Source organism: Rhamphochromis sp. 'chilingali' (genome assembly GCF_963969265.1).
Source record: "Rhamphochromis sp. 'chilingali' genome assembly, chromosome: 3".
Taxonomy (NCBI): Eukaryota; Metazoa; Chordata; class Actinopteri; order Cichliformes; family Cichlidae; genus Rhamphochromis; species Rhamphochromis sp. 'chilingali'.
This window is the reverse complement of record NC_137931.1, coordinates 41957234-42101412: the sequence shown is the minus strand read 5'-3', so window position 1 is coordinate 42101412 and position 144179 is coordinate 41957234. Positions and strand designations below refer to the sequence as shown.

The window sequence follows — 144179 nt, the reverse complement described above, 5'->3', positions numbered from 1 at the left end:
ATTCTCTCTGCCCTTTAATAATGATCCGAAGAAACTAAACTACGCCTCATCTTTGGTCACTAATTCTGTTGACTTTAATTTTCACTTGTTTGCTTGGTATCATGGACTCAGGATAATTAGGCTCACTGCTCTCCCTTATATCTCTTTCATTTGTAGGGTACATTAAATCAGATTGGCCGCATGTTTATTCTTTTAGAAGAGGCTGGTCTGAAGCCAAATCGTGGTTCCTACTTTGCTGCTTTGGAGTGTATGGGTCGCAACCCAAACTGCTCCCCAAAGGTTGTTTCAAGGTATGTTGCAAAGATACACACGCACAGGGATCATAAAGAGGTGTGTTTATACCAACGTGTTTCACATTGCATCACATGTATTTCAGCACATGTGACATTTCAGAAGAGAGCTGACACTGTGTAGCAACATCAAGATTTACCAGCAGGGGTCATAATCAGCTCAGGCTTTTTACTTTTGGGTGAAATTTCTGTGAAAGTGCATTTATCTTAAGGTTTCTGCTGATGTGATAGTAACATACTTGCTCATTTTAAGAGCATCAATTGAATGTTTTTCGTGTAGTGTTCAAGGAATCATTTTCCTTTAGCCTGCAGGGCTGAAAAAATTTGATTTCTAGCTGCATGTCCTATATTCTCTTAATATGTTTTTACAAAGGTGAGCTCCTTAATACCATGCACATCTAAGAATTGTGGTCTGTTATTGTTTTATAAGTCTGTTTTGCAGTTTGGTCGTCTTTTGTGTCACTGGAGAATTAAGGAATGCTTTTTTTTTTTATAAAACTGTGTATTAAGCTGACACCTACCAGTATTCCTTCTACTTGTACTAATCACTTTTGTGGTTTCCATGGAAATCCAGCATGGCATTATTATTATTATTTCCTCAACTTTTTGTCAGTTGTAAATCTCTCTATTAATTAGTGCTGCTCTCACAAGGTCGCTTGAATTTGTTTTGGTTGTGGCAGCATTTTGACACAGTCTTAATGAGACTGGGTGAGGACTAATTAAATTTCTACAAGGCAGCTGAACCATACAGATAATAACTGTAGTGTAGTTAATTTCTTCTTGGATTTTGCAAATGTATTAATCAAGGACAATCTTGACAGTGTGTAGCCCAGTTCCATCTCAGCAATAACTGGGTCATCCTGACAGATCGCTGCAAGCTGGGTTTGGATGCTATTTAAAATACAAATAAAACCAATGTGCAATTATTTGCAAATAATTTAAAACCTCTAACCCTAAAAAATGTATTTTTTCAAAAATGCATGCCTTTTAAAAATTTTATGCAGCTAAATGCTAATATTGGAGGTCACACCAGGACTTCAGGGAGGTCAGCTTAGCACCCGGAGTCTTTTACTGCGGAGCCCTGGTGGAATATATTGATACTAGCCTGCAACCAGCCTTTCTTTAAAATGTCCTCTTGATGTCAGCATATGTCGCTCCTTCACAGATGTGCCTTATGCACTACTGCACACCTCTATACATTTTTGTATAGAGGTGTGCTTTTGAAGGGTATCCTAATAACCAACCTGAGTATTGCTCTTTGTAGCAAAGAGAAAGTGGAATCCATGATTTCAAATAACATTTTATAATTTTGATTCATTACACTGTAGGAAGTTATTCCACTTCATCTTAAAAAAGTTTGGACCAAAAGTCAGCTGTTTTAACTACATTTGTGGATCCCGCTAAAAACCTTTTTCACTTAAGTGTTTCTGAGCCCATTGAAATTTTTCTTTAAGTTAGATATTATCTTTTAAATTGTGTCAATTTTAGCTGCTTTGAATCATTCCAAAATATTTTACCTGGTAGATTATAAATGCACCATTTGTTTTCACAAGATTTAATAAATTGTAGAATTTTTAAGCAGTAATCCCCTATTTAATTTTTCCTTTGTCATTCTTATCCCAAATATTTTAACAGATGCTGCTGGCATCCCATTCAAAATGTCTGTATATATTTGAATAAGCAAGTTCCAACCTTTCAGCATGTCTTTGTTATGTTCAAATAAAAATGTGGTTTCTAAAACACTTTAAAAAACTTTCTGGAAAGAGTTATATTAATTTAATTTCTGAATTGCATGAGACTCAGAAAATATAAACTTGCTAAGCAAAGCTCACAGTTTCAGGAGAAGCCTGTATGTTGTCACAGCACCGGTGCCTGTTTGATAGCAACTAGGAGAAAATGCAGGCAGCTGGCCTGCTGCCGAGGCAGAGGCGGGGCTCATATTTAATTTTCTTTTTTCCTTTCTGATAAATCTAACATTAGTCTTATAGCAGATGAAAAACTACAGAGCACAGGGGTTGTGTTTTTTTATTATCTCTCTTTTATAATATGCAGCCCCTGTTTGAACACAGCTACATAAATGCTGCGTCCTTGATGAGAATGCTGTCTGACTACAGAAGTTATTCTGACAGCAGCTGAGAAACATGGATGATAAATGAATACAGGTATCATTCTTTATACAGAAAAGATTGACTTTTAAAATGTCCTGCTCAAACTTCCTCTTAAGGCTTTTAAGAATTCTCTGAGGTCATAAACATCCGTTTCTGTTCCAACCATGCAAACTTTGTTTGTTTTTGCCTGTCTCGTTCGGCACTGTAGCAATCAGAATTATTGTCTAAAGGCCAAGAAAAATGCCCAGAAAATTATTTTCCCAGGTGGATCATTACGGCTTTGTCATCCTGGTCCACTTAATTGATGTTTATTATTTATTATTTTTTTTACTTTTAAGTTATTACAGTGGTAACAGACAGGACCGGGGGATAGGAAAGACAAGTACAATTGGGGAAAAAGCTCAAGAAAAGGAGCAGGAAAGAAAAACAGGGGGAAGAAAGACAGAGAGAAAAGAAACAAAAAATCTGCTTGATCACCTGCTGGGAAAAAAGAACAAGCAAAAAGAGAACAACACAGTAGGGAAACCACAGCAACAACCAACATAAGCATAACTAACAGTAAATAATGAATATTGAATGTTACTGAGCAGCACGCAAGACCGACAACCCTCACATCACTTCTGGCTGTAATCAGTACTTTTCCAGATTTCATCTGCTTAGTCATGTCACGTGCTTTTGCTGAAAACGTGTACAGAACAACACGGACACTTAAGTCTTTGACTCTGAGGACATCACCTTAGGCAGTGTGCTCCAGTGGCGATACAGGTGGCAGGGCATTAGGGTTGGCGGTGGGTATCTGGTTGGTCCATCGATCACTGTAAGCTGATGCTCATATGACATTGTTGTTCAGCAGTGCTGCCCTCCCGCTCTGTCTCTGGCTAAGCAGCTTCTTCTTTCCCTTACCTTATTCATTATCTTTCACTACTTTTTGTTGTTGTCATTAAATCCCTGTTTTCCCTATGCCCTCCCTCCCTTTTTTTTCTTTTTTTATTAGTCCAACTGCTATACTCTTCTAATACTGAAACCCCCAAAGTCTCTCCTGCAGCATCCTTGCCCTCAGTGTAACAGTGTGCTTCTTCTCTCTTTTTCTCACATGCACAGCAACATTCTGAAACACACACTCTCATCCCTTTATATTTTGCCTTTATAAGTCCTGTATCCTCCAGAGCGCTATATTCCCTAAGGTGCAGCCGAGCGGTCACAGGGCTGATTGTGCTCTGTCTTTCAACCTCTCTGCCCTCTTTGTTCCTTTGGACCACATTGCCAGCACCCAGACTAATCCTGTCTTTGTTCAGGGCTCTCTCATTTACCCAGGACAAAATTGCATCTTGCATCACAAGAGACTCTGAGGCATGAGTGAAAATGCTTTTTTTTTTTTCTTACCTCTTTGGCCTCGTTTAAAATATTCCCAAACTTTTGAGTAATATTACAGTCCCTCTTTTGTTTGTTAATCAGTGACTTCAGAACAGTGCACTTCTGATGGACCTCAATAGGTGGAAACTGCTGAGCCAGGGTTTTCTCCAGTTGCTAATTAACGTGCTGTTATTTATAATTGTCTTGAGTAAAAGGTGTGCTGGGTGAAGCAGAGCTCTGTTATCCGTGTTGTCAGTGATAAATGGGTTTTCCTCACTCCTCTCTTGGCTTTGTCATGTAGTTCTGTTGTTAACTTTAAAGGAGCACTGGTGCCAAACATGCTACCTACATTTTATATGTACATTATTTTTTAATAATATTATCACTTTTTGTCTAGCTAATAGTATCTCAAAGATGCTGCATGCACAGGACTGATAGTCTGTTATTTTGTTTTTTATTTGTACAGTTTATAGTAGCTGTGTTTCTCCTGAATCCAAGGCTTAAAATACTTTATAATATGTATTTCATAGTTTGCATATGCAGATTCTGAATTAAATATTACATCTAATAGGACTGCATATCCATAATAATGTACTCAGACCTTTTAACCCCTGAGTCGCACTAGTCATAAAGGAATAAAGCTGCAGCAGACGGAAAAAATATTAATTCACAGACCTTTTTAGGCATCATATATCAAACTGAGTTATGGACTACTCATTACATTACACTTCTCATTTATATTCCAACAACACTGGAGTTTTCTGCATTCTGTAGTCCAGTCATGGAGTCTGCGCTCTCTCTAGGAGATTCTGTTTAAATAAACATTTCACTGGTGTCATCAGTGGCCATCTGCCTCTTGATTAAACTCATATTTTTGAGACTGACAGAAGGCTTGTCAATGCAAATACTTCAATTGATATTCTGCAACTCTTGATCAGGGCAGAAGAAACATATACAATGATGCCAGAGAGAGGTTTGTGTTTTTTATTAATCAGAGAGCCAGGAAGTTATATAATTAAGTTATCCTCTTCCCACATCAGCAGGCAGGTCAGATGTTATAAACTCGACTTGTGATCATACTCTGTGGTCTGATCCATCATAATAACCATAATCTCCTTTGAAAATGAAAATCTACCTCTTGTGTCCTCTTAGTGGCATTCCAGCTAGCTTTGTGAGTGCTCCCTGGCTAATCTGATGGAATGAAGAGGTGCTAATACCTTCTGCGACGAGTTTGAGGAACATTTTTTAAATATACAGTACTATGCTTTGCTTCCAGCACATTCATTTGGCAAGTGAAAGGTCATTGGTGTGATTCCAGCCAGAGACACAAATCCCTGTTGGTGTTGCGTCAGGAAGGGCCTTGGATGTAAAAGTTGACATGCAGAGCTACCCGCTGTGATGACTCTTTGCGGGATGGGAGAAGCCTATACTGTACTGTGCAAAGTCTTGAGCTACCCATCATTTCTTGATGTTTTACTTCCACAGAGCCAGAAGTTCTGCTAATTTAATTAAATTAAATTTCATAGTTTCTTTTTTTCCACTTTGTTGTATCAGCCTGTCACAAAGACATTATGTTTCCTTTTTGTTAGTCGAATCTATGAAAAATGCCAAAGACATCACAGTTTGGTAGATGTAAAATAGCATTTTTGCACCAACGAGGTGAGTTAAGAGCTATTGACCAAACACTTGTATGTCAGCATGGTGTGCAGTGTGTCCTTAAAAAATTGAGGAAACTAAACAGTTAAAAAGCCTAATTACAGCTGATGAGCAGTATCAGAAAGTCGTGAAACAAAATTCAGCAAAGACCTGACGCTGGACCTGAGTCGACCCATTTAAACAAACAACAACCTTTATTTGTCACTTACAATCATACAGAGTACAACTTGTAGTGAAATGCTTGTGTCTGAGCCGCGCCATTCCAGGGCTTGGTTTTAGCATGTGGGAGTCTAGCCAGGACTCTTACTGGATACCAAGTGGGAATCAAACTTGCGACTCCCACTCTGTTTGCTGAAGCCTCATCAGAAATGGGTGGCTGTGAAGAAGCCCTTTTTAAAGAGGGAAATTGGGGGGAAAAGAATGAGGAATGTTAAAATTGGTCATACTGAAGAACATTCAAGCTCAGTAGAATTGTAAAAACTCTGTTTTGGCTTATATGCTGTATTTTTTTTTTTTCAAATTAAAACAGGGTTTAAATTCATTGCAAATGATTGCATTCTGGCTTTTTTACATTTTTTTTAATACTGTCACAGCTTGTCCCACTGACTAGTATCTTTAGCTTTCTACTGACATTACATAAGTAAAACCCTGTTTTAAGAGATAATATACATGTGGCACAAAGACTGTACGTTTCTGCATTTCCAGGTGTCTGAGCCAGATGGAGGAGGATGGCCTCTCTGTGGATGATCTGTTCAACCAATGTGTTTTCCGGCAAGATGAGAAGGACATGCTGCTAAAAGCCATACGCATCGTAAAGCCAGAGTATCAGCCCAGGCTCAACATGCACACAAGCAAGTGTTCTTCATTGCTGGTTCAAGACTTCTACTCAGAGGTATTACAGAGTCAGGTCTTTTGTTATCAGCGAACTTATTTACTGACAAGCTGGCACATGGGAAAATTAGATGCCCATCTTTTCTGCTGATGTCAAGATAGTGGAAGTTAAATAATTAATCCACATATGCACATGTTCATCTGGTCTTTGATCTTGACATTATCTTAAACTGAAATCATTGGAAATCATGGTGACCGCTGCATTTTTTTTTATGGTCGGATGACAGAATCTGCATCTTTGTATTAATTAACCATTAGCATTTACTTTAGTTGGCGTTCACAAAAATCTTTAAAAGCATTATGTAAAGAATTTATTTAGAAACTAAATGTGACTTAACACAGGAATTATTTTTAAGGCTCACTGTTTTGCATGTTTCGCCAGTCAAACCGTCAGAGCTGGGGAAGCTGTCACAAGGCTCCAGCTTGACTACGAAAGATTTGATTGTCAACCCTTCACAGCCAGACAGGCACTGTTCTATTTATAGTGAGCCACGTCTGCTTTCTAATGGGTCCCCTGCTTTAGTTGCCTCTCCTCCTCTCACCTCTCCTCCTCCTTCCCACCTTCCTACTCCTCGTGATTCTCACACAATTCGTTAACAGCTTTTCGTGCCATTGTAGTATTTTTAGCCTCAGTCCATGCAGCATATTCACTTTTAGACCTCTCAGTCTTATTGTTAGTGTGTGTGTGTGTGTTTAATAGAGGGATGGTAGCAAGGTCAGCAGGTCTTATTCTATGAGTGTGAATGTGGGACTGTGCCACTTCATGATATGCCAAAAAGGTCAAATGTGACCAGATCTTTCCTGCTGGCTTTTAATGCATTTATAAAGGTATGTTGTAATTTATCTGACTCTGGCTTTTTTTTGGCAGGTCGTAGGGGCTTAAAGGCTGTTCAAATAACTGGCCCATTTGATAACAGAGTGACACAATGAATGATCTCTGGAGGGTTTTCAATCAGTTTGAGCAGCACAAGCACAGACTAATTAAAATACTGTTTGCTGCTGTGAGAAGAGATTTTGATTAAAGCTTCAGATCGTACAAAATGCAGTTTGATCTAGTTTCTACTTGTCTTTGGAGAGTGTATTATTCTCTCATTTAATTATCTGTTTCATTGGGAAAGTGTCCTATATTTGCATACTTTTTTTAAAACCATGCTTTTAATATTGCTCATCTTGCTGTATTAAATACAGCTCACTTTTCCTGCTCAGACCTATTCCAAAAAGTACATTATGATCACTAGGGCTGTGCGATATGACCAAAATCTCATATCCCAATATAAGAATTCTATCGTCTCGATATAAATCACAAAAATTTAACATTTTCTGTAAATTCTGTGAATCTCGGGCAGCTCGACTTGCGTGTAGTGTTTCCAGCTGCGCGTCATGTAGCTGGAGTCGAGTGTTTTTACAGATGCATGAAACTATACATTTTTAGACATAAGTTGTAACAGCTGCCGTTTTCTTTGTGAGTATTTATTACACTGCGTGCTGCGGGGAAAAGCCTGTTCTAGCGTTTGAGTCTAAGGTTTATTTTTTAGCACCTGGCGGCTCTTTTTAAATTCTCATCCGTAAATAATCTGCTCTTTCACGTGATTCAGTTTATTTTGAAAAGTCTCAACAGGATCTTGAGCTTTATTGTGAAAGGTTTATGTGGAACATAAACAAGCGGACACGCGATGCTGTTACCATCGTTGTTGCTAACCACAACGCATAAAAACAGGCGCTTGTCCGTCCATAGTGTGGTTATATAAAATATAAGAGAAAGAGAGAACTTTAAGAAATTAATATAGCCACTACAGTGACCATCAAAACGATGAAAAAATATTGCCGTAAACAGTTTATTTTGCGACACCACAAAACAAACGATAGCGTAAAATGAAACGATAGACGTTTTTATATCGTCATCCGATATATATCGTTATATCAAACAGCCCTAATGATCACGGAGTGGCCTCACCAGTCTCCAAAGCGGCAAACAAGAAACCTGAAACATTTAGACAGTTCTTGTAAAGAGGAGTGGGTCGACCTGGTGACGAAGGTTTCTCCACCAAGTACTGTTTTCTTTGGGGATCAAATACTTATTTCACAGAATGAGATGTGAATATATATGGATATTTATATCTTTTATGTATTTTTTTGTTCTGGATTTTTGGTTTATATTCTGTCTCTCTCCGTTCAGATAAAACCACTACAAAAATTAGTAGCCAATACCATTGAGCCATTACCTAAAGAGCTATTCGCCACAGGTGAAGCTCCGAGTTTTAAATGGAAGCAGAATTAGATAAGTGGCTATGTTGGTGGTTGGACAGGTGCCTGGGTTGAGTCGAGTTTGTTCCGTTAGGGTTTTCGGTTTTGAAGGTTAGGCTCAGGCCAAGAAAGATCTGCACTGTACAAGATATCGTTTGTGTCTGTCTGATGTTTGGTTACGTGTTATGTTTTAGAGGGCGGACCACATCTACCCAAAATTGGACTTCACACAGGAGGATCTCCAGGAGCGTTTTAAACGTCAGCTGAGTGTGGAGCAGGCCTGCACGATCACCATAGACTCTGTGGAAGCTGCCAAGCCCGTCACTGAAAACATGGCGAAAATGGTAAATCAACCGACTCGGTTCCCCTTTTCGTCTTCAGCTTGTCCTTTATGTTGACTGTTGCTCTGATGCTCATGAGAATGGATTGTGTAATGAAAAGGATTCAGGTATTAATGACACACGGCTAGTTGTTTTGTTTTAGAAACAACAGCTGTCTTAAATGACACAGATCAGGTCAGTGGTGGTGAAGCGTTGCCTTTGCTCTGTTAATGTTAGTTATGGGTAATTAATTATTATAATTTGGGATAGATTGCATGCAGGTGATCTAAACTCAATGCAAACATTATGTGTTTTGTTGCCCACACCCACAGTAGTGTTCTGATTCGTGAGCATGTGGTGGTATATGTCTTTTAAAGAAAGATACGTTTCAGGGTAACTTTTTCTTCTCTTCTCTTTCTTTGGTTGTTGGAATGAAAAAAAGTTTCATTTTTGCTGGAAGAACATTGCATTCTTGCTGTTTTGTGCTGACAGTTTATCCTTTTGAACCACAAAAAAGCCTACAGATCTCCAGCAAAACACAGCATACTGGCACCCAGTGTAATATTCAGACTGTAGAGGATGTTTATCGTCTTGGCAGTAATCTGCTTTTTTTTTGGTATAATTATGATAATATTTATAATGTTTTACTGAGATATAATTATTTTTCTCTGATGTAAAATTTAAAACGATATGCATGCAGGCTCGACAGGTTAGATGAAGAAACATTGTATTCCTGCGGTGTGCTTTTTTACGAACTCTGGCATTTACAGTCTTGGCTGGGCCGTCTGTCTGTGCAGATGGGCTATGTGGGAAGCAAGCAGGCAGAGAGTCCCTGGTGGTCAGGAAGCATTTACAGACAGGCAGGGCAGAATAATAATGTATTGTAATGGAGGCCGCTGGGGAGAATGCGGAGTCACCCCTCTATTCACAATCCAGACTGGGTCTCTGTTTCAGTCAAACTAAAGAGAAAACATTAACACATGCACACGCAGACATTTAACTTGAGTGCAAGTAATGTAAGAGTCAAATGTTGCTCAGGTTCATAGCAGCCATACATCTGCTAATTCTTAGTTGGCAGTTGATCAGCTTTGGAGGTGAAAAGGGCCAGCCTGGTCCACGCTTCTCTTCATAAAGCTTGTTTTTTATAGGTCCTTCTAGAGTAGTGTGTCTTGGTAATCACTTGAACTAATCAATCATTAATTAGTTTGATGCATTCAAATTGAAATTTCTAACAGGCTAGACTTTGAAAACACAGAGCAGACTCTTCCTTTCTGTTTTAGCCTTAGAAAAACAAGTGCTGACCCAGTTGTGTTGTCTCAGAAGGCTAGTCTCGCTTCTCACTGTCATTTGAATATATCTGGGCCGAACAAGCTTAAACAACTAATGAAATTCATGGCCATGTTAGACACAAGGCTTCCGTCCAGTGTGATATGACCATTTCTACTGCATATTTCAAATGATCTTCCATTTGGATCATGTAGTTTCTGATAAAGGCTTCTGGATTGGGTTTTTTTTGTTTGTTTTTTGATTTTCTTTTTCCCCCTAACAACTTCAACAAATTCACCCTTTATGGTTTTTATGCTATCGGTCACTTTCATGAAATTGATCCCGTTGTGTTGTCCTTTCAGAGAGAGCTGTTGGCAGAGCAGCGGATTCAGTGGCAGAAGATCCTTCTCCAGGCCTTAAGGGAGAGCAAAATGATCCTGGCAAAAAGCAACACCAGGGACTACAGACTTAACCTTTATCCGTATCTGTGTCTCCTGGAAGATAAAGAGTATGTTGACATCATGATACAGGTAATACAAGCCACCTAGCCCAGCCTACCGATCAATGAAAAGCCAGAATTTTAAGATATTACAAAGACTTGTCTCTGTTTTGATAAAGTTGAGATCAATTTTATTTTACTACAGCATTACAAAGTGGTCTGTACTGATGTTCTGTCTTTTGTTTTTTTTGTCGTTGCGTTTGTGTAATTTGACACAACCAATATGGGAAAAACCATAGAACACAAATCAAGTAGCTAACAGTGGCAATGTCCATCAAAACATCACATTGTAAGAGTTAAGCAGGACATGCTTTCATCAGATATCTTTGCTTCCAGTACAGGAGAAATATGCAGGGTTATGAGAACCAATTCTAGAACACAGTTTGCATTATAATCTTTCCCTCTGATCCCCCCAAACCCCTTTTTTTCCATTAGACTAATAAGACTTTACAAAAGCCCTGAACATTCATTTGCTGTTTTTTATTTATTTATATATTGTTTTTTAATGTAAGATATCTTTTAACTGTGTTCCTTTGTCCAGAGTGTTGCCAACTTGCCTCCTAGCGGAGAGTCGCTAAAGATTTTAGCTCGAGATCTTGGCAATAGGGTCTTCACCAAGTACTGCGTGCGTCAGAAGCACCAGAATCAGACGGTGGAAAAGCTGGGCAGCATTTATAACGCCTACACAGACCTACTGGCCAAAGATACTAAGGTAAAAAGAAAAAACTCCTCATACTTGTTAGCAAGAGATATGCTTTGCATGCTGTACTGCATGGCAGTTGTTATAAAATCTGCAATATTATGGCTGAAGTATGATGTAGCTACTACTGATTTGAAAGCACAATACAGATTTCTAAAGTTTAATCTTCTGTTTTATCATCCAGTGTGGACTATCGGCTTTCATTTCTCAGCGCTGCATTCTTTTTTCTTTTTTTTATCATATTTTACTTCCCAGAAGCCAGACCGAATTTGTTTGACCAATTAAACTACAATATTTTCATGTTATGAAGCCAAATGTTATAGACTTCTGTAAACTTTGTTTGCGACCTTGTTCTCAAACTCATTGAAATGCTGTTTACTCCTTTTTAGTAAAATGAAGGACTGTGTTTCCTCAATGGGAATGTACAGGCAGGATCACTGACTCACTGTTTTGATGGTTCTGGAGCACTCAGGGAAAATGCGTATGTCATCAAGACTATAATGAGCAAGAGCTCATTATAGTCCACCAGTTAGTTAGACTCGATGTTAGTTAAGGTGTTTTATGAAAGGCACTTTATATGCAGCCTTTGTAGTTAAAATGCTGCCTATTAAAATGTTTTTCATTGTTGTTTTGACAGCGAGTGTTACTTTAAATTCTCCCTTGTCAAAGTTCTCACTTTACATATTTACGTGTTCAAGGATCAATTTTGAAGATAAATGTCAGAAACAATAGGCAACGCTCCCTGTTACTGAAGGCTAGTAGTGTTTATGTAGAGTATTTATTATTAAACGTCTACGTAAAATTAAAATTTGGGCACCGGGACTCCTCATATTTCGGGGAGAGGGTGGACTGCTATGGTATTAACTGACATTAGCGGGGTTAGTAAGCTGCAGCAGACAGGCACATTTATGCTAATCAGTAACAAATAAACAAAAGACAAGAATTAGACTTTTCAGAACTAAAGCACAAATTTCTTTTCTGGACTGTAGCACACAGTGAAGCCATATTATTTGTCAGATAATTCAACTAAAGTGCTCCAAAAGGCACCAGAAGCACAAACGTAGTCAAGGGGTCCAATCGGTGATTGCAGTCAGTGGACGTGAGACCTGGCAGGCAGTAATAAGCTACAGCTTCCTGTGTTTGCACATCTAATGATCAAAGCAGCTATTCTAATAACCTTAATTGTTTGTCAGCCCTGGGGTTGCCATTTGAGTTAAATTCAAAATAACCATAAAGCAGTTTTAATTAAAAAATAGCCAGAATAAATAGAAAAATTTGTTCATTTATCTGATGTAATATCTCATATGGCTTAGGAGGAGTGTGAATGTAGTCTTGGTCTATAACCAAGCTCTGGGAAAGTCAACCGACCGATGTAGCTTGCATTTATGAGTGCTGACTAGTAGTGATTTAAAACTTAATTTCTTAATATTCAGTCATTTCACCAGTTTTGGGGGGTTTTTTTGTAAAGTTTTCTTGTATATTTTTGTATTTCAGTTTTCCAAACTTTTTAAGAGCCTGGTAAAAAGATTTAGATTTTCTCTTCCCTCTGGCGTTCTTTGCTTGAGTCTTCTCCTCTTTTAGCCACTGAATAAGCAGAAATAACAGAACGAGCTGAAATAACTCGGAGCCAGTGGAAATTATAATCACTAGCAACTAGATACAGCGGAAACAAGAAATGCAGAGACAGGCATGTGGGGTACCCGTTCCATCAGTCGTGGTGATCTGGAGGATCCAGGACTTAATACCAAGGATATACGTGCAGACCAAATAAAACCAGCAAATATAAAGCTTGCTCATGCTAATTTTCATAAAAGAGAAAATACTAGAAAGTGGTTGTAACTCTGAATCTTTATGTCTTTGAGGTATTTACAAAATAACACACTTTCCTCACAAAATTAAAACAGCCAACCTTTTATCCATGCAGGTGTATGACGTCCTTCCAAGGGAGCAGTGGTGGAAGCTGGAGATGGAGCAGAGTTCAGGACCTACGCTGCAGGGGGGCGAGACAAGCTGGCCATACATAGTAACTCTGGAGCTTGGCACGTACATGGTGGATATGATGGTTAAAAATCTTAAAATTAATAGCGACATCCTGAACCCAGCCTATGACAGGAAACTCATCCCCATCCTCTACCACATGTACACCTTTCGCAGCACCCGGCAGGTACGGTGGAAGTTCTCTCCTGGTCTGTTCCACAGAGGTATCATTGAAGCACATGATTTGATAACCTAGGGTTGGTGGTGACTCTATTAAAGCATTTTTTAAATGAAGCACCTATTACAGATTCCTGACTAAATAAGAAGGTTGACACAGATCCTCTTGATTAGGTTCCTTTTTTTGCGTTGCAGACTGAGAGACATAAAGTAAAGTAAAATTTTATTTATATAGCACCTTTCAAGGTAAACAAAATCGCATAAAAATCATAAAAGTTCTTCAGAAACGGACATACAACCTCAAACAAACAAAATCAACCAAAAGCAAGTTTAAACAGATACGTTTTTAACTGCTTTTTAAAAGAAATGAGTGAGTCCACAGATCTCAATCTCAAAGGGAGCGAGTTCCAGAGTCTGGGAGTCACTGATACAAACGCTCTGTCATTTTTCTTTTTACCCTTGTATGCTGGACAACCAGCAAGTCCTGGTCACAAGACCTCAGGGACCTGCTGGGGCAATAAGGAAGAAGAAGATCACTGATGTAAGTTGGGGCTACACCGTGCAGGGCCCTGTAGGTCATGATTATAATCTTAAAATGGACCCTGAACTTGACAGGGAGCCAATGCAGTTGGATCAGCAGGGGAGTGGCATGGGAGTATTTGGGATACTTTGTCAGAAGCCTAGCAGCAGCATTCTGGACAACCTGCAGTTGTTCCAGGGAGGCATTACTTAAGCAAGTAAACAAGGAATTACAATAATCTAAGCGAGATGAAACAAAAGCATGAATAATCACTTCCATTTCGGAGCGTGACACAATGGGACTCAGCAATATTTCTTAATTGGTAAAAACATGAGCGAACCAAAGATTTAACGTGTGTGTCCAGCGTCAGAGCTGGGTCAAGTGTAACACCAAGGTTCTTAATAGAGGGTTTAATATAAGAAGCAAGAGGGCCTAGATTTTTAACCACGAGGGGAACAAATTTCTCAGGAGCAAAGACAATGATTTCAGTTTTCTCAGCATTTAGTTTAAGATAATTTCAGTCATCCAATCTCTAATGGAATCAAAGCAGGGCTGGAAGATTTGAAGCTTAGAAACATCAGGTGGCCTAAAAGAGATATATAGCTGAATATCATCTGCGTAACAATGATACCAAATATCCGTAATCGAGCTAAGAAGTTGCAGAAGAGGGAGTAAATACAGAAACAATAGTTTCTGTTGAAGTCCAATACCTTCTGATAATCTGATAAAAGGATGTCTGAGTATTAACCCAGACCAAGAAAAATATTCTTTCAATTGAGATTTATGGGGGAAAAAAGACCAAAGATTAGGGGATCTCCTAGAAACTAGGGAAAATTATACGATGGATTAGAAAAACAAAACACAACTGTTGATTATAAGGACTCTCGATCAGGCAAATCAAATTAATTGTGAATTTTTGCTAATTGTGTAAAATTAGTCTGATTAAATGATTGACCCAAAAGAGTTTAAGAATAGCAGACTTTTCATTAAAAGAAAGAAGCCATGCAGAAGCAGAAACAAAGCGGGAAAAAACTTAAAAAGCCTGACCTTCACTTTGGACAAGAGAACTGTTCTAAAGCCCGTTACCTTGAACACTTGAGCAACCTCCTATCCAGTGTGACGCTCAAAAGAGTGTCTTTTATAAAACCATTTACCCACAGTGTGAATTGGCAAAGGGAACAGTTGAGTGAGATGAATAGGTCTCACGCTAATCCCTTTTTTAGTGTCCCCTTAATTGGATCGCTGATTTACTGCCACAGGACCCTGCAGGAGGGTGAGGCATGTGTTGGGGGGTGAGTACAAAGAGAGAGAGAGAACTGTGGATTTTTGGGACTTGATGCACTTTGGCAGCGGGGCATACCTATTGCTGAATTTCATTCGTGTGTAATTTTCTCTCTCTTTGTTCCATTCTACCTTCTTTTCTCTTATTCTTCCCGTCTCCCTTCTTTCCCTGGGTGGAGGTTAGCCCATCAGGGGGGCATCCTAATGATTTTACTGCGCAGCATGAAAGTCTGACTCATTCGTGCAAAGCTGAGGTGTTTCTGTCAGGTTACAGTGATTTTTTTTTTTCCTTCTTTTCCTGTCACTGCGGTAACTCTTTAACATCAAAGCCCTGTTCTTGGAAAAACTATCGTGCCTAATCCTCTGGCTCCGGAGCGGGGTTGGCATGTAACAAATATAATAACAGTCAAGTAAAGATGTTACACTTGTTTGTTTTTTTTCACATTTGCGGAGCTACAGTTGCCCATTTTATTGTGATTTTCAGTAATTGTTTAACACAAGTAGTAGAATGGCAGCACTGATATTAATATATTTTTTTTAATCTCAGCTGTTAGTTTTTTTTTAAAGATAAGATTCAGATTATAAGATGTTCTCACATGTCAGTTATGATTCAAACTTATGATTCAACAGAAGTCGAAGCGTGTTGCTTTTATACCTTTATTAATCAAATTTGCACTTGATGCTGACCATATCCTGTCATGATTAACCAAGCTTTAGAAATAAGCTGAGGCAGTCCCTTTCATGTTGTTGTAATTGAAACAGCAATCTCTGTTCACTGGTGTGTCTGCTCTTTTTTTAGTTTGCGACTGATTTTCTTGTGATGTTTTACCCGCCAGGTTGGCTTCATCAAGCCCCACCCCATCCTTACTCAGATGCAGCAGGAAGCCATGGAGACCAAGTTGACTTTTGACTCCTATGTGATGCCGATGCTGTGCCCTCCAGTGCCCTGGACATCAGTCAAGTTTGGAGCATACCTGCTCACGCCGACGAAGCTGATGCGCACAGTGGACGGGGCGACCCAACACGAAGAGTTGTTGGAGAAATGTCAAAATCTTCATGCCATCTATGACTCTCTCAACCAGTTGGGCAACTGTGCCTGGAAGATCAACAAACCTTTGCTGGACATTATTATCTCCATCTTTAATGATCGTGGAAGCGATAAGCTAGACATCCCACCTCCTTTGTCGGAAGCCCCCAAAATCCCCCACTTTAACCCTCAAGACCACAGTTATACAGCTAGTGAGAAGGCCCACATGAAAAGACAGGTGATCAATGCCAAAAAGAAATGCAGCGAGATGCACAGCTTACGTATGGATGCTCTCTATAAACTGTCCATCGCCAACCACATGCGAGACGAGATCTTCTGGTTCCCTCACAACATGGACTTCAGGGGACGTACCTATCCATGTCCTCCATACTTTAATCACCTGGGAAGTGATGTCACACGGGCAATCCTTGTGTTTGCGGAGGGGAAGCTGCTTGGTCCCAAAGGCCTGGACTGGCTAAAGATCCACTTGGTGAATCTTACAGGATTAAAGAAGAGGAGCTCACTACAGGGCCGACTTGAGTATGCCAACACTATCATGGAGGACATACTGGACTCTGCCGACAACCCTCTAAATGTTAGTACTTGCTGCTCATTCACTGTATAGTAAGACGTTCCACGTACACTCGTCACAGTCATAGAAATCTTGGTAATTTGGGGTTTTTAATGAGTTATTTGAACTTGTTTGTGCTGTGGGCAACTTTAATGACTTTATTAAAAAAGAATTGAGTTTTTGGATTTTCTCTAATCCATACAGACTCAAATATATACATACACACTCACTAATATTTGGTTATTTTCTCTTTATACTTGTTTGTACGTATATGTATTTCATAAAAGTGGATAAAGCATTTTTTAATTACTGGGACAATGCCAATGACACAATGGTTTAATTGTCGGTCTAAACATTGAATATTAGAATATGTCAATTTTTTTTTTTGTATTCCTATGAAAGGTATGTATGCAGTATAATGTGCTATGTGCTTGTGACTTTTTCTCTCAGGGTAGAAAGTGGTGGATGAATGCAGATGAGCCATGGCAGGCTCTGGCCTGCTGCATGGAGATAGCCAATGCTGTGAGATCTCCTGATCCAGCACAGTTCATCTCTCATTTTCCTGTTCATCAGGTACGTAACAGACTGAGAGAGTCATGCTTAATGAGTAGCATATCAGTCATGTAAAAGTCCAAATAAAATGTAAAAACTTTTTGAATTATGGAAAGCTTGTTAGAGTTACTCATCTTACGTCTTCTTATTATAGTTCAGGTTTATGTCTTTCGAGAAAAAAAAAAGGTTGCATCATTCAGTGGGTCTATTTTAGATGGCAAATCAAAGTTAACAAACCAAGACCTCCTGTGCGATGTTCACCGTTTTGTCATCTGCTATAAACCTGTCAACCTTATCTTGCAAGCCAGAAGCCTTTTTGACATATCCTGCACGAGGATCTGACATTTAAACCAATGCGTTTTCTCAACGGAAAAAAGCAACAGAAAAATCATATGAATGATTGTTATTCTTAGTGACATGCTATATTTGTAGAACAGTGTATATACATTAACTGTGGAGCATCTTTTTGTCAAGAATTCCCTGATTTAGACCATTAACCGAAATATGTGGCTGAGTAAAGCCTCATCTCATCTGCACCGCAGGCCTTTGTTAATAAGGTTCTTATAATGTTGTTATAATGTAATTTTCTAATTTTATTTTCACTTCTCAAAATGTCTCATTTTTGTTGCAAAAGAACATTTTAATCCCATTAGTGATTACAAGCTATTGTCTGTCTGATTAATTATACCCAACATCGCTGGAACGCACACTAATAATAATGCATGAAATGTAAGGAGCAACATTTTCCCATGCCTTCAAAGAATAAGACAAAGAAGCTGAAAAGAGGATTTATTTTTTATTTTTTAGACCATTAGACCAAAAGTGAGTGTAATTCACAAAGTATTTAGCACTTCCTCTTTGTAGATGTGTTAAAAAGACAGTATCTCCAATACTTCACTTCGGGGGCGATTGTGGCTCAGGAGTTGGGAGTTCGTCTTGTAATCGGAAGGTTGCCGGTTCGAGCCCCGGACAGTCTCGGTCGTTGTGTCCTTGGGCAAGACTCTTCACCTACTGCCTACTGGTGTTGCCGATGGTGGGGCCGATGGCGCGATATGGCGCTTCTGTCAGTCTGCCCCAGGGCAGCTGTGGCTACAACTGTAGCTTGCCTCCACCAGTATTGTGAATGTGAGAGTGAATGAATAGTGGAATTGTAAAGCGCTTTGAGGGTCTCAAAAAGCGCTATATAAATGCAATCCATTATTATTATTATTATTATTATTATTATTATTATTACTTAATTGAGTGGTGAAGTTCAGCTAAACTACTTTAGATAAAATTGAGGCTTAGGGTTTGAATGAAATTAAATGCATATAAAAGTAAGCCTCAGGGCTCAATTTTATTTACTTTAATTCAATTTTATTTATTTTAAATCTGATTGATGTAATTTAGAGTTTACTGCCTTTGATAGATATTGAAATATATGGATAAATAAAGTTGATGACCAGGAGTCAAGTTGGGTGAGCTTAGACTTACAGTTGTGAAACTTAAATGTTGCCTCTCCACAACAACACATGCAAGCACTATATTAGTGTTACATAGGGGACGAGGATCAAAGAAGGATGGACAAGAATGAAGATTTATCTGTCCTGATACCCAGATACATATATCTACGTTGCTTAGCTTGGTGTTTAACAGCTGTAATTATGATAAAGTGAAACCCAAAGGAAAAAAAAGATGAAACTGTATTATTTTATACACTTGTAGGTTACATGTTGGTTTGAATAGAGTGAAAAATTAAGTTTAGTCTTTGGAATTAAGTGTAACAAAGCCTCAACCACATAACATATTCCCAACATATCCTCACGTTCATGCAATTCATCTTATTTATTCTTTTTTTGTGCTTTATTATTTGTTTATTGGCAGAAAGGCAGACCTTTAAACCTTGCTCCTTGGATGACTTGACCCAATCAGTGCGGATCCTTGTGATTCTTTCTCTGCTGTCTGCCTCCACAGTCGTGCTTTAATCTTTTTCTTCACCTCTTCTCCAGGACGGCTCCTGTAATGGTCTCCAGCACTACGCCGCTCTAGGCAGAGATGTTATTGGTGCTACATCAGTCAATCTCATGCCCTGTGATGTGCCCCAGGATGTCTACAGCGGAGTTGCACAACAGGTCTGCTCTGTTACTTTCTTTGAACTGCGCAGACTTACGGTTACACAGATTAATGATGGCACATATCAGTTGCAAAGCATGTTGCAGATCTTCACCTGTTAGTATTCAGACGGCCCAGTGGATCCAACAGTGAGTGACAAGCTAAGGCATTGAGATTATATTTTAGTCTAGGCCTTGTCTTCAGAAGTGCTTGGTTTCTCTTGCTTTGCATGAAAGTGCAGAGACGAGACTGTCTCATGTCTAAAGTCTTGAATGGTGAAGCATGAGCCTGCGTGCTTTTAGGAGGCACAGTTGGAAGATAAGTGTGATGTGCTGACATTTCAGTACCGGAAAATTCAGAAAGAACAGAGCAAAAACATCCATTTCAGAAGTCCACACACAGTGACTGTAATGTTTGCCTCAGAGTATTGCGTTTATTGTTAGATACCATGATGACATTAGCTGTGATGTTAGAAGCTACATGGATAAATAAGTCGTCTTGGGGTTTACTGTACAATAACCACTGTCATTGGCTGGTTTGTTGACCTTGTCTCCAGGCACAGTTGCTAATCTGTAGGGACCCTGTTAAATTAGTGAATACCTGGACCAAGGTTTCCTCTTCTAGTGACCAGTCATCGTTCATGAATTCAAATTCATTTTAAAAAGAACAATAATTGCGAGGCAATAATTACACTTCTGCTCCTCTTCTGCTCTCCACATGGACTCTTTGCCTGCGTACAACCAAAGCCTGTTTAAACATGATTAGTCTAAAGAATTTGGAAAAATCGTAAAACCTTCCCTACAGACTCACTATATTGTTGTTGTTTTATGTTAAACAATAAGTAACACTGTCAAGAGTCACATTACTTAAGACTGCTTTACAACAAGAGCTGAAAAATAGCTTTGCTGATCATGAAATGAGTTTTCTGCTTCTAGTCTCAAAGCTGTGAGGACTCACTTCTGTTATAAGTGAAAGCAGTTGTGACATATTATATTAATGTCACGCAGATGTTATCTGTGTTCATTTTTGGGGAAGCTTTAAATTGTCCTCCAAAAGACCTCCTTTAAAAAAAAGAAAATTCATATGTAAGTTGTCTACATGTTCCAGGTGGAGGAGTTACGAGCTCGGGATGCAGAGAGTGGACTGAAGATCGCCCAGGTGCTGGAGGGCTTCATCAGCAGGAAGGTGGTTAAACAGACAGTGATGACTGTGGTGTACGGAGTCACTCGCTATGGTGGACGCCTCCAGATAGAGAAAAGACTGAAGGAGATTGACGAGTTTCCGAAGGTATAGCAACGGTGAAAGAGGGTGGCGAGTGAAAGAGTTCCTTCATACACGCTACGCTATTTTTAGCACGGTGTCAGCTCAGCATGACAGAGCGGCCCCTTAACACAGGACCTCCTCTGTGTGAGGGGTTCCTCTCACTTTGTGTATGTTCTTGCAAACGCTTTAAACTCTATTTTTAAGTAGCTTTTTTTATACTTACACTCATGCAGAAGATAAAAGAGTAAAGGGTTTAAAGGATTTAATGCACTGCAAATAGCGGCCACATACTGTATTGTACAATCATCACATTTGTTTCTGCAGCCAAAGGTATTTCAGTCAGTTTGACCTTGACGTAAAGAGTCATACTACACTGTCTCTAAATGAGCTGCATGGAGCCTGAACCGATGCTTTTAATATTTACTTTGATCAGATTTATTTATGATCACATTGCATGGACGTTTCAGGGAATGCAATCCAACAGTAGCTATATTTGATATCCTACGCACAGCCACTGCGTGTCTATTTTTAGTTATCTGCACTTTGATTTGGTTGGGCCTGAATTCTCCTTTGATGGACACACCCATTCTGTTACATGACACCAAGAAAGGAGAATGGAAGAACTGAATCTTCTCACAGCGCTCCAGTGTTCCATAGCTACACAATTCCTTACAACAGTTAGAGTTAATCTCATTGTCTGTGTAGATGGGATCAGCATAACTGTCTGCTGTCTACTATCTCACAGGCATTCTGCTAAATGACTTCTGGATAATGTTCCTAATTGTTTAAACAGGGAATTAGGGGGGAGTGTAATTGTGAGTGATTACAGTGGGATGGATGGTGAAAAGAGGGCAAGGCCTTCTGTAGAGATCATATCAGTGTAATGAGATGCAAATGAGATACCCTGATTTGTAACACTAATTTGCATCATACATGTAGCCACCATTCGAAGCACAATTAAAAGCTAAAATGCATGTTTTTAATTTTTAAAATTGGACAAATTAAACAGTTTGACCAACTATGAAAGACTCCTGTGTTGTTGTTTTTCCAGGAGTTTGTGTGGGATGCATCCCATTACCTGGTGCGTCAGGTGTTCAATGCCTTAAAGGAGATGTTTACAGGGACCAGAGAGATACAGGTGAGCTCATCACACGTACATTACAACATATGCAAATGATAAAATGATCTCATCCAACAAATTATCATCAATCTGTGGTGGCACTTGATTAGAAATATTGTTAAACACATTATTTGGGGAGATATAATGACTTTTTTTTTTTCCCCAGGGAGTGCTGGTGTCCTTTGTTTTCTTTATACTCGGCACTCTGTATGTTCTTTAAAGTTTTGGAGATGAGAGCACTATTGCTATTCTGGATAGCAATGTTGTATTCTCGATATATATGCAAGTTTCACTAGAACACATGCAGTAAAAACAGCAAAAAAATACAAGTATTCATTAAAAACTGCAACTAAAATAAAAGTATTCAAGCTTTTTCTCTGTGTTTATAACGAAGATACCATTTATTATGGTAACGTTTTATTTTAGATGAGTTTCTTTAAAATGTTTCACAAGAAAAATCTATTATTTGATACTATCAAAGAAAATAAAAGAGAATATGCCTATAATTAGTGTGTAACCTCTATATTTTTTTGTTTTATTTTTTTATTTTTTCAGTGTACAGTAGGTTAATTAACAAGCTACAGGCATATATTTCAGCATATGTGACTAATAATTAATCAGTATTTGCTTTGACATACAGACTTTTAAAGAAATTTCTGTGCTTCATATACAACTCAACTCATTATAGTCTTGCAAAGATAAATCTGGAAAAGTTTTAGTCGGCACTAAATTACGTTGTTTTTAAATGAGGTTTGTTTAAGTCGCTAGGACATTACAAACCTCTAAAGCATGCTCTGCCTACTGATCTACTGCTGCAGATAGGCTCTTATTTGAATTTTATTAATGGCGTGTTTACTTTACTGTTACCCTGCCAATGGCACCTATTCATCACATAGATTCCATTAATAGATTTAGGACGTGCACCTGGTAGGGGATTGTATATTATCTCTAGAGGCAGAGAGGAGTCTGCCGAACCATTATTACCACCAACCACTGTTTTTGTGTGCGTGTCCTGTGGGAAACACGCAGGGATAGCCCAGTCTGAGATGATAAATACCCTTCCTAACATACCTTGGTGCCGATGTGATGCTATTGCCAGCGTGAGTGCGTAAGTGTGTGTATCCCCCGCTGCTTTTATAGGTCACATCCACTTGCATTTCACAGGGAAGAGCTGAAGTATGAGGGGAAAGAGAGGCAGCTGATCAATCCTTGACGCTGTTATCCCTGACCTCGCCTACGTTCTCTGTACATTTCCCATTTATCCTGTCAACACTGCTGATCATTAACTTCAAATTGTGCTCCCACTGTTTGTTCATTGTCTGTGCCCACCTCTGTCTGTATGTTTGCCAGTCAGTCAATTTTTCAAGATGTTTTTCTTGTTAATCTCTGACGTCGGTTTCTTTGCTTTTGCGGTTTTCTTATTTTGTGCTTTGATTGTAGGAGGCGAGGTGATGTTTAATGGACCAGCTTCTGGTCAGGTTGCTAACTCCAGTTGCTAGGACATATTTATCTTTCCTACAGCTCACTGAGTGTGCATTTGTATGTGTGACAAAACCCTTATGGGACATCAATAGGGCTTCCATTTTTGGAGGCAGACTATTCCAGACACATATGCAAACAGTGCTGTCGGATATTCCAGACTAAGCGACACTTCACTGTTCAGCAACAAGCCTGCAACAGTTGTTAGTAGGTCCTTAAAGCAGCAGAAGTAGAATGAGCAGTAAGTGCATAAATCTTTTGTTGATGCTCTAGTCTAGGCAATGAAGTCTCTATTTTTTTCCCTGCATCGTAGTGTTTTTTTACGGTTTAATTTTGTGAATGCGATAACTTGAGAACAAGGCTCCGTTGGATTTTGGGATTGATACCACAGGTGTGCCTACTTGGAGGCTCAGAGATAGCATTGGTGTCTTAGCCCTGTCTAGCCGAACCTGAAATCTCCATCAACCTCATTTAACCTGATTTAAATTTAGTTGCACTCTTGTCAGTAACATGCTCTAAACATACAAGCATGTCACACACGCATTCTTGACTAATATTAAATATTTCTATCACTGTGTCCCTTCATGTTACCTCTGATTGAATCCATTTGTTACAGGACTGGCTGACTGAGAGCGCCAGGCTCATCTCTAAGTCGGGTCACACTGTGCAATGGGTGACACCCCTGGGATTACCCATCATTCAACCGTACCACCGCACACGCAACCAAGTGGTAAGTCTCACCTTAAGACAAACGTGGAAGCTCTTTAACCTCCTCTCTGTCTCTCACCAATCTATTGCAGTTTTAACATGATATCTGTTGCTTAAGTAGTAACATTAGTGGCAGTTTTCTTTGTGTCTGACAATACCTGTTATCTCTGTTGGCCTTGTATGTTTTGATATTGATTGATATACCTTTATTAGTCCCACAAGGGGAAATTTCATAAGGTTAGTTATGTTAATCTGTTTCTTACTTGATGACTGTGTATCGCTTCTCTTCATGGTTATTCCGACAGCTGAGCCAATTCATTTCCAGTCTTCATTTCACTATGTTTTGAGAAATTCACCACCTGACCTTTATGCTGTTTTCTTGTATCTTGGCTTGTTTGTCTTTCTTCTCTTTATCTCAGCTTTCGCTGGTTTCTCCACACATCTACAATTGACCTTTTCATAGCACATACTTGGGGTGGCTGTAGCTCAGGTGGCAGAGCAGGTCAGCCACTAATCAGAAGGTCGGTGGTTCGATCCCAGGCTGCATCCTGGCTGCATGCCAAATATCCTTGGGCAAGATACTAACCCCATGTTTGCCTACTGGTGGTGGTCAGAGGGCCCGGTGGCGCCTGTGTCCGGCAGCCTCGCCTCTGTCAGTGCGCCCCAGGGCAGCTGTGGCTACAATGTAGCTTGCTATCGCCAGTGTGTGAATGTGTGTGTGAATGGGTGAATGACTGAATGTAGTGTAAAGCGCTTTGGGGTCCTATGGACTAGAAAAGCGCTATACAAATGCAGGCCATTTACATACTTTACACAACTTTTGACACGAGTTAGAGAACAAAGTGTTAACTTTTCTCTGACATACCAAGCATTTATTGAAACCTTCTGTCCTATTTTGTTTGTCACATGTAAGTTTTGATCCATCATTGTATTTTTGCTCTGACTAATATTTCATTGATGTATAAAGGTCTTTAGGTTAGTTGGACTTTATGGAATTTCAAATGAACCTGGTTTGTCATTGGCTTAACACATGAGCTGAATAAGCATTTACACGTATTTATAGTAAGTACCCTGTACTAAAGGTACCCTGGCTTTTAACCGGTTTTAAACAACCTGGATTTTGTTAGCGTTTGTTTGTTAGTTTGTTTGTTTGTTTAGAGAAGCAGGCCATCATAATGCTGCTGATAGAATATTGTAATTGTTGTGAGCGGACAAACTTTAATGGAGCTCCCCAGAATCACTATGGAGATCCTGGCGGTATCATATACAGAGAACATATCTGTGGCTTTTATATAATCAACAACACTCACATATGCGGTGTACTTATAGGTGTTGTGCTGTTGATTATATAAAAACCGCTGTGACCGCTAACATTCCTGTTTATGAATCAAGTGAAAGGTGGAGACAGACATGTAGTGTGTGCCAAGTACAATCAGAGAGCTAGCTGTGGGCTTGCCCAGCATGCAGCCTGCTCTTTTAGTATGACATCAAGCATAAGGTTAGCTTAGAAAGGGAGTGACACCTCATGAGCAGGTGCAAGAGAGCGAGGGTGACAGATGGTTTAGTCCCCTGAGGGTGCATCTCTTTCTCTCTGTTGGTGTAGTAGGACACGTTCCCCTGATTTGATCTGCTTCTTTTAGTGTCCAACAGGGACAATGGAAATGATTAGCTGTGCTTCTTTTCAAGGCCTAAATGAATGAAAAGATAACTTCATGGCTGATTGAGGTCTTAGCTTATGTTTCACAGATAGCTTTCTTCACCCCCTACAATAACTCACTAATCCAGTTGCATCACTGAGCAACAAAAATGAAACTAACTTGCAGAAAGGTCACCTTTTCTCTGCATAGCTGGATTAAATTCAATCTCCCAGTCTCCTCTCTGCCTCTTAAATCCAAGGCCACTGTGTTTTTGAGGGTCATTAGTAATTAGACTCTAGATAGAGTGGAAAGATGAAGTATAATGCACAATGAGAAAACCAATAACTGGGGAGACAGTAGCTACAGTGGCATAACATCAGTTGTGTGTGTGTGTGTGTGTGTGTGTGTGTGTGTGTGTGTGTGTGTGTGTGTGTGTGTGTGTGTGTGTGTGTGTGTGTGTGTGTGTGTGTGTGTGCATTGCTTCATTTCTGTTGGTTTTCCCTGTGCATACGGAGTTGGGATACAAATGCTGACCTTTGTAATCAAGGATTTTCCATGGCTGATGGAAGGTGAGGAAATTGGAGTAGGATAGAGTAGCTGAATGAAGCATGAACATACATCAGGGAGGCAGCCTAACAGGATTGGGAGATACTAATCGGATCATAGGTCACTCTGGCTTAGATACCCTGTTTATTTTTATTCCCTCTCCCAACACAGCTACAGTGAAATCTCACTCGCTGCGGATGGTGACACGAGGGAATCATCAGCTGGATTGGCTGGATTTGACTGGATTTTGAGTTTATAGGGTGACTAAAAGCATGTGATCTAATGTCCTCTATGCGGAAAGAATCAGTTACTTTGGTTTTTGGTGGTGAATGCTGATGGGCACTGTGCATAATTTCTTTTTTTGTACAGTACTAAAGAGTAAAGTACAGTGGTGGTGGCCTATAGCAATACAGAAATAGTGCAGTGCTAATAAATAACTAAATGTAATGGGTCACAAACCCTCGGAGCTAATCCCTTTGAATAAAAGTTTTAGCAAATCGGTCATGGATGGATTATGAGACAGTGGGCCCCGAGCACAGAGATGTAAAAGATTCCCTGCTCCCTGATATGAGAGTGAGATACATGCACATTGGTGGTCATTTTTTTATAGCTTTCTGTTTGTTTGGTTGGTTGTTTGCAAGCCTTTGCCATCTTTTGGCTCGCCTTAAGTTTTTTTTTTTTTTCCTGATTTACTCGCCAGATTTCTATGAGCTTGGTATGTGTTCTCACTTCTACCTCTCTGTTCTCACTTGTCTAGTAATGAAAAGATGGTAGGCTGTGTCTGTGAAGCTTGTTTTTCTTTTGGATATAAGCACGTTTTCTCAAAAGTTGAAAAACACGTGGTCTGCACAGAATAAGTTGGCTTTTCATTCAGATTCTGGTGAACTATCTCTAAATGTCGATGTGATGCCCTCCATACCTCCTCATGCTTTGGAACAGAAGAAATGCTGTTCCCAGGAGAAGCATGATGTTTCATTGAATGTGCAGAATCTTGTGGCATTTTGGGGTGAAATCATAAATGCAGTTTGAGTATCAAAGACACCCCCCCAGAGGTAGGCAGAAAAAAAAAGTTTGTAAGAAAGAAGATTTGGAAAAGGTCAGTGAAAGTGTTGCTTAGGGGGGCGGTGTGAGATTGTGAGTCTCCAGCTGTTTTCATCGGTCTTCTGGAGGAGAAGGGAGAGGCCCAGAGGATACACAACAGCAGAGAAAGGTGGCGTGTTAAAAAATAAGGTGTGTGTTATAAACCATCATGTGATGAATAGGAATACCCCTCTTGGCTTTTATGTAGTTACTGATGGCTTTTGTATCCATGACCATCTGCACCACAACCCTGACGTGATTTAGACTACAGGACCTTATTCCCCACAGACACACAGCAGGACTGGCCGAGATCTCATTAATCACATCCAGGGTTTCAGTCGGGTCCTGTACACAAATCACACACGTATACATTAAAATGAAGGTTATGGCTTTTGGTAGTGACCTCATTAACAGCGTGGCAGTCCATTACTCACATCGATGGTAACCTCCATTTCTTTCTCTCTCGCCACATCCATGTCAGTTTCTCCTTTCCTTTCCTTAAACATGTTCCCTCACAAGTCCCCCTAAAGTGATGATTGATGATGTGGCAACCATTGCAGAAAGTAAAGGGATGCAGTGCACATCTGTTCCACAAGCCTTCATTCATAATCGTTTGATTCTGTCATTCATTACTCACCATCCTTAAATGCAGTAGAGCCACTAACTGAAGCATATAAACCACGTCACCTTTCCACCAGACCCTAGAGAGCTTACCATATGACATGTTTGCTTTGCAGGAGGTAATTATAGACTCATGGGGAAAAAAAACAAACAGCTGAATTGGGAATAGTTAAAAGAGAGATGTGCACCCCTGTGAGTCCTCAGTGCTCATTGAGAAGAGAAGCAAGCTGCATCAGATAATGGAGTTGTCCATTAACACTTGACTTGCGGTTATTTAAGTCTCCTAGGGGTATCATAATGGCAGTGGTCATGCTGTGGTTCTTTTAGAAGTCATTTGTGCAAGCTTGGGATGCTGTGCGGTTGTGATTCAACCTTGTGCGTTAACTAGAAGTTAACTAGTAGTTCAATCCCGAGTTCCTCTGGGGCGTCAAAGTTCCAAATGCATCCATCAGAGATGGGTGTGATATTTAGTCTTTGAAGGCTTAAAATAAGCAGATTTGTATGAATGTGGCTTGGTAGAAAAGGACTTGTTGTGTCTCACATCCTTTAAAAACATCTGAGGAGACCAGTTGTAGTTTTTGAAAGTAAAATGTTCCCCCATTTTTTTCAGCTGCGTAACAGTTTAGGGCTTTCTTGTTATTAGCACACTATGGGTCAGATTTACTAAGGTTCTGTTCCAGTAAGAAACCCACTTTTGCCTATGAAAAGCTTCTGTCAGGATTTACTTTGCAGTATCAATTTTGCAACAAGCATTTTTGTGGCTGGTTATTTACAGCACACAATTTACTGCAAGTTGGGGAAAAATATTTGAAAGATGAACAAGTGCATCCTGGATGTAAGCCCTGTGCCTCTTCACTGAGTCCTCACCATCATCCTCACATATACTTGGCCCTCAGTATTACTGTTTTTTGGTTAACCGAAGGAGAACTTATATGAATTGAACTAAACTTAACATAGCATGAAAGGGAATGAGGACGAGTATCCCAAAACAAAACACCTACAAGGACGTGTGTTGTTTCACAGACAGCCAGGTTACTTTTTACCACGAGGAGAGATCTGTACACACACAGACATAGAAAATCTTTTCTCAGCAGTGTGCACACACAGAGCAACTTTTCATGTTTCTTTTTTCTGTAATTTATCTATTGAAGCCATTATGTACTATACTGAAATGCCACTTTTAATGAGTGAATGAAAATAGGGGCGATCTGTGCATTTATGCATGCGGCATGGTAACAGTATCTTCATTAACACACCAAGGGCTTAGGATCTGACTATCAATAATGTTTTGTGCTCTTCTACATATTGTCCAGGTCAGCTGTTACAAACAGCTTTCAGGTTTATATGATGGAAAAGTTTGTAATAATGTATCTATCCTTTAGATAAACACCACACTCAGCCCCCAGCAATTTCCAACACAAGAGTTTGTCCGTAAAAGCTTATTGATTGTCCTTCAGCTGCTTCTCATTCATCTGAGTTTTCAGAGAGAAATACATGTAGAATACCTACACTTACTCTGTAATATTTTAATTATTAGGCTATTCTTTACCTAATCAGGTCTGCTTATTTTTGGCTCACTAATTTGTAATGCTCTTGATGGAATTCTGGTGGTTGTTGAAATTAACTGACCGTGTCCTTGTTTATAAATTAGCATATTGTTAGTAGATGAGCCACAGAACTTTCCGCTTTTTTGCAATTGCAGCATCATGCTAATTTTTCATATTACAGTGTTCAATGTTTCAATGTGCAGGTACTCCAGTTTTTGTATCTGAACCCTTACTTCATGCCACGGTGTTGTGGTAAGTGTAGAATCTGGTTTAGCGTAGTGTTGGTGACAAAAGGCCTTGCCTGAAAAAGACACACAGATCATAGCGTTTATGCTAAAGGAACTCTATATATTAGTATTATTATTATTATTATATAAAACTCATGTCTTGAAATGCTATTTTTACACCCAGTTTATACTAGCCTGATGCCAGTTAACGTAATTAGTTGTAACTGATGTGCAGATCACTGGAGTCACATTTTACACAGTGTGTTTCCACCACTTTGAAAAAGTTATCTTATGAAGAGTAAAACGGATGAAACGATTGACCCAATCCAGAAACAAATTTTGACAAAACAGATTTTACGGTGAGTCAAAAACAGCCGGTGACTGATAGAAGCATCCATCTAATGGACACCTAAGCCACCCAAACTGAAAGGCTCATCACTCAGCCATCATGCTACTCAACATGGATTTGATGATTATTATTTGCCTGTTGCAGTCCACGTGTTGACCTAAAAAGCAAGGAAATGGATGCAAATTTGTTTTAATGAGAGCTCATTAATTATTGGGAACAAACAAACTCAAACACATTTTCCATTCAATCATAATGCTGTGAGTTCAACTTGTTCTGAACAGTGAAAATGATATGCGATGACATTAAAAGCACTTGGACTACTCTTAGTACAGATAAATGTGTTTCACTCTGAAGGTAATAAATGGCATCAACCAGCATCAACGCTCCATTCCAACAGTGAAAAGAATAAAATAACATTAGTTTAGGCTCAGTGCAAGGCAAGCAAATTCATCAGTGTGGTTGCCTGTTCCTAGAAGTATCTCTTTCTTGATAGTACCCTTCATTCCCACCCAGGCATGGTTCCAAGGGTCACGGAAAGACTGACCTGATATACATGTTTGGCACAGCTAAATGGATGGACTCCAATCTTACAGGGACCAAGTCTTCTCTCTATCAGCAATAACTATGAGTAAAAGCCTGAGTAATGCTGCATTTCATTTATCCTTCCTTTTAATTTGGTTTGCTAGTTATTTATTAGGGTTAAGTGGATAATAGCCCTATGGAAGCCACTTCTTGGTGGCTCATACATGAGTATTGGACTCATGATGGATATCTAAGGAGTCAAAGCCTACATTACCCACAGTGCACAGTTCAATTTAATTACATTTTTTCTACTATGGCTCTCTTTTCAATCTCTTATACAAATGCAACTTCTAGATGTTCCCCCCCTGTCCCTGTGTGTGTAAGTGAATGCTGGATTCACTGGAATCGATCCCTGTTTTGTTTTGTTTTTGTTTTTTTAAAAATCAATCTTATTGTGGGGTTGGACCACTAAAATCCTAACTGTAGACAAAAACCACAGATATTTTAATTTAATTCTTCTTGGTGGAGTATCTGTACCGCTCCATGTATTCATTGATCTAAATAAGCAGTTAATGTCTGAAACTATTCTATGTGTTATTAAAGCCTTTGGTGGCGAATAATGACATTTTCAGCCTATAATCAGGTCAGGGTGTTGGGCGTCTACTAGGGCTGGGCGGTAATACCGGTATAATGTTGGGCAACGATAAGAAAATGAAATATCGCGATAAAATATGGGTAAAACGCGCATGCGCAGTGCCTTTGTTTTCATACGCACATGGCGGAAAAAGCATGGCGGAGAATGAGAAGGGCGAAAGCGGATCGTTGAATGAAACAGATGAACCAGAACTGGTTTGTAAAAATGCTGCAACTTCAGTGGTGTGGAACTGGTTTAGCTTTCGCCCATCAGATACACAACAAAGCACTATTTTTGGTAGCGCATGCTAGCGGGCCGTCGTTGTTACCGTGTTTTTTGGAAAATACGGCACACTTAAAATCAATTCTTTGATTTTTCTGAAAATCGACAGTGCCCCTTATAATCCCGTGTGTCTTATGTATGAATTCTGGTTGTGTTTACTGACCTCGAAATGATTTTATGTGGTACACGGCGCTCGAAAATCTGTCAAATGCTTTAGTACGACTTTGCTAAGCTACGAAGCCGCACCGCTTGATGGATTGTTGGAGCATTACGGCTATCGTTGGCAGGAGCCTCGCGGAGTGATACGTACTGCGCTTCAACATAATATTACTGTATTGTGTGTGTGTGTATAACCTCTTTTTAAGTTTTGTGGATATTCTACATGGTTATGCTGAGGATATGTCGGCCAGTTTCCACTGGAAATGCCTTTTGGTTAAACTGTCAGCAAGAAATTTGCATTTGCACTGAATTTTTATATAACTTTAATGCACATAAAAACAGCTGCTTGTTTAAGTGAAAATACATTGATGGTTTGTTTTTTGCACTAATAAAGTTGTGGAGTTGTAAAGTATTTTGTCTAGTGTCAATTATATCGTTATCGCAAATTTTCAAATGTATATCGTGATAAATATTTTTGGTCATATCGGCCTGCTCTAGCGTCTACTATAAACAATTTTAGTTCAGAGAGGGATGATCATTAGCCCTTTACCTTGTTTTGTTTTTTTTTTTCTCAGTTTTTGAAATGTCCATTAAACAACTAGATTTAAATGAGAGCCTGACCAATACAGGAGGAACATCTTGTGCAGAATTCCAGTATCATTTAAGAGTTTGACTCTGTCTTTTCCTTTTGTCTCTCCAGCTGAAGAGTACCATGCAGCACATAAACCTCAAGATAAGCCACGACACCAAAGAGTAAGTTCTCCTGTTTCTGTCAGTTTCTCCTCTTGCGTTGTTAACCTTGACCCACAGCATATGTAAAGTGACCCCATTGATGTCTTCAGCTGAAAGGTCCATTATTGACCTAGAACAAGAACACAATGCGGGTAATTACTTCAGGCTCTTTGTTTCTTTCTTTCTTTCTTTCTTTCTTTTGGTTGCCTTTGACTTTTGTAGTCACAAATTTTAGAAATGTACCTTCAGACTACTCGACAAATCTCTTGTTAGCTTATAGAGGTAAAGAAATGTGGAAATTAGAGCTCCCTTGGGGCCGTTAGGTTGCACTTCGAGGCACTTCAGCCACACTGTCTCCTGTAGCTGTTTTCACTAATTGCATACTCAGACTTTGAAATATCTTCGCATTTGTCATAAAGTAGAAAATGGCATCAGAGGTTTTTAGGAACCTCTTTGAAAGCATAGTTTGAAAGCACACTGTCTGTTTCAATTATAAGTGGAACTGAGATCGAAATGAGTTGAAAAATAAGTTCAGGCCACTTTCCACAAAGCCTCATTTATAGATCTAGTAATGAAAGTCAAATAACTGGCTCAATACCTTATTAACTTGAAGAAGATGGGATTATGCAATAAGAAGAGGCTGCACAGGCTACAAAATCTGTCAGTCAAGATAAGAAAGCATTAACATGTGAGAAATGGTGAAATATATTCCACTTATTTTTCTATAATAAGAGGCACTTTTTACAGTAGTGTGCAAAGGTTCTTAACCACACCTAATTTCTTTATATTGTTCTAAGAAATGGGAAGCGGGTACAGCAATTGTTTGAAATATGTTCAGACATACATGGAAATCCAGTATATAAGGAAAAAACAGAGTTTGCACAATTCGAAAATCAATATTTGGTATTAGCACCTTTATTCTCCAGCACAGCTTGAACTCCCTTAGGTAAGCATGTGTTTTCTTCTTAAAGGTATGCTTTTACTACATTGGCAGTGTGTATATGATAGTTACCCCGCTGAAAAATCAAATGTTGCCAATCAGAAGCTTTCCACATGGTATCGTGTGGTGGATCAGTAAATCATAATTACGTCAGATTTGACAACAACCCCAACACAATTGGCTGTAAAGCTCCAAAACACAACAAGACCTGCATAGTGTTTTACTCGATGTTGCACCTCTCCCATGCTCTCCTTTGTAAATATTGATAATGATTTGAACAAAAAAAATTAACATTTTAATTCATAACTCCATAAGACCTGTAGTGGCCAGTCTGACTTTACAATGAATTAGGGCTGCACGATTAATCGTTAGAAAATCGCGATCTCGATTCATACTTATGTGCGATCTCATTTCCAAATGACAACGATTTAAAAAAAAAAAAAAAAAAAGACGACGACGACTGTACCGCATTTTGATCCGGGACGTACTCTGCATGAAAACAAGCGCTCACTCTTCCTGCTCAACAAATGACAAGGGCGGAGCCTTATACAACGTGATACAGAAGCTGTGCCGTGTGATGCTAACATTAGCAGGGAAAAAACAACGGAGAACACGTCAGGGATGACGAGAAAGTGGCAGGAGAAAATCTGTCCCGGTCAACCACCCAAACATCAATAACGGGAACCTTATACAGCGCTTCCCTATACCTGTCGAACTCCCGCAGGCACAAAGAAATTACGGAGGCTATCACTTATCACCTGACCAAAGATATGGCTCCCATCAACACTGTGCAAAACGAGGGATTTAGGAAAATGATCAACACCCTAGACAAACGCTACACAGTGCCGTCCCGCAACTATTTTTCTATTGTTGCACTACCTGCTCTATACACGCAGTGTCGAGCAACGGTGGAGACGGAATTTCAAGCAGTACAACATTTTGCAGCAACAACAAAACGTGAGACATTTGTTGTTTTTATGTTTATTTATTGTTTTTATGTTCAGTCTCAACTGTTACGAAGTTGATGTGCAGTTAATAAGTGCAATAAATATTTATACTGGAAAAGAAAATCGTGAGAGAATCGTGATCTCAATTCTAAGCCAAAAAATCGTGATTCTCATTTTATGCAAAATCGTGCAGCCCTACAATGAATAAAATATTCCTCTGAAAATGGTCAGGCAGCCAATACCCAAAGAAAGCCTAGAGAAGTTTTGCTCGATACCACTATAAAAAAGTTACAAGTCTCTTTTTTTTGGAGGCAAAATGAACTTTTGCATAGTACTCTACATTAAAGATTGGGTGACACAGCCTGAAAAATGCTTTTTAAAATTTACTTAAGGGTTAAATTTGAGTTATACAATTGTCATACAGCAAAATAACTGTCTTCATGACTAGAATTTCAATGTTGAAATTTAATAGTTCTTAAATGTAAATTGGCTTCACTCCTTTAAAGCCAAACATTCATCTTCTGGTACTGATGAATTTACCAAGAGAGGTTGAGCTATAACATGCCAATGAATTCAACATGTTGAAAGATGAATTATCACTAAATTTCTTTTTGCCATCTACAAAACTGCAAAGAGCTAGAAATGTGTGGATAGAGAGGTTAAAGAAAAGACAGAGAGGTGAGCAGAGAACAAAAGGAGACAGAGTGAGAGCACTGGAGACATAGATGACAAAGACTGACAGCCATCCTCCTCAGTCTGACATCTACAGTACACCACAGATCCAGTCCTTTGAATATCAAAACAGGGCAAGGGTTAGAAGAAGTCAGAGGGAGGAAAGAGTTCAGTCCGAAACTTGAGATTTGCTGTCAGCGGAAGCAAGCTGACATTCTGAGCCAGACTCCACACAACCATTGTGATTTTCTTTGGCCTTTCACTCCACACACACAGATACACAGAACCACACATATTTGCATGATCTCCTTAAGGTAAACTGATCCAGCAGTATCGTTTTTAAGAAGGCGCAGTAGTAAGGGAGTACTGATGGCTTTTTCTCAGTTCTCTTGCTTTTTCCTTTAGTCTTCTTTTTTTCTTTTAAAAAAACAGGTGTTGTTAATCCAGGCCTGTGCTGTGAAATACAGTCTTTTTGATTCAAGCCCTATAAGAGTTGCTTGTTTGCTCTGTAGAGAGAGCAGTTTCACCTCAGAGACTCAGAGTACTCCCTGTCTACCTTTACATTCTGTTAGGCTTATGTGATTTAAATCTGACATTTTTGTTTTTTGTGTATGTGTGCATGTGAGGAAAAAGAAAAAAAAAATTTCTGTGCACAGATACGCAAGCGAGCTTGCAAACAAATGTCCAGAAATCTTGATTTTGCTGAGCTTAAAGCTCAAACAGCAGAACTGAAAGCACTTGGTAAGTCTACATTTCCAAGCCAAAAGAAAAATGGACAGACGGAAAAGAAGACTGACAGAGACAGTCATGGTTTATGCCTGTGTGTTTGATTTAGCTTTGGCTCAGGCTGTCTGTGCTCTTTCTGCATTCCCATTAGAATGTTGTCGTCTGTGGCAGCCCAGAGGATTTGAATGGCACAGGCACAGGGTAATGGGAACACAGGGGATGCAGATTGGCAGGATGTTTTTTAACCACCAATTTCATCATCAGAATCACCAGCATTGCATTTGTATTACTTCTGTAAGCATAAAGCAGGCTGCGCCCCGGAGATCACATAGCACAAAATAAATATTGATGTTGAAATCCGTCCACACAGCAGGGCTTTATTCCACAGTGTGACTTTTATAGCTCAATTATGACTAATAATCTTAGCGATGCATCCATTAACAGTAATAAATTCATGTGTGCTCTTCCTCCTACATTGATTTTTATTAGCTGGACATTATTGTCCATAATCAAATAAAGTTTATTAGACTTCTCGACCTATAAAAAAAAAAAAAAACGTGGACAATTAAAGATAGGGCTGGGCCATATTATACCGTTTACGGTAATACCGGTATAATGTTAGGCAACGATAGGAAAATGAAATATTGCGATAGAATGGGAGTAAAACGCGCATGCGCAGTGCCTTTGTTTTCATACGCACATGGCCGATTGTTGAGTGAAACAGATGAACCAGAATTGGTTTGTAAAAATGGTGCAACTTCAGTGATGTGGAACTGGTTTGGTGTTTGTCCGTCAGATACACGACAAAGCACATTTTTTTGCAGAACATGCAAGCAGCCGTTGTTATTGTCATATTTGTCGGACTAAGATGCTCTTAAATCTGGGAGTAATCTGGGTCCTAAACTCCGTGTGCTTCAGGTCAAACAACACTGCAGCATCACTTAGAGTTAAAAACTGTCTAAATTCTTTCATCTTTAATAAAACGATCAGCATTGCTGCTTTACCAGGTGTAACTATAAAGTTTAACTTCCAGGCATCCATGAAAACAAAAGTTATTACATTTAACGGAGTTAGAAGTTAGCAGGAAGCTAGCGGAAGTTAGCTCGCTAGTTTCGCTAGTTACCTAAGCATGATATAGCATGTTCTGACGGAGAGATTTCTGAAAAAAATCAAACGTGCAGCTCTGCTATCACTTCCAACATAAATGAAGACAGGAAACTAAACAGCATTGACGTTTGTAGGGTTACTGAAGTTGGGCTAGCTGGTATATAATGATGTGCTACGTGATCGCTAGCGACACAGCTATGTTAGCATAACATAAACAGTGAAGCTGGAGGACGAACACTAACACTTTTCCACTTATAAAAGTTAACGTGAAGGTTCTTCATGGTTAGAGACAAATGCAATCGCATGGCAGGATGCTGTAAACGGACCAAACTTCAGTCAGGAGAACAACTGAGATAATCCATCCACAATACGAGGTTAGTCATTAATATACTGCAACAACATGGGAATAGAGAAGCTGCCAGAGAATTCAACATTAATGAATCAATGGTACAGAAGTGGAGGAAGCAAGAAGAATGAGTTTAATAAAGTTTGATTTATCTGACTGCTTTGTTTCGCTTAATGTGCCTTATAATCCCGTGCACCTTATGGTCCGAAAAATGCGTACTGCACACTGCAGTTTAATGTTGCAAAGCACCTCTTTTTAACTTCAGTGGATATTATACATGGTTATGCTCAGGATATGTCAGCCCATTTCTACTGGAAATGCCTTTTGGTTAAACTTTCAGCAAGGAATTTACATTTGCACTGTTACATTTTTATAAAGCTTTAATGTACATAAAAACCAGCTTCTTGTTTAAGTGAAAATAAATGGAAGGTTGTCTTTTTGCGCTAGTAATGTTGTGGAGTTGTATTTTGTCTCGCATCAATTATATCGTCGGTTATATCGTTATCGCAAATTTTCAAATATATATCGTGATAAATATTTTTGGCCATATCGCCCTGCTCTAATTAAAGACATGTTTAAATAAAACACAGTTCTTAAGCTCCAATCTGTGCGTGTGTCTGGCGAAAAAGATAATATGACATTTCATTGATAAGGTTTTCTGAAGAAATAATCTCAGTAACTATAAAGTTAATGGAAGTTAAGCCTGGCCTAAAGACAACACAGCCTTCATCTTTCTGTACCGTGGCAGGTTTTTATTTATCACTCATTCAGTATGAATGCGGATAGATTTGGTCAACATGTGAACCACAGATGTGTAGTTCAAAATAGAGGTCCAACATTGGTCATTAGTACTAATGTAATAAAGACCACTGAACACTCTTGGATCAGAATGTCAACTTGTTAATGGGCATTATGGCTTCCTTATCTTTCAGCCTCTGATCTAACAGTCCATAATGGTTAGCACAAGGTGCCATTATAATGTACAGTGACTCCACCTACAAATCTATTAGCCATATGTGATTTCATTCTGGTAGACCTCCCCTTAATGGCTGTCTCATCGAACAGCACTGCATTACTTTGAGCACAGCTTTCATTTTTAGTCTCCATCTGACCACATGCTGGATTTTCTTCAGTGAGCTCAAAACTGTTTTAAGTGAATTTCATTTTGGGGACAAGGACATGTATTGTAGATCAAAGACTTTGTAGTTGGGCCTGAAAAACTCCCCCTCCTCCTCCTGTCTTTACAGTGTGCTGCATTAAAGTGTACCGTGTCATACCATGACATCTCCACCAAATATTCTCCCTCAAACCTCTGAACGCCCAACATTTCCCCACATATCCACACAATGTGCACACAAGGATTAGACACATGCATATAGACTGTGCACCTTATACTTTTATAGATATCTAAATATAAAAGACGCTGTTGTAAACAAAGTTTCAGTGTGTGTCATATTTGGTGAACTGCAGCAAGCTGCATGCCTCCACATTGATATAACAGCAGGATCATTGTTGCTCTCTAAAGTTAGTTTCACATTTACACACCTGAAGCAACAGCAGTCACTTCAATAATGATCCTTGACACACAGACAGCATGTGTCAACATTCAAGTTAAATAGCGTGTACTCTCTTTATCAGAAGAAAGTATAAAACCGGTTGTTTTTTTACAGTGGGAAAGTTGGTCTTTATTGATATACTGTACATTAAATTCTTGTTTACAAGAAGCTTATACTAGTATAGAATGTAAATGACTATTACACCGACCTATATTCGACCTACATGGCTACCCATGTGTACCCATTTACTTTATCAATAGTTAAGTAGTTATGTGATAAGGCCACAGTGGCTGGGACATTTGGCACTTAATATGTCAGACAGTTAAAGATGTTACAGTAGAGCTCTGGACGGACACTCTGACCCTGTGACTGTTGGAAAAAACAAGAAGGCTTGCTCCGGGTCATGCTCCTGACTTGAGTATTGCCTCCAGGCTTGGGCATGAAGGACTATTCCACGGAAAACTCCACTTTTGTCTCTGAGCTGTAGCCAGGGTCTCCGCTTACTCCACACCAGTGAAATCCTTAACGTGAAGTTTTATGCAGAGTTTGGGGTCTGCACAAATTTCCCCTGTTGCTTCGCAGATGTGTGCGTGCAAGTGATTGGAACGTATCTTCGATGAAGCAAAGCTCACATAGTTTCTGAAGTAACCTGAGGTGCACAAGGAGACACTATTGATGGGGATGGTGGAAAGATTTTATTTTTACAAAGACTTAAACATAAACAAAAATGATAGATTGGTAACTGTCTCACTCTGGGGAATTATGAGCACGGTTCATAATGAGGCCATTTCAAGCTTGTGTACAGGAACCATTAGAGAAAATAACTATATAAGGTATTATATGTCTGCGCTTTGTTCTCTGTCTTTTCACAGGAGACCAGACACAGTTAAACAGAAGAATGCTTTTCCACCAAACTTCATTCACTCTCTGGACTCCACACACATGATGCTGACATCTCTCCACTGCTACAGGTAACGTGTCAAAAGCCTGAAATAAAAGATTCTTTACGTTTTTTGTTGGTGTTACAGAATCATTTTTATAGAGTCAGATATTGGCACTCTCTGTATTTGCATGATCCCATAGGAGTGCAGTCTCATATTAAGTCCATTCATCACCTCAAATAGGCATTCTGTTAATTCATTCCCTCTTTATGACACTATAATTGGCTTTGAATGAATAACTGCTGTTGACTTGCTAGGTTTCTAATAAAGTCCTGTGCACTTACCTTTTATAGACCACTGTCTACTCTTTCTTTTGTCCTTTTTCTGTGATGTAATTGCTGCACGTGACCTGTCATGATGCCTTTGTCTCCTCTCTTCTTGTCCTCTCTCAGTTCTGGTCTGACTTTTGTCTCAGTTCATGACTGTTTCTGGACGCATGCGCTCACTGTGGACACCATGAACAAGGTAATGTTTTAAAGCAGTCATTTTTTTGCTCCCGCCTGTGCAGATTACTTCATTTTTTCACAGCTGTTTCCAGCATGTTTTGATCATGTATATTCAGGGTTTTGTGCTTGCCTTCTTTTGCTGATTAATTAAAGTTAAAAAATGACACCACTGATTATGTCTTGCTTTCTTTAGTCGAAGCTGAGCAGTGTTTTTGTGTTTCTGAAATCACTGAGACCTGAGCTTCTTTTAGCATTTCTACAGCCGAAGCAGGTGATAAAAATATTTTGTGCAGCACCTATGACTAGTGCTTCAGTTTTGGGAGAACAGCTTGGTGATGCCAGTGAAACAAACTTCTTTTGTCACTGCTTTGTTACATATACAGGCTGCAGGTAGCACCAGCAGACAGGCTGATGTGCTGAATAAATGACTGCCTGCCCCCGCCAGCTGAAACTCAGTCATCAGGCCCAGACTGAGACACAGCATTGAATAAAATGGATCAAATTACCATAAGGCCCCAATTTTCTGTAGATGTAGCTTCAGAGCAGTCAGGATTTTATGTCTTCACCCAGTCTCAGAGGAGTTAGAACCAATGAAGCAGTTCCCTCTCACTATATTTATTCCCTTGCATATTCTCCGTCTCATCTGTGTGAGTGTACGCCTTCCTCATTACACAGGTAATTGAACACAGCAGTAGACGGAGGGTATTAAATATCTTGGTCAACACCTAAGCACACGAAGTAGATCCTTGTTTTAATGGCAACTGATTCTTCCTTCACCTGCCAATTTCTCTGGACTGCGCATCCTATTAAAAGGGCACGGATCCTATCAGTGCTGGGTGAGGTGTGGAGTACACCTCTGATTCACTGTGAAATGCACCCACAGATAACAATAATTAAAAGTTTAAGGAAACTGATTTAAACAACATAATTGATAAAGGTAACTCATAAAGGAAAGAAACTTTAGTTCTAGCTCTTCTGATACGTTCAGACATATAAACTTTAAAAAGGTGGTGTGGATTTTTTTTAACAAGATGTGGGGGAGAAATAGTCTGATAGTAAAACCGTATATGTTACTGTATATTTACAGTACTGTGCAAAAGTCTTGACCCACTCTTCGTTTCTTTATATATGGTGAGGAAAATTGTTACAGCACTTAATCTGCAAACATACATGCAAATACAGTTTAGAAGGCAAAAAAAAGTTTTTACAATCCTAAAAAGCTTGAAAGTCAATATTTGATATTGACTTTAATATATTTTGTTCTGATGAGGAGTTAAACCATGAACTTTCAAATCTGGATTCGTGACTCTATCAGATGTGTTATCGCTGATTTTCAGTCCAGTTCTTGTGTAATTTGGCAAACACCAGTCTTTTCTCCCCATGTCCCTTCCTTTAGAATGGCTTCTTGACAGCCTCCCTTCCCCTGAGATGATTTCAGATTAGCTTTCACTGAACATTAGAGAAGATAAATAAGCTGAAGGTCTAGGCTTGATCTAGGTTTAGGCCTGACACATGTTTTGGTTTGGTTTTTGTCCTCCACTTTGTTTTCTACTTTCTGGTTTTCTTGGATATCTTTTTAAGGATGCATGGTGCAGTGTGCTGCGATATTAGCTTTCAGCTAACTGCTCTTTGGGAATCACCATGTTGGTGCAAAAATGCAACTTTATGCTGTCATGGTTGTCAAATTGTGTTATCTTTGGAAATTTTCATAGGTTCAAGCAAAGAAATGGAAGAAGAAATGTTTTTGTGACAGGCTGCTCGTAACAAACTGGCTACATTTTTATGTGTAACAACATAACACAGGTTCGTCCCTTGAGTATTGGTGCCTTTTTTATGTTGAAATGATTCATAGGTCAGAGTTAAGGTGCAGCACACAAACAAAACAAGTTCCTCTAAAAAGGTTTCGGCACAATGACTGAACTGAAAATGAGTCCAAAGGAAAGTCAAAGACCTTTTTTTTTTTTTTTTTTTTTTAAAGAAAATTACAGAGTTTGGCTCCTTGGCAACAAAATCTAAAGAAATGACGAGTGGCTCAAGACTTTTGCACAGTACGATATCAGCATTTACAGAAGGGTGCAAAGGTTTTAGGGTCTCTGATAAGCAGTTTGACGTGCCTGTAGAGATTCCGTGTGATATTGTGCTGGATGATCTATGATCTTCTCATGAATGACTGTTAATTAGCTATTAAATTAAGTCACCTCGAGCCAGCAAATGTGTATCATGGGGTTCTTTCAAGTTATGGAAAATAATTTGATTTTAATTAGACCTGCGTGATATCCAGACCTGCATAAATATGGAAATACTAACGCAATAATATTACAACACAGCTCATCTTTTCCTGTTATCTTCTTTAATAAATTCTTTCCACCCTACCTTCTCTTTCAGTACATTTGACAAAAATGGGTTTTGAAGCAGAAATGGAGAAAACATACAGCCAAGGCAAAGTTGTTTCAGCTCTTGGAGCTGGTCCATTTGCCAGATTTGGTTGCATCCCTTGATTTTTTTCTTCTTCTGTGCTCCATTCATTGTTCAGTTGGTCAGCAAGCCAGAGTCAAACGGTCAAACGTTTAAACCGAACTAACTCAAAGTGCACTTCTCTCTGCCTCGTCTTCCTGCCAGGTTTGTCGGGAACAGTTTGTCGCCCTGCACAGCCAGCCAATCCTTCAAGAGCTGTCCAACTTCCTGCTTTACAAATACTGCACAGGAGTCCTGTGAGTTTGCACCCACATGGAGGAGCACTTTTGACTGGGCTCATACACACAGATCCCAGGAGCGCTACTGTGGTTGCTCAGGCAGCAAAATATTTGTCATACAATATCAACATTTCAGTGAAATATTATGTAATAGCTACTAGTTCATATTTTCATACTTAGTTGCACCTATCTGCTGTCTGTCCCTCTTGTTCTTACATAACAAGCCATCATTCTCACGAGTCTGTGTTTATGCTAGATTGTATTACCTTTAATGAGATTTTTATGATATTTGTGATATGTGCCACCACAGATTGAACATATTCAGCTACTACATGTGCACAGGTTATAAAACAGAAGCTAGACAAACATAAGAGGGCTTTATAGCCACTAATCTCAGGGCTTTGTGTCCTTGTAAAGCACTGAGATTTTCTACAGTTTCTACATGACATTACATACAACATGATTCTCTCTCCCCATGTCCGTCTTACTATCCTCCCCCTCAAGATGGGTTATGCTCATCATCCACTTCCACTGCACCTTCTTTGTCTCTCTTACCATTGTTACTGCCTAGTTTCACGAACACATTTTTCATTCTAGGATGTGTCAGAGAAGAGGAGATGTGGAACTACAAAGGCATTTTGGGTTTCTTTATTCATCAAAATGTTAAAGTAATTTTTTTTCTAGTATCAAAAAATAACCCAGCTCACCTGTGCACAAATGTACTTTGCTGTGTAGAGTTTTTATGCAGAGTATAAAGTTGCTCTCACACTGATCTGCAGAATGACAAAACTGCACAGACAAACAGAGCGGACTTTACAGTGGTGGCAATGAGACCTTCTTCCCAGTAGTTACATTTTTAAACCAAAAAACATATTTATATATTCAATTAGTTTTATTTTTGTTAATAAGGAAGAAAGAACAGGTAACTGCGTTTGTAGGAGGGCTGAAAATCCTTTGACTTTGTACTCCTATAGAGACAAAAGCACATTTTTCTCTGAGTTAACTTTATTACTCTCCTCTTTGTGGCAGGACTGAAGCCAAGAGCAAAAAGTACCAGGAGTATAGAAGGCTGATGATGCTGCTGGCCAAAGTGCCCCAGACAGGTCAGTTTGAATGAGGCTGTGTGGCTCCCAAACACCTGGACTTGATGGAGTGTTTACAAGGACAAGGTACAGGCTGATGGGGTTTGTTCCTAATTGGGCAGAAGAGAACTTGTACAGGTATACCTTAAAGCTCTTAGCAGAAGGGCAATACTGGTGGACCGTATGAACTGGATCCATTCACAATTCTGCATTTTCCTCCTTGCTTTATAATTCTGATTAGTGTTGAATATTGTCCATACATATCAGACTTGGTCAAATAGCCTGATTTGGTCCCAGATTAGAGTATCCTACATTTTCAAAAACTAAATAACTAAAAATAATAAGTAAAAACTAATAAGCTTGTGTCATTGTGTTTCGTAACCTGCATGGCCACTTGCAGGTCCAGCTTCCTCACTTTACCTTTTGATGTAATTTGCGTTTCTATCCATTGTTCTCCTAAATGGATGTGGTGCACAGAGGCAGTCTCTGTCTCTCTGTCAGGTGGATGCAGGCTTTTCTGTTATGCAACCTCTTGCTCCATCTCCATTTGTACACTTATGATCTGCTTGGCACTGACAGCTGGGTTGTACCAATTGATTGCTGTTAATTGTGTCCCTCCTCTGCATAATCAGCTTATGTGGCTGAGACCGGTCAGGTGTGCACCTCGGGCGTCTGTTTTCCCGCATGTCCGCAGTTTTCATTTCAATAGAAGGCCCCACTGAATGTGGAGTATAATCTTTACTATAAAGGATCCGAAACGTATGATTATCCGGTTTCAACGTGTGTGTAATGAAGAGCATCAGTTGATGAGGTGTATTTACAACTATAAATTTAGGGTTTTAAAAAAGGCTGGAGAGAGAACTCAATAACCTGTGAATGTTTTACCAGCTGGAGTCTGAGTTTGGGAATAACTGATTGGCCGTCTGTGAGAATAATGATGGCTGTCAGCTATTCTGTTTGTGTGCTGGACTTGGAGTTAAGAATACAATTCAATGAATCGGTTGTGGGTGCAGTGTCTTATTATCAGTCTGACAGAGCCAGTAATTGAAGGAAAAACATAATAAAGACAATAAATTATTATGCATAGTTTATGGGGCAGTTTGGATGCCTGCTAAGAGGGCAGCAAGTATCCAAACATGAATGAAGGAACAAAAAACTGTATTGATATCTATGTTAGTTAGTTAGTATATTAACTTGATGTCAGCATGTTCCAGCTATAATAAGCCTTTTCACTCTTCACTTTTTGTGTCCTTTCCTCAATAATTTATACAGCAGCTCCTGCTGGTGTACCTAACTGTCAGAGAGGCAGAGCACACAAGGCTAAGCACAGAGTGCAGGACAGGACCTCATTCAGACCTAAAATTAGCATTCATGTGGTAATGGAAAATTTACTTGTGCCCTCCAATTTGAACATTAAAGTTTCACTTAAAAAACCCACTTAAAAGAATAATTTTCTCCTCTTCTTCTGTGGCATAAAGGTTGTAGTTGGTCTTTTAGAACAGTTTGCTCAGATTTAATCAATTTTGGATGAATCATAGATTATTTTTAATAATTTGGATTATGCAATGTATTATGCAGTCACTTAAAAATAATTTTAAAAAAGTATGTGATTTAAATTTGGCCAATCTGCTCTTCAGGATCATCTTGGTTGCTGACTGGAAGGAAGTGACCGCACTTGCTCTCGTCGCGTTTTCACCATGGTCTTCAAACTCCTACAGATAGCAAATATAAATGTTCTCATTCAAACAGACCCAAATTTGCAATGGTGAATCAGATTCTGGGATGCGAGTTGACTTGGTGACTCTGTTATGCTGTAACATCCTGAGGCATCAGGGGGAAGACATTTAGTGGAAACAACCTAAACTGTGGTGTGTGCCAGCATGCCACTGAGAGCATGAACAGAGCACTCTGAAAATGGGTTGTGTTTTGTGGGCACACCAACATAATGTTCACTCATTCCTCCTCCTTGACTTCATAGCACTTCCTGAAAATGAAAATCAAGTTCAAGTTTTGACACCCTAAAGCAGGGGTGGGTAATCTCAGTCCACGAGGGCCAGTGTCCCTGCAGGTTTTAGATCTCACCTTGGGTCAACACACCTGAATCACATGATTAGTTCGTTACCTGGCCTCTGGAGAACTTCAGGACATGTTGAGGAACTAATTTAGCCATTTAAATCAGCTGTGTTGGTTCGAGGACACATCTATAGCCTGCAGGGACACCGGCCCTCGTGGACTGAGATTGCCCACCCCTGCCCTAGAGGATCCAGCAGATAGTACAAAGAGGCATAATGGACCTTGAATGGAGTGAGCTAAAAATGGTACCTGTTCTAAAAACGACTCAGACTTTTACAAGAAGTTGGTCTTCATTTATATATGCTCGATCCCCCAACCTTTTGATTGCACCTAATATTTTGGTTTATTACCAAATGCTATGCTGTGATGCTAAACTTTTCCCTTATCATGCAAATATAACAGCAGCTTAACTTTAGCTAATTGTTGCTGTTCTTCATGCATGCATTTTAATTTTCAATCCAAAAGTAGCTCACAAATGTTCCTTTAATAAAGTAAACATGATAGCTCACGCTGCCTTTAATGTGTTCCCGTGGAAACTAGCTCTGTGAGAATGATTCAGTTGGAGGAGATGTCTGCACTTTTTTTTTAAATAATATAAGAAATCAGTGTTACACAGCAGTTTTTTTTCTTCCACCAAATGCAGCAATACTGCGTGGCACTTATTTATTTGTTTTTATGTAGGTCATATAATTTGTATAACTACTGTCCAGTGACTAAATGTGCTCTGACACATTGCGTCCTGCCTCTCCAGGTGATTTTGATCTCCAGCGGGTGAAAGAATCTACTTTTTTCTTCAGCTGAGAGCTTGGTGAGAGCGAACCAGTAGAAGGAGATGAGTGGAATTGACAGAGTGCAGCAGGGAAGCTGCAGGCTCCAGGGTCCCTACCGGCTTTTCTTCCACAGACATGAGGACATTGATCCAGCCGCACCCTGCCTGCCTCCTGGTCCTCAGCCTGGCTGGAGCTGTTGGAGGCGTACACAGCGAACTCGCCTTATTAACTGACTTCTAGACTGATGGGAAAATGGTGGATTGTGGGATACTCATCCAAGTGAAAAATGAGGGAATAAGCGTTGGATGGAAATGCTAAGACTTCAATTACGGAAAAGTACCTCTGTTAGTAGACTCTACCTGGCCATATTCAGGTTTGTGTGAGTGTGGGTGGGAGTGAGTGAGTGTGTTCATTCGCTATACTGAATACAATGTGAACTGTGCCAGTCTGTTCATCACTCTAATATTTTTGCTACTCGAGCAAAAAAAATTCTACCTACAGTGTGTGTGTGTGTGTGTGTGTGTGTGTGTGTGTGCGTGCGCGTGCGTGCGCGTGTCTGCTGGTATCATGATGTAAAGATTTCCACTGAGCACTGACCTGCCTCTGCAGCCCCTACCTCTGAATGGCAGGGTGGTGTCTGAAACATTTTGTCTTCTTCAGAAGACGTTTAAAGAAGAGACATTTGAAAGATGTGTTTTACTGTAAAATGAGTGTAAAGGACACAGAAACCAAGACATGTCCGGACGTGTCGGGGTCTCTGAGATGGAGCCATAATATTCTCACCTTCTTGGAGTAACTAAACACTTGACGGTTGCAATAAAATAAACATGCTTCTTAAAATGACTCCTTACTTATTCAAAGCTTCAGTCAAACATTTGGTATTCTTAGTGTGCTTAAACAGGATGAATCGGACTGCCTGTTATTTAATCGTATCTGCATATTTCAGTGCTGCTGTTTAGACTGTTAGATGAAGGCCTCCTTTTAGATGTACCACAAAGGGTTTGCAGGCTTCACTAATCAACTCAGATCTTATTTTTCTGGGCCAGTGCCACATGTAGAAATAAAAATAGCAGAAGTGCTATCTGATCATTGCTGGAAACGTTACAGCAGTTTCAGACAAAAGGTGCCATTGATGTTCAAAGGCAAATGTAGGCTCAGCCAAACAAAGCTGGCTGAGTGGCAGTGTAATGAAATGGAAATGATCTTTGAGGGGGCATAAGTAGTGTGTGCTGATTGCACTGCAGGTTTTTGGGGATGACAATTAATGCTGAGTACTATAAGAAAAGTTAGTTAAACATTTGTCTTTTAAATATATGTGTGAATTTGTGTGAATGGGTGAATGACTGAATGTAGTGTAAAGCGCTTTGGGGTCCTTAGGGACTAAGTAAAGCACTATACAAATACAGGCCATTTACCATATTATTAGAAATTATTCTCAAACTGGTGGGTGCAGAGCCACTGTAGGTGAGGTGTATCAAATAATCAGTAAAACTAAGCTGAATATGATTTTTCAGGGCAAATATGAGTTTGATGGTTGTATGTGCTAAACCTCATTTACTAAAATTCATAAAAGGTTTGAAAACCCCTGGTATGACCAGGGCAAAAAAAGGCTTTCATTTTGAGAAATGAGCATGTTTGCTGTCTTGTAAATGGCATTAAGGTAAGCTAACCTGGTGCAGTTAGTTTTTTTTTTTTTTTTTTTTTTTTATAGCCAGCACACCTTTAGAATAAAAGTAAAATCTACAGTACTGTGCAAAAGTGTTGAGCCACACCTCAGATCTTTAGATTTTGCATCCAAGGCACCAGACTTTCTGTAACTTTTTAAAGTGCTCTGAGAAAAACTTCAGGGTCTTTAAAAGTTTTACTTTGGACACTGGTTGCTTTTTAACTTATTTTCAGTCCAGTCCTTAAGTTACTTAAGTAAGAGTAATTTGAATGTTATTTCTATAGCATCTTTCAAGATAAATGTCAGAAAGTGCTTCTCAGCAAAATACCAGAACAGAAAATTGAGTTAAACTCTCAGATCTGACGCTCAGATGTAGAGAGTTCCAGAGTCTGACTGTTGTAAACGCTCGGTTTTCTTTTTGTTTTAGTTATGATTCACAATCAGTAGACCCTGATCACATCACCTCAGAGAAAATTTAGGGACGTAAGGATGTAAAAGTTCACTCTTGTAAGCTGGTGCTTGTCCATGAGGAGCACTGAAAGTCAAAACTTAACATCAATGACTCATTCAAGCATAAAAACACCCCAAACTCAAAGAATAAAGCAGTGTAATCTGGCAATTTACCAGTTGTAAAATGGATTCTTGGGTGCTGTTACTAGTAGTTTCTCACAAAAACACATCACTAATTCTCATTTATTTAGTTCAACCTATGAGAAATGCCAAAATTAACAGTTTGGCAGGTATGGAATTGTATTTTGGGTGATTCCCAAAGAGCTATTAGATGAAAACTTGGCATATCTCAGCACGTTGTGCATTGTGTCCTTAAAAAAAAAAAGAGTAAACTGGACAATGTTAGTTTTTCACACCTTAAATTTCATTTTGTCTGTCTACAGCAAATGAACAGTATCTGAAAGTCATGTCTTTCAGAAATAGGAAAGAATGTCAGCAAAGACCTGACACAGAAGCTGAGAGATCCATCTGGACGTGCAGCTGATCCATCTACTGTTCACTGAAGCCTCATCAACAGGATTCAGTCACAGTGCAAGAGTGGCTGTCAAGAAGTCATTCTTAAGGAAGAGAAATGGGGGGGAAAAGGCTGAGCTATGCCAAAGAACTGGACTGAAAGTCAGCGACAACACGTCTGTCAGAGTATAAGAAGGCAAGGACAGATGCACAACAGTGAGTGCTGCAGCGATCTGTAAAACAATGTGGCTGCTCTGTCGTGGTTTTGGCATTTCACTCAGTGGCGTTAGAGAACTCGTCAGAATTGATGGTCATACAAAATGTTGGCTTTCAAGCTTGTACAAACTTAACTTATGCTCAGCATTTCCAAGCATTTTTGCACACGTATTCAATGAACTGCTTCAAGACTTTTACACAATTCTGTGATTCTGATTTAACTGTCATGTTTTTTATTGATTAATAAAGAAAGCTATGATTTTGACTTTAATCTTAACCTGATGCACACCAAGCAAAGGTCTCTATTCAGCAGACAATAGCCCAGAGCTGCCTCTCCTTTCCTTTGATTTTTTTTTTTTCCCAACTGGGCTTCAAGGACGGAGCTCTCTCCTGTAAAGTGCTCTTAGGATCACACATACTTAATACGTATCATGTTTCACAACACGACTGCCTGACAAAAAGTGTTACTTGACCTCAGCTTTGCACCAAGGAGTGGTCATGAATGAGCGCCGCATACCAGATGCCTGCGTGGGATGTCTGACTATAGTATAAGCTTTAAAAGTATTACTCTACAACACTAAAAATGGTGGAACCTGTTAGCAGGTTACTGTAGAGGGGGGGAGGTCAAGGAACAGACATCCGTTTTTGTTGGGAGGAGGTGTGCTGTTTGCCAGAACTGTGGATGACTTTGGCTAAGGGAGTGCACAGGATATTGAAGATGATATTACAGCTGACGTGTGGCTTGATGGGCCTGTCGTGTTGTCTCTGAGGTGATTCCCTGGATGTTTGCTGTTAGATCCTTTGAGCTTCGCTGGTCAAACCTGCACTAATGGAGCAAGGCTTGAAGCAAGAAATAGTCAGGTAGCTTCCATTACAAGCCTGCATAAGAGAATATATGTATTACGAGCAGATGTTGGGGCAGATGTTTGACAAACCCTTCACGTGAAGGCCTCTCTAGAGAGATTAAAAGGTAGAGCATAATCTTCAAGATTGCACATATGTTCTTTTAATGTACATGAAACAAGATTCTTTAAGCGCCTTATTTTATAGTCACTTTTTAATAATCAAACCTCCGCTAGCAAGTCTCAGAACCTCCATCTAATACAAATCTGGTTTGTTATAATGCTTTAACCAGATGCTGGATGCTTATTTCATTCATTTACATAAAGGTGTAAATCACTGTATTCTGTTTTTAATTATATTTTAGGCAGTTTCACAAATGTTATGGAAACGGGAAGGGTATTTGTGAATGTAAGGAGTCGCTGAGGTCTGCTTTCTGTTGGCAATCCAGCTACAGTAGATTAGAGTTAAGTGGGGACTCTAAATTGGTGATAAGTGTGAAAGTGACTGGCTACATTAGAGCTGTGATAAAGTGAGGGCATATGTGGGGTGTTCCCCTGTCTCACACTCTAAGCATTCTGGCATAGTCTCTAACCCACCATGGCCAGAAATAGAATTAAGATATATGCATAGAAGCAATAATACATTAATTATTCAAAAAATCTTAAATCCAAAAACTTCGAATATTTATCACGGCCTACCTTGAATGTACTGTATGTCACTGAATGTAGAAGCACCATCAGACATCAGTGGAGGGCTTTTACTAAGCTCTTTATTCTAGCTGCAGCATCATCAGAGAGGAGACACCACAGAAGTGTTGGTCGCTATCTGTGAGACATGCCAGAACTGGTAGTCACTCTTCGATAGCCGCACCACTCACTTTTGCCGAGAGGACTTTGATTTCCTTGCCAGGCTCCTGGGCTCTCCTCGTCTATCTCCCAGCACTCAGCAGCACTGGCAGGGGAGCACACTGTACAGACAACCCTTGTGGGAGCAAACAGGGTCGTAACTCTATGATAGCAGGGGAGAGGAAGCAGAAGGCACTGCAGGGACGGGGGCTGGGTGCTCTGGTGTTTAGAAGACGGGTGGTACAGTGTTGGCAAGTGTGTGTCAGGTATATTAGTATTAGTTGGTCTGACCTTTAGTCTGGCTGACTGGCGCTGATGCATGATTAACAAACATCAATTTTCCTTTAAATTTCAGATGGAAAGAAGTAAACCCTCCGAGGCTTCTTTAATCATCTGCATGTCAACCTCTAAGTGGCAAACTCACACAATAAGTGTGAAGTCTATTCAATTCCCCCTTTGGAGACCATCTGTCTCAACACTGCAGGGAAAACTGTGGCTTTTGAAATGGCACTCCAAAAATGTCTGAGCAAGGACGTCAAGAAGTGGAAACTTTTGTGATTTCTGTGCTTGAGAGTTTTTGAAGGTTTTCAAAATGGTTTAGATTACTCATTTAGAATTTTAGAATATTTTGTCTGCAAAAAAATATGAAAAAGTAAGACACAAATTCATTATTTTATTTACATACTTACTTTAAACAACTGAATATTTTATGATTCTTCAGTTTGATCACATACAACTCTTCTGTGCCCACTAATCATACAATTTGACTTAAATATATTTCCACCTTCCATGTGCTGGATGTCTGTTGCAGCTGACTTTGCATTTTTGGCCTTGCTCCCTGCTGTTTTTATGGAGCGCTGTGTGTAAAAATTCATCCTGCAGCAAAAACAAAACGAGGCATATTGGCATACTGATGATACAATCACATTGAAAATGTATCAGTGAATCACATGGCACAAACTCAGTGTGTTTAATCATATAGACATGGATTGGATAATGTGCTGCAGTTCAAAGTGAGCAACAGAATGATGAAGAAAGGTGCTTTATGAGACTTATTTGGATAATATTGGCTTGTTGATGCCAGATTTCAGAAGAAAAAGGTCAAACTGCTTCATAAGAAGTAAAAAATAACTCAAGTGCCCACTACAACCAAAGTATGTAGAAGAGCATACCTGAACAAACAACACATCAAACTCTGAAGCTGATGGGCCACAGCAGCAGAAGACTACACTGTGCAGCACTCCTGTTAGTATAATTCACCATGTCCCAGAGCTCATCTCAAACTGGTTTCTTTAACCTGACAGTAGGTTCATTGTACTCAAATGGTCTATAAAGTCACAGGATCTCAATCCAATACAGCGTTTTGGGGTGTGGTGGGACAGCAGATTCACATCATTGACTTGTTGCTCACAAATCTGCAGCAACTGTGTGATGCTAGTTCGTCAATATGGACCAAAATCACTGAGGAATGTTGTGAACACCTGTGCATGAAGAATGAAAGCAGTTCTGAAAGAAAAAGGGGTGCAGCCTCAGCAAAGTCTACCAAATACAGTAGCCAGTGAGTGTATACCATAGCTTGGATTTAGGTACCATAGCATAAAGTAATGATACTATATAATGTTCTATAATTTTGGTTGTTGGAAGCTTGGGTAATTTTTTTGGTGGTGATGGGGAAATCATTTTGTGTTAGTATCTTGTCCAAGTACGTTTGCCAGTGATTACTTACATTACACGCTCCCTTGATCCTTTGCAACCTTTAGCTCGTGGAACCAAGAATGCACACAACTGAGACTTCAACTCTAATTGACATTGACCTGTTAACATTATTGTTGTCTATGATTAATTACAATAATTACATTGCATAATGAGACTTGTTATTCCTGTCCCAGGTGTTTATCTAGATCAGAGACTTGCAGGGAAAGGTCACGTAGAACAGCTGGGTAAGCTTTCCTTACCAACTGCTTAAGTCCCTCTTAGGAGATCCCCACACGAGCTGTGAGAGCATTTATATTAAACACAGTCTTCTAATGTATATTTGTATCAGAAACACATTTGTAGTTCAGTGGAAGTCAAACACTGTAGATGGAAAAACAATATATTAGACAGGTAGCATTTATTGATGTTAATGAATCTGCCTTTTAATCGAGACTACCAAAGGGGAGCACACCTCAGCACAAGCATTGTGTGGAATAAATCCTTCATGCTGAATGATATCTTGCATAATTAAATAAATATTTGCACAAGTAAATGAGCCTCTTCCAGCCCATGGTCAAAACGCTCAGAATGCCACCAAAACCACAAGTAAGCTGAAGTCTAATATTCACTATATGACTGAGCAAAAGATTTTTGATGATCGCTTTCTGTTTTCTAGAAGGTTTTCTGCTAAATCAGCTAGAAAAGCAGAATAAGATGGATATTAAATCTGTTAAAACACCCCTATATGTAGGTGATAACCTTTATTTGAATTGTAAATAATAACTTTACTTTCAACGTAAAGTTTTTGTTACAGGATCTTCTAGACAGATTTCTTGGTAAAAACGTTAAGATCCCTGTACATGCGAGATGCGTCTGTGGTAATTTGGTACATGCCTACTTCCACATACAACCTGGATTCATCATGAATTTTTCAGACCAACATGTAGCCAGCAAGGTAGGTGGAAGTGCAGCAGGAATCAATAACCCCAAGGTTCATGTAAATTATTGATACTTCCCAAATGCTCAGAAGGAAAGGACTAGGTTGAGTGGCGCAAAAAGGACTAATAAACATCACATTTCTGAAGAGAAATCTTAACCAGTTGTGTTTTTAAAATAAAAGCTACAGAGAGAGAGAAACTAGAGAAAGGCGTTTAAATTCGCAGAAAAAGTATTGCAGTGTTTTAGATGTAAAAATCAATAACAGCTCTGATAAATGAAAAAATACCTTCAAGACCTACAGCGAGCAGAGACAATCATCTGCTTTTACTGTATTAAGAAGCTCTGAATCTATTATAACGCAAAATTATTGACTCTTTGCATGTTTGTGCTTTTCTAACATGCTAATCTAAAATAAATCACCTAAACATGAGGCAGTGGAATCATACTGTAGTCAAATACAATTTATTGGTTTAACTCTGTAGTGGGATATATGTAACAGTGACGTTTGCATTCTGAGGAGCTCGCATTTTTACAGCCACACACAAAGAATATAGTATGTATGTGGAAACTACCATATTTGCTAGGCACTAGGTATGCACAGTACATGTTAGGACACATGACAACTGCAGAGTGGCTCAATAAAAGAAATTCAGGTCCCTGACTCCTGCCTGACGCCTGCACTGCACTGTTGATTTTTCTTAAAGTGACGGCTGGAGATTGTCGGCTTGCTTCGAGGGAGTTTCCCAGAAAAGAGGTTGTCTACATTTGTCTGTAGATTTAAGGTATTGATTGGCTGTAAGTATTGGCTTTGTACCGAGTCACTGTAATATGGAAGGTTGTTAGACTCACAAGTCAGGGATCTGACAACAAGGAAAGAAATAATAAATAGAAACCGAATCATGTCACACCAAATCCCATAAAACACAGAAACAGCCAGTATAAAATTTGCATCATATATTTTTACCTTCTAGTTGCTTATTGGTCAGTAAGAGTGAAATAATCCAAACTCGTTCGCATAATTGTACATCTATGATAATGTCGATGACACAAAATCATATCGTCGCTCGGTTGTTATGAACAGCCCTTGTATGTAAACATTTTAAACACCCTGAATCCCCACGCATTCCTCCTATTGATGACCTCAGAGAAATAAAAACTGGAATGGTAGATACTGTAGTTTAGCGTCAGAGCAGCACTGAAGCTAAGAGAACCGAGGCTCTATGAAGAAAGCACAAAAAGAAGCAAATACAGATGCTTCTGTTGCCGTTTCCACTGCTGTGTCTGAGCGTGCATGTGTGTGTAAGCACAGCTGACTTACCAAAGCCTTGAGCGTGTACTGAAAAAACCGAACAGCTGAGTTTTTGTAACATTTACATAACACTAAATATGTTTGTAAAGTTGCAGAAGAAGAAAAAGTGCATTTACAGGATTGAGGGGAGCACGCTATTGACTCATCAGGGGAAAAAATAACCCCAAAATGCGCTGGTAAAAGAACCAGGCTTTGCAAGTTGACTGGGGTGTGACATTACAAAACTAACTTAAAACGCAAACAGTAGAAGAAACCATGCAGACCTCACAGCAACTGGCACGTGAATATATACAAACTCTGTGTGGTAACTGTAGAAAAACAAGCGATGCATCCTCTGTAATACAAACAGCTTTTCTCTCCTTTAATTATTATTTTCAAGTAATATCAGTTCATACCAGATGATAATATGCATTCTGTCAGAGATTACAAAGAGATTCTTTTTTTTCAAACATTTTCTTCATCTGTTTTTTTTTTATTTTTTATAGCAGATCTACATTTACAGTAAACTAAGTTACATTAATTAATAGTCTGGTTTACATGATGCACACTATGTTTACACATAGAAATACCATGTCTGTCAAGTTAGTTTGAGTGGACAGTAAGCGCGGTTTAAACGTATCTGTTTTCAAAGACAGATGTTCAACAAATTCTCAGTAAAGTTTGGGAGCGCAGTCTAAAATATGAAATATTGCATCTTCGTTAACACCTCAAGGGCAGAACATCTTCTGCATACAGTGGTCATTCACTCCATTTCAAACAGTTATTGCTTCATGTGATAAACATCACTTTCAGACAATAGGACTGAATGAGTGTTGTCTGATTTTTATGCTAAATCACTGTGAGGTTTGCATACAAAAGAATTGCAATCGTTGGAACTTTGGTTTCACTATTTCCACACTTAATTAAAACATGGGGTTTATTTATAATTATTAAAACTGAGCTAGTAATATCTTGTGATATGAGTAAAGGTATTGACTCAGTCTGGTTTACTCTCTTTCTCTGTTACCCCATCATCCTTTACTGTGTGCTTTCCACTAGAGTAAAAATATCTAGAAACTAATTTAGTCACAAATGCATTTCCTGTCCTAACAGAGTGCCTCCAGGAAACAATGTGAAGTTCAGCAAAATACCATTCTCATAACAAGCCTCTATTAATTATTTTGGAGTAGCTAAATAGGTTCCACAGGGCATAATTTGGGGATAAAACAAAAGCACAACAGACCTCAAAAACACGATACAAAAATACTTATAAACCTTCAACTTTGTCCCATTCAGAACTCTCAAGGTGGATAACAACGCCTGAACTGAAACTAAACAAAATGAAAATGCAAAATGATCATAGGAGAGGAACTCATTATTGGCACTGTATAATGAAATCCAATTGAACGAGAACAATAACAGTCCAAACAGACCCGGGGGATTCCAATTTCCACACTCATTACCCAGTAATGGTTCAGGCATTAGTGAGATGAGGTGAATAGAATAGCAGGTCCAGGAGAAAAGGTTCCCTTCCTAATGCTTTTGGACACAAATTGCCAGTATTCCATGACCTCTTATTGAAGCCTTAATGACAGAGGCACACTGCAATATACATCCTGCAAAGTATCGGCACGGTCCTTGGCTGTGGACCAAAACCATAGCATCAGCAGCGGCATTGAGCTTCGCGGGAGTTTCATTATCGGTGTGAATTGACTTTGGCGTAGTGACACATGGCCCAAACTGCAACTAAAGAAAAGTGAGATTAGGGGTTAGGAAAAGAATGAATTTACATTTTGATGAGGGAATTTACATTTTAACTATAAAATTTATTTTACTTGGCTGGCAGTGAATTACAATTTGTAAGGTTAAACAGAACATTTTCACAATTGTGGGATATTACCACTTACATGACTTTAGTCCATAAACCTGCACTCCAGGGGATGATGTGTGTGTTCGTCAAGCTCAGGTCCTCCATCAGAGGCCATATATATGTAATTAAAAGGAATTATATATTTACACGTCTTTATGATCTACTTAAAGCCGCATGAATCAGTTTGTAGCTACTTGAGGGCAAAAGTCTGACGTCACTTACCTTAGAAAGTTGCTCACATGAGCAGTATTACACTACATATTATTGCATCACAGTTCTATTTTACTGGGATGCTGGTTAACTCTGTTTTGGTCTCAACAAGGTCATTAAAACATTATTCAACAGCTTGTTGCTGAATTTGTCTCTGTTGTTGCTGCTGTGCAGGTCATTTCAATATTAATCATTTGCTGGAAAAAGACTGAACAGTACAACAAACTTGCAGGTGTTAAAAAAACACCTGATTAGAGTCAGTGCTAATTTAAAGTATAGTGATTAATGCAGCTTTAAATAAAACAAACAGGCAGACATATACTGTAGAAATCAGTGGCTTGGCTTGAAGAAACAATACAATCGTAATTTCAGCATTGAGGATATTAACTGTCTGTGATCTGGGACTTATTTATCTGAGTTAAGGGCTATCAGATCTTATTAGTCTGATTTTAAAAAGTCAAAGTAGACTGCTTTTAGACTGTATACTTTGAAATATCATCATTAATATTGTGTAGTCTTGTTCTTATAAATTTGGCCTTTTGCAGCCAACCTACTGAGAAAATCTGCTCAAATATAGCAATAAGATCCCACTAAAGTGCCAACTTCTGATACTTTAAGCACATCCCTGAATCTCTTTAACTCTCATCCAACCCCAAGTTTGCATAAAATGAGGTGAAGGAAGTGGTAGTGAAGCAAATCTCCCATGTGTTGTGGATTATGTTGTGAATTAAAAACACTACTGTACCATTACCAATCTGTGCAACTAGTACTTCTGTGAGTAGAAACATCTGAGTGCTGCAATTTTAAAAGTCACCATACCGACTTTATTATATTAGAATGGTCGCCTATCAGATTCTCCCTGCTGCATCTCATTCGACATTCATACGATCGGATAGTCAAACTGGAATAAAGAGAAGAGGAACTGTAGGAGAGATAACAGAAATCTCCCCATGTTCCTGTAGTCAAGATCCTTGTTGAGTCACTCTCCAAGTGTTTTTAATCAGGTTCACAAGTTTGAGGATAGCCTGGATTTGACTTTGATGTGGTCTGTCTCAGGAAGGCTCACTAAAGAGTCCTTCTTGGGGAGTCCCGATTCTCCCAGACCAGTTCCCACTCCTCCTACTGCTACCCCTGCAACAGGTGCAAAACCATGAACAGAACCAGGGAGGGATGCTACAGGAAAGGCCCCAACAGACATCTGGTGTGGGAGAACCACCCTGTGTGGTATGCCGCTCCGGATGCCTGTGTGACCCAGTGGGGTGTGAGGGGGCTCGATGGAAGTAGAAGAGACTCGTGTAGATTGGGGTGGACTAGGGACAGCTGGTTGTCCCATCTCGTGAGGCAGTGAAGGCTGAGAAGCTGACAGTGCCCTGGCATCTTGGCTCAGACTTCCCATTTGCAAAGAATGGGTGCTCTTATGTGTGCTGGGCCTGTGCACGGGGCTGGCTATGTGCTGCTGGACTAGAGAAAGCTGTGAGCCTGAGGTGGGACCAGCCAGGGCACTGGATCCATACTGGAATGATCGCCCACCGACTGCTAGTGGGCTTTGGACAGGGGGGCTGGACAGGACCGGAGGAAAGGCACCAGAAACAAGGAGTTGAGACTGAAGTGGAGAGGCTGAGACAGGGCTCGATACACTTTGCATCACCTGAAATCTCCTCATCATCCTGGGAGACTGCAGGTTACCCAATCCCACAGAGTTTCCTTGCATCGGGGCACAAAAATTCATGGCTACAGCCTGCTGGAGAGTGGCAACTGCTGAATTGTGGGCAGAGGAACTTGGAGGCGTAAAGATCCCACCGGTCAGTGGAGGCGTCATGGACATGGCCCGTGGGCGTGGCAGATCCACCTGTTGAACCATCTCCCGATCATATTTAACTATCTCCTGGATCATCTCGTTCTCACGATTGTTGAAAACACCTGAGTTGAGATCATGCTGAACTTTGTGCATCAGGATCGAGTTCTTCTTGCCTGTAAAGACATGGAAAAAGGAAGAAGTGTTGCTATAGCAAACAGAAACAATGCAAAAAATTAAAGCAAAAACAAAACAGACTTTAATGCTATATTTCCATACCCTACAATTTGTTAATAATATGCTAAACAGAAAAAAGCTTAATTTACACATATATACTGATATAAACAAATATACTGCCTGTATCCATTTTTTGCAAACAAGCAATCCAAGACTGATGGACACGCAGACACAGAAACACCCTCTGCCTACTGTAGGGTAATGCAGAGGTGCAGGCAACCATTATTTCTGCAGTGACCTCAGTGCATATGATGTAAGAGGGAGCATTTCACTGACAATATATTAGCCCTACAGGAGAAAACACTATTTACTTCAACGTATTTCTAACGTATATGTGCAGCTAATTGACGGCTATTGCAACTGCTAATTTAACAGGTTATCAGTAAACAGCACCAACTGATGCCTTTATTGCTAAATTTGATGATCGCAAGCATCATAAACTGCAAACGAGAGATTAGTGAAACCATCTGAGGAAAAGGTCTGTGTCCCAGTTTATATGGCATGGGGAGTCTCGCCTTGTGTTTGCTGGCAGATGCTAACAGACCACATCCAAATCAGGAAGCCAACCTCTGATTTTTATGTGAAAAAAAAGAGAGAACCTGAGCTGCCAGCAAAGCACTGAATCCAGCCTTGCCAGCTCAAAGCACAGCTGGATCCAATGCTGGATGAGTAGCCCCAATTTCAGAAGCAGTTGCACAGCCGACTTGAGGCTTTTCCCCATCATCACCTCAGCTGTGAGTGCGGTGGCCAAAAACACGCACTTGAACAAGTGATGTGTGATCTATTTTCTTAGCAGAAGCATACACTTGGTGAAGTAAAAAAACAGTCACGTGATGAATCCGACACTAAAAACTGCAATTTGTCCAAGGAAAGAAAAATACAGTATATGCACTCTGATCTACAGTAACATGGAATGCACAGGGCATGAATCAATGAGTTAGAAACCATCCCAGCATGCACCAGTTCATTCCTTAATTCAGTTGTGTGTTATAAATTCATGTGGTGGTCATAATGCTTTAAAATATCAAGCTGGTTTATGTGATCTCAGACTGTAAATGACTCACAGAAATGCACTGCTTCTTATAGCAAAACCTCTTGAAAGCACTCAAAAGTAAAACAGTAAACCAGCTGGGATTATAAAGGCAGATTTGTACGAGGCATTATGATGTATGCCACTGAGGAGTGAACTGCAGAATCCCACTTAGTCCTGAAAAAACTGTCTGCACAGATAAAACTAAGACAGAGTAATTCAGGTGAAAGCAGGTGTGCATTTCAGCTGAGGGCCATCCTGGGTCACAGTAGTACTGCAGAGAAGAGAATAATGGGATCGCACAAGTTCAAACCCACTGCTGTCAGGCAAGTAAGATGACTGTGTTAGAGACTATTGTGTATGATACCTGCTGAGTGCCTTCCCTCTGATGTGAGGCCCAGATAGGCTGATAGTCAGTAAACAGGCTCTCTCTCTCTAACACTAACACCTATTCACTCTAACCAGTGGCTTACATGTGAGGAGAAGGCAACTAACGGTGAGATCAGGTGAACAAATCCTCAATATGTCAGATTTCAAGGAGAAAAGTAGAAGGTTCATTGCAGGTGAGCATTAGATACTGTTTAAAACAGGAGGCAATGAAGTATGAGAAAAAAAGATGGACACTGTGATGTGTTGCTGCAGGGATTGGACATGTTGAGACCAAAGACAAGATGTTGGCAGCCTTCCTAGCAAAATCCAGATGACCCAACATCTGTTGTGCCCTGGTAACAAAAAGGGACTCACAGCAGAGCACAGCATGTAGAGAGGTTTGTGTGTTCATATGGAAACTGTAGTATTGTCAGCTCGATTCACCAGTGCGGATGGCAGCCTGGAAAGCTGACTTCAGAGCTAGGTTATTTGTAAGTGCAAAGCCTGAGATCTACTGTACATCAAAAACAAAGATTATTATTCTACCACAACCAGCTGCTAAGCCAGAAGGAGAACATGAGGGGAAGGCTGATGATGATTTGGTGACTTGTGCTTCACCAGCATGATACATTTGCTGCATGTGTGGAATAAAAACACTCACAGCTTGGGAGTTTAATAGTGGAATTACAGTGTGATTATGAAAATCTGCACTAGAGTGTGCAAACACATCTATACAGGTTGATCATATTTAAACGTCAGCAGTTTTGCTTGATTCTGTGTATCAAGCAAGATTTTCCCATAGATGGGATTCTCCTGATAATGCCAACAATCAGAAAAGGGGGAAACGCTGTAACATGTGTGGCCCTGGAAATGTATGATTCAATTTAGCTTTTATATAGACACACAAAAAATCAGAAGGCTTGGAGAAAATTAATCAAAAGTGTGGGTGTTCCTGGTAAGTACTGTTGCTTCATTCCAGCTCTGTGTTGAACTCCTCCTCCTCCCACTGACTTTTATGGGGATTTTATCTGCTGATAACACAGAGCTACTCTCTGAGGTGTTTGGAGGCTTGGAAAGAGGAGACAAAGGAATGCATATTTGTTGGCTTGCATCCTTGGAAATTCTCTTAGGGAAAACAGCAGTTGGAGAACTCGGCATCACACAAAATTATTGTATCAGTGTGCAATGAATGTGCGATCTAGCTGCCTTTGAAATGGTTGCATTGAAGGGGATCAGGTCTGCATCTACTCGCAATCCTATTGCGATCTTCAAAGCTACTTTGGTGCATCGAGACTGGCAATAAAACAGCAATAAGACCGAGTCAGTCTGCTATCAGTTTGTGATTGAATGACATCAAACAGATGAACAGGTTGAACTGTGATAAACTGGCAGATTGACAGAAAACTGACATTAAAGGTACATTTACATCAACTACTTACATTCCAGTCAGAACCTCATAGATCGTAGAATTCCTCCACAGACAGTAATGTACTTATTCTAAGACAGCAATTTAAGTGCAACATTACATTGGAAAAAGACCCATAGAAGAGTTGTGTATTCCACAGTACTTGTAATCAGTTGCCAAATCAAAAAAAAATTCAATGGATTCACCAGGGAACCACCAATTTGTCTAAGTCACAAGGAGGTTGCTACCATGTTTTTTCTCTAGTGTGACTGAGCCATTGAGAGATGGAATTTCTCATAGATATGGTGGTGTTTCTTGTCATACATCCTCCTTGGGTGCTTGTAAACTGGCCATGCTGTAATGCCAGGCTCTGCTCATCAAATGTGCATCATAAATAGCAGCGATGGATGACAATAAAAAGAGGAAAAGGCATACAACCATCTGATTGCATCCTCTAAAGTGCAAACTTGGTTGGGGATTATCATGCTTTTGAAGAAGTTGGCACTGCAAGTTGGACCACCCTCATCTGCAGAATTCAGAGATAAAGCACGGATAATACGTCACTGTTTTCACAGCAATACCATTGCCAAGTAACACCTAGAGCTTCTTTTACTAGCCATTGATTAGTAGAGAATAATGACACATACACAGAAGGTCACACAAGTGTCTCTATGTCTATTAATGGCCTACACAGGTCAAACACTGTTGTCATTAAAATGCACGGATGGCTGAATCAGCATTCCTCATTCAAACTTCTAGTCATAAATGCCCTCACAGAAAACAATACATAACTACTGAAGACAATTAAGCTTAAAGATTTATTTAATCATGAAAGCTATTTAACCAACAAAGCATGTGTCTTTTATTTAGACTCTTATGTTCTTAAGGCACCTTTTTATAGATCTCTGTGTCTTTGATCCACTTGTTTTCTTCTGAGAAAGACTGTTGAGAAAGCCAATTAAAAGAGCTCATCATTAGTGACTAGTATGCATCAAGTATGCACGGAACCCGGTGGGAATGTTTGATTGGAGGTTTGGTCTTGAAGCAGACAATCCAAGCCTCTCTTTAAATATGTGAGTTGCCTGACTGAAGTCTGCTCATGTGTGGAAACTGGCTGCTATGGCAACAGCTGGCAGGTGGCAGATTCAGGGCCTCGTGAACATATGAGGTGTGGTCATGTGATGAGGGATGTAACATTAGCTGACCTTGGGGGGCATGACGGGAGACGGAAAGTTGTTTTTAATGTGAAGGAAAATATAAACTGTCAATCAGCCTTCATGAGCACATCTTTGTGTGTTTTTGTTTAATATTTGTTTTATATACATTCACTCCAGACTGAGGCTACTGAACAATCGCTGGAAAAAAAATCAGAATTATGCATTTCAAGTAAAGTAAAAGTTTTAACTGGCTTTGCTTTTCTTCCCAAAATGGCAAATATCTACCAAAAGAGTTAAACTGCACTAAAACAACTGAGCTTAAGGAACCTAATAACATACAAAGATACATATTCACCTTTGATTTCTTTCCTGAGCCGTACACACAGCCCTTGTTAGGATCATTCATAGACTACATCCCAGCTGTCAGACCGTGCAGTGTTTTGACAGAGACATCACAGTAATGAATGAGTATGTTTTCCTTATGCTTCATTTCATCTTGTGAATGACTCATAAGCTTATGAAGACAGCAATGCGCGTGGCTTTTATCACTGAGGCATAATTATCCAAAACTAAATCTCTGTTCATATCTCTGTTCATAAATCATGTCAGAATAAATACATTTTTACTGTTTATTGTTCTTTCGCACATTTTTTCTCTTTTCTTTATTGTAGCCTAGCATGTTTCTGCATAAATTTAAGAGACGATATTGGACTGAGGAGCCTGAGTGCTGCAGTACTGCACAAAAGCCTTACAACACCCTTAATTTATTTAAATTTTGCTTCCAAAAAACTGACCTTTTTGCATTTTTAAAAGTGGTCTTTGAATACTTATTCTCTACCGTTTCTAAAGGTCTTTTTCATTTTCTATCATTTTCAGTCTTGTCCATGTACCTGACCATTTTCAGAGGATTGTTCTTTTTTGGTTTGCTGAACCATTTAACACTGAATCATTCGAGCATAAAAGGCCTCCTAACTCAAGTAGCAGCTTAGCAAAGAACCCGTTTTAAATTATATCTTTAGACATTGTGTTATCAGCAGCCGTTCACAAAAACACATAATTTGTTCCAAATTCTTAACAAGGTGATTCCCCCAGAGCTATGAGCTGAAAGCTTTGATTGGTGTGCAGTATGTTCTTAAAAAAATTGAGAAAAGTGGACAAATGGAGGACAAAAAAAGGAAGAAGTGGTAAGCCTTAAAAAGCTATCTACAACAGATGAATAGTATCTGAAAGCTGTGGTCTTAAATATCTTTTTAATCTTTTGGCTTTTGTTTTAAATTTCTAAACTTTTAATCACATCATAGTAAAACACCTACAGGAGACTACCCAAATCTATATTGAACATAATGGCAGTCTTCTTACCTATCCTGTCCAATCTGTCAATGGCAACTGTCTCAAAAGCCCTCCTCATCATGGGGTACTCCTCCAGCACCTCATTGAAATTGTCCACAGAGAGAGAATACAGGCGACAGTAGGTGTCCGCACGCACACTGGCTGTCCGTCTGCCACGGGTCAGCAGGCAGATCTCTGGAGGGGTGAGAGATACGGTCAGAACAGAAAATGGCAAACCCACAGATTTCAGTGCGTTAGACAGCAATAGAGAAAAGAAGAGAAGAGGTCTGTTAAGCAGTGCGACGCTCAGCCAAAACACTGTTACAGTACATTAAATGTTAAAATGTTCTATTATGTTTCCGCACAGGCTGTGGAAAACTCCTGGGCTTAAGAAAATGTGTGCTCAGAACAAAGGCTGTGTGTCATCAGCATGACCCGCTGAATGTAACCCTAGGTATTTCCTCATTCACTAGCACTACACTGACAGCAGTGTATAGCATATATAGAGATGTGCTCCATTGCATTCAGTTGTTTCCCTTCCCTTCTTTAGTATCTTCTTCTCTATTACTTTTCCCTTTTATTGGCTGGAGCTGACTGTTGTCTTGACAACCATATTCCCTCCTTTTCCGTTCCCTGAAAGGTTGACCTCCTCTGACTCTCTGGGGAAGGGGGAAGGGGATGTGGGGGCACCAGGATACTCCATTAAGAGCAGGCACTGCACTGGACTGTTCCTGTCTGTTTATATGAGGTTTCTCACGAACTCAGAGCAATCCAAGGAAGTCGCACTTTATTTTATTTTATCTACTTTCTAATGTCACAAAGTTAGTTATATTTCCATGTGTATCTGTTAAATCCACTACCAGACAGCAATAACATCTGTGTTTACACCCCTGTAGAAAAATAGTTTTGGTGTCTACGATGAGTAATTTTTAAAAATTATATATTTTTTGTTACCCGTCAGTTTGGGAAGTCTTAAAGCTTACAGTAACAGGTGTGGCAGACACAGGTAGCTGTAGCTGATACCTGTCTGCTAGTTGAATGAAATTCAAGTATTTTAATACTTTGTTATTGAGGACTAATTAGCACATATATGTGTATATACACATTTTTATAATATATACAGTCCATTAGATTCTCCATTAGCATAAGCTTCTTTTCATACCGGCTGACTCTCTCTGCAAGAAAGTTTTTCCACCAAACAAAGGTACTGATGTAAGGCTACACATACATGCACTTACACATTTCTAGACAAGCGACCTATAGTGTGCAATAGAGTGCATTCATATTAATTCACTGACATCATATTAAAGCAACTGCTAGTGATTACCAGCAGTTGCTTGAAATCCACTTTTGTTAGAATTGTAGGAAAAGGCATCATGTTCAGAAAGCTCTCTTGAAATTGGAATATCCCTGTTTACACAAAACGCAGCCATTTAGATACTGGTAGCATCAATAGTGTCTACTGGGAAGTGCAGACAGAGGATAATAATACCAATGAAATTGCTGCCACTGAATTAAAAGGGTTTCCAAACCACTGGGTGACCATTTGTGGCTTGTAGACGGGGAAACTGCCATCCTTAAATATACTGAAAGAACAGAGAAAGGCTGGATGGTTAATGTGAACTGTGGCAATTTGGATCTTTGCTTCAATTTTGGATCATGATCATTGTAACCTGTTTCTGTGGCATAACCAGCTCTGTTTCCTGTTTCAGTTAATGTAATATCTGCAAATTCTCTTATTTACGGCTTCATTTTCTGATGTGTTGACAGGAATTAACCCGTTCCCCTGGGATTTTGTTGGGACACCAGAAGAATCTGAGTAACAAACTGCTTGTCCACAGGATCTGCTCACACACTGTGTAATACAGATGATGATTATGAGGTTATGTTTGGCTGTATTCACTGTGGACTTTATGGAAAGGGCATAGGGGTAAAAGAGGAAAAACCGTTCCTCAAAGTGCAATCTACCCCATCTGTGTGTGATAACTGTACAAAATGTAGTGTGGTGTGGAAAGGAGAAAATCCACGAAAAGGTTCCTTAATGTTAGAAAATCTACCAGTGGCTAAGGTTAAGTCGGATACTAAAATTTAAAAGCAGGTAAATCCAATCAAAAAACACTTTGTGCATTAGCTGGTTGGTGATGGTGACATCACCATCTACTTAGTGCTACTGACTTATTCAGAGATTTTACCACACATACACACCCCACTGGAAGTTTAACCGTGTTGTCCCCTCGGTTCTTAGCTCACTGCTAGCTGTGTGCATGGAGACCTGTGATTTCCTCCCTGGTCGCAGGCATGACTTCAAACACTCGATGTCTGACATTATAAATGGCCCCATCATCTTCATTCTGCTGTGCTAATTAGGTGTTATTAATTAGGTGTGTGTGTGTGTGTGTGAATGGATGTGTGCATGTGCGTGCTGTGCAGTCATGTCACTACAACAGTGCTCTGGGCAGCTGGCACATCAACGAAACTGTGAGTGGACAGAGCTTCTGCAGAGGGCATCGGATGTTAAAAATGCAGCCCAAAGAGTCACGCTACAGGACCTAAAAAGTGTATGTTGGTGTGTGTGTGGGTTTATGCGTGGCAATAGTAGCACCACATGCTTCTAAACAGCCACAGAGGAACAACAACCCGGGAAAGTGGGACAGAAGTTGCCGTAAGGCTGAACAAGAAGTCCAAATAAAACATTGGGGTAGTTTTTTGTTTATCTGCAAACTGCAAAAGTAACACACACATCTGTGATATTACTGAAGTGTGGGGCTGTCAAACACAAGGCCCAGGGACCAGAAATGGCCTGACAAAGACGCCAATCAGGCCCATTGGACAGCTTTGGAAAATGTGAAAGAGAGCAGAGATTTTGGACTTTTAACTGTATTTTCATAGGTTTTACAGTATTTCCTACTGATAAAGACATTGTTATTCACACTACACCAAAGTAATTGAATAATAGATAAACAATACCAATTAAACTACAAAGCTCACTGCCTTTTCTAGGCAAAACATTCTCTGTAATTTTACATATTTAATTTTTGTGCCGACTGATTTCTGTCATTTGCTACAGCAGCATTTCTTTATCGTGTAGGAAAACTGAGATTTACTGTTGAAATTGCACATTAAATGAGATTACATTTGTAATGAATTATCTTTACACAGACAGAAAGGGGAGTTTTGCTGTTTTGGCCTACTTACGATTAAAGTGAGTTTTAGGTGGACCATGATGTAAAATGAGTTTTACATCCCTGCTGCAGTGGATTCTAGTGGGAAGTAAAGTGTAAATAACCCATAGAAGAACAGAAATGAATAGAACTGAGTAGATTACTGAGTAGTTACATACCTCCAAAGTAGGAGCCATCCATCAGCTTCATGCCAATGCTTCCTTTGGTCAGGACGCTCACCACCCCGTGCTGAATGAAGTACATCTTCTTGCCAATTGTCCCCTCTCTGATGATGTAGTCTCCAGGCTGAAATACTTCAAATCTCAGTTTGGTCAGCATGGCTGTCACAAAGTTGGGATCTGCGTTGGCAAACAGCGGCATGGAGGCCACCAGCTTACGGCAGTTGAAGTTGACAATTTCCTAAATGGCAACGGGAGATACAAATGGTTAATCTGCGCAGATTTTTAGCACAGGGATTTACAGTTAAAGATACAAACACGGGTTTGGTGATAGCTGTCTGAATTAGACCATTTTATAACTAAATACATACAGAGAAGGCTGGAAGTAATCAATTTTAAACACGGGGTTACATTTTTCAGATGAAACAAGGATAAATGACTATTTTATTGAATTTATTCCATCTTATTTCATCTGTGGAGGCATGTGTGTATTCACGGGTGAGTGAGTACATCACAGAAAATGTATGGGATTTTTTTTTTTCATACCTCGCGCAGAGGCTCATTAAGCTCCTCCAGGATGCTCTCTTCATCAAACATCTTGCCCTGGTATCGGTGCTCATAGTAGTCATGGATTTTCTGTCGGAAGTCGGCTGGGAGTTTGTGGAATGACATGTACTGCTCCACTTGTTTGTACTGGAAGATGGAGAGAGGCATAGGAGAATATTAATGAGAATGAACAGAAGCATAAATCAATGAAAAGAGGATTCAGCAACTTTCTTGTTAATTTTGACACTTTGCAAAGTACGTCCGACTTTAAAGAATCACCACGGCCTTGATACAGAAGTTGCAGCAGCTGGAAAGACAATTCTCAAAAGACTGTGCATGACCAATAAAGCAACTGAGATGTACAGCGCTGCACACACAGGGATCCTATGACCTATTTATACCTGGTAGCCATGGGAAGAAAATTGTGATGAAGTAGTTAAGGAAACATGACAGCTCTGTAAAGCCCATGAGGATTCCTCCCGCTCTGATGTGTTCAGAGAAGAAGGACGCTGTGATCATACATGCCAACTAAAGCCAGTTTCTCTCTCTCTCTCTCTCTCTCTGTCTAGTGATGCTGCTTTCACAAATGCTTTTTTTTTTTAAATGACAAATTTACAGAAAATACTATCAAGGTTTTCACCAAGGAAATGTGTTTTGTTGTTGTGCATTTCATTTTTCATGAAGAAAAAAAAAAGTGAAACAAATCTTCCATGATCTGTGAAGACTGAGGGGAAATAGGTAAATAATTAAGTGGAACTGGGCATTTGAGTGGAAAGAGTTTCTATTTAGAGAAAGGAAGATGTTTGTCACCTTTGCTTGATTAATATGTAATTATGTGGCTAGAAATAATCACGTGAAAACAGAGGTTGGCTTTGGCACATCGTGTTTGTTCACTGTAGAGTCAAATTGAACCCACTGATTCACACCATCGCGTATTCGGCACTGCAATGCTTGTCTGAAACAAATGCAGCCTGAATGTCCACTTTGTTGCTCTGTAACACATTTAATGCCTGGATTCCCTGTGAAAACAGAAGCTGCTGGACCTACTGCATAGCTTTTCCTATAATGTGAAATTGAAAGGCATGTTATTCACTGTACACAGACAGTTTTTGGATTGGCTTTACTTATTTATATCACAAATATCCATGATCCCATGGAGTTTCACATACCAGCTGTTGAGAATGGTGGGAATGAAAGAAACTGAAATCCCCCCAGCTTAGCACTCATTGCATCAGAGAAGGTAAAAAGTCTAAACATCCAGTTAAAAATGTTAAAAGTGTTTATCTATATGTGCTTTTCCTAGTAAATCATCTTTACTCTTGATCAAAGATATAACTAAAGTACAAGTCTAATACTATGATCAATGAGAAGCTTGAGTAATGAATATGTTTGCATATTTGAAATGTAAAAGATAAGAAATGTGTCTCCAGCCCATGAATACACATTATTCTGAAGTTTAACTGATCTAGCAAATAAAAAAAATATAAAAATGTATCTAATAACAGATCTCTCTTCCCTCCTTGCTGTATAAAAAATATGTAAATCTCTACACTACACACGCTATTAACACCCTGAGGGCGAAAATGTGACCATGTGATTTTGAAAAATGAGCCGATAAGATTACCCATGAAACCAGTGCAGTGCACTTCACTTCCTGTTATATCAGCAGGCACACCAACACAAAATGATGCATAAAGATGCAACATGCACACACAAAAAGGGAGAAAAAAAGACTCAAAGAAAATCATAAAAGTGGAGAATAATATTAATGAATCTCACAGAAAAGTTGCTCTAGAACTGTAATCAATACTGGCTAAAGAGAGTATGGCCCTGTGGATGGGGTTGCTTAATGTTACATAAGGCCCCTCTCTCTTTCCCTCCCAACTTTGTGTAATAAACACTGTGAGTCACACCTCTATAGAATAAACTGTCAGTGGAATGAGTAGTAGATTTTAGCCTGACGCTCACAGTTAGATTTAAAGGACACAGCATGTATGGAGGGTCAGCAGCAGGAGCACTCACAGTGACCTTGCTTGTAGTGGTCAAAGACACATGCATTGGGAAGGATGGCTTGCTCTCCAGGAAATTACATTTTGCCACATTGTGAAGTGACATATGGCTTTGTGACTAAAACGCAGGCTTGACCCTGGTGGCATGGGTGTCACAGCAAATCACAAGATACTTTATGCAACACCTACTGTACTAGCTGTCGCAGTATGACATCATTTAACTGTTTTCTCTCCAAATATAAAGTGAATGGATTTTGAGCATATGCTGAAAGTCAACACATAATCCAAACAACGACAAAATGGTATCTATAAAATGGTATATACATAATGAAGGGGGATTCCTGCAAAATGAATGTGCCCTTCATGAACCTGATTTAAAAAAACGGTTTAACTTGACAAATTCCTTCCCGTTCACCATGTGTCAGTAACAATAAAGATTACGCCAACTTCCATAATATCTGACTCACTCAGTCAAGCGCAGGGATAAACGGGAAGGCTCCAATTAAGTGTTGCCTGCCCAGTGATTCAGTATGTGACAGCTTCAATTAAACTAGAATGACAACTCTCTCGCGAGCTTGCTTCCTCGTTCTCCTACTACTTGAAATTGGTTGGTGAAGAAGCCGAGCTTTACTGCCTTTCTGATTTTCGCAGCATTAGACTCAGATTAGTGACTACGTCAGTCAAAGTTAGCAGGACAGGAGTGATGTTCAAAAGGCCTCATGCTTGAAGAAAAAGATGTTTATAAGTGAACAAGAAACAATTGATGGTCTCTCATGAGGATATATTAGGAAATGATGTTGTGGAAATGCAAAAGAACAAAGGGGAAAGATGGCCGGTGGCTGTTGTTTGAACTCGGTTAATGCTGTCAATCATGCTGGATAACAGAGACAATAGAAGGTGTATGAAAATCCAAGTTCATAGCCACATCCAGTTAATGCACACTTACAAATGTAATACTTGCCACTTAAGAGAGCAAGTTTTAAAAAAATTGAATACAACAGGGCTTGTTTTGTTTTCAAGTCTCAAGCAAAGATCATCATAATTTTTCAGTTTTATTTTGCCTGATCACTTCCTTTGTTTCTTTGTGTTAATACATAGCTTCCCGGCTTTCTTTACCCTGTTTATCTACCTGTGCTCTGATGTATATTTTACTTTGTTAATCACTTTGATGCCAGGTCTCTCTTGGAAATGAGATTTTTAATCTCAATGAGATTTTTTACCTGGATAAATAAAGGATTAATCACTTTCCTTGCATGTCTCTGTCAGTTTTACCTTTTTCTTTTTCTTTTTTATCCCTTATTCAACTTCTTGTGTGTATTTATAGTTTCCCTAAATATATCTGTGCATCTGTTTAAAGATTGCTCTTTCATCATTGTAATTGCCTTTGATTGTACAAACAAATACATCCACGTCAGGTGCAGATGATATGCTTCTGACTTGTAGTAATAATGGACTCTAAATTTACAAAGTGTGCCCAAGGAGAAAGATGACACTGAAATCAGGTTCTTCTGTAGGACTTGTATGAAGCAAAGTATTTTTTTTTTATAAAATTAAGTCAGAGAGTCTGGAGGTCATAGCTGCAGAAGTTGCACAGATTTTCTATTTTTTTGATTGGCCATAAAGCCCTAGTTGGTGGCTTGCAAGCATGATGCATGGCTGTCACTGTAAGCTGCCACAGAGGGAAAGGAGAAATTGAATTGGTGCTCGTATTAATGGGCCATGTCACTGAGAGTCATGGCATGAGATGTGACGGTCTTATATCTGTCTGTGTGTGAGCTGTTCTAAGTCTATAAAACCTAAGTCAATTTCAGCTGTACCCTTTTAGCTTTTGACTGAAGAGTGGAGACAGACCCATGGGTTATTATCATTATTACTGTTACTATAATAATAGATTTTAACATATTTCAAAAATTACACCGATAACACTGATTTCTTAATGGCACATAAGACTAACAAAATAGGATTACACATGATTATATCAAAGGATATAATTTACATTTTGACACAGATTCGCACCGCCTTCATGGATTTTTACACAAGTTTAGGTGTATTCATGGATGTTTAATTGATTACAGAAAGACTTTAACACGGAACCAGCAGAAGTCGCTGTTTAGCCAAACATTCGATAATGAGCGTCAACTGCAAAGGAGAGTCTGGCATTTCTCACTTTAAGCCTTGAGAAGTGGCTGTGAGCTCCACAAAGGGCAAGTAAGTGGATGCTAAGTAAAAATATTTTTGGGGGTCAAACTTCAGATGATGTAGATCTGATCTATCACATGCAAGAGATGGGTCCCAAGTTGTCCAGGTCAGGACTCAAGTGATTGTCTAGGTTATAAAGTGAGTAGTTCTTGAAGTCGCTGTTTGATGTGTTAAGGCCAAGTGCATCTCTGCTCATCATGTGAGTCCCCAGGGGTCACATCTTCCTCCTCTCACCACTGTTTGGACACACTGCTCCGTGGCTCTTTAGGGGAGGAAGTGATGGGGTAGGAGGAGAGGGAGTACAGTTACATAAGGGCTAATGCCCTCTGTCCATGTGCGGTGTCCGCTACCAGATGGTGTATTGCCCAACAGTCAAGGGCGAATGGACACATAAAACAGGGGAGAGATGGAAGAATGAAGACGGGAAGAGGGTTTTCAAAGATCCAGGGTCCAAGCACCAAAAGAACACTTCATGATATTTGACACTGTAAAAGTCAAAAGAATATCATCTAACAATTAAATAAAAAATTAAAACATGTTCTAAAATATTTATATTCTACTATTTTCTCTCTAAAATAACAGCAAATATCTGTAAAAGAATGAGACACCATTGTTCGGAGGTCTTGAGCAACCCCCCATATTGTTATATTTTGCAAGAACAATGGTCAGTGAGTCCAGTGATACATTGAAATATAAGCAAACACAAATACAGTATTTGGTTTGCGCAATTCTTATAACAAACATGAAAGTCCATGTTTGGTTTGACCACCTTTATTCTTCAACACAGTCTAAAAGCTCTTAGGATGTTGGCTGCCTTTTGTTCCGTTCTCTGTCATGATCCCACGTTATTTCTATAAAGTTGAAGTCTGGGCTCCTGGAAGGCCAGTCCATGACTGATAGTGTTCCATTGTGTATGACTTTACAACACTGGTAGTGTGTTTGAGAAAATGAAGGTGCAGTAGGCATATTCCAGACGGGAATGCATGGTGGATCAAAGAAAGATGGTACATTTGCGCATTCAGAGTTACATTGACAATATCTCTAAAGCCTCTAGATGAAATGCAGCCCCCAAACATGATATGGCCTCCACCGTGTTTTACAGATGACTGTTGTACTTCTCCCCTGACCTCGCCCTCCAGATGCATCTAGTTAATTCTTTGCTAAGCTGTCTGTTATGTGTAGACACAACATTGGTTCATCCCAAGAGTTAGATCCTTTTTTATGTTAAAATGATTAAATGGGGAGTTTGTATTGCATACTGCGTACTGCAAACACATGACGGACTATCATCATGTGACTATCACGTGGCCAGAAGTTCACCTCAGTGAAGTTATGAAAAGAAATAGGCAGATACACTAAATTTAAACCAAAATTAATGTTTTAAAAATTGAATTCAAACATCCTGACAGAAGCAATGGCTCTCTGGATCCATAGTCTTTGCTGTGAGCGGTTATCATTAAAGGTACTTTGTAGTTGCCATTTGCACCCAGCAACCTTAGATCTGTAGACTGCCCCACTCAAAGAAATCCATCACTAATTCAGCACCATCTTTTAAATCCACTTCTCAAAATACACTCCCGTAGACTTGCTTTTATGTGATTGCCTTTTGATCTTGCCAACTTTTAACCTTGCGATGCTTACCCATGCATTTAAAAAAAAAAAAAAAATCTAATTTCATTTCACAGAGTTGTTTTTCCTTTTGATCATGTTTTCTATTTTTATTTCCCAGCTGCATTTTATTCTTTATTCATTTGTCTTTTCATTATTTAATTTTTGCCCTTTCTGCTTGCTTGTTATGAATTTTGTGAACTACATTTGGGCAATTGCTATTTTCAACGTTTCTCATTTTTGTTGTCATTATACTACCTCTTCAAAGGAGGTTATGTTGATTCTGCCCATGTTTGTCTGTTAGCAAAAAGCCAGAAAGGTGATTTCAATTGAATTTGCTTCGCATTTTTTTTGCCTTATTGGAATCAGTACTACACCACTCCCATTTGTACCTCAACACATCTTCGACCACCTTAAACTTTTTTCACCCTTTACTGAGCTTATTTGGTAGACATATACATGCTACTTTATTGTGACTGGGTTTCAGTTGGGCTGTTTTTTCATTAATGCCATAAATCTAAATAAGGCCATCTTGCATTAAACACAGATTACAGCCCTTTCTCTAACAGCAACTCAAGAGATACTGGGGAAAAAAACAGAAAGGGGAAATGAGAGTCTGACTCCATGCTGCAGTCTGCTTTGTGTCAGTTATATGTTTCTGTGTTTTATTAATGCTGTGACGTCTGTAGCTTCAATTCCTGCCGTCTTTCAGATCCACAATTCTTCCATGATGCAGAACAGTGAAATAATAAACAGCACAGCTAAACAGTGCAAGGCTGGACCGAGCCAACTTATCCAACATCCAGTCATTCGTGACTGTTTGTTCATCATTAACCACTGAACTAAACAGTGCATCACAGCGGTTCATAATACGTCCTGCCAACAGATAACAGGCTGGAGACAGAGCTATGAGCTGGAACTCGCCAAGCTGACAAAACAGATTCTTTTTGTAGGATAGTCTAAATGCTAGCAACAGCATTAACTTGTATTGACATAACACAAAGTCAACAGTTAGCGCTTGCATGCTGTGTCAAGACAGAAATGTCATAACTTCCGCACTAAGCATCTTCTCCTGTTTGCATGCACTGCCCAAAGAGAGATGTGGATCTGTTTACTGTGGGATGGAGTTTGACATGCTGGCATTTTTCTGCTTTTATCAGAGCTGACATATATTGTTTGATTATTGGTCTGTTTATAATTTGGATCATAAATAGAGACAGTATGTGTGAGATAAGAGGGGGATGTTGTGTTAATGGGAAAGTGGTCATCAGTGCTTCCCAATGTTTTCTTTCTTTACAGCATATCCCTGTCAGATGAACAGTATTTCAACCAATATTTATATCTATAAGTAGTTTTATGGATTATGTGAGCAGTGTTTACCTGTTTTAAAGTTCTAACCTCTCTCTTAAGTATTTAAATGTTTTATCACTACTTTTAGCAAACTATATCTGCTTGCTTCAGTAAGTAGCTTTAAAACAATTGTTGGCATTGTGCTGATGTTGCAACTGGCTCGGGCTGATAGGAGGTACAGGGCAGTCCAGATGTAGCTAGTGGCAAAATCACTAAGGGTCAGTTTCATAGCAGTGTTGCTTTAATGTTTTTGTCTCCTAAAGATAAATGTGCAGACAGTGCTTACCACGTCTTAAAAGGAAATAAATGAGATGAACAAAAACATGCAATACGTTTCACCATATCATTATTTATTTAACAAAGCACTGAGCTAAAATGCAGAAGCAGCTGTGACTCAGGACCATTGTGGAGGAATTGTACCCAACTTTTATCTAGGTTTGTGAGCATTCATTTTTGCGCAGCTCTCTACCACAGCATTTCAATCTGGCTGAGGTCTAGGCCATAGCTGCACTTGTTTTTTTAATGTTTGATATGCTATGTTTGGTTTTTGCCAAACAGAGAGGTGTGCGTTATGGCCTCTTTAGTCTTGTCTGTACAAACGACGTTGTTCTAGAAGTGTTGTGGTTAGTTCAGATGATGCTTTACAAATATAAGCTGTGCTTTCTCCTGGAAACCCTTCCTAATAATAATAATCATTTATACTTCTTCAGCCTTGTTGGCAATGGCAATTTTATTCATGCAATACATATTTCATTATACGCCAACTCAAACACGCTAAGTAAGGCTTGTAGACTCCGAGCTCTTGGGCTTTTCGCACTTTACCTGGGTGTAGGTTGAATTTCCTAGGGCGTCTACTCCTGGGAGGACTGGCAGCTGTGTTGAATGTTTTCCCATTGTAGAGTAATTAACTTCAGAATTGGCAATGGCCTTGCAACACTTTCCATATTGATGAGCAGCAGCAGCGATAACAGATTCTTTGAAATTATTATTATTATCTTTCCTCCATCACTTTGTGTCAACATGTCTGAATTCTGCAGAACAGCCAAAACTCTGTGTTTATAGAGATCCTCGCACTTGCTAATGATCAATTAATAAAGTGAGTGAAAATGATTTAATTTCATTTGATACACTTAACAAAGTTACCAAACACTTTATAAAGGAATAAAACTGTTGATTTCAAATCATTTCTTTATTATAATTCATTGTTTCACTTTTGGTAAATGGCCTGTATTTGTATAGCGCTTTACTAGTCCCTAAGGACCCCAAAGCACTTTACACATCCAGTCATCCACCCATTCACACACACATTCACACACTAGTAATGGCAAGTTACATTGTAGCCACAGCCACCCTGGGGCGCACTGACAGAGGCGAGGCTGCCGGACACTGGCGCCACCGGGCCCTCTGACCACCACCAGTAGGCAACGGGTGAAGCGTCTTGCCCAAGGACACAACGACCGAGACTGTTCGAGCCGGGGCTTGAATCGGCAACCTTCCAATTACAAGGCAACCTCCCAACTTTTGAGCCACGATCGCCCTATTTTACTAAATAGGGTCAATTCTGTGACCGTGCAATGTTTGCAGTTTATCATATCTGTATGGATCGGTATGGGATCAGATAGCATGAGACATCTTCACATCACCCAGTATCTAAGGAAACTAACAAGACACAGAGCACCAATAACACTGTCACCATTAAGAAAAAGCAGGAGCAAGCTCCCCTCCATGGTCTGCAGAGTCCTAAAGCTTTGATCTGCTGTTGTACAGAGACGACAGACTGGCTGAAGCCCAGTGAGCTGAACCCATGAATATCGAACTGATAGAGCAGAAGCTGTTCCTATCAAAATAGGTTGGAGCTAAATGAGCGACCCATCTCTGTTCATTAGTATGTGATAACCTTATCCATGTTGCTGTAAGGCACAAACTGTGAATTTTTATTTCTTTTTGGAGTCTCCTTATGAGATCAGAAAGGAACAGAGGGACCCCCTGATCTATGCCACCAGTGAGCTAAAGATAGACTGTGATAAACTCAACCCCCTTATTTTTTGTTGTTTATTTCAACAAAATACTAAAAATTACAGTATCGCTTGCAGTACAACTTGCTAACTCAGTTATGCTGTTAGATTTACCACACTGGTAAAGTGGAACTAAATTAAATTTTGCTCGTGTTGCTAACACCTGGGATAAATTGAATTTAAGAAAAAAATATCATCAGCAATCCTTTCCAGAAAAGGGGTCCCAGTAATCCAGGATAATCCACAAAAACACAGTCCACTGTTCTCAGGCAGATTATTTCCTCAGAAGGGAGAAACTGTTCCAAAGATGAGTGCAGATAGTGTGGTTTGAGGATTATTGATTTTAAAAGACATAAAATAAAATGTTTTAAAGTCCTGAAAATACGATCGAATATCAAGGGAAATAAAAAGCAAAACAATTATTTTGTGAACTCGCAAAAAAGTAGTTGTTTTGAGGGGGTCAGAATCTTCATTATATATCATCACCAAGCTGATTTGGCAAACGCGCTGGGAAACATTTGTCTATCCTAGGACTACAATATGCATTTTTATCTCACTTTTGCGTCTCCTTCCACACATGAGTAAAAAATCTAGTGTCTCACCTTTCATGCAGTAATTAAACAGAGGCATTACAAACAAGAAAATAATACTTTTGTTAAAATATTAATATTAATACCAGCTTTAACTAACTGTCCCAAACATGTCTGCTTCACCTGAATTCCAGATTTTCCTTTTTTAAATGGTGATACACCAACGGTGAGTCAGAGCCCTACCTTTTCTTGGTACTGACGTCTAGATGAGTCAAGTGACTGGATGAGCGCGGTGGCATGGCCGATGAACATGGCATAGCAGGTGGCTCCTACAATCATACTGAGCATGGTCAGCCAGATGTCCGACATGCTCTCTGGGGCTTGTCTTCCATATCCAATGCACAGCATGTGGCTCATGGCTTTAAAGAGGGCAAAGGAGTACAGCTCGCTCCATGTGTCGTTCTGTAGAAAGAGATATGAGGGTGAGAATCAGTTTAGTAAACAAAATATAAGTTAAAGAAAAAAATATTGAAGAGATTGGAAAGAAATAAGAGAAATCAAGATCCTAGAATAACCTCCACTTTCATATTTTTGGTTTCATGCTTTGGCTTTGACACCTGAAACACTCTTCTTATCTTCTTTGCTGAAGATATACTGTTCATACACATTAGACTGATGCAAGAGAGGGTGAATTAAAGAATGAGTCATCTAAAGAGTAAGACATTCCTGTGGTCTGTGGTTCCGTGTGTGGTGATTGTTTCAGGTTTAGCCCAATCATCATCGTTGAAAAACATCCTCTCACCTTGGCTACGCAGAAGAAGATGGAAACACAGTGTTTGGTTAATGAGGAGCTCATACATCTACCTACTCCAGTGTGTCTTTGATTGGTTCTGGCACACTCATTCTACCTTAGGGTTCATTAGAAAGCCCTCCACAGGCACTACTGAACCTCACATCCTCCCCTCAAATGGTTGTATTCTCACACATACACACATGTACCACAGTATGTGTGTGTATGTGTGTTTCTTCTGTGGCTCCTCAACCTGTCAGCCACTGATTGACTACACATATTTTTCTCTGGCATTTGCATTAAATTTAAGATTCAAGTTCTGCTAGTTTTGGAAGAGGTAAAAAAGGATGTACTGGAGAAGGAATGCTGTCAGGTCTTTATAATTTAGCATTTTAAAGGTGATTTGGAGGAATGCAAATAAAGAAGATGAAATTTCAAAGGCACTTGGTCTCAAGGGAATTTCATCCTTAATGGTTTCTCCTTTTGCTCCCTTCCCTCTGCTCCCTTCTCAACCAATCAGCATTTGACTGCAACACAGCATCATCCGTTTCAAGGGATTTTGGAGGACTGCACAGGAGCTCGGTTGCAGTTGCTGAAAACCCCTCTCGTAAGCACTTCATAGGCAAATATCTCTGCAAATGGACACAACCAGGCTAGCATAAATTAAGCATAAGTCTCCCTGACTGCCACAGGTGGCGAACAGACGTGGAGTGGCCATCAGCATGTGGGCCACATTGCTGGTGAATAAGCAGCAGGAGCAGGGAGCCCCAAGGTGTTGAAATAAACACCCTCTTTCAGTCAGCTGCATGTATCTGCCTGTTTCCAGCTTATTCTCCTATAGTCAAATACATGTGTACATTAATATACAGTACACACTGTATTTCAACCGACAGAGCTTCACCGCAATATAAATATATTGATATTGACATTGAATGATATTACAATTTTTTTAATGATACAAAGTGCTCAAAAAACGAATAAAAACATATAAATAAACACTATTTGTATAAAAGATACTGTATACAATAAGTAATTACAAAGTCATCCATTCATACTCCTGGGTTACATCAGTTCATGAGCACATTCTATAAAATCATGAAATTGCCCCTAGCCTGTTTCTTTTTGATCTATACCACAACTCCTGATGATAAAATAGAGTATAACTCATCTATGGGTGGAAGATGCAATACCCTGACTGTCTTTCATTATGGCCATGTGGCTGTTACTGAAAGCCCAGGTGTAAATTAGCGCATGCCGTGTTCCCAGAAATGATTTGGGCGACGTCATGGCTCATGTTGCAGGTAAGCTTTCTGTTTCTGATCTGATTGTCACACAAGTACATGACATAAGCACAAATGTAGGATGTATATGCATTACATGTGGCATGGCTATTGGTGCCAGACAGGCAATACCAGAAGTATTTCAGAAAGGGCTGATTTACTGGTATTTTCAATCATAACCAACAATAAGGTTTATACAGAATCATCTGAAAAAAATGAGTTATACAGTGAGCAGTGGGTCGCTGAACAAAAACCCTTATTTATGTCATAGGACAGAGGAGAATGGCCACATTACTGGAAGGTAAGTGTAACTTAAACTACCACTCATTATAAAAACATGTCAAACCTTGAAGCAGAGAGGCTAATGCAGCAGAAGACCGCACCAGGGGCCTGTTCTTCGTACCTCGCTAAGTAGGTTAGCCGGATTAGATTGTTGACGATTTCGCGTGATCCTGGATCAGTCGGTTACCCGAAGCTCATCCGGGACTTGCTGTCATAGCAACAGAGCCGTAAGCGTAAACCTGCTCGGGAGCAGGTTTACTTTATGTAAACAGGATTAGATCGCGGCCACGCAGGTATGTCCGCTTCATTTATACGAAAGCAACAGCGATAAATAAATAACATCAATGTAACTGAAGATAATGCAGCACTTGATCCTTTTATTGATGTCACACAGATACATACAGGTCATTTCCTAAAAAAGGGAAATGTACTATTAACATTCTATTACATGTATGTGATTATTACAGATGTAATTCATATTTCAGAGTAGCAATTGTAAATTACTTCGTGTAATCAAGATGAGAGACCACGGCTATAAAAGCGAAGGTGGATTTGGGAAGTCTGTCGCAGCCATGTCCTGTCCGTATACGCGAGCCACCCATTGCGGAAGGTGCAAGATTGATAAGGAGAGTTTTCAGAATTCAGCGTATATTGCGGGACAGACAGGATCCTTTAGCTCAGCGCGACAGTGTGCTCATAGAGAGATATCGATTTTCCCGTGAGGGTATTATTTACTTAACCAACTTGTTGACGAGGGGGTGCAGGACCACCACCTGTCTTTTGTTGCTCTGCCCTTTTCTTGGTTGCTGTTATAAACAAACAGATTATTCCAGGGTCTCTTTCCAAGAGACGAAAAGCAATATAAGTGATAAATATTACCATTCTGTAGAATATTCTTATATTTCACTTTTACCTGTTCCCATGTTCTAGTGGGTCCTGTCGTGGCTCTAATGTGAAAGAGGATAAAATATAACATATTATAATATTGTAATATAATATTGGATAATATAGTGTAATATAATAAATCTACCCTACCGCCTACTGGTGTTGGCCAGAGGGGCCGATGGCGCGATATGGCAGCCTGGCTTCTGTCAGTCTGCCCCAGGGCAGCTGTGGCTACAACTGTAGCTGCCTCCACCAGTGTGTGAATGTGAGAGTGACTGAATAGTGGCATTGTAAAGCGCTTTGGGTGCCTTGAAAAGCGCTATATCAATCCACTCCATTATTATTGTTATTATTAAATTACTTACGAGTTTAATTTGTCAGCAACTTCCTGCCAGCCCTCGCTCCTTGCTTTTGCAGCCTTTGCAGTGTTCCCTTGCGTTCTGATTAAACTCTGAAACTCCTGAAATCCCTCACTCAAGAGTTCTTGCTCTGCTGCCGAAAAATACCGAGCCGAGCGCGCTCCGTCGACATTTTCGCCGACCAATCAGAGGGTTGCCGATCAATGTTTCTACTATCGATGCGTAGCCCCTTTTACGACACCCAGTGATGTCACATTACTGCATCCAGCTGTACTAATCGTCAACAGCAGGTGTGTTCGGGGAACCGGATTAGCGCGCTCACGGTTAGCGCGATGGTTTGGTCTTGGATGTTTCATTTGATCTTGGATGTAGTAAGCCACGTACGAAGCACAGGGCCCAGGTGCCACTCGAGACTACAACTGACCCTGAGTTTGCTGTGACATTAGAATGGTATATGTAAACAACACAAGTGAAGGCCACATTGGCTAAAGATAGGAGAAGAAAGTGGAGGAACAGAAGAAGAAGAAGTATGGGGGTGGGGAAAAAAGTCGGGGATGAAGCAATCAGACATGCAGTGTCTACGACTGCTGCATTTGTAATGACAGACAACACCTGAAAGACAAAACAGAGGGAGGTAAACAAACAAATACACAGTTTTGCTGTGTGTAAACTGATGATGTTGAAATCTGCAGTTGTTTAAAAATGGCTCATCCACCTTCTGGAATGATCTCTCCAAAGCCCCGACCTCAACCCTAATGAAAACTTGTGGATTATCCTTAAAACCCGGATCAGTGCCAGGAAACCGACCAAAGAATGAACCCTGTCAATTCAGTCAAAAGGGGTGCTCAAATATCCAGCTAGATTTATGCCAGAACTTGTTGATGGCTACCAAAACTGTCTGACTTGTGCACCAGATTCATTTTTTTTTTAGTCATTAAAGATGAATGCTGTTCAATTATTCCATCCTGGAAAAAGAACACTTCAAAGAAATCGTTAAAAGCCCAAACATTACCCTGACATTCATGCCCATCATGAGTGGATGTAAACTCCTGATCACAAATCTATGAAAGTTAAACGTATGCCTGAGGTTTTGGCTCACAGGGTTTACTCGTACATATGCTGACACGTGACAATCCTCCTAGGTAACAGTGAAAACAGAAAATTAGGAGAAGCATCGTGGGTCCTCTAAACACACAGCAAAACTCATTCTGAGGCATATGATGCTTTAGAGATAAAGGTGGCATTTCGTGATGCGTGCTATTTTGCAGTCTTGAGAACAAAGAAAGTGAATAATCATGGCATCCTCAGTGTTGAACTGTTCGCTCGCATGTGACTGCATGACCAAGAAAACCCTCTGAGACGAGAGCAACACACACACTGACCAGCTGCAAGCAGTTAGCATGTGTTCAAGTTTGTGATAACAAGTGATTAAAACTGACACAGTGCACAGCTGTCTGTTACTATTGAAAATTACAACCTTCTTAATAACACAATAAACTAATTCTACAGAGATACCACCCTATGTGAGGGTGGAGAGTGAGATGGGTGGGACGAATTAAATTAGCGCTTGTGTTCATTTTATTCGCTATCAGTCTTCACTGAGCAACGGCGATGATCGCTAATTGTACATAATACATTTAGAGGAGAGCACAAAGGGAGTATGGGACATCTATGATGCACGATGGCGTAATTATAGAATAGTGGGTGTACGTGCATGCTGGCACACCCGGCTGGGTGTACGAGGTGTTTGGCTCACAGCATCTATTCAGCTGTATGAGTGCTGAACATCTCTTAAACACACTGCAGTCCCTCTCTCTGAAAGTCTACAAGTGACAGAGGGAGTTTGGTTTGGTTCAAAGAGCCTACATTTAAAACTTTAATATGTAAAGTTCCATGAAAGTGCTTGTTAGCAATGTAAAGATTCATTATTTAGAAGCAGTGGGTCCATGTTTGTATTTATTATTCAAATGCAAATGAGTCCAGAAAGTTGCAAGATGTTTTGGTGTCTGCTTGAATTACGTAACAGTATTAATTAAGAACGCTGACTGTAACAGCACAGCGTAATGTGTTTGATTAGAGTGTTCATGCATAAAGCTACTGTAGCTTCAGCGTGTCAGAGATAAATGATGGACTAACGAGGAAGACGCCAGATCAGATGAACGCTAAATCACAGGTTTTAATTTCTAATTTTATTTAATTTCTTTCCTTAATTAAACTACAAGCTTTTCATTCAGCATCAGGTGTGGGGCAAGTCACCTAAGGGTGAACCAAATGCAGTATTTTTTTATTTTCTGTTATTTGCTTCACTTACATGCTGTGATTTTACTTTAATATTCAGAGATTTTCCACGATTAAAGCCTGACGTTTCTGGGGGGAAATGCAGCTATTCCACAAAATTAAACTGGCGTCACCAATTTTGTTTTGTAAAAATGTAAAAAGCTGACGGACAAGCACAGCAAATATGATTCAGTATCTTTAATGTTTTTAAAATCCATATGAACATTCTTGAAATATTTCAGTGTAAACCAAACTGGTGGGACTGACATCCCCCAAAGCCATACTAGCCATCTACTAGTACGGCTACAATTTATAGGAATAGCCCATTAAAGGAACGCTTGTGATGTATGTGTCAATAATTCAGATTTTATGTTTCAGTCTGGTTTATTGAAGTCATACTCCTGTGTATTGTTTAATTGACTTTGTTGAATGTGAAATGAATGCCTGTAAATTATATGTCCAATTGAAATGATCTGTAAGAAGAATTTGCCTCTGTGGATCGAAGCTTCCTGCTCAATAAGCTCTTATTATTGGATTTTGGGTTTATTAGCCTTTATGTGGAATTTCTCCTTTGACAAATATGTGGAGGGAGAGATTCAGAATCATATTCACAATGAAAAACCCTCCACACAGATAAAAATGATCCACTTACTTGCTGGCTATGCAAGCAATATTTAATCTCTTCTCTTTAGCTCTCTCTCTCTCTACATATATATATATATATATATATATATATATATATATATATATATATATATATAAAACTGATATAATGTTTGTATTGTATGTGGACGGGAGAAGATCACAGCTGCCATCTATGCGCATTCAGCAAAACTGAAAAACTTGCCATGCAAGTCTAAGTTTTCTGAGGTTACAAATTACAGGTGGACTACAGTGATTGATAGTACTTTAAGTTCGCACGGAGTCTTTGCTGAAAAGAAATAAGGGTTCAGTCAGACCATCGGGTCCTCTAACAAACCCCACCTGCGTGGGCTGTATCATTTGGAGGATCCGGTCTCTAAAGTGAGATGCAGCTGTAGTATTCACAACTGCTGTTTGTGTGCAGCCATGTGCATCCAGAGATTCTGTCTAGTTAATGATGCAAGCTGTGGCCATATGAGTCAAGCCCAAAAGCATCTATTCTGTTCTCGACCAAGTACAAGTTTCAAGTTCGGTTGTTTAAACACTGACAATAAAAAGGAGAGGAAGAATAATTCTGCAGGGCTTCGAGACATTTTTAAGAGACATTTGCTTTGCTGTTTTGTTTTTTAGCCTTGGTAGCAACACAAGTCTGTGGATGACAATGTGATTAGTCACTCTAACAAATGGGTTGGGCCACAGTTGTCTTCCCCACCCCACAAAAGGAACTACATTCTCAAACCTATGAGATTTCTTAGTTAACTCAGCTCTCAGTCTCTGACATGCATTGTACAATATGATGCTATAGAAGGCATATTCTACTTATTTATACTGATCTTAAAAACTGAGCTGAATTAAAGGAGCAATCAGTCTCATTTTGGTGTGCAATTTTCTTATATTCATCTCTCTTTTTGCAGATAGGTTTCAGAAAAATATAAGTATTCCAACAATTGCTCATCCTAAGCATATTTCAAAAGCTTTTCCTCCCACATTTAGATTTCTAACCAACTATGGGATACACTTCAGGTTACACTGAGGTTTGTATTTATGTATTTATTTTGAAGTTTGCCTTCATTATAAAGTAAAGCAGCAAAGAGCATTCACTGCTTTTTACTACACGGCTAAAAATGACAAGACAACTTTTCTTCATAAAATGGGGTTGGTTTCACCGGGGCAACTTGGCCCACAAAGACTGCAGCCCCAACCAGCCCGTGAGGCTGTTTTTTCCTTTTCTATTTTTTTAGCTAGCTACAACATGACTTGACCTTGCAAGAATTTTTAATCCTCTTCAACAAAAATACATGTCTGTGGGCTGCAACAGTCACTCTGACTTAAAAATGCATTTAATTAGCTAAACTTTGTCAATTGGTTTCTTAAAGTCTCTCTGTTGTATTGCCTGCTGTAAATAGCACCACCCACTTTAACTTTTCTTAAAAATCTGTACCAAATTAGCACTGAGAGTGGCTGTCAGGTCATACACAGCAGTTATTATTCACACACATATGCAACATTTCCACACACAGACCTCACACAGTAACTGTCCATTATTTTTATATGCACTGACAGGCCTGTTTGCCAGTTCGGTCACTTCAGAATGAATGGAGGGCCTCGTTATCAACTTCCAAAGCATGAATGTTTCTTGAAGTGCATCTCTGTGTGCCTCAATACAGTGCAAATGCATAAATAGGTTCTCACAAATTGGTGTTCTGTTGCAGTTACAGCAGCTCTTCTGCTTCTCCAGTTATAAAGAAACGCAGTTTATTTTTGATGCAGAGAAAGAAGTCGAGAGGAAAAGAGCGTCTTTATTCTAATGCCATTGATATAACAGCCAATCAGGCCAAGGGAGATGGGACAAAACCACCTGTCATCTTTCACATAACAGAGAGTCACTTACATAACAGACCACGATCATCCGGTCTCTTGATCACTCTGCAGCAGGAGCCTGATTGTCGACTTACAATAAACACCACTGTCTGCTGCAAGAGTATCTTTTCCCTTATTGAGTGTTAAGAGGCAGAGATGAATACACTGCAGAAAAAAACAGTCTGAAGGAGGATATTTTGACTATCACTTAGTTATACTGTACTATATATCACATGCACACAAATCTCAGCCAAACACAACACATCTATATAAAGGGACATGCATAAAAATGCACATAAGAATAGCTACTGAAGAAACGAGTCCCATGTTTTTCTCAGGAATGGCTTTTTTGCCCTATTTCCATAACCCTAAGTGCATGCATGACGCAGAGAGCAAAACAGGGTGGAGTCCAATAAATGTCCAGTGCAGGCAGGCAGCCTGTCAGCCCGAGGAGGCACGAGGATCATTTAACGCTGGATCTCTTACTCAAAGCAGCTCTGAAGAAGATGTGACCTTGATTACCCTGAAATGGCAGTGACAGGGCACACCAGGCAGCCACACCCACATGTGTGCTCGCTGGCATTATGGCAGCGAGCTTGGAAAAAGGCACAAGCCCTAAACAACACACGTCACTCTGGAAAACTGAATGTATAAGGAAGGAGATATCAGCGAAAGAAGAAGTGGGGCATGAAGGATAAAAGAGTCACTGAAAAAGCAACATATAAAGCAATTTTCCATACATACAAATCCATACATTCAAGAAAGAGAGATAGAGGAAATAGGATGGCCAGAGATGAAACTAGAAAGAAAGGGATGGAGTGACAGAGAAGTAACAACAATCTCCCCTAGGGTCAATTGGTGTGAGATCCATCTGTTCCTAGAGATCACACACACTCATAACAGAACACACCTATTCATGTAAACACCATAGCACCATAGTACACAGTGTATTTCAGGGAACTGAATGCCAAAAATCTCTGTGCCAAAATTAGAAGGTTTTCTTCCAGCATATCAAGCATTTCTCAGCTGCAGCAGAGTCAGCCAGTGCCTGACAAAAGCATAAAGAAGGAATTATCCGGTATGCTGAACTTCCTTAGGAGAAGGAGCAAAAGATGTAATGTTCCCCATAAAAAATGGTTTCAAGACAGTTACAGTTATGTGGAGAAATAAGCATCCGGCAGCCAACCAATGACGTCTTTTAGCTCTGTCAGATAATTCGATGGTTTCTAGGACTGTTGATATTGCTGTCAATTAATTAAGATTAAGACTATTTTTTCTGTTTTCTTCCTGTAGTCAGCCCCTGCAATGCAAACTGTCCTCTATAACTCAATCTATTTACACCCATTAGAGCAGATCTCTTCCTCCTGCGCTTGCATGCAATCTGCTTCACCAGTTTACTTACAGCTGCTCACAAACCAATCATCACCTCTCTGTTAACAACATTGCACGCACACTGTACAAATCGCAGAGTCACAGCCATTCATTAAGCTTATCATCTCAGCTGCCGTATCCAAAATATCCCTTGAGTACTTCATACAAAATATTTAAACCAATTCTAATGTTTCTCTCTTTTTTTGTGGGACAAACAGGATTGACACTGACACTAATGCTTCCTTGAAACCACCACAATTCTTTTTCTGTTTGCCAACAAACATACTGTATGTGTGAAAGTGAATATATGTGTGAAATACAGTTTTATGATAAAAGGTATTTGTATCCTCTGACTTGTCTGTGCCTCCGGCCACTGCCACTCACCACCTTCCAATCTGTTATCTCCAAAGCAGAATGACATGTGAGACTGGATAAAGGGATTAAGTTCAAAATGATAAAAACCCAAACAGTATTTTTTGGGTGTTTCTCCTCTTTATTTGTCCACACTTGTGATTAATCGTGCAATTTAAATAAAATAGAGACAAACAGAGGCTGTTCTTTAGTCAATGTTATAAGGTTTTGTTTTATAGCTTAGACAATAAGTGCTTTCCAAAATGAACAAAACTTTAATGATTACTTTTCATTAATTATCCAGTTGGATTAGAAGATAGTGTGTTTCAATACTAGCTATCAATTTCTTTTTACATTTATGTATGCATTCATTTTATTAATTTATTTTTTCTCATGCATGCCAGCAGTAATTTTGGTGAAAACCTCTCCTAATGGTCTGTCTTCCAACAGACAGCTAGAAGCCACCTGCCACCCAGAAGGAGGACAGGACATTTGACAGGACAAAGAAAGAAGAGCACACCTAAATTACTGCATGAGCTTCTATATGAACTGAGTGACAGCAGCATGTTTTCTTTCATCCACCTCCTACTTGCCGTACACTGGCGTGTCTCCTGGGTTTGACTAGTGGGGGGTTAATTGAAGCTGAACGAAAGCTCCCAACTCCAGTCTGAATAAATAAGCTGTGTCACCACGCTAGTTGTGCAGTGAACACTTTTCCTGTGATTGTCTAACTTACGATCGCACTGAACACAAAAACATACACACAGAGCATTTTTTTCTTACCACCATCTTGTTGAGGGAGACCCAGCAGTCAGATGGAAAGTCCTGCAGCATGGGAACAAGAAACTGGAGACAGCCATCCCAGTGGCACAGCAGTAGCATCATACCAATCAGGTTGAATATTCGCACCACGGCACTGGCTAGGTCATAGGTCATGTGGAAGATCTGTCAGGAGGAGGAGAGATCGGACGTGAGGGTTACAGATTTGGAGAGGAGGCCAGAATGAAGCCAGAACTGATGTGTGAGCAGAATGAAAAGTTGGTGTTTATAGCGATTGAGCGAGAGTTGAAAACAATGGTAAACACTACTCTATCGGCTCTCACAAACAGCACATCCAGCATGTTATCATTCTGCTGATAGCACTGGCAACAGTGATGCTGTGGGGACTATATAAAATAGCTTTAACTTGTGCACAATTTGCACAGTTGCAAATCCTGATCCACTCTGTAGGACAATTATTATATTATATTTTTTTAAGAAAATAAATCATACTCTTGCAAATTTAGCAGATTCATTTTGGGCACGTGGTACAGCTTAACAAGCTGTAAAATTTCCAGAAATGAGGAAAACATAGTTTTCATATGTAGTTTTTTTGTTGACGCTGGCAAATTAATATTCACATTTAGCCATGTTTTAAATGCTAGTTATGTGCTAACCTCAAAGGTTTACCTGAACACAGTAATGTGAGAGCAGTGGGAGTGAATTATTATAGTAAAATATAGCACTTCTGAAGCTGTGATGGAGAAGAGGTGACTGACCAAACTGCTCTCCATCACAGACAATCCTGCCCACTATGAGCAACACGCAGGTAGCAAAGCAACTTCTCTAACAAACTGATTGAGCTCTGCTGCCACAAGGAAGGATATAGGCAATCTTTCATACCACATGCTATCTATCACTCAATATATCTGTCTGGCAGGGAATCGTTCGCCAGATATTTGTATTGTTATTAATATTATTAACATTATATTTATAAATTTTCTGTTGATAAGTTGGTTGACAATGAAACATCTCTGTTATTAAACATCGCTCTCTCTCGCTCTCTCTCTCCCTCCATGGCATGCAGCCCAAAGTCTAGTTAAGCTGCCCATGTTCTTGCAATGGAGAGGTTGCTACAATATCCACAAACTGAAAGGAAGTTTGGAGAAAGTTTTTTGTGAGTTTCACACTCATACAGGAACCTTTCACACCAGAGGTTGTTATTCATCTCTTGCTAATATACAAATATCTATTAGGGCAGCTTTAGGTAACATGACGACCTGTGAGGAAGAACTTTAGGATTTGATATCTCAGTTTATTTATAGGTAACGTGTCTGTTAACAACTAAATTTATTGTTATATAAAATTTGAACAATTTAATGAACTATGATAACAGGTGGTATAATTTTGACCAGTTTTTTAGTAACTTATAAACAGCAAAAAACGTGCTTCGCATTCCCAGGCTGAGGTTCTCCATTATAACCAGGTGTGAGACCACAGGCCATGCAATGTGCATTCATGATAAAACCTCATTAGATGCTGATGAAGCTTTGATCAGCAGCCCAGGCCAGGCTCTCGCTGCTGTTTCTTAAGAAGCTCACCCCAGGTAAGAAGGCTAATTTGCGTGGAGCTGGTGATGTGGTCACAGCCTTGTAAACACCACTCACTATGGCTTGGCTGGCTATCTGCCAGGCCAAATTATCGTGGTTCGTGTGTGTTTTTGTGTGTGTTTGTGTATGGGTAGGTTTACAAGTATGTGGGGATTAGATCTTGAGAAATTCATCTTAAATGTGAACTAGGCCTTTGTGTGTGTTTGTGTGTGTATGTGTGTGTGCGTGTGATGACATGAAGGAGCCGCTTCTGTTTAGAATTTACAGTTTGGGAGCAGCAGGGTCAGGGCATGCTGTCACACATCTCTACACCTCAGAGGCCCTGCTGTCCTAAACATACAAGTCACATGAATATGGAAAACTGACACATGTTATACCCCAGTTGTTAATGTGCATGATCCTAGTTTAAATAGCTCTTGGACTTTTCATATGATTTGTGTTTGGATGGATAATGGCAATTGTATCAAAGTTTATTTAAATTCCTCCTAAATGTAATTTATAAAATGTGCAAAACAATTTCCTCAGAAATATGTAGCATTTCAGCTGTATGCTGCACATCACATTTTCCTTATCCAGTTCTAAAATGTCATCAGCACCTGGTTGTTTCACTCTTTTGATATATATTCATTTTTTCTCTTTACAGTAATTTAGTTTTGATCCCTTCCCCAGGCCTGCTTTGGGTCCATGTGTAATTAAATCAAAATCAACAAAAGAAACTACTTTCTTTGCACATTTTGTGTATATCCTGTATTGGCTAATGGCCTTGGGTCATTTAGAAGACGCAGAAAGGGAAACATGCTGTGAGGCCCTGCCCTGTGATTAGAAAGCGTTCCCATTATGATTAATGAGCTAGGACTAATGTTCCCCCCAACACCAGAACAGCACCTGGCCATGTGTCACTGTCACACCACAATCTGGGTCAAAGCATAGTACTGTGACTACAAGTCACAGCCTGAAAAACACAGATAAACTATTTGCTGCTTCTTTCTGTCAGACTGCTAAAATGCTTTTAGAGTAAAACTAGTGCGTATGATGGATATGAACCTTTTTATCCTTCCATCCCTGACGCTTGTGCATTTGCTCTTGTCCATTCCCCATCATTGTCGAGCTCATGAAAAAGGCATCAACGCAAGCTTCCTGCTTCAGCAAATTGTTTTTCTCTGCTTCTGTATCACCAACATAGATGCATAAGCGATTTATTCTGAGATCATTCCACATAAATGGTTTTTTAGCACGACTGTTACCCAGTGCTCACCTCACCTCTGTACTGGCCTTCAATAGATCTATATGGTGAAATCATCACAATACTAAGACAAGCTTTTAGGAAACAGTGCTGCAGCGAGCGGACTTAAGCTGAGCTGAGCTGAGCTGGGCAGAAGAGGCAAACAGTTCCCCCCGTTTGGATCAGGCAGAGCAGAGCAGAGCTCAGCTGAACTAAGAGGATCAGGGCAGGGCCAAGTTGAAGCAAAGGAGCATTCGCGTGTGTGTGTTTCTGTGTGTGTGTGTACGCGTCTGTGTTTGAATGAGTAATTAGGGTTTTCGTCAAACCCAAATTACCACTGTGTAATCAGAAGAGCAGTGGTTATTTTCAGAGTGAGGGGACACTCATTTGATTGGAAGATGCTTGTTTAGGCCAAATAAGGAAGCACAAAGAAGCACACACACAGTCCAAGCTGTGGAATGCTGTGTTTATGTAAAATGGGGCCATATGATGGATGATAATGCACTTTTCTCTAGAACATTATTTCCTGATGCAATTAGAGATGCAAGGGGGTTTGCATTAGCAAGTCTTTCAGCATGTGGTTGCAGCTGTTTGATGCCTTAATTGGTTGAAATGCTGCAACAAAACATTTTTTACTATGTGGAAAGTTTTTTTCTTTCATACAGTTTTAAATGCATCAACAATGTGATGATCAAGTAAGATGACCTATAATCCACTCATCTTGGCTTGCTGCAGTAGAAAACTCTACACCTAATTTTTTGTGCCTTCTCCTGTGATACTAGAATGACTTATACTGACAGAACAAGCCACTGCACTGGAAACTGCTGCACAATTCTTAATTAGAGCCCAGTTAGATTAGTTTCTCATTATTAATGAGCACATTTGAAAGTGGAGGGGTAATAGTAAGCAGATCATCTGATCATAATTGACTAACTTCTGCATTACAGCAATAATCAATGCAGCTGTAGTGTCTGTCAGGTGTAGCAAACGTGATGCTAATGAGTTTTTTTAGACATTAAAGCTATGCAGTAGTAGTAGTTCATTAAAAAACATACATAATTGTATGAAGAAGTTAAAAACTTAATATTTTCTTTTGATGCTTTTGGGAAAAAAGTCTTCCTCTGTAAGATTTCAGTAACAAAAAAAGACCTTATACCACAGGGGATGCATATGATGAGAAAATGATATGAAAAACAGACTGACCTACATTATGTTTGGACCAGTAGAAACCCAAGATGTGACACATCACATGCATCAAGTATTTAGTATTGATTAAGGGTTTATTTGAACAGTTTAAAAAGTAGGTAGGACCAAATGGTAGTCAGCATATGCTTGATCTATTTCAGGATCATGAGATAGTCCTTGTAAAAGTGGATTCCCTGTGAGCGACCCCTAGCCTTACAAAGTTTGAGAACCACGGAGTAAAAATCTAAAATAGAGATGTTCAATGTGGAAGTTATGTGTTTCCTTTCAGTATTATCTGTTTATATAAAAGTGTTACATAAACTGTGCATTAGAACCCCATCTGGTCCCATATACTTACTTTATCCAGTATTTATCCAAGCTAAACTTCAATACTGAACAAAACTTTCCTGTTCGTATAGAAATGCTGTAACTCAGCATACCTCCTCCCACTGATGGATGTAACGGATGAGTCTAGACAGCCTCAGCAGACGCAGCAGACTGAGGATCTTCGTGAAGCGGACAATGCGGAGTGCCCGGGCAGTTTTGTACACCTCTGAGTCAATCCCCTTCTCCACGATGAGGAAGATATAATCCACAGGTATGGAGGAGACGAAGTCCACCACAAACCAGCTCTTCAGGTACTTCTTCTTGATCTTCTTGGGGTCGAGGATGATCTCGGTGTTGTCCTCGAACACGATACCAGTCCTAAAGTTGAGTACTAGGTCCATGAGGAAGAAGGTGTCAGAGACCACATTGAAGATGATCCAGGGTGTGGTGGTCTCATCTTTAAAGAAGGTGATGCCTACAGGGATGATGATCAGGTTGCCAACCATGAACATTAACATGGTGAAGTCCCAGTAGAACCTGTCAGGACGAAAGAGTAGAAGATGATTAAAGGCGCTTGTTTAATCCCAACACACGCAAACAAAGGGCAGTATAGGGCCATGTGTACAACTCTGAAATCTGATAGAGAAAAAGATGTAATAATAAAGTAATAAAGGAGAAAAATCTGATGCTATGCATATGAGAAGAGAAACCATGTCTAAAATCTGATGTCCAGACATTGACAGTGTTGCTACATGTTATGGATATCACATATCAGGAAAGAAGCTGATTCTGCTTGATTTATGATACGGGGTAAGCATATTTCCGGCCCTCTCTGTGTCATGAAGCAATGCACTCTCACAGGCTGAACACACTCAGAAAACTAACCCAATCCAAACTGATAAATCTTTCAAATTTTATGAAATGCCTGATAGTTCCTTCACTTTACCCCATTAACCACAACCATGCAAAGAAAAGACAACTAAAGCAAAAACAGCAGAATACCCTCCAAACAAGTCAAGTACAAACAACAACCAGAGCCCAAATCAATAAAGCAGCCTTCATGGCTGTGGTGTTGTGCACCATCACCTATTTCCAGTAGTTAGTTAATGTGACATTTATTGGTTTGAACAAACATTCACACAATAGCCAGTCACGCCACAGCATTAGGTGCGGAATTATGAGAACCTGTGTTTTAAAGATAATTCAGCTGGTGAACTGACCATGCGAGGCATCTATGAATATTCCTCTGTTTATTAAAGTAAGAAAATTGTGTAAGTATTTTTATATAACTTTACTCAACTTACCTATTATTAACTGGCAGATTAATTATGAACGATGTTTGTTAGTGTTGCAGGATAAGAGGAAGACACTGTGGCTACTTATATTAGAGGAACTAATGGAAGCGGCTGCTGAGTCATGACTTGAACTCTTGTTATGCGCATCCTGCTGTTGAGCTTTGTCCGTAAGTTAACACAATCAAGCCATGTATTGTTAATAAACAGCAGGCTTTACATATTTGATGGTACTCAAATAAGAAAGACAAGAAACCTGGTTTCCCCACATTTTATTAGAGGAGCTGTCCTCGGTGCTGAAACCAAGCACACTTTAAGACACATTTAGAGTCAACTTTGTGACACCTCTGGAATATGGAGCTTTTGTGTAAACACAAAATCTCCCATATGTCATCATTCGGTGCTTCAGGAATAGAGAAATAGCTCTGTTTATGATAGGGTAAGGTTCAACTTTTTCCCCCAGATAACCATTGAATGTTTAAAAATAGCATACTTATGTTCATATTCCCACAATCTTCACATATAATGTTGTTTGACGTAAAGAATGGGCGCTGGGCAACATTCAAAAACACCCCTTTAGCTTCTTTACAGCAACACTTTCACTGACCTAACACAATTTGACCCATACCTGAAGTCGCTGTATGGGTGGATAATCCAATTACCCGCTGACTTTACGCGTTCTTGTTCTTTCTCCACTGCCTTCTGGCTGCCAAACATGCGCAGGGAGAATTTATTAACTCCAGGCTGAAGCATGGCACTAAACTGCCGCTGCATGTATGTCTGATTCCCCTTGGACTCTCCATCATCCGGCACTATCTGAGAGCCGTCCTCTGCTTTGCTGAACGTGACAGAACTTCTTGGCTGCTGAGCCAGTCCTTTACTACTCGGGGGGTTGGAGAAGGAAACTCTGGAGTCCTTTTTCTCCGTTGCTGCCGTCGTCTTGACCTCGGCCCCAGGCCCCTGTGTCAGGGACCCTGCTGAAGTGACAGAGCCGTCCATGCTCGCAGCCAGCTCCTTATCGTCTTCAGCTGCTACTACTCCATCTGCCTGCTTCTCCTGTCTTGAGATGAGAGAAGAAAGACTGCCTGAACTGGCCGGGTCTCTTCTACAGTCTCCGTTTTTGTTGCATATCATACCGATGCCCCCCTCTCCTATCACGCCCGCCTCAGACACTGTGTCCCCTGCACTCCTGTGGTCTGACTCTGTGCCGCCAGCAGCATCCCTCTGGCACAACAGAGCAAATGCACAGCTGCCGCTGGGAGTAAAAGGTGTGGAGTCCTCGCCTCGCAAGAGGAAGAGCTCATTGTTGTTGGAGTTTTTTCGCACAGGAGAGACGGCTCCGCCTCCTGGCGAGAATTTCTTCATATTGGTCCCCCTGCTACTCCCATGATCCTCGCATCCAGCCGAGCTGGCTATTTGAAAGGGTCGAGCCTTCTGGAATTTGGGCTCCTCCTCGCTGTCCTCCGCCTCGTCCATTACAGGCAAACAGACACTTCCGTACCTTAAACCGGGCGAGACTGGACGGCGGCAGAGGAAGGAGTGTGGACTTCAAAGCCTCCGTCTGCTTTCCATTCACATCACTTAACGGCGTACCGGTGGCGTTGCTATGGCTGCAACCTGGCTGTTGTTATTGTGTTTGTGTGTGGTAGAGAGAGGGAGAGAGATAACAGCTTTACCCTGGGGCTTCAACCACCTACAGGTAGCTTTCAGCCTACTGAAGAAAATGTGCGCACAGAAGAAAACAGTTTTGTCAGACCTGGACACAAAAAGTCAGTGAATGCGATTTTAAAAGTGAATTCTTACTAACGAATTAAATAACGCACAAATACATTTTTAGAATAACTCAAACTTGTGTGAATGGAAAACTATGATGATTTAAAAAAAAAAAACTTTTAATATGCAGTGATGGCCTGAGCAGTTTTACATCAAAAGGAATCATCAGCGAGTATCCCATGCTGCCATGCTCAGTTGACCCAGTATCAGCTCAATTCTATCTAGACTTTCTCGGAGTCTGGCAGCAGCGTCTGCCTGTTGCTTTGGTTTCTGGCAGCCTTCCCAAGTTGTGGGGTTTTTAATGGTGAAATGACTCCACCTTGTGGATAAAGGCACAATCTAGGGCCAAGGCACCCACGAACAGTGTGAAGATTTAGAAAAACCCCCCATCATATTTGCTACTAGCTTATCTTTTTTGTACTAAATCCTAGTGTCCCAATTAAGAGACCGCACGCTCGAAGTAGGCATTTTGAGACCTATTACATCACAGCGACGCGACAGCGGCTGTCCCAATCCGAAGTGTACTCCAAATGCGCCGTCGATTTCCCCAAATATCAAGCGTGGTCCGGTGCACGCTTCGTGGTCCCATATATCCCTCAACTCATAGCGCGGCGGTGGGTGTGGATAATTTTACCGCAAAATACGGCAGAAGGGAGCGGCCGAAGAGTGAACTGTCAAAAGTAAGTACTCAATATCATGTCACTTATTTATGTGCGAATGTTTAATAGTGAAAAACATTACTGTTGGCCACATGTCGGCAAAGTTATGTGACATTAGTGATGTTTGTACTTTCAGCGTTAACTTGGTTTTAAAGCCTTTACTTTGAAATATACGCCGTTCAATAGTCGGCCTTAATCTTACAGAGAATGTGATGATTCTATGGATAATTAAAGTCAGTCATATATCCACAAACACAACAAGCTGAAAGTCAGTGATGCTGCTCGGTTTGCAGTCCTGAATATCACAGCACAAGCAGGATTCACTGCACTGTTAATGTTAGCTATGTTATATTGCTGCCTCTGTTCACCGCGGTAAAGTGAGCCGTCATTTGTGAGCCGCGGTCAAGCCAGCCGCCTCCTATCCGCCGCATAAATTTCCTTGCGCTTTTACACCAGTCTTTACGGTAGCGCCTTTTCGCTTTATATCCTGATTGAAAGCCTAGACTCGCGCACACGCGCGCGCGCGCACAAATTACAATGGAACAGCCCAATACAGCCATCGTGACAGTCTGGTTGCATATTCAAAAATTCATTAAAAATCATTCTTAAAAGTTGATGCCAAGCTTTCAACACAATCCTCTTCTCGGACACCTACTTTACCTCTGGGGCAGGTTTTACCCAGATTTACTGTAATATTACTCAGAAATCACAGTAAACTCATATTCAGTGCAATACAGTCAAAACACTACAATTATGTTTATTTCAAAAATTCATTAAAAGTCATCCTGAGTAGTTGATGTCCAACTTTCAACACATCCCTCCTCTGGGACACCTACTGTACCTGTGTGCCAAGTTTCATCCAGATTTACTGTAGAATTCCTCAGAAATTAAAGGAAACTTATATTCAATTCAATACAGTCAATACAATAGAATTATGTCAATTTTCAAAAATTCATTAAAAATCATCCATAATAGTTGAGGTCCAACTTTCAACACTTTCTTACTCTGGGCGTACTACCGTACCTCTGGGCCAAGTTACATCTCAATTCACTGTAATCTTTATCAAAAATTGAAAGAACAATTATATGTCAATGCTGGATGTGTGTCCTTTCAAAGTGACACTAAATAACAGAACTCAGGCACATCAGGGAATAATCCAAAAGGTGGATTTATTAAACAAAAACAACATACAAAATATCTCTAACCCATACTACATAACCTAAAAAGAAACAAAGGGACACTTAGAAGCACAAGAAAACAATACTGAAAGGGCAAGAGACACAGCCCAAACATAATCCACAACTAAAGTGCCAAAAGAACAAGTCATCCCACATAGCAGACGGGTCTTGCCTGGATCTGGTGTCAAGCCGGCACTGCTGGCTGACTTCTGGCATGGTAAGATGGCACTGTTTATGTGATGGCATGCCACATTTGGCCTGATTGGGTGAATGTGACATGTTGTATAGAGCACTTTGAGTAATATGGGTGAGTAAAAAAGTGCTGTATAAGAATCAGTCCATTCACTGTCTGAACAGAGTTTCGTCATGTTACTTTTGCACTATTATGTTCCAGCACATGTTGTTATTACATGGCTTACATGGCTAAGGTACACATTAGGCTGACATCTGGGGCCAGAGCTGAAACTGTTCTGGGCCAGCACAGGGCCAGCAGTGTGTCTGCAACTGGCCTTGTGCTTGCTCATGTGTGGGCCACCTCTGGTAAACCAGATCTGGGCCACCATAGGGCCGTCATTCTTTGCGGTACGCAGGCCATGTGTAAGCACATTGTGTAGGACAGATCCAGGCCATACCAATTTTGCTATGTGGGAGGAATTATGTAAAAATAGAAACATTATAAAAATGAAAATGAACATAAAGTAAAATGTACTGAAAAGAACATCAGTATGGCCATCATTATTTGCTTGGAAAGTCTAAAGTTCCATGGCTTTGAACAGCCAGAGAACGCAATGCCCAGCTTAGAATGACTAAAAGTAACTTCTTTTAACATTCTGTCATTCTGCTTCTATATCAAAAATCCACTAAAAATAGTCATTTGAAAAAAAATATTCGCCACTTTTCATCAGTTTGGGTTCCTCTGTTTATAGCAATTTTTAGAAAAGAATCGAATACCTTTGTCACTATACAGTTGTACAGTGAGATACAGAGCATCTCCTACTCATTGCAAACATGCTGGGAGGGTGGCTCTATCCACCTTAGTGCAGCTGCTGTACCATACTGTGATGCAGTAAGTTAGTAGGCTCTCAATGGGCGAGTGGTGGAAGGGTGAGCTGTAGTCCACAAAGAGCATTCTGGCGTAGCTCTGCCGCTGTTCTAGGTGACTCAGCACCGAGTGGAGGGTGATGGCATCTTCTGTGAATCTGTTTGCACGGTATGCAAACTGGTGGGGGTCGAATTCTGGGGGGAGGTAATCCTTGGTGTGCTGAAGGACTAGTCTCTCAAAGCATTTCATGATTACCGGTGTGAGGGCCACAGGGCAATAATAGTTCAGGCTGGTGATGGGAGACTTCGTTGGTACTGGGATGATTGTGGCTGATTTTAGACAGGATGGGATGGCTGCTTCATCCAGTGAGAGGTTGAAGATTCTGGTGGAGATGAGGGTGAGCTGGTGGGCACATGGTCTTAGCACTTTACCACGTATTCCGTCTGGACCGGCCGCCTTCCTGGGGTTCACTGCTAGGAACACACATCTGACATCGTGCTCCGTTACAGTGAATGGAGCGGTGCAGGAACCAGGTGAGGATGAGGATGGGAGCAGGGCTGAGGCAGATGAATGCTGCTGTTGTGGTGTTTCAAAGCGGGCGAAGAAGCTGTTTATTTCCTCTGCTAGCTGCACACTCAGGTTTTCTGTTTTCACAGTTCTGCCTCTGTGGTTTATGATGTCTGTTATTCCATGCCATGTGTTGTTGCTGGACAGGTGGGACCCCTTTTCAGGTCAGCTCGAGCAGACCTGTACAGAGCTCTGTCAACAGACCTACAGGGAGTGCAGAATTATTAGGCAAGTTGTATTTTTGAGGAATAATTTTATTATTGAACAACAACCATGTTCTCAATGAACCCAAAAAACTCATTAATATCAAAGCTGAATGTTTTTGGAAGTAGTTTTTAGTTTGTTTTTAGTTTTAGCTATTTTAGGGGGATATCTGTGTGTGCAGGTGACTATTACTGTGCATAATTATTAGGCAACTTAACAAAAAACAAATATATACCCATTTCAATTATTTATTTTTTACCAGTGAAACCAATATAACATCTCCACATTCACAAATATACATCTCTGACATTCAAAAACAAAACAACAACAAATCAGCGACCAATATAGCCACCTTTCTTTGCAAGGACACTCAAAAGCCTGCCATCCATGGATTCTGTCAGTGTTTTGATCTGTTCACCATCAACATTGCGTGCAACAGCAACCACAGCCTCCCAGACACTGTTCAGAGAGGTGTACTGTTTTCCCTCCTTGTAAATCTCACATTTGATGATGGACCACAAGTTCTCAATGGGGTTCAGATCAGGTGAACAAGGTGGCCATGTCATTAGTTTTTCTTCTTTTATACCCTTTCTTGCCAGCCACGCTGTGGAGTACTTGGACGCGTGTGATGGAGCATTGTCCTGCATGAAAATCATGTTTTTCTTGAAGGATGCAGACTTCTTCCTGTACCACTGCTTGAAGAAGGTGTCTTCCAGGAACTGGCAGTAGGACTGGGAGTTGAGCTTGACTCCATCCTCAACCCGAAAAGGCCCCACAAGCTCATCTTTGATGATACCAGCCCAAACCAGTACTCCACCTCCACCTTGCTGGCGTCTGAGTCGGACTGGAGCTATCTGCCCTTTACCAATCCAGCCACGGGCCCATCCATCTGGCCCATCAAGACTCACTCTCATTTCATCAGTCCATAAAACCTTAGAAAAATCAGTCTTGAGATATTTCTTGGCCCAGTCTTGACGTTTCAGCTTGTGTGTCTTGTTCAGTGGTGGTCGTCTTTCAGCCTTTCTTGAACTGAACATAAGTTCCCTGCAATTTCTGAAGAATATTACAGTAAATCTGGCTGAAACTTGGCCCAGACGTACAGCAGGTTTCCCGGAGGAGGGATGTGTTGAAAGTTGGACATCAACTACTCAGGATGATTTTTAATGAATTTTTGAAAATTGACATAATTCTATTGTACTGACTGTATTAGATTGAATAAATGTTTCCATTAATTTCTGAGGAATTCTACAGTACATCTGGATGAAACTTGGCACACAGGTACAGTAGGTGTCCCAGAGAAGGAATCTGTTGAAAGTTGGACCTCAACTACTCAGGATGATTTTTAATGAATTTTTGAAAATTGACATAATTATATTGTATTGGCTGACTGCATTGAATACAAGTACCCTTTAATTTCTGAGGAGTTCTACAGTAAATCTGGATGAAACTTGGCACACAGGTACAGTAGGTGTCCCAGAGGAGGGATGTGTTGAAAGTTGGACATCAACTACTCAGGATGATTTTTAATGAATTTTTGAAAATTGACATAATTCTATTGTACTGACTGTATTAGATTGAATAAATGTTTCCATTAATTTCTGAGGAATTCTACAGTACATCTGGCTGAAACTTGGCACACAGGTACAGTAGGTGTCCCAGAGGAGGAATCTGTTGAAAGTTGAACATCAACTACTCAGGATGATTTTTAATGAATTTTTGAAAATTGACATAATTCTATTGTATTGACTGTATTGAATTGAATATAAGTTTCCTTTAATTTCTGAGGAATTCTACAGTAAATCTGGATGAAACTTGGCACACAGGTACAGTAGGTGTCCCAGAGGAGGGATGTGTTGAAAGTTGGACATCAACTACTCAGGATGATTTTTAATGAATTTCTGACATTTCCATAATTGTATTGACTGTATCGGGCTGTTTCATTGTAATTTGTGTGCGCGCGCGCGCACGTGTGCGCGAGTCTAGGCTTTCAATCGGCACATAAAGCGAAAAGGCGCTACCGTAAAGACTGGTGTAAAAGCGCAAGGAAATTTATGCGGCGGATAAGAGGCGGCTGGCTTGACCGCGGCTCACAAATGACGGCTCACTTTACCGCGGTCTCTGTTCGGTGGTGTCGAGCCAAACGGACTTTAACGTGTGTTTGAACGAGCTGACGGTTCACTCGTTAAGCTGAAAGAAAGAAAGATGCTTTAATCACAGGAGTCACACATGTGTCCACTGTACAATCTGGGAACTCTTGTTTAGCACTCGTAATAACACAGACACTAAATCCTCCTTCTCTTGTGCTATTTTGTAGCAGTGTATACACCTGAGACTGTCACCTGTCTGTCTGTCCTGCACTCTCTCTGTTTCTTTCTCTCTGATTGTGGAATAAAAGTATGAACATGTATTTATAAGTTAAACTTATGTTTGAATCCTGCAGCTTATCACACATTTGATTTCCAAGTGCAAGTGTCCAGAGTGAGGACCGACTGCTTTGCACGCCTGATGATCCACCAGGACAAACTCAGTGTGTGAGGAAGAGGAGGAGGAAGAGCCAGCAGTAGCTGACAGATGGAGAGAATAGACAGACTGTTCCCTGTTTGTGAAGGACTGCTAGGAAAGTTTAAAATAACTCATTGTCTGTCCTGAATCAGTCTTATTAGGTAATGTTCAAATAATTTTATCATTCCAGTGTTTTCTGTTACACACTATGAAAGGCAGCAACATGTTTAATATTCAGAAACCTAAAGTATGTATCAGCAGCAGAATGGACCTCAAAATAAATGTTTGTTTCAGTTCTATGAAGCTTTGAGTATTTTGGATTAGTAGAACTGCTGTGTTTGTTGCATCATATTGCTGTAATTGTTTATACATTCTGAGGTAAGTTGATCTATAGTGTTACATCATATTCTATAAGGATGTTATGTGTTTGTATACTTTCTGCTCAGTTTTGCCATTTAGCAGAAGTCAGCCTGTTTAAGGCTCTGATATCTATTCTGTGTGACTTAAAGCAGTTATGACAAGGTCTGATTTTCTCACCCAATAAAGGAATATTTCATATCAGTCTACTCTTCATTTTATCAGAAACAGTTTTCACAGCTCATACATTTTCTTTTTACACATATGTAAGCATTAAGCCAAATGTAATGTAATGCCAACATATTAAATGAACATTTTTTGTGTATAATGCATCTATATATACACACACTGTCAAAGATACTTGTCTTTGAGTGAAGATTTAAGGTGATAGGCAATATAAATAACTGCAACTTGAATCTTTGACCCAGAGTTCAAGCTCACTGCTATCTATCCATCCACACACATCTAGATATATCTATATCTATCATAATCTGACAGTAAATATAATATTGGCTCAACTATTCAAAGTGATGTCATGACAAAAATGATTGACCAAAAAAAAAAAAAAAAACAAAAAAAAAAAAAACCCAAACATTTTTTCTCCTTCATTTATGTCACACAAAGCTGTATGAAACGTTTCTCGCGGTTAGTATCATGGTTCCTAGGCAACCTGAGTAACGCGACGAAGGCTAGACCGTCCCATTTCACAAGCCTCTCACTTCCGCACTTCTCGTACGTAGTATGCGTACTTTAAGCGTGCGGTCTCTTAATTGGCACACAGCCCATGACAAATGATTAAACACAGACACTCATGACAATTGTGTGTGTGTCTGTCTATGCACTACTGTTTTGTTACAAATGCAGCAGGTAGGAGACCCAGTGTGTTTGACTACCCTTAAAAAAATGGAAGAGAAAAAAAAGCTGGGAACAGGAATTTGAGGTCAACCATGTGGACAATCTGCTTCATGTATCTGCCATATCTGAGTTCCCCTTTTTGTAAGTTTCAATTTGTTGGTAATTTAAGCACATTCAAACTGACTTTGTACATTTCTGCAAAGTAATAGCATGTTGTTCAGGTTATAACCTGACTTTAAAGTCAGTGTTGAAGGGAATAAGTAAAGCTGAACTAGGGGTCAGTCAATTTTCATTCAACCTAAGTTCTTAAGAAAATACCTTCATTTTATTTTATAACAACAGGAAAACTCAAATCATGATTGAAAAAAAAAAAAAAAAAAAAAAAATCAAGTAACCTCCACACCCAACAGTGAAATGCTGCCCCCTGGTGGGGACAGCTTGGAATTCTGTGAAGAGTAAATGCCTTAAGAACAGGTACTTTGTTTCAGTGAGTGAGCTGGTTTAGAAAGAAACTGATTATTTTTTGTTATAATGGGAAGTTGCTGCCAAAATTGATTATAAAAGTTGACATTTAAATATCAAAATTTGTTTCTTTGTTTTTTGTTCAATGAACCTTACCGTCCAAAATAATCTCAATGTATTTTAGTGTAACCAATTAAGCTATAATGCTGTTAATTTCATTTACAAACCCCAAAGAATAAAACTTGAATACGACAATAATAAAATACTTAAATACGTTTCCATTAAATTGCAAGACCAAGTATTTTCACTTTAGGATTGCTTTCTATTGTAGCTTACCATTTCTAAACCACTTGAGTAGCTGTAGTTGAGTAACAAGACCAGACAAATTTTAATACCTTTAATTTATATTGTGCAAGTTGTACAGAGATGTTGTTCCATGTAGAAGGAAAGTACAACAATTGACACAATTCTGGTTGACTAGGTCTCTCAAACTGTGCAATTCCGAAATGGTAATATCCAATCACAACACTACTCTTGGTTAAATGGAATATATGGCTTCTGAGTCATCTATACAATGAAGGGGAAGAGACAAGGATCCAACAGTCGCACACAACCAGTTCTGATCACACTGAGCGAATAAAACTAAAACCAATATTTGTCAGCAATTTGCCTGTATAAGTGTGTAGCATTAAAAGTTGCATTTGACAAAAGCAACATCTCTTGCACTTGGTCCTTAAACTTCAACCGTGTATGTGAAGTCGGCAACAAAAGCATCGATGAGAAACGCAATCTAAAATATTTAAAAAGGGAAAAGCTTAAAAAAAAAAAAAAAAAAAAAAAAAAAAAAAAAAATTCTATTCAAAACACTAGTTTCTTGTGGTAATAAAGGTAGCACACATTGAATCTTAGCTATTATTTCTGCAGCAACACATTAAAATTTAGTGGTAGGTAACAAAATGCAAAAAAGACAAGAAATGGTGGCTGTTAAGGCAAAGTGTAAAACTCTGCTAAGGGAGGTTTGTGGTGAAGGGACAGAACATGTGAATTCAAATGCCCTTCATTATTTTCTATTCAGAGTGGCAGTGATTCATTAGGATCAAAACAACTGCTCAGATCCTTTAATTGCATCTTGGTTCGATTTATAGATCACCATTTCAGATCGGAGAATATAAAACCAATGACTGATGACTGAGGTCAGTGCAGGAAGCATCAGCATTAACAGAAAATAACCACAAACTACGCATTCCTCATGTGAACACTAATGATTTTTGCAACAACACACGTGGCTAAAACAGCATTTAAAAACTCATGCAATATTTGCCCCATAGTCTCAAGCAGAAATTTCACACTATGTTCTCTGGCTGCACAATATGGAGAGGGATATAGAAGAAACCAAACCAAGAGGAAATCATATTCTTTTAAACATTAAACACCCAAGCACAAAAAGGTACTTAAAATTGCAAGGTGCACAGTATATTGTGCCACACAGCAGCTGAATCCTGGAGTGTCGTCTGGACATCCATCTATGCAAGGGGGGGGGGAAGAAACTTTTATTTTTTGAAAAAAATAAATATATATATCCCATTCCTTACAAATAAATTTGCAGACACAGACTAGCCCACAAAATGCATTATTAATTTTAACAATTATATTAACTCACCTCTTTCAGCTTTTAGTTAGAGTTCCTTTGCCTCACATTCTTGTCTTTGTGGTTTGCATTAGAATTGCTCTTCCTGAAACACATTGAACAAAATGAGCTCCAACAGCAGCGTTTGTGTCAATTTTATTGCTATAGCACATTTAAAAGCAACAAAGTTGACCAAAGTGTTTCACAAGGTAATTAGCAAAGATTTCACTTACAGAGGAGCAGATCCTGAGTCATCATCTGGACAGCAAAACAGGATCAATGACAAATGGAAAAAAAACAAAAACAAAGTTAAAATGTTTTCTCTGATTGGTGTGAGAAACCCACGCCATCTCCAGCCCACAATGATAGTAGCAAACGTTTTAATCGGTAACATGACTGCAATGGTGTTATGATTAAATCCAACTAAACACAAATAGAAGCATGCCCAACTGTTGCATTTCTGACATTTACATAAAACCCATTTAACAATTACAATCATTTGTTCTTAGTCATATCATATAATGTGGCTTTTGGCATGTCGTGTAATAATGTTTAACGTGAACATTTTTTTTTTTTGCACTGGCTTGATTCCCCCCTTTGTATCACAGAGGCTCATGCAATTCAAGCAAAGGAAGACCAAAGGAAGACTACAGTGCACTGCTGTGGTAACAACAGTAAACACCTTTAAAGTGGCAGAGCTAACACACATCCTTGTATGTCCTCTGGCCATATTCACACCCGAACAGCATGTATTCACAGTATGGCAAAAAGTAGGCTACCTCTGCAGCCAAATGATGAATGACACAAATGGTATATGATATACTGATCTTGAGAAGGTTGCCTATTATGTATCATGCATATAGTACAAGATGCACAAAGCATGCAAACAAATAGTTGAGACCTCTTTTCAACCTACCCAAATTCATGTCAAACCATTAGAGCAGTTTAAGTGTCTCATTTGACTCTTTCATTGGCTCAAACACACGTGTTTAAAAACCAAAACAAAGTGAAAGAAATATTTGAAGCTTGCGCTGTAAGATTAAGGGCCAGTGAAAGAGTGAACAAGTCTTTGAGCGCATTCCTCTTAGAAGTGGTTACTATGAAAGCAGTTCATTCAGACTCCCACTGCCTTTTCCACGCGGTCATCTCAGTTCAACCACTTCAGTCTGACATGCAGTTTTGTTCACTTACCAAAATGCAAAATCAGCAGCGAACAGAGAAGTAAAAATGTAAATAATAAAAAAATAAAATAAAATTTCTAACACAGATTCTTTACACAGTGGTGGCAGCTATTTCCTGATCTTTATTTTCAAAATGAAAAATAATAGTTAAAAATAAATAAATAAATAAATTAAAAAAAAAAAAATTCAACTACATCCTGCATCTCTCCATAAAAACCAACAAGTTGCTTTCATAGTCTCAAAGGGCATTCAATTTTCTGATCTCATTGCTTAGTACACTAGGTCTACAGTTTGAAGTGTTCTGGTTTTAATTGTAGTTAAATGACTTATGAAAAAGAACAAGTCTTTCCCGCAAAAAGAGGAGCTGCAGGTTGACAAACAGCCGGTAGCTGGTATTACACAAAAACCATGGAATAATAAAATGGTATGTAGTTTTTTCTACTAAGAATTCCTAATAATATCAAAATGGCCCAAAAGGTTTTGGAAGTCACCAACTATTGCAGCCAACCGACAAAGATACTTGTGAGGAGTCACTACATAATGACTTCAGCTTATGCTGATATTTGCAAGGGAACTGTTGAAATCCCAGCATTTTCTTCATTGCTAAAAATCAAAGATGAAGGCAGTGTTGCATCATTGTGCTAATTGCAATTTCAATATGAAATAAATAAGGATGTAATGAGTGGTGTAGGGGACATAGCATACATACCGTCATTGACCTCATCAGGCTTTCTCCTCTTCTCATAGATAAAGATTATCGTGACAAGGATGATGACCTCTGCCACGATGCCAAGAAAGGGCCAGAGAGCAGCCAAGCGACTGCGGACACGCAGGTTGATTTTGTCAGTAGCTACGCCGAGTTCGTTACTTCCAGAGCAAATGTAATGCCCAAGGTCACTGTCGATGTTCAGGTTGTTAATGGTCAGACTGGTCTTGTTGGGGGTATTCTTGATCTCATATTTCTCAGTTCCATTGGTGATACTCTGAGGGTTAGTGAATAACAAAGTGGTTAAAACCCAAAACATAGTTTGCCAGTGAATGACAAACTAAGCTAGAATTATGCACAGTTTAGTGAACTGGAATAAGACCATATCTACAGTGAAACATTAAGACTGCTGATGATAATGAGGTTTTTTTTTTTTTTAATATAATCGTAATGCTCAGGTATGCACTGTGAGAGCTTGTAGAAATTTCAACTTGAGACAATATTAACTAAAGTGTTAGTGAACATTAATATCATTCTGAGTGTGACAGAAACTCACAACTTGGGTTTCCTCGTCGTTCTGCTTGAACCAGAGCCAATCAGTAGGTAGTGGATATCCATGACTCACACAGACCAGCACAACTTTGTCATTTTCATTGCCGTGCTCAGAGTGCTTGTAGGCAGCGACATGGGGAAGTGCTACAGCAAGAAATGGTACATTAATTCAAACTACAATATGACAGTAAACAGTAGATTAAATAACCCCATTTCACATAATTATTATAGGACACCTAAAAACAGAAAGCAATACATCATTTAAAATGCTCTCAGACATATTTAAGTTCTTCAAATAATTCTGTTATGTGGAAACTGATTTTTTCCCCTCACATGCAAGTAACATCCACCCAGTTTGTAGCTCCAACAATATAGATTTTTTTTTTATAAAAACAATTGAAATAATTGTGTTAATTATGGTGAATATTAGCAAAGCACAATCATCAACAAACATCATCGAAATAGTCAGAAATAACAGGAAACGTGTATTCCCTCCCCAACCTGCAAAGCTCCTCTAGAAGTCAGGGAGGAGAAAAAACAAAACAAAACAAAAAACCCACCACTACACAGTTAATGTCAATTTCACATTTTCAAGCATTCAGTATGACAGCATGGATTCATGATAAAGACCCTTTGACCATTCACCAGAGCACAACATAACGTAACACCACATGACTCCTGTAACCTAAACCAATAGTTCAAGATATTGCAATGTAGTACAAGTCTATATTTTTAATCTGCAGGGTATTATTTAAAAACTATTTGAAATTGAACAAAAAATGTTAACTTATCTCTGAAAACATCTTTGATATGCAACTCTCTACTTACTTCTGACTTCAATGGTCTGCTTCACTTCTGGATCAGTCAAGAACACGCATTCATACTTTCCACTATTGGCATGAGTGATCTTCTCCAATCTATGGGAAGAAAAAGAATCATTTATTTGAGAATAGTTTAACAAACTTTGTTTTTTCTTTAAGACATTAGTAGCCAACAAGTGACTTAGGACCACTGCTGAAACCCCTTTAATGATGGCGATTAGTTTTCCCACTCTGCCAAGTAGAAAATTCACAATAGATCTCCATTTATGCTCAAGAGCGTGGTAAAACTAAAGCTGCTTATCCACCCAGCAAATATTTCATATTTTCCCCCTTTATTACAATCGACCTTTTGTTTGGTGCTACTATCCTGTACAATCCTGCATTCTATCTCCAATGGGGAATTAAGGTCAAGCAAAGTGAGCACACAGCTTTCACGGCTGCCAAGACTACCAGTAAAGCTGCACGTCTATGCAGTCCATCTCTCTGCTAATCAAGAGCAGTGAAATGCCTGTATGGTGCCCCTAGCTCTGCTGCTAAAGCCAAAGAGAAAGTAGTGAGAGGGGGAGATCGTAGACAAAGACGAGAAAATGAAGGATAGCAAAAGGCATGTATACCAAACACAGCACTTTAAGGCACAGCAATGGTAAATATTTACAAGCCAATTATACTTAGCCAATCATTTTAGTCACTCAGTGTTTCTAATTAGTTAAATATGTCTGGCCCACAAAAGGCTTCTGTTGGAAAAGGTCTCTCGCTTTACCAGCATATGGTAAACAGCATAATATTCTGCAAGACCAGCAGGACAGACCTGCCTACATGGCACATGGATGCTTTTTTTTTTTGCTTACTTGTGGGTAGTGTGATGTGTGTTGCCATCCTTTTTGGAGCTTTCAATGATTTTGCCATTAAAAGTCCAGTGGGAGCCCTTACTGGACATGCCGGCATCTGTGAGGTTGCAGCTGAGCACAGCAGAGGTTTGGTTGGTGACTTCAGAAGGTTCAGTGTGGATGTTTGGTGCTTAAATTGAGTAAAGAAAAGAAAAAAAAAATTGAACATAACACATTATTTATAAATATACCAAGTAACAAACAGCATTGGCTTCAAATGCATCATTGCCACTGATTGCTTATAAGATACAGTTACAATTTACATTTAGATCTTGACACTCAACAGCTGTCTTTAAAAGAAAAAAAAAAAATTCTATTTGACACGATGACATCACAGGGAGGGAAAAATGATAGAAAACCTCTTCAAAAGAAAGAAAAAAAATTATACACATCCTGTGAAAAATTCCCTGTGGTTCTGTTGGATTATTCTAACGAGTCAAATAACTCCACATCTCAATTTAGAGGCTACAACATAAAAATGTTGTAGAAATTCCATGTATATGACAATCCTATGCGCTCATTTACCAATGAGCAAGGAGTGGGAAAAAAAAAAAAAAAAAAAAAAAAAAGAATATATAAATAAAAAAAAATTAAAAAAACTTTAAAATTAAATGTAGAGGCAAACTATCCAACTTGCCTACTAGCCTCAATGTTGTCAGGTACACATTTATGTGTCAGCTTTGCTAAGACAATTGTTGAGTGTTGATTGGTCAAAGAAAAATCCAATGATTTCCAACTAAGCTTTAACATGTTCAAACTACTTTACAAGTTTAAAGATTAATAAGATGGGAGAAATAAAACAAAACATGATGACAAATAAACCATGAAAACAATGTGACACACGCACAAGTTCTATACAGGTGCACAGAACTTTCTGAAAAAGGTGGAGAGCTCCCCTCGTGGGAGGGAGAATGGGAATTACACTGGAAAGGTAATGAGCTACAGAAAGGTCATGGGGAAAAATTATTTAATTCATGCAGAAGAAGCAACAGCAATAAAAACTGTAAGTTTAACAGCCAATTGTGATAATGGTGAACTAAAGATGTTTAAAATGAAGCTCCAATTGGATAAAGCAACATTACTCGAAGTTCACAAAAAAGAAAATAAATAATTAATACTGGGCCACAAGGCAGAAAGATGCCCCATGGCTGAGAATCCATTTTTACAGTTAGTTGCCATCTTCTGTACCTACTGTTCAGTAGGCTATAAGCCACAGGGATGGTCTACAAGCATGAACAATAGGGGCATTGCCAGTGTTAGTACCAATTAAGGAAAATGCAAGCAAATTAAATTTCTAACAAGAAGCAAAGCTAATCTGACGCCCCTTTTTTGGTTTTATGACTAAATAGTTAAACCGATCAAATATTACTTTGTTCATGTACAATAATAATCCTGAAGGAGCCATTTGCATATTTCCAACCTTATGACCAGTATTATATACAAGAAAACCTACCATAATACTACCCAAGCCTTAAATCGAGAGGGGAAAAAAGGCATCAGATTGAACATATGTACTGTGTCAGATAATACAGGGTTAGGGAGCTATGGATGTCATAAGACGAGGTTCATTTTCTACTAGGGAACAACCTTGGACCTTCTCAGGAAAGGAGGAGGAGTGTGTTTACTGGGTGAAGCAGGATGGAAAGTTCTGGTCCGGGAAACACGGCAGAGGTATGTAACAGGAGATTAATGTCCGGGACTTAACTAATGAGGAGGTAACAGTCATCTACTTTGACTGGGGGGGTCTCCTCAGGTTCACTCTGCCACTCACTTTCAATCACAATAACGTTTGCCTGCGAGCGGATCCACTTGATTTTTGGCGTCTTCTTCAGTTCATTGCGGTCAGGGTCGTTGGAAGCACGGCACTCATATGTGCCAGAGTCTTCAAGGGTCAGGCTAGTGAGGTGTATGGTGCTAGTGGCATGTGCTATATATGTGGCATTTATTTTCACACGGTCGTTCCGTGCCCCATCAAACAGCTGAGTAAAAGTCTCATTTGGCTCCTCGCCCTCTACAAACCACCACTGCACCTCAGGAATAGGGTTCCCTACAACCTCGCAATGCAGCTCTCCACTGTCATTGGTTAGCTTCATCTGAGACAAAGGGGACTTGATAAAACCCGCTGAGCACAGTTTTAACGTAAGCCCAGCAAACAAATTGAACATTTTTGAATGTGATGGGGTTAAAGCAAACCAAATGATTTAATGAATTGATGGTAGAGTGCAATGGTGAAAAAGCAACAAAGCAGGAAAGAGAAAGAAAAACAGTTAATACACAAATGAAATAAAAACATGAAAGTAAGCACACACACTCAGAAGAGAAAAAAAAATAAAACAGATCAGAGCATCATGTTCACCCAATTTCTGTAGAAATGTTTGTAATCATTTTGTCCTCTTATTAATGCTGGGTAGATTAATGAAAACATTGATATCCAATATAAGGTCTGTAGGTTCTGACTAGTTTGTATTGACTGGACTGGCTCTAGGGGAAATAGAGTATAACACTCCCTTAAGCTAATCAAGTTTAAGATAACTGTTACACTTAATCTTGTGTCCATCTAGAGATTTAACCCTCTGGGGTGCCCAGACGCACTGGCGTGTCCAAAACACATGACCGATTTAAGATGAGGAACAAGCAACAAGATGCAGCCACTCCGAGTCTCCATTTAAACTATATACAAGTTGTTAAGTTGTCTTGATAGGCTACATAAAGTGAAAGAGCAGTATAAAAAGCTAGTTTTGAGACGTGAAAGATGTGTGACATTTGGTGTGTTTGCAGTATATAGTTATTGTGTAGTTTATTCGTTTGTTTTGTTTTCTGTCTCAAAACAAAGAGGACACTAGTGAATGCCAAAGTTGTTGCCAAAGAGCCCCATAAAGGCAGATTTCAATGCAAATCTGTCTCCAGGTAGAAAACAGGATGAATGAAACACCTTCTGTTGTCAAGCTGGCAGGTTTTTGGCCTGTGATGTGTTCCTGTGCTTGTGGTGGACAAAAAAAATATCTTGTGGGGGTATCACATAGGGCTGGGCCATATCATACCGTTCACGGTAATACTGGTATAATGTCGGGCAACGATAAGAAAATGAAATATTGCGATAGAATATGGGTAAAACGTGCATGCGCAGTGCCTTTGTTTTCATACGCACATGGCGGCGACAGAATGAAAAGGGCGAAAGCAGATTGTTGAATGAAACAGATGAACCAGAACTGGTTTGTAAAAATGCTGCAACTTCAGTGGTGTGGAACTGGTTTAGCTTTCGCCCATCAGATACACAACAAAACACTATTTTTGGTAGAGCATGCTAGCGGGCCATCATTATTACAGTGTTTTTTGGCAAATACGGCACACTTGAAATCAATCCTCTGAATTTTCTGAAAATCAGTGCTCCTTATAATCCCATGTGCTTTATGTATGAACTCTGGTTGTGTTTACTGACCCCGAAACGATTTTATGTGGTACACGGCGCTCAAAAATCTGTCAAATGTTTTAGTACGACTTTGCTAAGCTACGAACCTGCACCGCTTGATGGATTGTCGGAGCGTTGCGGCTATCGTAGGCCGGAGCCTCGCAGAGTGATACGTACTGTGCTTCAGCATAGTATTACAGTATTCTGTGTGTATAACCTCTTTTTAAGTTTTTTAGATATTATACATGGTTATGCTGAGGATATGTCGGCCAATTTCTACTGGCAATGCCTTTTGGTTAAACTGTCAGCGAGGAATTTGCACTGTTAACTTTTTATATAACTTTAATGCACATAAAAAAAAACAGCTGATCAAATACGTTTATTTTTTTGCACGAATAAAGTTGTGGAGTTGCAAAGTATTTTGTCTAGTGTCAATTATATAGTTATCGTAAATTTTCAAATGTATATCATGATAAAGGGCAGCACGGTGGCACGGTGGTTAGCACTGTTGCCGCACAGCAAGAAGGTCCTGAGTTCAATTCCAACATCAGGCCGGGGTCTTTCTGTGTGGAGTTTGCATGTTCTCCCCGTGTTTGCGTGGGTTCCCTCCGGGTACTCCGGCTTCCTCCCACCGTCCAAAGACATGCAGCTTGAGGGGATAGGTTAATTGGAAAATCCAAATTGCCATTGTGTGAATGGTGTGAATGTGCGAGTGAATGTGAGTGCGAATGGTTGTCTGTCCCTGTGTGTTGGCCCTGCGACAGACTGGCGACCTGTCCAGGGTGTACCCCGCCTCTCGCCCTATGACAGCTGGGATAGGCTCCAGCGCCCCCCGCGACCCTGAAAAGGATAAGCGGAAGCGAATGGATGGATAGATCATGATAAATTATTTTTGGTCATATCGCCCTGCTCTAGTATCACAGATAATTTGTGTGGCATCTTATTATGACGCCTAATTGTTCTGCAATTTAAATTTCTGTAACAGTTTTAAATGGTTGTACACACAGAAAAAAAAAAAAAAAAAAAGTCTTTAAAATTTGTTATACATTTTGCATTAAAAGTAAAAATAAATAAAATTTCCTACTTTGTGGTTTTTAGATCAAGTAAAGTAATGTTAACCAAGGCAAGATAAATAGTTTTTAAATGTGAAATATAAAGGTAAAATAAAAAGTAGTCAAAAACAGCCAATTACACCCTGGGCCCCAGTGGGTTATTAACCAATTTGAGTAACTTTGTATGTATTCACACAGGCTCTGTGTCGAGCATGAGCAAAGTCCAGTTTGATTAGTGTAACCCCTGCCATTGTACTTATGGGGTGGCTGTAGCTCAGGTGGCAGAGCAGGTCAGCCACTAATCAGAAGGTCGGTGGTTCGATCCCAGGCTGCATGCCAAATATCCTTGGGCAAGATATTAACCCCATGTTTGCCTACTGGTGGTGGTCAGAGGGCCCGGTGGCGCCAGTGTCCGGCAGCCTCGCCTCTGTCAGTGAGCCCCAGGGCAGCTGTGGCTACAGTGTAGCTTGCCATCGCCAGTGTGTGAATGGGTGAATGACTGAATGTAGTGTGAAGCGCTTTGGGGTCCTTAGGGACTAGAAAAGCGCTATACAAATGCAGGCCATTTACCATTTACAGCATGATTGCTAACCATTAATGCTTCCTTCAGCTACATTTAAGGAAAATTATTTAATTAAAAAGAAAAATCTCTGATAATGCTTTGAGGGACACTGTGTCACCGCTCTCAAAAACATCTAATTAAGCTACAAAAAGCATAAAATTATGACCCCCACTGTGCTATGGAAGAATGCTTTTCCCAAGTATGTGATCTCTCAGTCAGACTGCCAAGAATGGCTGACAAAGGTAGGTGCAGACAACCGTTAATGATCCTTCAATCCTTCAGGCCAAAGGCTGTGTTTTCATCATTCTGGTGGAAGCTGAAATTAACTGTGACCATGTTTAGGCTTTTGAAATGGGGGTCAAACTGCACCACTGCAAAGGAAAAACTTTTGAAAAGTTTTGAAATGTGATTTTTTTTAAGCCATATCTCCAAGATCTAATTAAAGGCAAATAGGGATGACCAAGCTGATGTAAAGCCAAGCCACAGCCAAACAAATTCTGTCAATTTTTTTTTTTTTTTTTTTTTAATTATTGTCTGGACTCTAAGACTGCCGAAATGTGTTGAAATAAAATTTGAGTCCTTTTTGTATTTTCCATTTGTTTTTGATCAATCTAATTTATAGGATTCATTGCTCTGTTAATATCAAGTGTAGTCTTTGTAATCCAGTTGTACACTGGATTACATAGACTAAATGCCAGCATTAAGTATTAGCAGTTACACAATACCTTGGAACGTTTCGTCTTTAAAAAACAAAAAACAAAGCTTTCCCAGGTCATCCCTAAAGGTAGGTGGGAAAAAAAAAAAAAAAAAAAAAAAAAAAAAAAAAACACACCACAAAAGAAGCATGCAGAAGCTTTTGATGAAATTAACACAATTTACAATGAATGAAAGAACATGAAAAAAAAAAAAAAAAAAAGCAGATGAGGTTGAATGAAAATGTTTTTGAATGAATGAAAAAACTAAATTGTGGGCATATAACCCATCTGCTGCACAAGGTTCAAACAACAGTTCAAATGGGTGCTTCTGCCAGGCTGGTCAGTACCAAAGTATTGATAAGCAGATGGACATGTGGTGTTACTATTCATACTCGAGTGCAATTAAAGCACTCCAACACAGGAATTTGAAAATATCAACTACATGACCCCTGCCGGTGTCATAAACACATTTGTCACAGAAATGTTCATATAACACTGCACATACCACATGTTAAATCAGTTTGCCGAGTTTGGCTAATATTAACAGCGCTCAGAGCCTACTGTTCTTGCAGGTTAGTGTCCACCAGCCTGTACAGAATGTGGTTATGTATTGCCCTGGTTGAAGTTATGTGTCAGTTTATGCCCAACCAACTTGTATGAAACTGCTCATCTCAACATTAGAAGTACTAATTAACTGCATGGGTTTGCATAGCCGCTGACCTACTTAATGGTGTCAAGAGCTGCTGGATCTTATACATGTTTAACTTTCGTTGTACATTAATGAAATACAGATTTTTTTTTTTCCCCAAACAGGTATATTTCAAGTGTCCACTGCCAAGAGTGGCAGAGTTTAGCCACCTGCAAAAAGTGCTATGTCTAAAGGGGTGTCCCTGGACTCTAAATGTGATCATTACCCAGACACCACTTGGATGCAGTTAGGCTTACATTCTCTTCAACTAAAACTACAAAATTTCCAATTTAACAATAGATATAGACCAGACAGAAGAAGAACATCTGTGACGCTGTAACAAGAGCTGCAGTTTCCTAGTTTAGAATGGCTTCTCCATGATTACCAAAGGTCACCTTAAAAGCACATGCTTTTTAAAAGTTCAAAATTAAATATAGTTTAGGCCTCAACCTCAGAGTGACAACATGAATGTTAATCCAATTCACTACAAATAGCCCTCTGCACTAATAACATGAGAATCAGTCTGACGTGCTACATTTCTGTGTACTCAAAAAAAAAAAAAAAAAAAAAAAAAGTACATGTGGAGGATTATTTGACAATAAGCTAAAACCTGTTAGGCTATTTTCAATAGCCACATAAATATATTGACGCTTTTACACTGAACTGTTCATCCCAATTTATGTTTTTTAGTCACGTGACCATCATGGAGACCTTGAGGCCACAACATTATTCCAGCATGTGATCACTTAACACTCCATAGTACTGCACCTCAGGTTAATATTCCATCTGTTTGAAGAAAAGAGAGCTCAGAACATATTACAAAAAAAGAAGAAAAAAAAACTCTTTACAATCTAAAGAAAGCTCTCACCCAAGTATTGCAACAACTAAAAATAACAGTCCTCCCAGTAGTCTATCCCAGTTTGGTGATACTTATGTGAAGAATCCCCTTCCATACATCAGAATGAAAGCAAACAAAGAGTCAATGGATCATTAGTTGCAGGATCAAAACAGCTTTACCGAGTACTTGTGAAAAGTCAGTAATATATTGATAGATGGGGACTAATGCAAAAAGCCACTAAACACACAGAAATGTTGTCATACTCTACATTTTGCTAGTAGTCGTTAACAAAACGAGTTGCTAGTCCCAACTGAATAGCTATTCGACCTATTAACTGGCTTAGAATAGGGAGACCCAGCCTTGCTTTGTACTTTACTTGGAGGTTTGATGTAATAACTATGTATAGAAGGTGGTGGTTCTAGTAACATCTTTTTAATATTATTATTATTATTATTATTATTATTATTATTATTATCATCATCATCATCATCAATAATTTAAAAATAAAAATGGGCACAAAACTGTTAAACGGCTACAATGAATACACAGGTGATTTAAAGTCTTTGTTTAAGCATGTATTAAAGAAAAAAAAAATTGTTTGGAAATAATTTCAATACAAATAGCCCTCTGTAGCATATGCCTACATAAATAGGTCTCACTCCCACCCACCACCCAGATTTTGGACTATGGATCTAGAGGGCACTAATCAAATAGAACACTTTGTCCTCTTTAATAATTTGGCTACAGGAGACCCATAAAGGATGAACGTGAACACTCAAATGGATAGGAGGAGAGAAAAAAAATCTGCCACCTTCAGCACTAATGCTTAGACGCTTTTATCATTAAAGCATAATTTTACTGAGAGCAAGTTAAGCAGACTCAAAATGGTGGCCAATAACAAAATGGGTGTGTTTTGAACACCATTCACAAAATTACTTGAACTGAATACTGAACAACTGATGTGTTAAAATTGCTTTTTTAATGCTTGCTTGCTCCCCTTCTCACTCACACAAAAACAACAACAGTCTTATCTACCCGTCTACTCTGTAGCCTACTTTTCATGCCAAAGTTAAACTAACAACTAACAAGGAGGTGAAACTCATGGGAGGTCTAGTGTTACTCGTGATCTGCTCCAGAACTGTTTTTTCCAAAGCAGAAAACAATGAAAGGCATGAGGGCTTCTGGCTCTGGCTTAAGTGCATGTACACATAACAACCAAACATACTGTGCACCGGTACAAGCTCCACAAAATTTAAGGTTCCAGTGGTTTTATCCTCTACTGGTAATCAAATTACTAACATTTTACAAGGTCTCAGTACACGGAGTTCCTCATTTCTCTGGATTGCCTTTGTGATGAAATTCTGAGCGGAAAATTAGTCATCTCTACTAAGTAGAGCTGATCAAATTTGTGTGAGCCAAAATTCAACATTTAAGATAGTTCATTAAAGAAATTTCAAGACCAGAGTTGTTCAGTCTTCCAAAGAGCCTCACCTAAAATTACCAGCTCATAATGACAATGCTACACATCGAATAAATACAGTCTTGTGACGCCTCCAATACTGGAGACTGTCTGGGTCAACCGGCTGATCGTCTACATTTAGTATGAACATGCTATCGGTATTCAAGCTGAGCAGTTTTGATGTTGTAAGCCATGGCCGATCATTAAGGGACACACAGAAAGGGCAATTTTAGTCTTCAGTAGATTGAGAAAACCGAGTCCTGTGTTCGTTAAAAAAAAACCCCACAAGATAACGAACAGTACGAACTGTTAGCAAATGTTTAGAACATTACGCAACTGCCAGTTACATTTGAGCAACGTAAAAGATTAGAAGCAACTTGAAACAAGCTTATTTTCCACCATTTGTTGTAAATTAACATGTCCCACGTGACCTCACATTTACTATTAGCTAACGTTTGGAAAATCTTAAAATAACATCACCCAGAAATTGTTCGACACAAGGAGCGTTCTAAATGAACAAGAAAGAACGAGGCGAAGGAGATTTGTAATACTAGCGATATATACCATGTGTCACGAAGCGGTTGGAAGGGTTTTTATGTATCGCACAGAAGCAAATCGGCTAGCTAGCAACAATGCTACGCCTATGTTTTCGACATCATGTTTCTAACCGTTTAAGGACAGCTTTTAGGTTTTTATATAGAACGGTATTCAACATCGAGAATGAAAAATAAAATACCAAATGCGACAAACATTACTTTTACAAAGCAGGGACACTGAAATCTAAACAAATAAATTAATAACGATAATATTCGCAGTCAATGCAAAGTCTACATCTTCGAACAACATGGCTGACACAGAATTCTTACCTGTGGAGGCATCGGCTCGCCAACAGCTCAACAGAAGGGCAGTGACAGCCCACAATAACTTCATTGTTGATAATAAATATTTACTAGGTCGTCGAATAACCTCAACGTTAACCGCGTTTAGCTGAATGTTCTCTCCGCTGATTGTACGGACTGAATGCCCGGAGCTGAGCCGATGCGGTTGTCCTCCAGTTTTCACCTCACGCACACGCCCTGATCAGCACGTACACCGTGACGTTTTTAGAGGCGTGGCTACTTTTTTGTATAATTCATGCAACCCAAAGTAAAACCTTGTTCCATTTTTATATTCCATTTAATAAAATTCTATTTTTGTTTTAGCATCACAATATCTTAATACATTTGAAGTTTAGCTCAAAGCTAATCACGCCACCATTCTGAATCGCAGTCTGAAACGGAAACTCATCTAGATTAGACGTTCAAAGTATGTCAGTGTTTTTAAGGAGATGTTTACATAAATTAAATGTAAGGAAAGGAATCAATAGCAGAAAATAGAAAAGAAGTATGAATAGAACTGCGGTGCCTATGAGGCAATTTAAAGCAAAAGCAGGAAATAAAAAAACACAGAGGAAAGGACATTAGAAGAAGAATAAAAAATTTCAACTAGTTTTGTTTGGGAAAACACATCCAACCTAAACGTAGGCTGTTCTTCACAGGTAAATGGCTAGAGTAAAAACAAATGGAGTTTTGGAATGAATATTAAATAATATTTAAATAAGATAATCCATCCATCCATTCGCTTCTGCTTATCCTTTTCAGGGTCGCGGGGGTTAAATAAGATAATTCTTCTGGAAATATAAAAAATACTCCAACATGAAATATTTAAATATTTTCATTTTATTCAGGTTTCTGTTATTAAAAGATTTGCAAAACCTGCAGCTCTAGAAAAATAAAGCCAATACATATTCACATTATGTATTTTTTAAAAATCATAAGTCTAGACTTTTAACCGGCACCAGAACCACTGAATCTACAGCAACCAAATATTTAATAAGCCTGATATATTCCAGCTTCACAGCTAGAAGGCAAAACAACAAGGTCAACAATGTTTTGTATCGTTTGTTTGTTTTTTTTTAAAGAAAGATTATGAATCTGTAATTTCCCCTTGTGAGAGCAAACTCTGAGCTATATGTATTCATCTGTCTTCCAGTAAGATCAGTGTTCTGTCCATAACAATGCCATCTTTGAACATAAAACCCCTGATGTGCAGTACAATGTAGAGGAAATACACCCATATGGCTAAACAATTAAAGGAAACAGAATTTATTGGCTTCTTGATAACATTAGACAGGCAAGTACACCAGTGAAGGATTTAATATAGAATCTGTTTACTAGCTGCATGCCTTTGGACCAGGCCTTACTTTGAAAGTACAAAATTATCACAAAATCTTATTATGCATTGAAAACAGGTCCAGAAGTGCTCACTAATGGGGTCATTGTTCCTTGGTTGATGCTTGGCTGTTCTGGACAGCTTTGAAGGCGTCATGACAGGAACAAATAATTTAGACTGGGAACCAGAACAACTTAAAAGTTCACCATATCATTAGTTTTTTTTTTTATTTGGTACTTGAACAAAAGGGTATCAAGAGGGTATGTTTTAACCTCTCCTCTTTTAAAATGACCCAGTTTTTATGATTACTGCACTACCATTTAGTTTTTAAACCACAGCACCACAGTCAGAGTATAAAAAAATGAATACACGTAAAACACTGTTGTTGTAAGACTTATTGGAAAGCCTTTAGAGTATTGTAACCACACCCTAAGAATGACTTACAGGAAATGAGTGCTAGCACCCAAACATCTTTATTTTCATCTGTTAGACAGTTTTGTCTGTACATGATCATACTGCAAATCAAGAGGAATTCAACTGGCAACTTTTGAAAATATTTATGTTTAAATTAAAATGCACAGAAATGTTTCAAAATGTATCACGTGTATCATATGTGGAAACATCTTTTATGGTTGCAAATATAAATCATAAAGTATGTGGCAATTGATAAAAAATTTACTGCAATTTAACAGATCATTTCAAGTGCAAACAATGGTACCTGTGTGATTCAGGTAATCTTAAAATAGCAAGTACAGGTTGACAATAAAATAATTATAGAAACTATTGTCAGTTTTTTTTTAAAGAGCTAAAGGGGTCAGATATAATATTGTTTCAATGTAAGTTCAAAGTGCACGCTTAAGCAGTGCACTATAGTGCATTTTGGGTCATTTAATATGCGAGATATGAATGCTCCTTAAAAAGGGATAGCTTTATTATTCTCTTGCTTTACTGAAAAAAGTGGGTCATCATAAAACAAACAAATCAAGAGATTGAAAAATGAGAAATAAAAAAAAGAACAGCAACTGTCTTGTTCTAGTTTTCTACCTTTGGATTCTTTTTTTCTCTTCTTGTATGAGGTGATTCAGGCAGATCAAGCCTCTTTAAGTATCCATGCTTCTATGCATCCTCCCTGACTGAAGGTGCACTCCAGGCCTCTGCCCTTCCTTTGTTCAGAATCCTGATGAAGGTGGGAGCAACAGGATGGGCAGAAATACATGGGCCTCATGTATCACTTATCCGTGAATCAGCGTGAGTGCTCCTGGGGAGATGCACTCAGGTTTCGGCCCTTCGGCAGGGAGAGGATGGAGGTCACTGCTCTGAAGTACAGCAGCCTGAGAGCTAAAAACAGCTCATGGGGTGACACATGTTCTTCCTACGAATTATCTGTGGAGTTCTCATTGCTGGTTGAACTTGAGGACTGGGGTGTTGAGGAGGATGATGAGGAGGAGGAGGAGGAAGAGGAAGAGGAGGAGGTAAAATTCATCCCTGATAGTTCTGGAGGGTTTGTTGCTGTGTTCTGTCCACTCAAGCTTTTCCTGCACACTGGACAAGTGTCATGCTGGAGAAAAATATAAAACCTTTTTAGAGTCCCATTTAGCCCAATGTTTCAGTCAGCAACAACTGAATATTTACTGTAAGGGTAAAGAATACTGAATAGATGATGTCTAGTACCTGTTCCAACCAAGGGACTATGCAATCATTGTGAAACATGTGATTGCATGGGAGCTGCCTCACATTTTCACCAACACTGTAATCTTCTTTACACACTGGACATTCCAGTCCTGAAGCTGAAATGTCAAAAAATATAGTTAAATATGGTGCAAATAGGTCAACAGTTAGTTCTGGATGAAACTTTTACTGACAGGCAAATAGCATTAGGACTTATTTTTCAGGAAAAGCTCCATATTCTTTAATATCCAGTGGAAACATTTGTTAAGTTAGGAGCAAGTATATTCCCATTATTAGTATTTTTAAAGTAAAATAGTGACTTATAATACCTTAAAGTTATTTACTTAAATCTACAAATAAATAGTCATACTTGATTAAAAAGAATAAGTCAAACAACTGAAATCTGATGACATACTTGCAATAGCCTGCAAAGCTGTTGTAACTTTTTTAACTTACCAACATGCTCATCTGTAATTTGTACTGTAGGAAGACTTTTTATTTTATCTCTATCAGCAGGTGGTGGTCCTGTATTCTCAAACTGATTTAATAACTAAACATTAAAGAAAGGAGAATATTAGAAAGGAGGATAAATTGAAAGACACATTTCATTCGCATCAGTATCTACAATGTTAATACAATCACTTAAAAAACAAAGTTTCTAAAAGAATACCTGTGTTATAATAGCATCTAATCCATTAGCACCCCAGGCATAGTCCATAGGATTTGAGTGAAGAACACCCCTTTAAAAAGAATGGGACATTAGAACAAAGTAAGCACATTTTGGTGTGAACTCCCACTCTATTTTAACACATCTATTTCACAAACTCACCAGGGTCCAACACCAATGTTTGGCATTGCCGTAGGTGCAATTATTCCATTTACTAGCTGCTGAATGATTCTATGAAAAAGAACATAAAAAGATATGACAGAGTAGGAGGCAGGAATATTAATAAATTGCCCAGCAAGCACAAACAAAACAAAACAAAACAAAACACCGCTTCACTTCACAATCTGCACTCTTTACCCCTCTAAAGTGGGAACTCCCTCGTGTCTCCCTGCTTGTCGTCTTGAACCATGGCGACTTCTTGGTTGCCTGGCACCATATCGTTGCCGAGATGCAGCTTCCCTTTCCCGACGGTTTTCAGCATCCCTGTTATCCTCTGTTGTGAGTCCAGCCCCAAAGTCAAAGCTATCATCAAAGACACCCAGGGCAAACTGGCCATAGCCTGAAGGGAATGTAAACAGGTGCTGGTCCGCATTCTGGGACACAAATAAATGAAAGCAAACACACTGACTTGGTACAAACAAGTGAAGCTTTTGGAGTACAAACACCAAACTTTTACATTCAATACAAAAACACTTTGAAAGTTAATGGTTTGGTTGATAATTAGGTCAAGGTTCACCAATGGTACAGTCACAGAATGCTGACTTGCAGCATTTCCCTGTTTACTGATCATTAAAGCCTGAGTAACTATCACTTTTAAAAAAATCTTTAGATTACTGATGCCTATTTTTAACAGGGAAAAGTAAAGCTAGACAAATTATTCAATAAAATACACTGTAAAGCTCAAAACTGCAGCTTCAAAAGCTAAAGTGCAAACTCCAAGACAAAGTTCATCATGCATGATAACATATTAGCACAAACGTCACTGGAAGCAGTTTTAAGAAATGCTGACTCTGTTACACAATAGTGTGCATAACAGAGGCAGAGCGGTACAAAACAGGGGGAGGTTAGATGATAAAGACAGAGTCTGAATAAAGAATGGGTTAGAAACCTCAAATGGTTGTTGATTCTGGGGCCCGCTGGAGATGGTAGACATGGAGCCATTGTCAGCACTAAACAGGGGAACATCATTGAGAGTGTTATGTTTAGACCCAGTGACATCAAAGGAAATGACCATGTGTCAACGTTTTTATCCTTTTATATATTTGTAATGTTTTGCTGCCATTTCACTTTGTTTTCTAGATTATTTACTTTTTGCAAACTGTTACCATGTACAACTTAGAGGATAACATCATTAAAGACACCTAAAAAAGGACAAAAACTCATGGCCATATGTTGATTACATCAGATTAGTTATTAGATTTTTTAGGCCACCCTTTAATGGAAGAAAATAACACAATCTTCCATTTCACAGTATATGCAAAGCATATACGGAAACATTTATATTTAAGCAAGTGAATTAGTTTGCTTTCTATTTCTGCTACTGGAGGTTTCCTAAATTTCATCATCTACAACTAATTATGGAATGCTCATCCTACTGATTTTCTAATATATATATATATATATATATATATATATATATATATATATATATATGATTTTATTTATATATATATATATATATATATATATATATATATATATAAATAAAATCAGAATCAGAATACTTTAAAAATCCCTTTAGGAAATGATGTGATTTATTTCTTTGTTCCTTTCGAGAAATAGGAAATATACAGACATATATCAACAAAAACTACAAAATTTGTTTTACACAGGGTTAAACTGTTTTCAATATACACTTTTTACACACCTTCTTTCTTCCAGCAGTTCTTCAATAAACCCTGACTCACATCTTGGACATGTATACTCCTGTAAAACAAGACAGTAGTATGAGCAAACACATAATGTTGTTCTCTGATTGTGAGGAAAAAAACCCTTTCAATTCTAATAACAAGATGTACATTCTTTGCGAAGTGTAATAATTATTGCCATTCATGTAACATTATTCCCTACAAAATACTTTCTTTGCTTCCTCACTCACAATTTACAAAGAGATAAATTGATTTATCTGCAAATGCTACATACTATTTTAACTGTAAGAGTTAATGCATCTGCAGCCAGCATTGATTAATACAATTTATTTTTCATTCAAGCTATCCAGAAAAAAAAGACTGAAAACAGACAAAAGGCAACTTTAACCTTTAATCAAAAAATGATCACATAACTGCTTGTCATTTAAATCTTACATATTTGCAAGTGACTCCACAGGCTACATCAGGGTATATGTTAAGCAACTTATGCTTAACATATACCCTAGACTGGAAAAGCTTACTTTCAGGGTTTTGGTTAAAAAAAAAGAAAATCAATTGCAAGTATTTTCACCGATTACTTTTGTTTAAAGTGTGATGGACTGTAAATAAAACAGTTGTTTAAATGTATTTTATTCTAATGTGGTGGGACATGTTAGTGCAGTCTATGTGCTGCTGTTGTTTCTAAAAGGAAAAATAAATAAATAAATATATTAACTTGTGTATGGTTACACGTGGGTATAGAGCCTGAAAGAATAAGATCATGCGTACAAGAGGCGGAAATTAGCTTCTTTCGAAGGGTGGCTTGGGTCAGCCTTTGAGACAGGATGAGGAGCTCAGTCATTAAAGTAGGGGTCAGAGCCACTACTCCATATCAAAAACAAGCTAGCTACGGTAGATGAGCATCGCAGTAGGATCCCTCCTAGGTGAGCTGTTTCAGGTCAGCTTAAAAAAAATAGAAGATGTCTCTTTGATAGATAGATAGATAGATAGATAGATAGATAGATAGATAGATAGATAGATAGATAGATAGATAGATAGATAGATAGATAGATAGATAGATAGATAGATAGATAGATAGATAGATAGATAGATAGAGTTTTTCTCACTTAATTGGAGTAGGTTTGGTCATTTCAGTTTAGTTCCATGGTTTAAAAATTATTGGGATGGGGGGTTATTTTTTAAAGGGAACCCCGACTATTATTACAAGTTACTCTAAATATGTTACAAATTATCTCCACTACATAAAAACATACTTGAGAATAACTACATTTTTTTTTTGTTATTCATTAAATCTTTGTTATTTAAAACTATTTTGGAGCCGTGGGAGCAGCCATGTTTTTTCGCACACAATGCATTCTGGGACGATGACGTGTATTGGTTGTCGGTAGTATAGGTGCTTTCGTTCAGTTAACCTGTTTTGTTTTTTAAAGTGTAGCAACCGTATTAACTAACTTGCCTATTAGTGACCTGGTTACGATTTGGTAGAACCACCGAGATAATCCATCAACAATATAAGGTTAGTCATTAATATAATGCTGCTGCATCGGCTGGGCTAGTTACATCGTAAGGGTTTAAAAACCGAGCTTTAAAGTGATTAGCGGTAATACAAACCGTGAGAAGCCGACAGTGATCACTGACTGTTTTTAGGGGATTGTTGAGATTAAATCGAATAAGATACAAAGCATTGAAACGTGTTAAAAACACAACAGTCTTATTAAATGCAGACTACTTTGGGCCCAGAAACACGATTCATAATGTTGTGTTGTCATAATGTCATCACTTAAAGACCGGATACCGGTCATGGAGGCTAACAAGGGCCGCCCAAAGAACATGTGGATTAAGACATACGGCTTCAAAAAGTTTTGGTGCTTTACAACAAACGCTCTCAGTCGCTGTTGCCATTGGCAAGCAATAGCCGCATAGGCACCAGTAGTTTTCCCTCACTCTCTCGTCCTCGTGTGGCGGATTGTTTTCATCTTCATCTAAACTAGGTGCTGGTTGACTATTTTCATTCTCTCTCTCGGTTTGCTCTGGTTCAAACTGGAAAGGTTGAACAGAAGCCATTTCCAGTGTGCTGCTAACTGGATGCGGTGCAACCGTATGACATCACTACCCAGAGTGCATTGAGAAGTAAATAACAATGGCGACCTACTGGTAAATCGGTTTTATATAAAATGTGCTTAAAAGGAAAACATTTGGTGTATTTTAATATCACACATGTTTTATTGAAAGCACAGTACATATTTTAGCGCAAACATGTCTTAATAGCCGGAGTTCCCTTTAAGTTTTTGACATGCATTTGTCACGGTTTACAAAAACGATAAACGAAGTTCATAACATCTGTTACAAAAAAATCGCATTTACAAATCTATTTCTAATAGGAAAAATTATGAATAAAGTCATTCCCTACACATTTTCAGTATAGTTTAATTTGCATTACCCAATACTGTTCAAGATATTTTCTGTCCCTTGTGCCCCGTTTTTATCTCAGTTAACTGAGAAGACATCAAAAACAGAAGTGGAAGTCTGACTGGTCAAAATGAAATTTTATCACATATAGCTTACATATAATCCATCGTAATATGTACATTTATATAATATCAGTAATATCAAAACAAATATGTACAATTTTCGATATTATCAACCAACACTAGTGGAATGAATAACAACTGCAACCAGTTACACTTGAATTATGTTCTTCAAAAAAGCCAAGAATAAAATGTCGCTAGTTGTTCACATGTTAGAGACATACACAACAGCACATTCCAAGTCATTTTCACCACCCTACACAAACCGTTAGCTGATATTTGACACTCTAAACGGCATGTTTAGCATCCTGTGACAGATCCTTTCAGCCGGACTGACAGAAACATGCACACAAGCGATTAAAAAAAACTGTTCAGTTTGAAAAGAATTTTCCGATATAATTATGAAAGTCCCGAAGTCTATAATTATAAAGATTCCAATTCTACCGTTAGTTACTGCTAGTAAGTGTAGCTAGCGGTCAGGCTAATACCCATCGAAATCCCATCAAATAAGGACCAGCATTTTTTTCAAAAGATATTACAAATTAGAAATCCATCTGTCAGTGAGGCTTACGCAGTTTGACGTTGTATAACAGCCGATCCTCTATTTAGAGGAGTAGCTAACTAACTGGGCAGGGTTGGCGAGATAAACGCTACATCGTAGGAATCTGCTAATACCGTTAGCATGCTAATTGTTGTCCTCTTACTAAAACAATACATAAGAAAGTACCGCCGATCCCATCGCGTTTTCAGTTTGTCCAAATTTTATTCTCTACAATTTTTATCCACTACACTTACGGGAAGCCGAGGATTGATCTCTGCTGAGCATCTATGACAGAAAAACCGGCTGGGCCATGGAGGAGCTTCAGCCATCATTAGCTACTAAACAGGTAAAGAGGAAAAACTACGGAGCCCCGAAAAGGACAATCAGGACACCACGTGAACTTGCTAGAAATGACGCTGACCTTGTGAGTGAACATAAACACATAATATTACAATGTGTGGCTTTAATAAAGCTATTGTCGACATAGAATGCAATGAAATGTTATAGTCAGTTTAATATTTTGTAATAGATTACATGGATTTGTTAAGTTTTATTTATTTAACAGGGACAATTCATGTTACTGGACTTCGATATTCCAAAAAATATTAGACGTAAACATTGTAGATCACAGTGAACTGCTGACACTGTCATATAAAAACTTTGCCATAAAAAATACAAAAATAAAAACAAAAATAACATAGATAGAATTAAGTTAATAGTGACTGTGGATGGTGCCATAAATGTTGCCCTTGGTAAACCTCAACATTCAGTTTCCCTTACTGACAGGATGGAAGGATAGATAGATAGATAGATAGATAGATAGATAGATAGATAGATAGATAGATAGATAGATAGATAGATAGATAGATAGATAGATAGATAGATTCCACAACCACAAGGCAAATTATTGCATTACAGCAGTGGGATAAAGTATTAAAAAAATTGTATATACAAAAATGATTACAAAAAATAAACAAAAACACAAGTTAGAGAGTAAAAAGAATTTGAATTAATAAATAGTATGTACACAATAAATATGACAAACAGCTACAAGAAGGTATGATACAGAAATATGAGTGTGAAATCTTGTGCCTGTCACACAAAAAAAGAGTTATTGTATAGTTTCATGAAGAATGCTAGGAATGAGCTCCTGAAATATCATTATGGCAGTTGGGTTGAATAGATCTGACACTTATTGGTTATTAAATATATATATATGCATTACAATTAGAATGTGTGCTTTAAAAAATCACACATGTGGTTTACAAAATGCCACCACATGGTGGTGCTTTTGTGTATCAAGTGGTGACTTGAGGGTATTTCACAGTGTAGCCAGTGACTAAAGATACTACTCACTCTTGACAAGTTTCTCATTTCTGTCCCATGATAAATAATAAATATGCAGTTTAGTTTTTGCCTGTTGTAAATGAGGATTCATACTAATATGTTAGCTTAAAAGCCTTAAGGAACTGGAGACTGGTCAATATAATTACCCCCAGTGAATCTGTATCACCACACAGTGTCTCCACTGAACTCGTGTTATCCCTGCAGGTTCATTGCCCCCCTGCTCACCGTCTTCACATGACAACCAGAGATGTGTTTTTGCAATTTGGCAGCACACTAGATTTATTTTGACACATGCTACTTTTCCATTGGATTACTGTCAACCACCTTATGAGCCAACAGGCATGCTCCAAGTATTTAAAGGTTTTGTAGCATCTGTTTTTGAACAAAACTATTTCATCAAATGTGGATTTTGTATTTTTCATGTGTCAGTGTTTGACAGCAGTTATTGGAAGTGCTGTCAAGTGTCAAACCTGAGACAGAAGACAGTAAAATAAGTAGTCACACAGGAAAAAAGGTTGTGTTGTTTTAAATTTTTCATCAATCTGGTGGCCCTGAGATAGCAGTGAAAGGTCTCAGACATCACATAGTTGCATAAGGGCTGGAGAGCAAAATGATTGATTACACTTTGTTTTCAGGTCTGTTTTTATTTTTGAGGTTGTCAGCTAAAATCTAAGCAATATTTTTATTATACACAGGTGTCCTTAATGAGATTACCTTAACAGCAGACTCATGGCTATAAACATATCACATAAGTCTGGAGTCACATCACATGTTGACAGCAAGTAGGAGTTCCCATCTGACCAGCCATTGGCCAATCAGGTTTCTAAACCCTTCTGGCCTGATTTTTACATGAAAACATTTGCTTTCATGCTCTTGGTAACAACAGGCCTATATGCACCCAGCCTCGGGTATTTTTTTGTGTTTAGTGTTTGCTATTTTGCACAAACAACAAATAACCATGTATATCTGTAAATGTGTTATGCAAAAAAAAGTCAGTAAACCAATCAATAGCTTAAAGTATGGTATGGCACAGTGAATCACTGGAAAAAAAATGCTGGATGTTGCCACACAGCAAAGCTAACAATGTAACCAAGTTAGTTCCTAATGTGCTCTCTAGGTTGATGTTGTGTCTGATCTGGCCATGTGGGAGCAGGAAAGACACGACTGTCCCATGGGCTGAGATTAGAGAGAGTCTGATAGCACCGAGGTTTGCTATGTCTGCCAGACTGAGGTAAGCTATTGTCTCCCTGAACCCAGTGTGTCACTGCCATTGCAGTTGAATGCTCATTGTAGCAATGCAATCTGGGGACTGAGTGACCGTGGGTCAGAATGAGGTCATGTGGGCAGCAGAAAACAACTACCAAGAGACCTTCTACATCATAGTTTTAGGTATAGAAGTTTAAAGTTGCTTTTAAACACTGGATATTTACCCTAAAACTTTGCAATAGTTGAAAATAATTTAGTCTGTTTTTTCATGGAGCTGCGATAAAGCAGCTTTTACCTTTTTAAGTCAGACTTTTAATGAATTAATTAATAAGACTTTTTTTTTTTTAAGTCTGATTAATCTGCACGCTTACATTCACATGAAGTAACTCCTAAATACAATATTTGGTATTTTCATGACCTACTTTTAATAGCTTAATTTATATTGAACTCAAAAAGACGGCAAAGTGTCGCAGCCAAGGGAGCAGACAGATATGGTGCAAGGGACACTGCTGCTTTTGTCACTCCATCAAGTTTTTCCAGACATTCCCGCCAGGATTGCCCCACACTGTTCCCCGGGGCCCCAGAATCACACTAACATACACACATAAATACACACACATGCAGACACTCAGCAATAACAGCCGCCTGCTGGAACTTCCTGGGCCTCTTAGTCATGCGTCACTTGTTTTCAGTCCCACCCATCGAAGACTCTCTCTTCCTCCAGACATACAGCCAAAACATTAGTGATGGTCAAAGCTCTCTTTAACAAAATAAAACTTGTACGTCTAAGAACATGAAGATATGCACAGCTTATAATCATATGTGAATCACAGCAGGCATCCCAGCGATGTTTTTCCACTCTGCATGTTTCAGGATAAACCTCCATGGTACAGCGTTAGTACATAAGTGTTTAGGATTACATCACTGAGCAGCTAACAAAATATAGATGTTGCTAGAGGAACACATGTGTACAATTAGCTACTTAGTTTCAAATGACTTGTTGTAGTGGAGTGTTTGTGGTAACTGCAGATGTTTTGGCAAACTTTGATTTTGTCTGGTTTCATCAAGCAGTTGTTGCATTAAGTCGTGGTAATCAGTCCTGATCACTAAGAGTGTGTTTTTTATGCCCTTGACCCAATCAGTATCTTTTTGTATTTGCTTCAGTGCCATCTAACTTTGGATCCTCCTGATTTTTTCCTCAAGAACCACCATTACATTTTTATTTCTATTTTTCTGTTTAAGAACCACTGGCTGAACTGTCATACATTTGCCTGGTCAAACATCAGTGTTACCACAGGAAAAAAAAACTGTAATCATTTTCTGCATAAACTTCAACATAGAAATTTTGGGTTTGCTCGTATGATTGGAAAGGAAGAGTCACTGAGTCACTCATTCTCCATGAGGAATGAAGAGTATATTCAAATCTAAGTGGGTATTGATACCGTGAGGAAATAAGCTACAGTTACAGTTTACAATAAAGAAACCATGTAAGTAATAGGTTGCTGAATACAGTCTCAGAACCACTGAAGGTGCTACAAAGACAACATAAGCCATGTGTGAATCACTCAAGCTGCTGGAGTTTAACAAGTTTGTCAAAGAGACAGTACAAATACATCATCTAGATGTTCTAGTTTAATGACTAAATGTTTTGAGTTGGGTAAAGTGGGAAATCCAGAGTTGAGACATTGAGACATAAAGCAAGTTAATCCCCCCACACCACAATAAAGAATATCACTATACCTTTTTAAAACTTTTTTTTAAAATACTTGGTACAAAGAAACCAAACAAAAAAACCTATGTCTGATAGTCACCCCAGCTATTGGAAGCCGCTAACCTGGATATCTTGACAGTGTTATTGGTGCTAATGGCTTCTAGAGCTTATTTAATGCAGTTAGCTGGCAAATACCAGTGTGCTGCCTGATTGCACAGATTCTTCATCCAAGAAATCTGGTGAGTGAAATTCAAGTAACCCTGCAGCAGATTGGCGAGCCGTGCAGGGCGTAACCTACGTCTCACCCTATGACAGCTGGGATAGGCTGTAACCCAACCGTGACCTGAATTAAATAATTGGAAGAAAAAGGAAGGATGGAAATGTAAGCATTTCATTTGTGTGTTACTTAGTATTAATCGGAAAATATCTGAGTAGGTGCATTTTCACCCATACATAGTAAATGCTGCTAACCAGTCCATTGCATAGAAAACATAGCACCCTCACTTCTCGCTCAAATGTAGCCACTGGTGTCAGCCATAATGCTACACCCCAAACTTTAAATGCAGAGTCCACAAACCAGTGGGTGACATCAAGGTCACTATATTGTTCTGTTATGTAGAAAAGTCCATGGCTTTTACATGTTTTGTATAGATGTGTAAAGGTATTGTATGTCTGTCTGCATGAATGAAACTACAGAGTGCCATAATACTCATAGAGCATCAACAATGTTTGTGTGTCTCGTACCAGCAAAAGCGTATGCTATACACCACTAGAGTGTCCGCTAAACACGGTGTCAGTTCATTTAAACCATCTGTTTGTTTATAAGATGTTAAGCTTAGCATTCTGGGGAATAGATGCCATATGAATCTCCTGAGCTTGTCATTGGTACATTTTTCTTCAGCTAACAAAGGTTCTCTGAACAGGTGATTTAATTAGGTGTGTCCTGGTGGCTATTGCAGAAGTTCCTAATGAGCAGGAGAAATGAAATGAAAAGGCAACTTTTCCATTCTCATCTTTACTGAATTTACATGGTATGCTGTAACACACGACAGCACATAAATGCTCAAGCAATTTTCCATCATAACTATCCAACTTTCCATGATAAACAAGCAGGTAGCTGGCCAAAGCTAATAAAAAAAGGTATTTCACTCTTGTTTCTGTAAGTGAGCCACCTGAAAAGCTGATGTGAAACTGGCTGTGGTCTGGTAGCTCTCCAAGCCTCAAACAGCACAATTGGACTTCATTTGAGTCAAGGTTAGGAATGTAATAGAGCCCCATTATCACACTTGACTGACTTTTCACTTGTGCAGTGTGATATTTCAGCACAAACCCAAACCAGAGCTAATTTACGTACCTTGTCAAATGTCAAGGCAGAGAAACAACAAGCGCCTATTTTCCCAGCATAAATGCTCCCAGAGACTTTAAAAACCACGACTAGACATTCCCTCAATAGTTTTTTGAATATAATAGTGAACTCATCAGGGATCAATATTTCATAATTATGTCTGGAATTATATTTTGCAGAGAATCTTACTGTATATTTTGCTTGTCCGGTTTCTCCCTGTGATTCCTAGTACATATGGGCCGGACCACACGCAGAGCCCACAGAGAAGCCAGAGGTCATGATGAGGAAGTGAAACAATTCACCAGGAATAATTTGGGACAATTAGCATTTACACAACTTCCTAACTCTGCTGATTTGTTGTTGATGATCAGTACTTGGATAACGCTGTTGTTTTGCACTACACTTGCCTGCAGTTTTACATTACTGTTGCCTCAAATGACTCAAAGAAAGTGGCTTTGGTGATCGCAGACGTTTCTCAGAACTTTTGGGGGATTTTTCTGGACATCATTGTCTTTACCTGACATCCACAAATAATCTCTGAAAATCAGCTTTGAAATAACACTTCTACGGCATGAAACAAAACTTCTAAACATTGCCTAATTATTATTAATTGCTGTTTATTATAAAGGCTCTTTAGTGAGTTATAATCAGCAGTGATATGTTCCCTGACAGATAGATTATTTTGCTTCTAAAGAACATGTTACTCCAGATAAGCAATAAAAAGCAAAAAGCTTTCCCAAGAAATATATAAAACATCATCTGTAATTTAAAAGTATAAACTAAAAGGCTGATGCACTGGCTATTGTGTCAGCATAATAAACTATTGTCAGACGTAAAATATTGCGCACATGTGGAAATTTGAAAGACTCGTCATGTAACAGAACAACTCTGGGAAATAATGTGTGAGGCAGATATTTTCTGATGGAGTGATGGATCTGATATCTATTAGTTTCAGCTGTGGGATGGAGATGTTTACAATCCAGTGGCGCAATCCAGAGAGTGGGTGGTCTCCAAAACACTCCACAGCACTGGGTTTCATCACAACATTGTTTCAGATCTAAATGTTGGCTGGAAGTAGTAATGCAAGTTGGAGGAAATGATACCATGTGGACGTCGTTGAGAAAGAAGCTCGACATATCAGAACAGGATAATGACGCATCCTTCAAATTTCAGTGTGGGCGTCACATTACAGCCGCATGTGTTTGGAGGGATATAAACAACTCACCAAGGGGCTCTGATGTAACGTGTATGACTTTTCCCTTGGTCATAACAGGTGAGCTTCAACAGCAGAGATGAATCCATACTCACACCCACACACACTAACATACACCCACCCACACACACACAAAACCGTGTTCCAGGGGAAGCAAGGCTAACACCTCTTTGGATACACCACAAACCATAACATGTAGTAAAAGGAATGAAATATGGAGCAAAGTGGAAACAGCATTCCTGAGGTCAGCGATAGATGTAATTAGAATTGCTCTGAAATGGCTCATAGGTTTACTCTGTGGTTATGTTATTACCACCACTGCTATGACACAGGCCCATCATATCCAACATCAGCTGGAGGCCTACGTGGTAATGATGTCCAGGCTGTTCCTGGTGAAGATGTTACACAGTCATAATGACAACAACATTTTTTTAAAATTTGTTTTAAACAAAATGTACCTAAATGAGCGTAGTTAGTCAGCACACGTGAACCAAAACTCCTCTCTCGCTGTGTTTTCCACTTGTGTATTTTACGGGGAGACCACAGGTATGTCAACATATGTACCTCAAAAGTGTGGCAAATTCTTTATTGCGGTAGACATTCATTACAAATTCTTGTGGGGGTGCCATATTTTAAACTTTAAAAAAAGAGACTAGTTTGGTGGGGTAAATAATATAGATGGCAAAGGTGTGGGAATTTTTAAAAAATATTTATTACACAAATATGTTACTAGTTGGTTAAAAGTTATAATATATTAACATATAGAAAATGCAAGCTGTTTCAGCTCCACTCCAACTTTCTTCGCAAGTAGAAGGCAGAATTTTTCACCTGGGATGACAGTATTAAGAATATTTTCTAATTTTTTGACACCATACAGAGCTGGGGATAGACTTTACTTTACTTTGGCTACGGCAACGTGAATTCCACATTAATAATGGAAAACTAAACTGGCTTAGTAGCTACACTAGCTACCTCTTTTGTCTATAAAACTCTAGTAAACCATAGTGAGATCATGGCTGTTTGCTCGATGACAAAAGCTGACCAATATGTGTATGCAAGAATGCCAGAGTCAAATTATTTGAATTAGTTTGGGTCTTTTTTATACACAGTATACTAACGATGTTAAAATGTACATTTCTGAAAAAGCAACACATTTTACGAGTGGGCACAGCAACAGCGTTGCTGTGGCATTATTATTTGCCCTGTTTGGACTAACAAAACATCTAATTCCATTCCCAGTGTAATAAAAGGGTACTTGGACAGGAATATAAACATCTGCCTAAAGTTGAACCAGATGCTGCTGCATGGCGGAGTGCAGGATTCAGAAGAGGAAGGCTAGAAACAGAAAAACAAGGGAGGTACTTTATACAGGAAAGTGAGTCAGTATCAAGGCCTCAGCGCTTCGAAACATTCAATCCTTAGCTCCTTTACCCTTCATCCCCCTGACCCGTCCCGCCTTTTCTAGGACGGGGGATATCCCTGAGGAGACGGGAGGAAAGCTGGACAGGCTGGATTTCATTCTCTTTCCTCTCGCATGTGGCCTTGCGAGGGATGTCAGAAAGGCAACTCACCCACTGCACGCACAGAAGACGAGGTTTAACCACAGCACACATAAACTGACAGCCTCTGTCTGGCTGCTGGAGCCTGATCCACCACCCTAAACCCCAGCTGATGAGTTCTGTTTAAGGGTGCAAGTATGATCTCATTTGGCTGAAGTGATTAAGACGGTGACACAGTTAAGAAAAATTTATATATCATCAAATACATGTCAGATGCTGTTTCACATGCGTAAAGTATTGTTATTAAATTACAATTGAGGCAATAACAAGGTATAACAAGGCAGCTGGGAAAAGAACATTTTGATTTTTAAAGAAAGAAGACGCACTGTGACACATGAAACTTTAAGTTGTTTTACAACGGCAGTACAAAAATATGTTAATGCATTTGTCATTCAAAGTTCACAGTAGGTACACGGGTAGGTGGTACACTTGAGATTGTTATTTACAGAAGGAAAGTTAACATGTTTCAAAGTACACTATTAAGGCTGTTTAGAGTATCCAGGCATCTGCTTTGAGTTTAATATGTTGAATTGGATCACTTGACTACTTGACTCTGCAGATTGACTCTGATGGCAATATAATCAGGTATTTTCAATTGGTCCAAATTGTACTTCATTCCCAGACAAATTTACTTTTCCTTTAAGTCAGGCGCTGCTAATTACATGTGTCTGTCCTGTAAGTTATTTAAACAAAAAACAAAAAAATTCAAAACAAATCAAAGCAGCAAAACAGCATCAGAACTAACTTGCATGACGTACAAAAAACATTTTACAAAACAAAAAAAAGCATTCAACAGAGGAGGTATTGTAGAGGGCTCTGGGTTGTACCAACAGCCTTGTGAGACTCCCAGAAACACAACAAAACTGTTAATTTCGGTGATCAGCGGGTGGCCAAGAGTTTGGCCTGGGATTCAGAGTAAACATGTGTAGGGGGGAATAGAGACTATACAGATTTGTTTAGACTGAACCCCGTCCTCACCACCCTAAATGAAGTATATGCAGCTGAACTTGTAGTTGCCACGTTGTTGTTTGTGGTGAATTGAACCCACATCAACAGACGACAAAATAGCATCAGCTTTCGAAAAAATTAGCTTTGCTTTCCATTAACTTGAGGGAAAATGTTTGTTTGTGGGGAATGGAGTCTTTAAAACTGTAAAATATTTGTAAAATGCCAAACCCAGTGACTTCATATATATATATACATATATATGTACATTAAAAAACAAACAATAAATACTTTTTTTTTTTTTTTGCATGAGTGTGGCAGGGCGTGGCCTGCCATGCCATGCAGGTGTGTCCACCTTCCCTGCACAGCATCGCAGGCCACGCCCCGCCACAAAGAGCTTTCATAGAGTATACTATTTTTGTTTTTTCTTTTACTTTCATTTTTTTTTTTTTTTACCAGGCTAAAAAACATAAATAGAGTTTTAATACCTTCTCCAATAAATAGTACTGGTATTCTATTTACAATATGCACACATCTCCCAAAGAGCTCATGAGATATATCTGTCTCATGACAAACGCATTCATCTGCCTCCACTTTCCAAACTGAAACATAGTTAACAAAAAATAGCTTTTTAGAGGCATGTGTGTGTTATTAAACACCTCTCTTCCAACAGAGGTGTCTCATATCACATCTACCATTAATATGTAGAAAGGGGGGAGGGGGGAGTGATTGTCAAAAAAAAAGTTCCTTATGGGAAGCTAGTGGAGCAAAAATGTTTTTTGATCGGGTCATATCCTACAAAAAGGGGCTGCGTCAGGAATCGACCATCTAGACTGCGTTTTCCTCACTGCCATCCAAGATGTGAAATTTCCGAGATGGACCTGCAACAAACAAAAAAAGAGCCATAAATGACTTTATTGTAGCAAACAATGTCACAGCAATGTAAAGACAGGTAAAAAGTAGAAGCTGGCAGGTGTTTGAGCAATCTTACTGTTGCAGTGCCCATAGTGGCGGACTCCTATGGAGCGGCCGAGGAAGCAGGTAGCCCGGCGGAGGTGGCAGGCGCTTGGGTAAGTGACGTTGTCATTACCACAGATACGGTGCTCAGACGGCATGGGTATTGGGCAAGGTGCAGTGCGGCACATGACGCAGTGAGCACTGTTGGTCTGGTCGGTCACACAGGTGTGAGTTCCTGGACACACAACACTGGAGCACGACTCTGGGGAAATAAAGAAAAATAAAAGGCATTAGGGCAACAGAATTGTTGGAATGCTTAAGAACAAAACAGCTTAGCTTCCAGGGAAGGATGAACTTACTTCTGCACTCTCCGTGGTACATGACCTCAAGGTCTGGGTGTCCCATACAGCGCGCCATAAGCAGAGAACACTCATCCTTATATGTCTTCCCATCGCTGCCACACACAGGATGCCTCCGGGTAATGTGAGAGCAGTCTGGAGAGCAAACACACTGAGGCCTTCCTGTCTTCATCTTGCAAACTTTCCCGGGACCACATCTGACTCCCTCACATGTCTCTACAAAAGCACAGTGTAATGTTACCGTATTAACAAGACTGCAGACATCAGGTGATTCACCTGCGTTTTCATACAAAACAAGCTGGAAACCTGGGTTTTTTCCCAGATCACAACACAATTCCCACCTTGCACAATATTTATAATAATCACATCTCTTTATTGACCGTTACACACAGAGGTGTCTCGCCCGATGGAATGTGAGGCTGGCGTGTTTTCATAACAGATCTGTGTATGGCTGCACACAGACTGTGCGGAGGCTGTGAGGAAGGAGTTCAAAAAGCTGTCAGGAAAGTTTACGGGCTGAAAAACGAGGAAGCTACAGGCTATTCCGACACCTCATAATGTCAAAGCACAGGACGATCTGTAATCCTAGCGCAAAATCAACATGAGACAGTGCATACAGGTCTCTTCCCGGGTTTCTGAGTCTGTGGAGATGATTCCTGATGAGCTCCGAGTCCCGAGGATTCTGTAAACAATCGGGAACTTATTTCCTGTCTCCAACAGTACTTTAATATCCTGTTTTATTTCAAAGCTGTGTTTTCATTGCTCGACTCCCCTGGTCTGTTTCTATGGTTGATTTCAATCTCTCCCTTTCTGTCTTGCTGTCTGTACACCTTCTCTTCATGTCCTCTGCATATGCCACTAATGTCCAGAGTTGCTAGCTATTGCTTGTTATTTATTTGGCATGACACAACATGGTTGAAAATATTGATGTTTTCCTCCTACAGAAATCCAAACTATCAAAATAGCGCAGGACATTATGATTCCCAGGTGTCTGGGCAAATTTCAGAATGCAGGAAAACATTTTCCTGTTTGTGAAAGAAAACAGGACTCCTTTTTAACTAGCTTTGGTTTCCACCAGCCTCATTAATTTCCCATGAGTTACAGCGGTTTATTTTTATGCAAGAGGCATTTTAACAAAGCTTTAACTGTGTTCTTTTTGCTTATTTAAAATTTATCTAAACAGAATTCACATCTCAACTTCTCCATGATGACCCATGTGACACACCAAGGCAAATATGGGGCTGAGTGTATCCAAAAATGCCAGTAGCTAGTCTTGTCTTTTTAGTGGAACTTATTAAACATGGAAAGAAAAGAAAAAAACATTGTTCACATGCAAGTTCTGCTTATGAAAACAGAATTTATCTGCAAGCGAACCTGAATGAACCTTGCAGAAATTCCATGGCAGGAAGCTTCTCAGGACAGCTGGAGTTTTGTATAATGCCTCTCCTTGATCCTCGTCTGCAATTTGTTAGAAAGCTGCACTGGGAACTCATTGTGTAAATATCTCACAAATGACTCAAATGGACCTTCTCTCTCCAAGAGACACAATTGTTACATTATGCAATGGAATCCCCAGTGTATTAATCGAAACCCAATGATATTTAAGCTTTGTTTTTAAGTGCGCAAATTATATCTAGGGTATCAGCTGTTATTCCATGTACTCACCTTAAACTAACTACAGTAGCAGACCAAGCGCAGTAAATATTCGAAAGAATATGACTGTTAAGAATTAGGCAGCATCTTTTTACAGTTAATGGCAGTGACTAAGAGCAGTACATGCAACTTGCTTCTTATACTTGGCAGATGCAACTCATTACTTTCTTAATGGTTTGTTTACCTTTGCATGGTTTACAGGAGACAATACCCAGGAAGCCCAGCAGGCTGACTTCATTCATGGGCAGGCTGGTGTTGGACCACGCTGTGTCCAGGCGTCCCCCGGCACAGCACTCCTCCCTGGTCACCCCTCTCATCAGCACCATGTCGCACCTTTGATCTTGACTCTGTTGCAGCCAGCACATCCCAGCTGGAGATGGTGCCATAACAGATGTTAATTATTATAGGAATATTTATCTTTGTTACAGAAACACTTAGGAAGTGTATCGTGTTATTATGAACGATTGTCAATCACACTTCATAAGTCTTGTCACAAATCTTTGTCTTTTTAAAAATATTATACCATCTAGAACACTATATATTACATATGTCAGGGTTTTTTAACACATATCAGTAGTAAATAGCTTATTTCGAATTTACAAAAATGTACATGCAAAACAGGAGAAAAATGGATTGGGGTTTTGTCAAAATCCTTCTTTCACAGTGATCATTTTACCAACATTTCTGCTATGATTTTTAAAGCATAGGACATTTTGTTCAACATATGGAAAAAATGGAAAACATCTACTCACCACTAACAGGATTCCTCCCAATCTGACAGAAAGCGAGAATCACCCCCAAAACTGAAATCAAAACGTTCATTGTGTATTCTGAGTTAGTTTAAAAACTTCTTCTCAAAAGGTTGTCTCAGCAAACACCTAGAAGAAAAGGTGATGGTCCTTTGGCAAATAGAGCTGATCACTCTGAGTTAACTTTGCAAGTAGCTCTGCCTTAAGTGAATGAATGTGTTGTGAATAAGTGATGTCGTTCCCCCTCTGTATAAATATTTATGCTGCTGGGATGGGCGATCCTCTCAGCCAGTAATAAGCCAGGGCAGGACACAGTTTGACTCTGACTCAATTTCCAGAGTCGGGAAATGATCCATGCCCTGCAGCACTAGACGGAGGGCACTTATATGACCTCACAAAACCTTTTTACACCACACTAAATAATAAAAATCATGAAAAGCGCTTGTTTTTTAATAGCCTTTTCTTTATAAAACATTAAGTTTTTCTAAAGACAGCAGTGTTTCCTTATATACTATTAATTAAAAGATGAACCTTTGGATGTAACCTTTTTGTTGCCCGTTGGGGTCCAATATGTTTTACTTTGTATAATTTCATTTAGCCTTTAATGGGGCACAGCTTGGAGATACTTATTCTCCTTTTTCTTTCTATCGGCTGCTCTGTGTGGTTTTGGGACATGGCCCATTGAAATGACACACTTATTTCTTATCTCATTGTTCTTTTGAAGTGACCCTAAACTGTTCTTTCTGTAGTGTAAATCCAGCAGAAGGCAAAAGTTCCCCACAACAAAGCTACAAATTATTATCCAGTGCCTATAATTATATGTATCTAGCAAATCCGAATACATGAAGCAATTTGCCTCGCCAGCACTGTCATTCCTTATTTTGTTGACTGTCTGGGTTTATCAATGAATGCTTATGTTTCGCTGTACAGCTGCGGTTAGAATAATACTGAGAGACGAAGGAAAGAGTGGGAGTGAAGGTGGTCTGCCCTTGGGCAATATATCAAGTTCAATAAACAAAACTATGACATACATGTCTGTCCTTTCATTGCTAATCTACGATCAAACACAGACAGCCACAAGCAGCGAGACTGAAAACATTCAATAAATTTTTTTAAAAAAATGTGGACATATATACAATATCTGTCAAGCGCAGGGACAACAATGTTCATGTAACACCACCCAGTCTTTAGAAATGGCACACTAGGAGCGAGTAGAGCCTAATCTATATTAATACTGTGTCAGATCAGGACATCTGCTCTGCTTTTCCTCCTTTCCTGCACTCATTCACCCCCTGACACTGAGAGGTAATGACAAAGTTATGCGAGTCTGCCCATCTGTCTGTCACAGCTTTATTTTTAATGTTCCCTTTTGATGGTTGAGGGGGAAATGGAGGTAGCATATGCTGCAGTATCTGAGTCTTCGTGAATGATGTTGGCTTCTTCAACGGAGATCCCCAGGGCAACGAAGGAATGCTGCGTGACCTAGGAGGGGAGGAAAGACGAAAAGAGCGCAGCAAGTAATGGCTGTGGGTGGCCTGCCTCCTTGCTGGGTTTCTGCAGATCCACTGAGCCCCTCATATGGTTTGGATCATCACTGCTGAGTGATACAATGAATACAGGATGGTGGGAATTTTGGAGCATCCGCTGTATGATTTTTATTAGAGAATTTAATGTGTCCCATTTTTGTGGGATTCTAGTCTTTTTCAAGTGGCAGGGCTCTTTGGAGTACCATGAAAAAAATCCAGCGTAGACTGTTTCCATCGTGGAACAGTCAACACCTGCCTTGTCAGCACATCCCAGACAAGGCAGGTGTGGGGTTCGGTGTCATTCTGTAGATCACCAAAAAATTTTTTTTTTTTAAAAACACACCACTGCCATCTAGTGGAGTGGTTTGGTGTATATAATATAGCAGGGTTTTATCTTTGCTCACACACATTTAGCTTGTAATTAGGGATATGCATTCACTGGAGCCCCTTTTGCTTTCAGAGTTGCCTTAATTCTTTGTGGCATAGATTCAACAAGGTAATGGAAACATTCATCAGAGTTTTTGATCCATATTGACAAGACAGTATCGCACAGATGCAGATTTCTAGGCATTTCTCGGGAAATCTCTCAATGCACCACATCTGAAAGCTGCTCTATAGGATTTAGATCTGGTGACTGGAGGCAGTTTGAGTACAATGTTCAATGACTTGAGCTTTGTGATATGGTGCGTTATCCTGCTGGAAGCAGAATCAGTAAATAGGAAGATGGATGCACTAATGTCATAAATATGTACATTGTCACCAACAATACTCAGGCTGTGGAGTTTAAAGAATGCTCAGTTGGTAGAATGGGCCTCAAGATGTGCCAATTCTACCCACACCACCACACTGGGATTGATTGTGCTTATACCAAATTCTGATGCTACTATCTGAATGTCAACAGATATCCAGACTCAGATAAGGCAACCCCAATCTTCTACTGTATTGTATCTAATTTGGTAAGGGTTAGCTTCAGTCTCCTTGTTCTTAGTGGCACCCAGTCTAGTCTTCTACTGCTGTAGCCCATCTGTTTCAAGTGCTTTGTGTACATAGATGTTCTATATGTATATGTGTGTGTATACACACACACACACACACACACACACACACACACACACACACACACACACACACACATATATATATATATATATATATATATATATATATATATATATATATATATATATAGAATAAACCAGCTGTTCTCCACAGAACCAGCAAAGGTGTACTCTCAGTGGCAAGGGAACAATAAGAGAACAGCACCACCAAGGCTGGAGACGGAGCAATACTGGAAGAGCATATGGGAGAAGGATGCAACCCATAACGGCAATGCTCAGTGGCTAGAGGATCTGAGGGCAGACCACAGCGACCTCCCT

General features: G+C 39.3%; 5 protein-coding genes across 6 annotated transcripts in view; 1 reads left to right on the top strand and 4 right to left on the bottom strand.

Annotated features, from left to right (window-relative positions):
• The window catches only part of polrmt (polymerase (RNA) mitochondrial (DNA directed)), a 53558-nt gene extending 5990 nt beyond the window's left edge, over positions 1 to 47568 (top strand). The window contains exons 4-21 of the mRNA XM_080878404.1: positions 157 to 290; positions 6113 to 6299; positions 8737 to 8886; positions 10491 to 10658; positions 11169 to 11339; positions 13252 to 13491; positions 16119 to 16904; positions 17331 to 17453; positions 19421 to 19543; positions 20631 to 20810; positions 21838 to 21924; positions 24002 to 24115; positions 32398 to 32450; positions 39596 to 39694; positions 40057 to 40129; positions 42730 to 42821; positions 43833 to 43906; positions 46710 to 47568. Of these exons, the coding sequence (XP_080734530.1) occupies positions 157 to 290; positions 6113 to 6299; positions 8737 to 8886; positions 10491 to 10658; positions 11169 to 11339; positions 13252 to 13491; positions 16119 to 16904; positions 17331 to 17453; positions 19421 to 19543; positions 20631 to 20810; positions 21838 to 21924; positions 24002 to 24115; positions 32398 to 32450; positions 39596 to 39694; positions 40057 to 40129; positions 42730 to 42821; positions 43833 to 43906; positions 46710 to 46759 (2904 nt within the window). The 3' untranslated portion in view covers positions 46760 to 47568. The remainder of the gene's footprint in view (positions 1 to 156; positions 291 to 6112; positions 6300 to 8736; positions 8887 to 10490; positions 10659 to 11168; positions 11340 to 13251; positions 13492 to 16118; positions 16905 to 17330; positions 17454 to 19420; positions 19544 to 20630; positions 20811 to 21837; positions 21925 to 24001; positions 24116 to 32397; positions 32451 to 39595; positions 39695 to 40056; positions 40130 to 42729; positions 42822 to 43832; positions 43907 to 46709) is intronic.
• Positions 47569 to 54236: 6668 nt separating this feature from the next.
• Positions 54237 to 96279, bottom strand: hcn2b (hyperpolarization activated cyclic nucleotide-gated potassium channel 2b). Of its 2 annotated transcripts, none has more exons than XM_080877280.1 (8): positions 95282 to 96279; positions 93496 to 93919; positions 89063 to 89224; positions 78426 to 78644; positions 68472 to 68618; positions 67926 to 68166; positions 64616 to 64780; positions 54237 to 59234 (listed from the first exon to the last, which is right to left on the bottom strand). In XM_080877280.1, the coding sequence occupies exons 1-8, from the start codon at positions 96148 to 96150 to the stop codon at positions 58270 to 58272; spliced, it is 3192 nt and encodes a 1063-aa protein (XP_080733406.1). In that variant the 5' UTR covers positions 96151 to 96279; the 3' UTR covers positions 54237 to 58269. The 2 variants fall into 2 exon arrangements, with proteins under 2 accessions (XP_080733406.1, XP_080733407.1); XM_080877281.1 differs by having other exon boundaries at positions 95303 to 96279.
• Positions 96280 to 104655: 8376 nt separating this feature from the next.
• bsg (basigin) lies at positions 104656 to 119817 on the bottom strand. The gene is made up of 8 exons (XM_080877282.1): positions 119617 to 119817; positions 110009 to 110177; positions 109168 to 109256; positions 108344 to 108483; positions 107791 to 108064; positions 106134 to 106158; positions 105934 to 106006; positions 104656 to 105796 (listed from the first exon to the last, which is right to left on the bottom strand). The coding sequence occupies exons 1-7, from the start codon at positions 119678 to 119680 to the stop codon at positions 105946 to 105948; spliced, it is 822 nt and encodes a 273-aa protein (XP_080733408.1). The 5' UTR covers positions 119681 to 119817; the 3' UTR covers positions 104656 to 105796; positions 105934 to 105945.
• An 872-nt stretch (positions 119818 to 120689) lies between these two features.
• Positions 120690 to 128600, bottom strand: LOC308394055 (E3 ubiquitin-protein ligase RNF126-like). Its single transcript, XM_080878199.1, has 9 exons — positions 128488 to 128600; positions 125164 to 125222; positions 124405 to 124465; positions 123654 to 123889; positions 123459 to 123527; positions 123300 to 123369; positions 123086 to 123179; positions 122633 to 122748; positions 120690 to 122519 (listed from the first exon to the last, which is right to left on the bottom strand). Exons 1-9 carry the CDS (start codon positions 128563 to 128565, stop codon positions 122334 to 122336), a joined length of 969 nt encoding a protein of 322 aa, XP_080734325.1. The 5' UTR covers positions 128566 to 128600; the 3' UTR covers positions 120690 to 122333.
• Positions 128601 to 136847: 8247 nt separating this feature from the next.
• fstl3 (follistatin-like 3 (secreted glycoprotein)) lies at positions 136848 to 141467 on the bottom strand. The gene is made up of 5 exons (XM_080878304.1): positions 141281 to 141467; positions 140713 to 140898; positions 138876 to 139091; positions 138551 to 138778; positions 136848 to 138440 (listed from the first exon to the last, which is right to left on the bottom strand). The coding sequence occupies exons 1-5, from the start codon at positions 141348 to 141350 to the stop codon at positions 138388 to 138390; spliced, it is 753 nt and encodes a 250-aa protein (XP_080734430.1). The 5' UTR covers positions 141351 to 141467; the 3' UTR covers positions 136848 to 138387.
• Positions 141468 to 144179: the final 2712 nt, after the last annotated feature.

Bases quoted from the DNA above. Each gene is read 5' to 3' on its own strand.
- hcn2b (XM_080877280.1), bottom strand. From the start codon at position 96,150: ATGGACGAGGCGGAGGACAGCGAGGAGGAGCCCAAATTCCAGAAGGCT. The intron at 68,619-78,425 runs GTAGGGCTCTGA...TCCATCTTCCAG, and splicing joins GACGTCAGTACCAAGAAAAG to TACAAACAAGTGGAGCAGTA. The intron at 59,235-64,615 runs GTAAGAAGACTG...ATGTCTTTACAG, and splicing joins TGACAGATTGGACAGGATAG to GCAAGAAGAACTCGATCCTG.
- fstl3 (XM_080878304.1), bottom strand. From the start codon at position 141,350: ATGAACGTTTTGATTTCAGTTTTGGGGGTGATTCTCGCTTTCTGTCAG. The intron at 140,899-141,280 runs GTGAGTAGATGT...CACCATCTCCAG, and splicing joins TGGGAGGAATCCTGTTAGTG to CTGGGATGTGCTGGCTGCAA. The intron at 138,779-138,875 runs GTAAGTTCATCC...TTATTTCCCCAG, and splicing joins GTACCACGGAGAGTGCAGAA to AGTCGTGCTCCAGTGTTGTG.
- bsg (XM_080877282.1), bottom strand. From the start codon at position 119,680: ATGAAGTTATTGTGGGCTGTCACTGCCCTTCTGTTGAGCTGTTGGCGA. The intron at 108,484-109,167 runs GTAAGTAGAGAG...TTCTTGCTGTAG, and splicing joins GCAGACCATTGAAGTCAGAA to CACTTCCCCATGTCGCTGCC. The intron at 106,159-107,790 runs GTATGTATGCTA...TTTGCTGTCCAG, and splicing joins GCCTGATGAGGTCAATGACG to ATGATGACTCAGGATCTGCT.
- LOC308394055 (XM_080878199.1), bottom strand. From the start codon at position 128,565: ATGATGGCTGAAGCTCCTCCATGGCCCAGCCGGTTTTTCTGTCATAGA. The intron at 122,749-123,085 runs GTAAGTTAAAAA...TTGACATTTCAG, and splicing joins AATTACAGATGAGCATGTTG to CTTCAGGACTGGAATGTCCA. The intron at 122,520-122,632 runs GTACTAGACATC...ATTTTTCTCCAG, and splicing joins TAGTCCCTTGGTTGGAACAG to CATGACACTTGTCCAGTGTG.